This window comes from Oreochromis niloticus, linkage group LG15 (assembly GCF_001858045.2).
Source record: "Oreochromis niloticus isolate F11D_XX linkage group LG15, O_niloticus_UMD_NMBU, whole genome shotgun sequence".
Classification (NCBI taxonomy): domain Eukaryota; kingdom Metazoa; phylum Chordata; class Actinopteri; order Cichliformes; family Cichlidae; genus Oreochromis; species Oreochromis niloticus.
This window is the reverse complement of record NC_031980.2, coordinates 24,221,771-24,328,223: the sequence shown is the minus strand read 5'-3', so window position 1 is coordinate 24,328,223 and position 106,453 is coordinate 24,221,771. Positions and strand designations below refer to the sequence as shown.

The following is a 106,453-nucleotide window of genomic DNA, read 5'->3' as shown; positions in this document are numbered from 1 at the left end:
TCCTGAGCTAACTCATGGAAATGACAAGAAGACAACAGGGGACAGGAAGTGGACAAGCCCCAAACTAATCATAGCTATACCAAAGGGAAACATCTGGGGTATGTAGGAGACCCCAGAGAGTTGCCCACTGTAGAAGACCATAGAAGACTGCGTAAGACGCCCAGAAGTTCTCCTAAATTACACCAAAACCATTTTTCGATTGGTTAACAGGCTTTTTAATGAGCTGCAAACCCAAATAAAGCCACCAAACAAGCTTTGAAATTAATTAGAAATGAGGCGGAATAATTACAAGTAACCTTTGAGAAAACAGCCTGTTTTGTACTTATTCCCACCCCCCTTCCCCCCGTCCCTTTGAGACTTACCTCCCGTCTGCTTTACTGGCTGCTGACAGCAGGGTGAGTCCTCCAGGAGAAGGTGGCAACTCTGTGCAGTCGTGACAATCCTGCGCTCATTAGGATCAGCTCTGAAGCGACGCTCTGACTGACTGCAATTTCCTGACTGCTGGCTGTATCACACTCTCCGCTCTCAGGAGCTCACTGGGTATTTGTGTCAATCAGTCCCAGCTGAAATCATTCCTGCCCGGCCGTTGACAGGCTGTCCAGAATGCTAGGCTGTAACGGACTCAATAAGGGTCTGCAGCACATTGCAGTCCAGATGGATGCGCCACAGGTAAACAAGAAGCTGTCAGACACACCAATAAAACAAAAGCAGAATTACTGACATTAGGGACATGCAGCCTGAACTTTACCAGCAAAGACAGAATAAATCCAAAGTAGAGAAAGTGCCCACCTGGCCTCCTCAAAATCAGCAATAATTTTAGCATATCTAATGAGGACATGCACTTTTCTACCTTCATATGATGAAAATTGAGTTACAGGCCTTCAAAATAAATTTAGGCGGGTTGAAATTTGCTGCCAACTACCATACAAGCCATTTCAATCATGGACATCAGAAATTTGAGTATATATCTATCCCAGCTTCATCTGACCTGCTGACCTGTTGCACAATGAACCTGCACACACCTGTAACTGCTGCCTTTACTCAAACTCTATTCTCCTCTTAAATGTGAGGCCACACAGGCTGCCGTCTATCGTAAGTAATACACCACACAACCCCACTTCCTGTTACAGGAAATACATTCATCAAGCCAAACACCACCATATTTACAGCAAGAAACAACATTTCACCCCTCAGGCATCACAAGTGAAGTCCTAACCAACCATCCCTCCCGCCTCACTTGGCAGAAAAAAGGAACTGAAGACGTGTTGGCCTTATCCTTTTAAAGATTCTCCAGCCCCCTCAACTGGTGCTAATGTTTCGTCTGTTCTAATCACTTCAGTGTTATTTCTTTGTTTTGGACAATAGTAGCGTACAGTAGCTTTGTATGACTAACAGTTCAAAATAATCCTTCTTTATCCACTACAGCACCTTAGTCCATCATCTCATTCCCTGAGCTAAGACATTTTAGCACCTCTCCCTTTTAATCCAACTTTCTTCTGATTTGCTACAGCTTGTAAACAAAGTGTTTAAATGGAAGATGGGAGGGGCTTCTGTAGCTGAGATGACCATATTAAGGGGTATCCTCTCTCTATGACATCATATAGATCCAGGAGTAAGAAAAAAACAGCCTCAAAGTGAGTGTTTATAGGTCCACTTAAAGTCATCATGTCGGCCTGTGGAGTCATAGAAGCTAAAAACCCACTTGTGTCCTCCTGTAGCTGCAGCAGGTAAAATGAAAAAACACAAATCTGTCTAATTCAGACCCAATTCTCCTGCGTTACAATTCCCCCCTCCCTGTTTCCAGACGGGGAAAATCTCATTTTGGATAATTTGTTCCAATTACCAGCGAGTCAATGAACATGATTAAAAAAAACATGATGTAGCTTCGGGGAGCCTTTCATCCAAATCTCTAATTGAAAACTGAGATTTTCCTAAGGGAAATACTACAGTGGCCTTGTTGGCTCTGACACACACACACACACACACACACACACACACACACACACACACACACACACACACACAGAGTTACCTGGGGAATGAAGACACTTTTTCTGTCTCCTGTCTCTGCTATTGAATTGAAAAGGAAACACAGCATTCAGTCACGAGTGATGAAACCGAATGATGAAACCGAGTTTCTCCGAGTGTAACTCATCACCGACTCCACTGCATCCTAATTAAGATGTGTTCACTGTGTTCCTGACAGCTCCTCTGTGATAGAAGTGTAGGTAGTTGTTCAACACCAAGCATGTTCTCGGACGGGATGTCGCGATTTACTGGAACCGACTGTGGAAGACAGATGGAGTTCAACCACAGTACTGTGCAAAAGTCTGGAGCCACCCTTCACTTCTTTATATCTTTGTTAGTAAAATGCGAAATGTGTACAAAAACAAAGTTTGTACTATTCTAAAAAACTTGAAAGTGAATATTTGGTACGACTGCCTTTGTTTTTCAGCACAGTCTGAACCAAAAACAAATTATTTTCGTTGTTTGTTTTCAGTGATTCAGTTTGATCATTTGAGAATCTGCTTGTTGAACTTGAATTTGGATCGAATCCAATCCAAGGATTTTATCCCACAGAAGCAGAAAACGGATCCTATCCTATAAGTTCTGCTGATAATATCCTGTATTATGAAACGTGCATGAAATAAAGACTGTTACTCAGAGGTGGGGGGAGTCTGTGAAGCTGCATTCATTTTCTAATATATGCTGATGGAGACTTCTCATACCCAGGAGTATTTTTAAATGTAGGCCCACATTTGTGTTTCCGATGGCCATGGAAGCACCGCTGGGCTGATCTCCTTCCGTCCTTTCAGACCCTCACATGGCTCGCTAATGGCTGCAGATGGTCCTTCACAACACTGAAATCTACTTCAGAGGATCCTGGAGGGGGAAAAGTCCTCCACCTCCAAAGAGCCCTCAGCGGCATTCGCACTTTGTGACCATGTCGCTTTCCATTTGTGTCCCTCTTTTCTGTCACAAACACACAAACGCCCACACACACCTGTGGCGGAGATGCATGCAGGTCCATATCGAATCAAACTGATTCACAGAGCGCTCGGACTGTGTGTGAGGGCAGGGTTTACTCGAGTTCCCACAGCAGATGTTGATATTTCTCCGGCCAAAAACACAGATGGCTCATCCGTCACACTACATTGACATAGACGAGGCATATTCAATATCAACAGCTCATGTTTGTTAGAGTTTATTCACCATTCTAGCAGTGAATAAACATTTTATGCTTTCACCAGTGTTTGTCAAATTACTTGAAAGTAGTAATTAGTAACTAATCACGGATTATTTCTCCAAGAAAGAAATCCAGTTGGTTTACTGATTACTTATTTTCAAAAGTAATTAGTTACTTTATGACTTAGTTACTTTTTGAAAACATGATACACAACCTGAATATGTAATAAAGCAATAGAACTTTCAGACCAATTCTATTTTTTCTGTATAATCCATCATATGAAATTGAATCAAATGAAAAAAATCTCTTTTTAAAACTTGTTTTATTAGTTTTATTCTTTTAACTTTATGCACATTTGCCTCAAGCAAAAACGTAATTATATGCAACAGTCTTTGACTTTAAGAAATGTGTTTAACATTTAAACCTATTTTCTGCATATTCCAGCATATACAATAAAATAATGTTTTGTGTTTACACTCACTCTTTCAAATAGATTCAAGTAAAACACAGAAAAAATAAATAAAATCAAAGATTCAGCGGCACTAAGTCCTGTCGCTCTTAAATCTATAATCACCTGTTTTGCAGGAGTGGAGCAGGCGGAGGTTTGCCTGGTGCCGCAGCGGTCATCTCAGTTTGGGGATCCAGGGGACTCTCCGTGAATTTCACATTCCGGTGGCAGCGTGCTAGGTGCTCGCTCAGATTTGAGGTTAAATTTTTCGCTGTAGAAAGAAGTTTTCCTCCCACACAGAGTGTTGGCGGACGCTAATGTTTTTGTCACTTTTTACGGAATCAAACTCAAAGTAATGTCAGTACTTCCACGCTTTAAATGCTGCATGGTCGTACTCTCTCCCGCACTCCATATTATCCATTGTTGATCTACACATGTCTGTTGCTGCCACGGACGCTGCATGGTCGTACGTCATTGTCATGAGACACCCTCACAAACAAAATCACTGTTTAGTAATGCAGCGTGCTTACAGGAAAATAACAGTAATCTAATTACTTTTTTGCAATAGTAATCCCTTACTTTACTTGTTACTTGAAAAAAGTAATCGGAACACAGTAACACATTACTGCCCATCTCTGGCTTTCAAGTTAAAAATAGTGAAGATTCAGCTGATGTCAGGAGGCTGGATTTGACCTGCGGGCCTGTGTTTGTCTTTCATTTGATCACTTTTAGACATAGTTTTCCTTCTATTTCATGCTCAGCAGCTTTTCTTTCTGAAGTTCTTTATTAAACCTGCTGCTGTGTGTATTTATAATTTTAGTTATCAATAACATTATGAATCCCATGACTGATCTGACTCCTCGCCTGCAGATGCCATGTTTGAGAAACTTGGCCAAACATCAAACTGAACTGTTCCCATCGTGGCCCAAGCAGTCATCTCATTTCTCCACGTTTTTATTCACTTTCCTCTGAAATGCATTAAAAGTTTTGACCGCTCGGATTAAATCTCAGCATTCCTGTCAAAAAAGGGAAAAAGCTTCTTTCCCATCCTGATAAAGGAACATCTGCACATGTGCACTCCTGCTCCGTGCTCTCCACTCACCGGCTTTCATCCCTCGCTGTCCGGAGGAGGCTCCGGCCTGGCAGCTTCTTTTCCCCCAGGAGGCGCACACACAGATGACTTTTCCATCCCTCATTATTCATGTTAGTCACATTAAACAGCCCTGCTGTAATGAGCTGAACTGCATGCACGGAGACCACCACCCAGCAGCCGAGACAGCAAACAGTGTGATTCTGATGCCGCACAGAATCCCTCTGCAGGTCCCAGGCTGTGCAGCTTCGATGTAGCATGGCTCCTCTGTTCATGCCCTCGAAGAAAAGCTGCCAATAATAATTCATTGTTCAAGTCCTCTCGGCTAAGACAAGAAAGGAGACACTTCATCATCACAACTGTGGGAAAGATTGATTTAAAAACTGATTTTATTCGATTAAAGCTTCAACCATGTGTCAGTCGGCATTTTGTACAATATTCTTTAACCAAAAAAAAAAAAGGTTTCAGTTTCTCAAAGGTGAGAATTTGATGCTTTTCCTTCTCTTATATGATCATGTAAACACCATTAATGATGAAGGTTAATAGACACTGGAGATGTGATCGGGAAACAGACTGCTGATCGTATGTATGTTAGCAATTCTACAGAGGAAAAATAGCAACGGCAGCACGTAAAACCAGAGATTTGGTCTTAGTGGGAGAAAATGTGGATGAGGGATGTTTGCAAAACAAGTACTGCAGCATTTTATGGCCAAGCATCACCAGAGGAAACCAAACCAGAGACAAACGAGCGCCAAATGTCAAAGCTATCTGAGCCTTTAAAGAGGTCTCAGCTTCTGCCCATCCAGACTGGAGAACTAAAACTGCAAGTAAAACACATTACACTACTACCGTTTACTACAATATACGGCAATATATTGTGTTACTTGATTACATAAATATGAAATGAATGGACAGAAAAGCAAGAAAATCAATGCAAATGAAGTAAACTGACATGTTAATGGAAGTGAAATAATGCAAACTAATTTAGATTGTTTCATAATGCAGTTTTATTCAAATGTACTCACACATTCACTGACCTCATTATGTGAATAATGTAAGCAGAATAGTTCTTCATATTTATGCCCAGAGAATAATAACTGTTGAATTTCCCGTCTAATTTTTGACTCACATGGTGGAAGAGGTTTCCAAATATCAGGCTTTCTGTTGAGTGACAGCATCAAAAGCCTTTCAATTTTTGGGGAGAGAAAAGCTCACAGACACTTAATTTTAAAAACAATCTGAATCTGCCTGCAAACTCAGATTTTCAATTACTGAAGAGAATAAAAAATACTTGATATTTCTTTGAGTAACTGAGGGTGCTCTCAAAAATTAAAAGAGGTGGTGATGAGAGCCCCTTAGAAGGCTACTCGCTATCTTTGGTCAGAGCAGACATGAGCTTGGGTCTGCATCGATGTTATAACCAAAACTGTCGGCAAATTCAAATTCAAATTTTATTTGTCACACACACACAACCATACACAGTATGACATAGGGGGGAAATGCTTGTAGCTGTACAATGCCCGACCATTAAATGACAGAAAAAAGTTTTACAGTATTTACAATTTACAGGTTACTACAAAATGTACAAATTAACTTAGAAATTTACAGTAAAAAATGTGCAAATAGCAGAAAGAGATTATAAAGATTATAAATTATAGGAAATGTGTGGTGGTGCGTGTGTTAATGTGATGTGTGTGAGAGTCCAGTCCTACACCTGGTTCAGGGCCCGAATAGCCTGGGGGAAGAAGCTCCTCCTCATTCTCTCTGTTTTGGCCTTAAGGGAGCGGAAGCGCTTCCCAGACCTCAACAGTGAGAAAAGTCCATTGTTGGGATGGGAGAGGTCCATCATAATCTTCCTAGCTTTGGACTTGCACCGCTTGGTGTAGATGGACAGCAGGTCAGGGAGCTCTGATTGAATGATGCGTTCGGCCGAGCGCACCACTCTTTGCAGATCTCGTCTGTCCTGCTTGCTGCTTGGCAAAAGTCATTAACTTGCATTTCATGACTGTGTTGTGTGTGTGGTTTCACCCCGACAATCTGCTGTTCCGAAAATCCCTCAGTGCTCCGTAATAACGCCAATGTTGCCATGGTTTTTGTCAGAGATGCTGGATTTATAGAGGGAAGGAAAAAATTAAAAGGACTAAACTGTGCTGCTATCACAAACCGTGATTCGACAGGAGAACCTGGAAACACTCCCCAGTATTTTAATGCAACATCTATGAATTATTTTACCCCGTTAGAAGGAAAACTTTAACCCACCCACTGACAATCAGAGGGCTAAATCAAAGGCTGATCGGAGTAATGTGACGGGTTTAAGTGGGGTTAAAGTGCAGACTGTTAAAGGCCCTTTTTTTTTTAGACCTTTATGGAAGCAATTTATGACCTAGTTAACAGTCATATAGGAAAAGGGTGTGAAAAACATGAAGAAAAACAGTATAATATTGCACTAGGGTCACTTTGGGGTTTATTTTTTTAAATTGAAGGTGGCCGGAAAAAATGGGGCCAAATGAATTGATTAATTAAGAAAAAGATGACAAGTTTATTTAAAACCGGAAAATTTTACAAGAAAACCTGAAAACTTTACGACAGAAAATCTGGAAATTTACATGAAATTTAAAATAAGAAAATTTGTGATAAAAGACAAATTCATCAGAAAAAAATGGTAAATTTATGATTAAAGAATTAGTAAATTAAAAAAAAAATACCAAAGCAGCAACATTACATTACAGTTCACTGTAACGGAGCACAGGTAATTGTGCATATGTACAGTGATATGCATGCATGCACAGTGTCCATTGGGTATTGTTGGTGTTGTACAGTCATGTCAAAAGAAGTCAAAGATGGCTCGTTTTACTGAAAATGAGATTGTGGTTTGTTGTCGGCTTTAATGGTGTGACTGGAAGAGTGCTCGCTGGCCTTCTGTTAATGTTTCTAATGAGTTATTCAGTTCTTAACCTTGAAAAGTGAAGCGATGTGACTCCTTAACAGAAAAACACTATTTTTACGAGTGTGAAATGTTTGGTGATTCAGTGTAAGTCTGCTTGCTTATGGCAAAAACCATAATCTCCAGTACATTGGTCAGTAAATGTACTCTCTTATTTAATTCACATTTATTGATCTCTTTCCCCATAAACTTTAAATATATTTAAGTAAAAACAATAACTAAATAAGCATGCACCACCCTGGTGAAGCATTTCAAGCTGAGGCCAGAAACATTCAATTCAATTCAATTAATTTCAATTCTATTTATATAGCGCCAAATCAGAACAGCAGTCGCTTCAAGATGCTTTATATTGTAAGGTAGACCATAGACCAAACATGAACATTTTCCTACTACAGGAACCCCTGAGATTGTCTGTGACAAAAAAACAGTCACATTATTAGTTAGAAACCTACATTAAAAATGCTCCAAAAGGCACAGACTCCACAAACACAGTCCAGAGGTCCAGCTCAGAGTCTCCAACTAGCTGAGGTGAAGCCTGGCAGACAGGTGGAGGAGGATGGAGGTTGGCGCTTTGGGTAACCCTGTATTCAGTATTAATGTACACTGATGGGATCAAGCAATAATAATGCTGATTAACTCCAGGAGTGGAACATGGGGAGGTCTGGGATATATTAGTGGTAGCTGGAGTCAGTACGGTGGATATGACGGGGGCAAACCGATAATAGCACGATGGAGGACGGGGTCGAAGCCTCTCCATAATCCAAACATTTGTTGGCGCTCGTTCTCAGGCAGCTGCTGGCCGCTGTCAGCAGGTTCTCAAGTGCCACTTTCTTAACATACAAGAAAACCGGAGTCGGGGAACAACTCTGTGCTTTAAAGGGGAAGTCTGGAGGCGGTGGGCGAGATCCTGACTTTGACTGATGTGTAAATCAATGGAGCCAGACATAGAGACCTGTCAAGACTTCAAAATATCAAAACTGCAATTAGTGCATGTTTTTTTTCTCCTCCTAATGAGACCCAATGAAATGATTTGTGATAAGGCTGGCACACTGGTGGGGATATTTCACAATAAAAGTTTACCATCTTTGTTTGAATTCTCTGAGCCTGATATATAAAAAAAAAATGACATTTTGGACTCCAAATGTACTTTTCCTTATGTTACATCTAAGACAGTGGAAATTGCGTACACTTCCAAAACACGAAAATGATACAGTTATTACCACAAGAAATATGGCGTAAAGGGCTATCCACATGCTAAAAGAAAGAAAAACACAGTAAATCACTTAGTTATAAATCTTCATGTCTGATTCAACAGACGAGCTGCTGTCGCTCAAACTGCTGAAAAAGTTCATGCTGGTTGTCCAAACACACAGAGCAACACAGTTTGTTGTATACGGGGCTGCAGACCTGGAGACCAGTCAGCGAGCTCATGCTGACACCATCCACCACCGAAAGCGCCAACAATGGACACCTGAGCATCAGAACTGGACCACGCAGCAATGGAAGGTGTGCTTGTCTAATCAATCATTGGGTGATTACCTGGGGAATACCTGGCACCAAGATGCATGGAAGAGGTGGAGATGTTGGCAGAAACGGTGCAATGCTCTGGGCGATGTTCTGCCAGGAAACCTCGGGTCCTGCCATCTTTAGGGATGCAACTTTGACTCTTATCACCTACCTAAACATTGTTGCAGGCCATGCACGCCCTTTAATGGAAATGGTACTCCCTGATGGGTGTGGCCTCTTTCAGTAGGGTTAATGCGCCTGCCACAAAGCAATGGTTGAGGAATGGTTTGAGGAGTACAACAACCACTTTTAAGTGTTGGCTTGACCTCTAAATCCCCCAAATCTCAATCCAGTGGATCATCTGTGAGATGTTTTGGACAAACCTTACAACTTGAATAACTTGAAGGATTTGTTGCTCACGTCTTGGCATCAGATACCACAGCACACCTTCAGGGGTCTGGTGGAGTCAATACCTCAATGGTTTCAGGGCTGTTTTGACAGCAAAAGTGGGGCTGACATAATAATCATCATAATGTCATGCCTGATCTGCGTATGAAAATTGCCATAATATGTCAGCTAATGCCAGCTGGGGTAGGCTCCAGCCCCTAAACAGATCAGAAAATGGATGGACTACCATAATGATTAGTGGTTTGAAGGAAACCTTCCCCACTGACCCTGACAGAGTCTGACAGATGATTCACTTATCATGTTTTTATTCACAGGGAATGAAAACAAACCTGAGATGATTTGTATGGTTCAGACAAACATTGGCAGGCAGTGTTTGTGTGCTAATGGGCCTTCATTCCAGGAGGTGTTGACCAATTCTCAGAGAAGTGCTGTTACACAAACGTCTCAATTAGCTGGCAGCTTGTTCGCCAACAAATGTCAAAGAATGATGGCTTCTGTGGTGAGCCTGAAAATGCCCAAAGACCTGCAGTGAGAGGACAGATTCATCATAACTGAAGAGCTGATCTGAAACACGATCACTGTGGAAAAAGGAAGTGTATCTGTGGCCATGAGGTTTTGGCCACAGAACAGGTGTTCATACTGCCTCTTAAAGGTGGAAATCACTACCAGCTGCCGAAGGGTCCAAACTGATGGAGCAGAACTTGCTCCAGCAGACGGCAAATCAACCTCAGTTATATCTCACGTTTTTCATTGAACAGATCCTCAACTACAAAATGCAAATACTAAAGTTTTTTAGAAAAATAAAACTCTTATAGGATCCCAAATGTAAAAAAAATAAAATAAAAAAAATAAAAACATAACTAAATGCGAAGCTGTAACTATAAAGAAAGCTCAGAAATTTTCTTCAGCAGGTGGGTGCAACATGAAGCTCAAACAGGAGCAAGCAGTGAATGTTTAGGGACTGTTTTTTAGCAGTGGATGGATCAACATTTGCTGAAGTATACTCAACAGTTCAGTTTCACTTTAGAGTTTTTGAAGGTTTCTGCTGTGTGGGACTAAAACGAAATTATTAAATAGTTTTCCTCCAAAAACAAACGTTTTGAAAAGTTTACCCAAAATATCCAACGGCGTTTTCTGTTTTTCAAAACCAAGTATCTAGGAAAACACACAAAAAGCCTCGGACATAAAAGTATTAATTCTCATCCCAATGTCTTCACACTTGGCTGTAAGACGCTCCATCCTGAGCTGGAAGTCATTGCTGGAAGAAGCAAACAGAATCACATTGTCAGCAAAAAGGAAAGACGAGACCCCACGACCACCAAACTCACCACCTGCACCTAAAAATTGTAGAATCACTAACAACTGGCACACCCGGTGGAGACCAACACCAATGAGCCTGACTTACTGCAAGCAACATGAACCAATCAATTACTACAGTTATGTACGGGCAGAATAGCTCTAAAGTTGAATGATGTCTTATTTGACTATCATCTGTCACCCTGGGGGACAAATTCACGCCACACAGCCCTGTAAATGTTGGAATAAAGATGAGCGTCCTCCTGGTCTGAAGGAAGGATGCCTGATTTGCTGCCTTCAGGCTTGGAAACTGTAGACTTGGTCATCATTGCAAACCCAGCTGTTACCACCAAAATGACTGGTAATACAAAATTATTTTGATATCTGTGGTGAAATCACAAAGCCAACAGTGTAAGTGGTCAGGAAAGGACTAAACATGATGGGGAAGGAAAGGTTTTTATTTTTATGGACTGATCCAAGAGCCTCTAGGTTAGAGTTACAGTGACTGTTACACTATTCAAACAGCACTGCCAAATCAGCTAAAAGAAGACACTCTTCACAAAAAGCAGAATTTAAACTCTCAGGGAAACATGTCCAGTCTCTCTGTCTTTAGAAGCACAGAGCTTTTTGGCACAACTTCACTTACTCTTAATCTGCCCAGAGGAGAGGAACACAACCTGAGAAGGTCAGAAACCCATCACATCGATTATGAGTGGGCCTACCAATAAAGTTGTTGTACACTCTACCAAGCAATCCTTGCTGGAGCTTTGACCTCTCCTGTCTCTCTCTCCCAAAGTGATGAAGACTGGTGCTGTGGCGTTTGGCAGGTAAAGACTCTTAATACCCCACTACAGGACTGTAAGTATAAGTTTTTATGTGCAAAATATACTTCAAACAAGTCCAGACAATGAGTGTACCTCCCCTGCATGTTTTCATCACCTAAACATGTCAGAGAAGTCATGAGAGAGTGAGTCTGTGTTACGACTACAGTGACCTTTACAGTACACGCCCAAGAAACCACTCAACAAACCTTTGTCGTCTTTACCGCTCACATGATTTTTGCTGATGCTGCAATGCTGTAGCCTTCATTACTTTAAAAAGGTTCACATCTGCACCTCCAGAACAAAGGACCTCAGTACAAACACAATCAGTTATTCACTGTTTACCGCTCGAGTTAATTGCCCTGCAGAACGGGAAGCGGCAGGATGTTAGTCCAGTGACATAACAGCTTGAGGCTAACGATCTGGGACAAACTCAGATTGAACTTCCTGCTGTTTCTCCCTGGTTTATGTGGCGTGTTAGCTTGCTACAGTTGACACCTATCACTCACTGCTACTAAGGTTTTGGAAATGCCAGCAAGTTTGAGGATGTAAATATTTCAGAGCCATAGATTTGTCCTCAACAAAAATGTGAAGAAAAACAGAGGATATGCCATGCCTTCGAAATGAAATGGGTTGTTTTTCGTCAACAAAAAGTGTTTTTGACCCCAAAATTATGGGCATAAATTATGCTTTTAGATAAGTACAATCTTATTTTGATAAAAAAAACAAAACATCCTGACATCAAACAGAACTGTCAATTCGTTCCAGTCTGATTCTCACCTCCGGAACCAAGAAAACAAAAACAGAAGAGAAGAGTAAGTACCTGTATGTGTGTTGACTCGGTAGGGACAGCAATGAGAAAAGTTCAGAATAAATATCTGTGACAACTGCAGACAAATATTCTACAGAAGAACGCTGTAATATATTCTAATAAAAGTTCAAATGTCCAGAAAAGGTACAAATGTCAGTTAAATCTAATGATTTTCTACAGCTTATTAAGCAACACCAAGACCTCCCTTTATTCAACCCTTCTGTGCGGACAAGGTCTTCCCAAGCAATCCGAGAGACATAATCTGTCCAGTGTGTTCTGGGTCTCCTTCCAGCTGAACGTGAAATGCTTCAGCTTCACTAGGATGCTTCCATTGTGTCCAGACAGGCCAGATGTTTAACCACATCCTCTGAATCCTTCTGAGCAAGAGAATCTGCTCTACTGTGAATCATTTTCCCTACAAAGGAAACTCATTTCCACTACTTGTTTCCAAAATCTCACGTTTTTTGGTTACTGCCTGCAGCTCAAGGTTGACATGTTAATCCACAGCTTTGCTTTGACGCTCAGCTGTCTCTTCACCACAACAGGCTGGTACAGTGTCTACATCACTGCAGAACCAATCCATTGGCCAATCTCCTGCTCCACTCTTTTCCCACTTACTAACCAGACCCCAGGACACTGTATCTCCAATTAAGGCATTCCTGGTCCATGGTTTTTCCAAGAAAGAGCCATAGCTTAAGACCTGAAGGTGCTAACTCTCATTCCAGCCACTTCAAACTCTGCTGCAAGCTATCCTAGTGCAAGCTGGATCTCTTTGCTTGATGAAGTCAATAGAACCACATCATCTGCATAGATTGGAAGGCTGTTGAACCAGACACCCTCCTCATGGCTGTGCCTACAAATTCTGTCAATAAAAGTTACAAACAGAATCAGTGACAAAGGACAGCCATGGCAGAGTCCAAGACACACCAGGAACAGGTCAAACTTATCTGCAGCAATGCAAACGTACAAGGAATTAAATAGCCAACAACAACAGACCCCATACCTCATCCATGCATTTCTCAAAGCACACAAAACACATGTTAAGTTAAGCAAACTCTCACACAACTTCAAATATCTTTAAGAGTATAAAGAGCTAGATTGGACAGCAGTTTGCCAAAACTGGTTGTCAAAGTATAAAAAATTCATCAAACTGAGGGAAATTAAAATATCTGAAGGTCAGAATTTCCTTGTGGGTCAACAGACATCCTGCTTGTGTGTCCTGTTTATGTCCTAATTTTTGACAGTTCACATTAAAACAACACCTATGTGTAATTAATACATACCTCAGGCTTCCATATAAATGCAAAGTAGGGCTGCATTGGAAGGTTCCTTTGATTAAAAAGAAAGTATTTAAACAAACCAATCTGGACTCAGTGTAATTATAAAAGGATATTCCCTGCAGATATTTTGTTAAAATGTGAAAAACAAAATGTAAAAAAATGAAATAAACATTCACAAACCAAATAAATGAGCTTTGGTGCAATTGCCAATCTCGTTGAGTGATTTCGTGATCTCTGACGCCCCCCCCCAGCAGCAACACGCCCGCTCTGTGTCACAGGGCTCTCAAACACATTCTCGCAGCACTCTCCCAAGCAGCTGTTTTAGCTCTGCAAGTCTAATTTATGTATCTGTGAACACTGTTGTTGCTCCATCAGCCTCCAGGGTCACTGCAGACAATGTTGGGGAATACTAACGCAATGCAAATCCCTTTAATTATACATTGTTTACTCCTCTTTCCCTCAAGGTATAGCTTGACTGCAAAGTCCATGTCTTCCTTCAGACTTCCTTCAGTCTGAGGAGCAACAGGAAAGCAGTGAAGTGAAGCACTAAAGCTTGGGAGTCAGAGAGGACCACTCATGCTGAATTTCTATGGTTTTGAGCTTCATGTGGACAGGTGATGGTTGTAAATGTTAGCAGAAGCTTTTTTTCCATTAAAATCGATTAGTGATTAGAGTAAATGTAAAGGTCCATCATATTTCTGAAGCGTAAAAGCTACTTCCTGAATCTTCAGCATGTCAGCATGATGTCACCGCTGACAGCATCCAGTTTAAAAATCTGCCAAATCAAACGTGCAGAGCTACCTGCTGTGGTGACCCCTTGTAAATATGGGAGGAAGTGAATGTAGCTGTAGTGATTCTTTTCTAGGTATTGCATTACTGCATGTTTTATGTATTGGGTTATTTTGGACAGTCATTAGCACAAAGGATGTGCTGAAAACACTACGAAACGAGGCTCTCTGGCTATAGAGGCAAAAGAGATGGTTTGGACATCTCTTGGAAGGATAATGGATATACTTGACAAAGGATGCTGAAGATGGAGCTACCAGGCAGGGGGAAAGGCAAAGACTACAGACGAGGTTACTGGATGTAGTGAAGGGTTGGTATGACAGAGGAGGATGCTGATAACCCCTGAAGAACCAGTGCTAAGTGCTAAACTATGAACCAATGCCGGCCACAAAAGCAGTGGTGGCCTAGTTTCCCAGCTGATTAACGCAGGAAGTCCCTGAATCGAAAAGGTTGTACAAGTCCAAGAAGTTTGTACTCCAGTTTCGATGAGTACGTTTCTGTTATTAAGCACAAATTAGCAGATATCGGTTTCCATGTATTAGAATCTATGGGTGCTATAAGAGCCACTTACTCCCTGTTTTTGCATTATTACATGTTTGAAAACTAGGGGACGGTTACTTTGTGATATACTGCGTATCAGTAAGTTCCCTAGTGACTTACCAAAAAGCAGGTACGTCACTAGGGACCCATAACCGTTTCTGACCGTTTTCACTGCAGCAGCAATGTCAGCACTAACAATATTAAGTTAGGCTTCATAATTCAAGTCATTAAAAAGAAATGTTCGGATGTAAATAATGTTGCTCCTAGCAGCGGCTACTGGAAATGATGCAGTTTTTGAAGCAAACTAGCTAGAGTTAATTGAAAACTTCAGACTCCATCTTATCCAAACATGGTCTTTTTCATGCTCGAAATTCCCAATGGTGACACAGAGGCTTTGAAATGTGCAGTCTTGTATACACAGTCTATGGTCCAGACAAACATCACAGCATCTTTAATCTAAAGCAGAATCACTGGGTCTGTCTCAGTGTCCCACGGAGGACCGGGACTGTATCTGCTGGAGAGATGCTTCGAGGAAAATCGTGCCAGCTCAGCAACATCTCCTCTGTAAAAATAAAGGTCAAACGAGCAGCCAGAGACAAGGTTTCATCCTCTGCTGAGTCAGACTGCGCTGCTGCTGACCTTGGTCACTGCTGTATGCCTCACCTGAAAATAAAAGATTAAGTTGTTGGTACTCTAAATCAATAGCTACCGGCAGCTTGTATCGACGGTGTGAGGTACTTCTGACAGATATTGTTCTTTACCTTTTCAGAGTTTATTACTTATCGAGCTGCAGCGACAAGATGTGACACTAAAATCTGTGAAATAAAAAAAAGAAGTTGACCTCATGCTGTTAGTGTCCTCCTTTTCCTTATGATGATATGAGGAATACTTGGAGGATCCTGGGATTTTTACCATGCATGACTCGCAAAGCTTCATCTTTTAAAATGTGACTGAAGAAGGTTAAAAAAACAAAACCCTGAAACAAACATTTAAATCTAATAATCTGGATGCTGATCGTGTTGCTACTGACAGATGAATCATAGCGACATGAGGCAGGTATGAACAAGAAGTCTGATCATATTAAGCTCTGCTGCTGCTGCTGCTTACTCACATACAAACCAACATTGTTTACAGCATGACAGAAACGAGCTTCATGCGTTTCATCTGAGTCATTTTTTGTAATTTCAATCTGAAAAGTGGATTCAGCCTGGCAGGGAATTCCTAATTCATTAGTTATCCGCACAGAGTGATTAACTGAGCTTTACAGAAGGCCTCAGCCTCATATTTATTCTCTTTCAGTTTGCAGAACAGAATCGAAGGATGACAATGTGCAGAAGACTAGAAAATTAACTTCTACAGGATCATATTTAGCAGTTACTGCAAACAGACACCTATGTGAAGTATGAATAAAGTCAGCTCTACGTGTAGAGACTCGTTTATTTAATCAGCAGACTTCAGCGTGAGTTTAATAAAAAAAGAATATTTGGTATTAACATCATGAAGCAGCTATCAGAGAAAACTCATATTTCTCTAAAAAATAGATTTTGTGAAAAGAGATTATTTTTGCCACCAATAAAGACACCTTTGTATATATGAAGACACATACACAGTTTAGTTCTGTTTCTTTGTGAAGCCTGCAATAAAGCAGTGATTTTGAGTTCAGCTTTTGTCTCCGTGAGTTTTGCATTTGGGTCCTCATCTGCCTCCACACAGCCAGTTCATGACAGTAAGACAGACTAGGCCCCTCGCTCTCTTTGCTTCTGAGGGATCTTGAGGTGTTCCTATGGTACATGAGATGGTTTCTGCAGACCTTTCTGGGTTTTCTCCACAAGACACATTAGGGGAATATCGAACAGTCTCCTTCAACTCTTAGCTGCCATCACCAATTGACAGCTGAAATGAGAAACATGTCAGCAAGTCATGTTCTCGGATGGTGCGGTGGTTAGCGCCATCATCCAACAGCAAAAAGTCCTGTGTTTGAATCTGTTGGTCCACTGGGTCCACAGGTGATCAGAGAAAAAAAAGGTCATTGACATCAGGAGACTATGAGCTACGATTGCAGAACTAACGTACTCGGTGACAGCTGAGATTTTCTCCATAAGAAAAGGGATGGATGTTTTTTAGCTGGTGCATGTGAGGACAGGAGAGGTTCTCCACTGGTTAGAAGTTGTAATGTTGTGAAACTGTGCTTGGATAGGATGGAATTTCCCCATTCAAATAGTTTCATGCTTCTGCAAACGACTCGACCAAACCAGGAGAGCTTAAAGTTTGACAAAAACTTTATAGAGACTGAACAGCAGCTCAATACCACAAGAGAAGGGCCTAATGAGTCAGTCAATAACTGAAATGAAAGTGCTTAAATGACATTTGACAGAAATAAAAGTCCCTGTAGTACTCCATTTAAAGCTCTCTGACAGTTTGACATATGATCTTTCAAAATGTCACATGAACTACTTGAGTTACATTTCAATTCAGCTCTCCTGCTGATGGCTGAGGCCAGATGACAACACTTTGCATGATTTACAGCCATTTCACACCTGACAGCCCAAACCAAGGCTTATATTTTATTACAAATGCATAATATTTGGTGCAGTTAGTTTCTGTTCACATATCACGTACACCCAAGGACTAAATTATTCTACATGACTTACCTATACCTACTTCAAAATGACTGGTTTGTAAAGCAGCGTTTGTCTAGCATCAATGTAGTGCTTAGAGTATTATTTGAAGAAATCAATTAACAGATTAATTTTGTAATCACACTGTATTGTGTTTGCACACTGCCGCCGCAGCTTTATTATCTTCTTTATTACCTCCAATACCTTGCCTCATCTTTCTCACCACCTCTGTATTCAATTCTTTTCTGCTTGACTTTCGTGCTGCATCACTGTTTTTCTTTGTTTGGTTAGTTAGTCTGACATTCTCCCCATTATCAGTCTGAACTATCCAAAATAATGAACAAAATGTCTCTAGACTGAGACCATCCCATCGTTCTATGGCTGCCCAAACATATTCAAGACAAACGCATAGGAGATATCAGATGCAACGAGAGAGCTAAAGTTTTTCAGTGATACCAACGTCACCTTCTTTTGTACCTCCTTTCGGTGTGCCAGCTAATTTTTATGAAGCTCCACAGAAATCTCATTATGACAACTTAAACTTCTTTCAAAGAGAGCAGATCTCTTCTGTGTCCAACTAACTCGACTTCTATAGAAAGGAGCTTTACTGGTGATGAACTCCTGGGTTTCGGCTGCGACCTTTACAAGATTGAGACTGTCAACGAGAACACCACAGTTTTAGCTCACCACGCATCGACTTGACAGATACGCCTACCTGCACGTTCACCGCCTTTCCCCAACATTATAATTCAAAGTTTACCATTGTGACAAGGTAGCAGAGATTCACTGAGGAATGCAGAGGGACAGGTACGAAAGGGTAGAACTAAACGGAGCTGATAGATAGATGAAGTTTCGAAGATTATCAGCCTTTACACAAACACACACAGAAGGATCTTCAGATAAACTTAATATCTCTCAAATACATAAAAACCAAGACCTTTTCATCGTGTCAATCATATTTCTGACAACTATTTTCTGTCTTTGGAAGTTCCAGAATGACCACCAGTGAGCACATCTTAGAAAGACTCTATCACTCTAGGCAACCCTGCAGGAATATCAATATTATATGCATGGATGGAAATAAAGCAAGGAACTTACTGAAATTAAAACTTTATTCTACATACGTAACTTGACATCATATTACTTGCTTATTATGAAGTATTCCAGATGATGATCTTGGGGGGGAGGGTTCATTTGCCAAATTTAAACTAGGCAAAGTCCTTGAACGCCTTGAAGCCCGTCTGGCAGCATCATCATCATCATCTAAATGCTAAAAAATAATAATCCCCAACAAATACTGTTACACCTGTCTGAGCAAAGTTTTAAAGGTTAGAGTAACTGACTATGTTGACAAATGACTGAAATTTGTGTTTTATATATAAAGCTGAGCCAGTTATCTTACAGAGGCATAAACTAAAAAGGAGCAAAAGTTCAGTATCTTCTTAAAGCACACTTTGACAAAGTTGACTGCTTCCTGTCATGGCCCCAGTTTTTCTAATCTTCTAACACCAGTGGACCCCGGCTCTCACCAGTTTTCACCAATCACTGCCTTCTGCCTCTCTGTTTGGATGCCTGTCAGATGAAAAGCGATCAATGAAGAGTGACAAAAGGTATAAAGAAGGTGATCAATAAAGGATGGCACAAGACAGAAAAAAAGGGATTGTTTGGAAGGATGCACGCTCAGCTGCACTCTGACAACCGGAGGCAATGCAAAGACACCCAAGCTCCCGCTGCTGCTGGAGTTCAGCTCGCTATTTGTTGAATATTTTAGAGGGCTGCATGGCAAGAGGGAAGTAATGAAAATTTCACTCTCGAGTGAATTAAGAAGACTCTGACAGAAGTCAGATCAAACCGGCCAGTAACACAAGAAAATGAGGGTCCTTCCCGTTGACTTAGCTCTCACGACTTATTAAGTTGTTCCCACAGGGGTCGAAACACACAGCAAAGGCCAAAATTAGCCTAGATAAATTGAAACTGAACTTTAGCAGTACCTGACATGCTTGAAGAAAAAAAATCTAATCATGGTCATTCTGTGGTGAAGTAACTTAGTGACTAATCTGCAGCTGCTAAAAAGTCATTCTGCTTCAAAGGGAAGGCTCTCTAAGAGGTTTGACAGTTCATTTAGGGTCACTTTTAACCTGTAAATGACATCATAAAAAAGAAGAAAATTACTTAAGGTGGATTTTTTGTGTTCAAAATAAAAATAAGACAGATATACTGTTTATTTTATACAGTTTGATTAAGGAAATATATTAGCTTTAAAACGATCTTGCTGCCGTGTAAGAAGGAATGAATAAAAATCAGATTCTGGCATTTATAGATATTTTACTCCACTGCATAATAATCCTCTGCTGCTGCTTCTGCTTACTCACATATGAGCCAACACTGTTTACAAGGAAAAGCAAACACTCTTCTTGTGCTGCAGGAAAGCTACAAGTAATTTCATTCTGCAAAACAGATTCAGTCTGGCAGGATTTTCAAATTCATTTCATCATCCTACCAATCCAGCCGCCCTGCACTGCAAATACACACTGTGTTTGGTGCTTTATTTCTAATTTTAATAGCCTGGATCATTTTGTAGGACATGTCAAAACAAGTACAGAAAAAAAAAGTATAGAAAATGTGAACACCAGTGTTGTTTCTGCACTTCACAGCCATACAGCTACAGTTGCCTACACCAGTATATTATTTTGCGACAGAACTAGATGATCCTGGTATCAAATTTAGGTAAAAAGGACACCTGTCATACGTTCTCACTTGTTCTGAGTAGCCATCTATCCTTCGTGGTGATACAGCCAGAGGGTACCATATGTTACAGACAAGAAACTGGTACAGTTTTCTGACACTGGGGTATAGCCCATGACACCAGTGTGCAAAATCTAGCCCACTCCTAAAGGTCAAAGATTTTTATAGTATCAAACTATAGGTCAAGGGTCATTAAATATATAAAAAAATTGCTGATTCTGAGGGGATCAGATGGGAGCTTTGAATGACTCTATATCGAATGACACATTTATTGTGTCATAATTTAAAAACAATGAGCTGATGATACAGTTAATATTAAAAAGACTGTTTAGGAGAAACGGTATTTAATTCCTTACTGTACAGAAGTGCAAGAGATAACGACAAAGGATTCAGTGTAGTGTAGATTTATAAATAAAAGTATAAACAATATATTCATTGTTGTTGCATTTAATTTCTTTTATAAAGTGTTAATTTCAAGTGAAAAAAAAAACAGCAGCTAATATTCAAGAATCTAAGTGTATCAGCATTTTGTAGAAGGACCTGGGGTCGAGCCCTGAGGAACACCAAATGTTTGCGCAGTTGCACTAAAAACACAAAGTTTCACCTCGTGTTCAATCGACACCTCCTCTGGAGGTGGAGCTTGTCACTCCTGACTTAGATTTTAGTGCCGATATCCAACCTGTGAGTGAAGGTATAAAGGAAGAGAAAACAAAAGAAAACCCGATTTAGGAAGTATAAAGTTCCCACCTGCACGTTATGCCTGGTCTTCTGGCTCCAATGGACTCACAATCAAACAGAACTTTAATCTGCAAAAACATGTACAATTGGACTAGCAACATTGTTGAAGCAAGAAGACAACAGCACAGGTGTTAATCTTGAGAAGTTTTAGCAGGTAAATCACACTGAAAAAAAAGAAGTATTTTTGTAGTGGTGAGAACAATGTCCCCTATTCTCCTGAGTGAGATTGACTTTACAAAATCAGTATAGTCCTGGGGTATTCAGTTGGTTCATTTTCACCTGCAGGAGTTTCTGTAGGCTCTCGTAATATGCTTTTTTTCCATGGAGGAAATTAATTAGTGAAAACTGTAAACAGCTTTTTAAACTCTCCACATAAATGTCCTGCAGAAAAGAAGCAGAAAGAAAATCTGTCAAACATCCAAGAATTACGAATGCCGCAGATGACAAACTCAGAGAGAATGATTCAGAGCTTCAACAGCCTGAAAGAGGAGAGTCTGTGCCGCGCAAGAGGTTTTTATCTATGCATTAGCGGGTCGTTATCATTCCGTGGGTTTGAAATACTGTTGTTTTGTCAAAGCTGCTGGAGAGTCTCAGTTACGCACAAGATGTACTTTGGAGGTGGTGCATGACACACAGGGTTATGGTATTACTGATATGAGGCTGTCACTCACAACTTCTTGTTTTCCAATGCAAAGGTGGCGTGTTTTTCTCCAGACCACCGGGTTTTTCTAAAATCAGATTTTAGTGAACTCTTAAAGTTGGTACTTCCTCTTTGGCCGAATAAGAAAATTTTGACACACTTTTAGGTGGATGAAGTCCATCATCTCCTGACTGATCCTGATGAAGAGAAATGTCTTGGATTAATGGTCCTCAGAAATTTCCCCAAATGTTTCCCCAATGTTCATTATTGTTTTTTCCCTCTTTTCTGGGAAATCTGAGGTATTTTTTCATCAGGGTGGCCCTTTATTCAGGTAATAGTAAAGATGGGGTTCCAGCAGTCCTAAATACACCACGAAAGTCCCCAGAAATATGAAGCTGAGATCCATTTATTGGGTCTAAATTAGGTTCAGGTGCAGAGTGGAATTAAGATGAATGAAAACAGTCAGCTGGCTTTTCAAATCAATCATCTGCTTGCAGGTCTTACTTGAAAACGTCCGGAGTGGAGTTGAGGTCTCCGGGTGGGGGAAGCTTTTTAACCAACATGCACTCAGCCGTAGTGGTGGTGGGACTGGCATCACAAGCAACACTTCCTGCTGACTGTGTTATTGACAGTGTGCATCCATTACTGCTTGTGCTCCTGATAAATGAAAGTCATTAATGAGGAGCGGACAGCACCTGGTACTGATGGTCGCAATCAGCCTCTGGAAAGACTGAGAGCTAGCCAGCAGGAAGCCCTGGAGGACAGATGCTGGCTGTCAAATTAGCCTAAATTAAAGATAAAATCATCCATTTACCAGAGAGGATGGATTCAGACGTGTAAATCAGATTCAGAGGCACAAAGCTTCAGCCATGTTCCTTTTTTTTATTCTAACACAGATTTAACACGGAAAAACTCTTCTGTTCTTGTATGTTCATGAACAAATATGATCTGCAATTGTTAACATTTAATCAAAGGACCTCTGTGTAACCTTAGTAAACTGCTGATGCTATAGACACCTCCAGCAGGTTATCATTCTGTTCATGTGAAAGCTAGCATTGGCCAAAACTGTGATAAACCTGTCCTTCTGTGCTTTGTTGTTATTTAAAGCACTTTGGTATTAGCTTTATTTTTAGATAAAAGAAGCTACACACATCCTTTGTACTGGTTATTTACTTACTTTTACTTATGATAACACTACTAAGGTTAGCTAGTTGGCCCTAATTTAGGCTACTCTGAAAGAATGCGCGAACTTTAGCTTATTGGAAAATTGACATAAGATTTCAGATCATTAGATGAATACCATGTTTTGCTATGTCAGTAGACACGCTGTTAACTAACAATTGGCAGAAGGAATATTGATGTCCTGCTGTGGAGTTCATGTTGGTGCTTATGTTAGGCTCTACAATGGAGCTTATGATGAATCGGTGTCTGGAGTCTGACTCGGTGTTTATGCTGTTGGTCATTTGATCACAAGTCTAAGCTAACGTAGTTAATATGGCTGCCTTTTAATCCAGGAGCAGAAGAGAGGCAGTGAGGCTTTCGGGACAGAGCACTGATTTTGTCGCTCCACCGAAAGGTTGGAAGCAAGCAAGAGAGCTAGAGAAGATCTCATTTTTTAAATTAAGTTACAATAAACTCACACATTGGTGATAAAATGTTTAATACATGAAAAAAGGTAGCAAAAGGTGAGCCATTTCTAAAATGAGCCGCTGAGATGACAAAACTATGACAGAGAAAATGAGATTTCCTTTCCCAACATGACTCGGTCACATCATGATAAACAAAAGAAATGAGAAATGCGAGCACTTTCCCTGGCTGGTATTTGCTCGACAGTGTGTGCGTTACTCAGAAAAGCTTTATATACTGAGATTGATTGACATCATCTCTTCCCCCTGAGTATTTCCACTGATAAGATGAGACACAAACCGAACGTGACCGGGGTGGAAATTGTGCTGCAATATTCCAATGATGCAAAAACCTGTAAAATTAAGATGAATGAGCAGAGTCATCCTGAATTTACAGCTTGCTAAAGCACATTACATTCATCAGCCTGACTGTGTTCCCACAGAGCAACCATGGGAATAAGAGGAGGCAGTCACTATGTTTGCACTGACTTGACAGCAGGTTATTAGGGGGAAGCAGAAGGCTACAGGGACACTGGCTCTACACGGATACAACTGAACATGTCCGCTGGACTTAAAGACACTTTCTGTTATTACAACCTGCAGAATTTAAAACGTTCACCATCAGGGTGCAGCGGTTTACACATAGTAAGTAGTTGCAGTGAGTAGCTGGTTCCCCAGTGGTTGAACGCTCTGAGCGACTATTTTTGACTCCAAGACACAAAGTAGGAGCCAACCAATCTCTAACCTTTTTTTCGTATTGTGGCCTGCTTTGGACCGACTGCACTCACTCTCTCGATGTTTTTGGATTACTGCTGTTTTTCTGCAATAAGGGATTCGACTCGCCTGGACACCATTGGGCTGGAGTCTCCTTATATAAAAGCGAGGTTGCCAAGTTTGCTGTAACACAAAAATTTGTGGACGAATTTCTGAACATCTGTTTCACATCTAGGAAGCTCGGGCTGGATTATGAATCAAAGTGGTTAATAGGAATTTCTGTGCATCTAGACAGCAACACATTTGTGATTGTCACCAACTTCTCACATTTAATTGCCTTTTTCATCACAAATCGATTGCATGTGATTCTAACCTGACTCCAATTGCAAATTTATTACTGTTTTATCAAAGTCTTAACACATCAAAATTGCTCTGAGTGGTTGCACACCTGGTCCCATCTTCAAAGCTGAAATCTCATCAACACAGTGTTAGATTTTAGACAAAAAGTCCCAGCAGCTTTGTCTATTTACATTTTGTTGAATACTGTTTTTTTTAATCTTGGGGAGGTTTTTGATGTTTTTTAATACATAAAAATTACATTGGATCAAGTACATTTAATGACTGTATATTCATCTCTAAACTTCGTAGTACTTTGGGATACTGATCTGTATTTTGTGTGAAAATGAAAGAGTACCAATCCAATACCAGTGTTATAAGCTGAGGAAGAATAAGCTGAGGAAGAAACAGGGAAAAGCAACATTATCTTTGACTCAATGTAAATGAATATAAAACAAGGGTAACAAATAAATAATACTTATATATAAAATGTATTGAACTGTACTCTGTTAGTGAAACAATACACAGGGACCAAGATAAATAACCCAAAAAGTATTTACTCAATGTATTTAGATTTCAGCTCAGTGTAAAAGTCTTTACTGCTCTTACTTCCATACACGTTAGTTTCATTTGTCAGTGTCAGTGTTCATTCTCAAACAGAGCAGATAAGATTCAGGTGATTTAATGAAAACAAAATGCTATGTTGCAAGAAAGAAAGTAAAAGGTTAAAAAACAAGTGACAAACCTGACAGAACAACAGTGAAAGTTAGTGCAGGTAAGAAGCAGGTGATGAGTTCTAGTCTTTGGAGCTTCCAAATCAGGGGTGTCAAACATAACGGCCGGGGGCCATTACTGTTCCGACAGTCTGGCCCTCTGGAGAGTTTTGGAAAATGTGAAGGAGGGCATAGATCTGAGACTAGATCTAGACATAGGTTTTCCTTACTGATAAAGACCCTCCCCATGGGCATTCATGCTACAAAGAAAGTAGATGAGTAATAGATAAACAAATGACAGAAAGTTCCTGTTTTTCCACTATCCACAACAGAAATGTATGACTCTTGCAGTGGATTCACTGTAGGAAATTTAAATTAAAGTCTCTGAAATTGTGTCAGGTAACACAAATTTTCAGTTCTATAAGTTTTATTTTCAGTTTTATTTCTTATAATTTTACACAATTTTCTTACAATTTACACCCAAATCAGCATTTCTTTATCAGGTAGAAAAATAACACACATTAGAACATGGCAGATAGGTGATGAGTGTGAAATGTTCTCAGTTAAAGTTCATGATGAGAGTCATCGATGGGCAAAGACAAACGGCATCACACGATGGGAAGAAGAAGAACGGACCAAACTTCAGCCAGAAGCTACTTTTCCAAGTCTTCAAATATCTGGTGTCCAGGCCACTGTGTGCCCAATTTTTAATGTTTATAAATCATAAATCAATGTAAGAAAGCAAGCACTTTGTTTTTTACCAGATAAATCACATTTATCTGTCTTCTCACGCAGAGAGAGCCTAACAAGCTTATTTGGCATCCCCTCAGTTCAATAAGCACCTTCCAGCCCAGTTATTAATATCCTTTCGAGGGCCCAATTTGGTGCATCAATTACTCTCTGGTAATAAAATGATTCGCTGCAGTTACAGTTGATTTCTGAATCATCTGTCATATAAAGCCACAGACTGAGCATCTGGAAGTTCAATCAGCTCCCGGATCAGTCAAGGTCACAATAACTCAAGAAGTCATCTTTATCAGTCTAAATGGATCAACCCCCCCCAGCCCCAGCCCTCACGGATATAAAGAAAAAGTCTTTATACCTCCCATTTGATTCCCTTTAAACCTCCTTTGAATCCAAAATGTGCCGACACGTAAAGGCTTAATCCTCTTCTCTTGCTCAGAGGATTCGGATGCATGTTTCTTTGAATCAGTTCTCTCACAAATTCAATTCTCTCTGTATTTATGGTGATTCTCATGTTAGCCTCCATGCTGCCTTTTCTCTCTTCACTTGTTCTGCTGCTTAACTCCATTTTTGTCATCCTTTCAAATACAGATTTGATGAAGCATGTGCTGAATTGAATAAACCTGTAGAAAGCTCAGAAACCTCCAACTCCACATTTCTGACCTTTACACCACCAGATGGTTTTAAGTATTTTCCTTATCTATAACAGCAGTGACAGAACATATGGAAAATTAGCTTCAGATCAATCAGAGTTGTGTAGATTGAAGAAGTCAGAGCTCATAAATCATCTAGTCCCGATGGGAGAGCGTGGATAAAGCTTAGTGATGCATTATTTACACAACCTGCTCACAGTTTCTGCGGGGCTTTCCACACTAAGCCGCCTCACAGCCTCGCTGATTTATGCTCTCGCAGCTGAACTTCAAGCTCTCCGTGCTTTTCATCATCCCTTCAGTATTTCACGGTCAGCCCGTCCAGCAAGTGCCAAAAACTAGATTCATCTCCGTCACAACAACTCGCAAATACATAAGTATAAACACACTTGAGGGTGCAGCTTTTCGACCCAACAAACGCCATGAAATTACCAAAAACTTGCCTCTAATGGTTTTCACTTCTCCACCCCGAAGAGGATACCCCGTACAACTTCAGCAGTGCAAACTTAAATCAAGTGCTAGACCCAAAATCCATTAAATATAAAAACCTAGCAGGTCAAATCACACAAACAGGCTCGTGAGGCTGCAATGCATCTCTTGGAGTCTTCAATTTAGTAAGTACGTAAAAAAGTAAAATTTTATTTATATAGCACATTTCTAGATAAAAGATCACAAAGTGCTTCACAAGGTATAAAACAAAAACAGTCAAAAGTTAACAAAATGCAATTCTAAAAAGATGTGTTTTTAGCTGTTTTTTTAAAAGTAATCACTGAGTCTGCAGATCTTAAGTTCTGAGGAAGAGAGTTCCACAGTCTGGCGGCCACAATGGCAAAAGCTCTATCACCCTTGGTTTTCAGCCTTGTATGCTGAATAACAAGTAAGCCCTGATCACAAGACCTCAGGGACCTACTAGGGACATAGGGCTGTAAAAGTTCAATGATGTAGGCTGGTGCTTGTCCTTGAAGAGCTTTAAATGTCAGAACCAGTATCTTAAAATGGACTCTGAATTCAACGGGGAGCCAGTGCAGCTGTATAAGCAACGGTGTTACATGAGAGTATTTAGATCTTTTTGTCAGAAGCCTTGCTGCAGCATTTTGGACAATCTGCAGACGCTCCAGGGAGTTTAGAGTCTTCATTATGGTTATAGGGTTGCACTGCCTCCCCCACCACTGGGTGGAAATCACAGGGTCTAACGTCCCTTATTTTCCCTCAGTACATCACTGTAAATAATAATAATGATGATAATAACAATAACAACAATAATAATAATAATATTACAGACAGTCAAAGTTGTTGAATTAATGATAAGTGAAAAACAATACATCACTTATATTCCTCAGAGAGGTTTGGTCTGCTGTCTAAAGTACCACTGTTACTTCAGAGGAAGTATAAGACACCATTTCTTCTGCCACGCATGAAAACTAAACATATTTACTGCTGTAACCAGACTATATTTCCCACTCACACACTGACTCATGTGATCTTCATGACTCACACGATGGGAGGCGGGAGCATCGTCTCTCAGGATGACATTTGAGGTGGTTAAAAAAAATTGGGAATCCCCATCAGTCTTTTGTTATCCAGGCACCTGTTTATTTGGCATTTTATTCTGCCTCCACAGTCTTCTCCTGAGGTTTTGCAGATATGTGACCACCAACTACGTAACATTGACCTGTTTGCCATTTTCAGTGTGTGAGAAGCAAGGTAGGCTAGTGTAGGCTCCAGTCACACAGGCCTAGAGACTGATCTGCAACCATCTGGCAACCAGTGGTCATAGGGGGACCAGTGTGTATTTCCCAACCTGTGGGGGCAAAAACCTCCAACTGTTTTGGCAGCATGCCTTCTTGGGAACTGATTTCACCCAGCAAGAGCCAGAAACCTCCAACAACTACTGCCAACCAGAATAAATGTCTCCTCAGCCAGCGTTTGTATCGCATCCAGTATGGCACACAACCCGTAATTCATGTCGTGTGAGAAATCTCAATACACGCAGATGTCATTTTTCAAACACAGGTATCGCCCCCTGGTCACCATTAAATAGAATGCAGATTTCAGGAACTTCAGCGGAGGCAGTGACACTAATGTTTACAGACATTATCCAGTAGAAAGACCAAACAGAGCCTGGACCAAACAACTCCTCTATGATTCGACTGGCCTGCAAATATAGAGCTTAGATAACGTCAAAGGAAAGAAGATGAAACTAATGTTTGTTCAGTTACTAACTTTGAACCTTTGCTGGAAGCATACAAGAGGAACCACATCACAACAGGGGCAAATTTTCATGTAAAGCTAAAAAGCTACAGTTTGAAGATTTAGAAAGTGCAGACATGTAAAAAGACGAACAAATGATTCAGGCTCTATATGCTACACACAAATAAACCAGGACCAGCCTCTGAACTTCTCATGTTATGAAGTCATTTTCCCATCATCCATCATTGGCAGTGCCTCTCACTGGGGTACTCAGCTGATGACCCAACCTGCCATGCCTGTGCCCGTCAAAAACCCCCAACAGGAAGAGACGTATCCACCTCTCCACAGAGGCACATTAACCAGCAGCGCACGTATGAGCGACCCAATTTCATTTTTTCCAATGCGAGCCCTATGCCTGCTTTGCTGTTCTCAACAGGATATGAAAGATGAGGAGATCACAGACGGAGAGGGCCAGAAGCCTGCAGCAAACACAATAGGAGCGATGGTATCGATGACGTACCAGGAAGCTTATTTAGCCGCGCTTGTGCCCAAATTATTATTTCACACGCCGAATGAACAGCAGGGGAGAGAGCAGCGCTGCTGATGGAGCCTCTCAGCTTCCCGAGGAGGGAGTTGGAAACCGAACGATGGCAGCCCACATCATTAGGATGCTGACGCAGATACAGCCTCCATTAGAAGAATCCAATACCAGAGACAGTCAGGGAGTCATTTCCACTCCACATAATAGAGCACGTCTCCTCTGACTTTTTAAAACCTTGTTTTAGTCCCTCTACATTTGTCCCTTCCTAAAATTCAAAGAGAGAGATGAGTGGATGTAAAATGTCGAAAAATTTCCATCAGCTGTAACATTTACAATAATTTCACTGTAATAACCAGCAGTGAGTTCTATTTTCATTTATTTTTGACTGCAAATTAAAATAGGAAAAACTAAGCCATTACTCAAGTCCCAAAAAATGCAGTTCCTCTTATGTCTACTAGGGTCTCTAACAGTGCCTGAGTCCCCATAGGCACACATGTTAAGATGTTAAGATGTCCAGTCTTACCATAGAAATAAACTTGTTTACAGGCTGATAAAAAAAACCAACATGTTACTAGTTTCTATGTATAGTTTGCCTGTTAATCGGAGGCAGTGATTTTTTTAATAACGCAGCCTTAAACTTTGCATTATTAGGGCCGTGACTGTTACAATCATCAAAGATTGTGCTCCAATTTTAGTGAATAAGAAAACTTAGTTAGCACTAATTATCAGCTACAGCATATGGACACAGTTTGGTAATTTTGATCACTTCTGGCACCAAAACAACTAACATGCTGGATTTAACGCCGAAGCTGACGTTTGTAAGCCATCAAACACATCGATTCCCTTTGGGGATGACGGAGGAAAGGAAAACTTGAAGCTCATAAAAAACTAACCATTATTTGATCATTATCCAATGCATTCTGGGAAATAAGATCCCTCTGTTTTATTATCCAGATGGACTATTAACCTGCAGGAAACAAAAACTGAAGCTTGATTGCAGTTTGAGGTTAACTGGCCAAAATAAAACCAGAAAACAAAACAGCTCCTATTCACTGCCTACAAATGGTTTGTTTTAAGTGATCGGCCACTTAATGTCTTTGTTTCAGAAAGAAAAACTTTTCTCATTAGTTAAAATGTATTTATTAGATATTCTTTAAGTCTTAAAAACTCAAGTTGGTGCAAACTTCTTTTTAGGTTCATGAAGATGTTTTCAGCCAGCACAGAGATATGGTTATACCCGGCTCGCTAAGGACATAAAGCAGATTCCTTTGTTAAGTATTAACTGAGGAAAAGAAGGACAAAAGAAAACTACGTGCTAACCCAGCGGTCCCCAACCCCCGGACCTCGGACCGGTACCGGTCCGTGAGTCGTTTGGTACCGGGCCGCGAGAGTTGAGGCTCAGGTGTGAAATGTATGGTTTTCAGGGTTTTTATCGGTTTTCAGCGTTATTTCGTTATCGTTTTTATCGCTAACTCTTTTTTCCTGGGTCTTTTCACGTGTGTTATGAATAAATCTTCTTTTTTTCGGTACCGGTACTAGTTTTATTTTGTTGTATTTATCCACGACACCTTAAAGGCCGGTCCGTGAAAATATTGTCGAGCATAAACCGGTCCGTGGCGCAAAAAAGGTTGGGGACCGCTGTGCTAACCTATAACCAACACGTGACTGAAATTAGAAATAACTACAAACCAACGCAGAAAGATGAACTAAGTCGGGCACCAGAAAGGCACCAGCTTTCTGGGAGGCGAGAGAGCGAGGGGCTGCCATCTTGGAACGATATCAGCTCATATAGGCTCCCAAACAAGTGAAGTTCTTTTCTCCTAAAGGATGGGAGGGGCAGTTAATGAGGACCCGGACAGAAAGAATCAAAACAAATGGATGGATGGATGCATGAATGCTTCACCTTTCATCTGAAAGGCTTCTTTAGTTATCAAAGCTGATGAGGAGTTCGAGAAAATGAACCTCGATTGGGGTTGTCATCTTGAGGTATTGACTATCCTATCAGGGTCACATGGGCCTAATCTAAGGCTGCCATGACCTGGAAGACAGCAAACCCACAGGGACCTGCCATACATGGCATTTAATAATAAATGGTACCATTCATCATGAGTCATTCATAGTCTTTAACCAAACGTTAACAGCGTGGCCTAAACCTGTAGAGGAGTTTAAAGACCTCCAGAACATTTCATCTATTCCATGTCAGATTTTTAATGGATTCATTTTATACCTGCGTTAAGAAATGCATGAATAAAATGGATGGATCAAATTATCAGATCAAAGTTTAAACACTTAACTTCCAACAGCTAATAAGTTTCACAGACCTGCTCTGACTCTGTTAAACACCAAAAGCTCTGATATCAAAGGTCAAGAGCTCCAGTCATTATTCACAGAAATAAAGCGGGTCTGTGTCGGCTTCACGGGGAAATCAATCCTATTAGCGCTCACCGTGAATCATTTCAATTATGTTTCAGTGTCATTCATCCAAAGACAAACACTTTAAAGTCCAGCGAATCCCCACAGAGCTCATAATGAAATACTGAGACAGTTAATGTTTTTTGTACCACTTAGCAGAAGAAAGATGCTTAAAAAAACGGACTGAAGTAGAAACATTTCACACATTTTTGGTGATTTGATCTAAAGTGATAGAAGGAAAATATATTATCTGCTGACACAGGAGCTAACGCAGATAAATTGATTACAAATAGATCCATTTAAGGCTGTAAATAGAGAAAAATACTTGCTATTTGTTTTTAATTTTTTAATACGTCTGTGAGACTTCTGTGTATGGGAGTTGTTGGGGTCTTCTACCAATGCCAACTAAAGCCTTTCTTTTTTTACAATAATAGGATGTGCTGTACCTCTGTCTGCTGCACCATTTGATGCCTTTGGTATTTGTGGCAAATAAATGATGTGTTTTGGTTAAGACAGTGTGTGCCCTCTGTGGCACAAAGAAATGAGATATCTGAAAACAAAGCACTTAAAGGGATACATTTATTTTATGTTTGGGGGTTTTTTTGTCAGATTTTTTGCATTAAGAGAAATGAATAGTTTCCAGACGCATCCTATCTGCTCAGAGAGGTGAGGAGACCTCGTATCCCCCACATTCGGATGGAAAATAACGGAAACTCATCCGACAGGAGAAAGACTTGCTGCTCCACATGGCTCAGGAATTCCAACTGTTCTGGGCCCACCTCGACCCTGTGCGCCACCTCGGGGTTCTGCAGGAGCTCCTCCAGGACGGCGAACAGGTAGCATGACTTCTGGTACCGGTCGACGGGAAACGTGTCAAGCACCGAGCCGTCACGCCCCTGTAAAGGAAAATGAGTTTAACCAAGACTCGAATCGATGAAAGATTCCTGTGTGAGGTTTAAGGCCAGAATTCAGCACAAAACAAGGAGAACTTGTTCCAATCACTTCACTCACTGTTACAGCAATACAAATCTCATCAACATGAGGGGAGAAATGCGGCAAAAAGATGAACAAGGACAAGAAGAGGGGCAAGAGGAAAGACAAGACAAAGAACACCAAGATGAAAGACAAGGATGAGAAGACAGATGATAATGATGAAGAGGAAGGAGAAGGAGGACATGTAGAGCAAGCAGGAGGAGATAATCTTGTATTGTTGATCTTTTTAAGCGGGGGGGTTTCCAAACAGGTCTCATGTGATGAAGGTCTGCGTAAGGCGCTGGCAAGTCTCAGACATGACAACAGTGAGACGAGCTGTCACAACTCATCCTCATTTTTAAGGAGACTTTAAAAAAAAACAACAACAAAAAAGTAATTTGAAATATTTTAGTGCCAATTAAGGGCTTATTTTCAAACTGAGATCATTGGCTTTGAAGACTTGAAGGATCTGTAGGAGCCCAAATGATTATTGAAAGAACTGGAGCACTGGGGTAATCCCTGAGATGATGGGCTTTTAGATGATGAAACAACAAATACTCATACCACGAGTTATTTACCTGCAGATGAAAGACGAGAAACACGAGATCCGACTGTTTTCAGAGCACAAACTGAGTGAAAGGAAATACAACACACAACAGCTCAAATCAAAACGTAATTATTCAAACCAGCAGAAGCTGCCGCATCTCATCCCGACTACATCCCAGCGAGAGAGTGTGTGTGTGTTGTTTGCATGTAAAAGTTGGTGTGTGAGGGATGTCACAAAGAAAAACAAGCGCCAGATGGCTGTCAGGTATTCCTCCTGGCAAAAACCTTCAGAGAACCGACAGGATGTGACAACAACACCCTCTTAACCCCACACACAGACACAAACACACAGACACAGACACACACACACACACACACACACACACGCCCGGACCCCATCAGCATCAGGTCAGCAGCCATTTTTTAAAATCACGATTCATGTTTTTCTGCCTGAAAGCTCTCCAGCTTCTCCTCTGCTGACACAAAGAGACGAAACACTGAGAGACACACAGATTCACCAAAAGCAAACAAACTGTCAATAAATTATTGAATTATTTCAGAGAAATGTGAAATTGTGAACACTTCGAATATGTCATGTTCCACTGTAACAACCTCAAAAATCTAAATCAGATTATTGGGATCTCTGGTCCTCCGGCAGCGCTGATTCTGTGGAGACTACGGATCAGGAACACTTCCAGAAATCACTGAACACAGCTGCCATCAAATTTAAAGTGACTTCAACTGTTTCTCAGTGTAAGCATCTGATGCTTTGTGCGTTGAACTGTGAATAAATATTTATATTTTCCAAAGTGTCCCAACCTTTTTGGGATCCTGGGTGTGTTTTGCTTCCGCTCACACAAAATACCAGAACTGTGTTTTTGTTGTTGTTCATTACCTGAACTCACTAAATTAAAAATGCCTCTGATAGATCCCTGCCAAAACATTTTTAGTCTGACTGGAGAAAGGAAAAAGCCAATATCACTATCACCAAATAAGATGGCATTTAGTCGTGATGAGTTGCTCAATCACTGCGTCATATTTCTGAGGTCAGAGCTCCAGAAACACCTGCAGGTACATTTAATCGTTCCAGCGCCACATTTAAAGCCAAGCAGCTACAGCGCTTTAAAATCTGAAAAACCTTTAACTTGTATATTTATAAAAATGTCAGTAATTCCTGAAGAGTTCATGAAAAATTTTGTTGAACTCCTCGAATTAAAGCCAAAAAAATCTTGACTAATTTAAAATCTACTGTGGTGTTGTACAAAGGCACAGCTACAAAAAATCTGTTAAAATACAAAAACTTAAGAATATATAAATGTATTAGGCCTTTCACGCATAGTGGTCACTACAGTGGACAGCTATTCAAAGACTGTTCTCTTGTATTTGTGTCAGTGTTGATGGTATACCACTACATTGGACACTGATGTGTCACTCTACACCCTGCCACCCACTGGTGGTTTAATGTTACTATAGATGTATGACATGTTTCATGGTATTGAAAAGAGCTCCCCAAAAGCCAGCTGAAGCTGAATTACAACCCATAAGAAACTGTTAAAAAACAGATTCAGGGGACACTCGATCGTCTCCGTACAACACACGGTCAGGGATATCAAACCACTGTTAATCCATCTCTGCTGCTTTCATCCAAATCGACATGAAAACAGATGAACAGTAGAGGGAACAACAAACCAATCCTCACTTCTGCAGGTGGTGGTCACAGGCTGCTGCTTTTTCTTCACTGCTTTTTCTCTATGTCACCTTCAGCCTGTTCAGCTTTCTGTTAGCACAGCAAGACCAGCTCATCCATACGTGTCGCCTGAAGAAGGTTTGCCAAGTGTCCCGGCACAATCACGGGGGTGTGAAGGAGACACCAGGAGACACCAGGAGGGCTGTGAGCTCCACCGAGGCCCAGGGTGAGATAAAGGAGGCTTATTATGATTCGTAAATCATGCAAAGCTACTCTAACAGGATCCAAAAGTAACAATACAAAGCTGGAAATGTTTAATTTTTATAGCTCGTTGGAGTGCTCACACATAATGATTATTCAATATTTGCTGTGCTGTTTCCAGACTGCACCACACACATGCAGAGCTCATGCTTATGTAACTGTGCTGTTTATTTAGAGGCATGTCAGTCAGTGTGAGCGTGACAGCAGGTTACAGTCCCGTTAGCTCTGCATCTGAACCGTGAATTTATGGTGTGCACATACTCACAGCATGTGGTTATATTTGGTGGAACATGAAGAGGCCGCAGATATTCACACAATCGGCCGTCAGCGGCTGTCAGCAAGATGGAGACGGTTTCATCTGATGTGGTGAACACAGGCGTGAAGGCAGCAGCGAGACGAGGCTTCGCAGGTCTTTGCTAGAGAGGTGACTCAATCCGCTCCAAGTCTTTCCTCTTTCACGTCTTTGTGCCGTCGACCGGCTTTTGGTTAAAACCAACAAACCGACCAAGTGTTGAAGCTGAGACAAGGGAATGAAAGCGGTTCACGCAGAGGGATAAGTGCAGAGAGAATATCATGATTAATTTTTAAAAGAACCTCTTGCTTTATACCAGAAAAACAACCAAAGCTCTGCACTGATCTCAGGAGGGCTGTCAACCAGTGTTTCATAATTTGATTATATAATCAGTTAAAAAAAAATTTAACTGATTATAGACATTCAGCTGTGAAATTAATATTCGATCGTGGGGGAAAAAAGCAGCTCGCACAACTGCTGTCTGTCTCCTGAGCAGCAAAATGGAAAACCTGACAGAAATACATGCAGCTCTCTGTTATTTGTATTCAAACATAAAAAGTTCTGCTCATTACCTGCAGATGAGCTGGCCCTTCGTTGTGTTACATCCCTTGAGTGAGAACGTTTTGTTATTGTTTAATCTAAATGCAGTGTTTGATTAGTGAGAGTGGACCAGCACTGGTAGCTAATCACTGAATGCTAACGTCTGTGTTTGCGGCACACTAACAACACCAGGAGAGTCAGAGCATTAAAGACTATCAGTGCATCAGCTCGGCTGGCTGATTCATCGCCTGAGTGAAATACAGCAGCTGTGGATGAGAGCAGAGCTCAGGCTTACATGCTGCTTGGTTAACTGCTGTTTGATATCGAACACATTCAGTGTCTGATTTCAGATTTTCAGTTCAGTTTTGGGCTACACACATCGGTGCATTTACCCTCAGACATACACTCGGGTCATTTTCTCCAGTTTGCATAAAAATGTTATGATAAAAAGTTTGGACACATATATAACTGTGAATTAATCAGTTAAAATTAGAATAGTAGAAATCTGTTCTATTCTATTCGGGTTAGACCGTCTACTGATACTTTTGTTTTTGTGGCACAGCTTGTGATATTTGCTCAGTCAAGCATAAAAGTGAAAAAAGCATTTTCTTCATTTTTGTGACAAAGAATTTAATAGTACAAAAAGTATTCTGCTTTATTTTAGTATTATTGTGAAATATAAGTACGTACGATTTAGAAATGATCACTACATAGTTTTTGCACTGTGAATTTTTTTGCTTTCTTTTTAACGCTCAAATAAAGGACTTTGAATGTTTATCATGTTTTAATATGCAAAATATAAATCACACTTCAGGCTTCACATAAAGCTGCTTTCTGTAGTTCTGTTATTACCTTCACTGAGTTTATGTTGATGCGTTTCTGTTATATTGGTTATTAGGGCTGCCACGATTAGTCGACTAGTCACGATTATGTCGACTATCAAAATCGTCGACGACTAATTTAATAGTCGACGCGTCGTTTGAAGCTTTGTAAGATCCCAAAAGACGCAGGAATAAGTAGTAGGATTTAAGAGTGCAATAATGGACTGAAACAGAAGATGGCAGCACTGCATGTACAAGGATGCCAGCTGCCGTTAAACCCCGAAGAAGAAGAAGCTGTGTCTCAGAATTCATAGCGCGGCCCTGCTCAGTTTCCAACAATGGCGGCCCCTGGTTAGTTTTAATATCACTCTTATTATTCTTTCTGGGTCACAAGATAAACATTTAACATATTTTCAGGTGAGAATGTAACTGTGTAAACCTCAAATATCTGCTCAGTTTATCAAGACACCACATATTTTCAAAAGCGCTCCGACGTTTTCGGAGACGTCTGTTGCCCACCAGCTCGATAGCTAGCGGGGGTTCAAGGCTCATTAAAGCCAGTGAGAGCACCGGACTCCCGGCGTTTTCAAACCCACCGCCGTCTTTCGCTACTCAGGTTAAACACGATATATAAGTCACTTAGATAACGTAAAAATTTTATTGTTTGGCTTTTTTCAGTATTTAATTTGTTCCTGAGTAAATCGGTTTGACTGAGATTAAAGTTATAGGTTTTACACAGCTGAATAAACGTCAAGCAGACAACTGATTATTAGAAGTGTGAGATGCTCAAGAAAATACTCTGGTGTCCTGTTATATTTTAGATAGCAAGGAGCAGACGGCTGAGTTTATTAAACTTCACCGAAACAATCTGCAAATTTCATTAAAATTTAATAAACTCTCATCTTATCTTTATTTTTAGTTAGCACATACCTTAAACACTTAAAGCTGTAAGCTAATGATAGTTATATAAGAGCAGATGCATGCTGGTGCAATAAGCCGTACGTTTTACGTCCAATGGATGCATGATCTGATTAGTCGACTAATCGCAAAAATAATCGGTGACTAGTTGACTATCAAAATAATCGTTTGTGGCAGCCCTATCGGTTATATAGATATATGGCCTATCTTTGTTCACTCTCTTGTAATTAGCACAGGCCTGAAAAACAACCAGACCTGATCAATGTTGATGATGTACAGTTATTTTCATTACTACCCATCACTGGTTCAACTAACTGACTTGCGGTTTAATTGATAGAAATCTAACATGACAAACAGGCCAGAGGACACACAGACGGGCTGTTAAACTGTTCGCCAGTTGAATCAGTCAACTTATTGAGGAACTGGGGAAACATTTCAGTTCTAATAAGGTCACAAAAAAAACAAAGTCAATAACTTAATGGCTCTTATATTATGACTCATCAATATCAGTGAAACCCATCAGCCTAAGACAAATACTGCAGTTGACACAAAACCAATCAATTCGAACCAACCGACAGGGAATTCGTGGTCTCTGGGTCCTCCTTCAGGAAAGTCACAATCTCATTTGTGGGTTTTGGACTGTTGATAAGAGGAAAACAATAATAGGAAACCCAACTTTTACCTTTGAAATATGCGCAACCTGAATGGTTTATTGTCTGCAGACCTGTGCGTCCACCAGATTTAAACCTCTCTAAAGGAGACTATACCGCGACTTTCATTTGACAACAACAGAGCAGCGTCAAGGAGGTCGAGCAGCTTTATGCCCGTGAGGTTGGCGAGATATTCCATTTTAATCTCCAACCTGTCAAACACTCACATGCCCACGAAATTTATGAAGCTGTGAAGCGGGATTCAATGAACGGCAGAAATCGATAACTGGAACGAGGATCCAGAGGGAGCGGTGATGGAGCATCTGCGAGGAGCATATAGAAACATAACGGGGGCTCGAGCCCCGCTGCAGGAGACAGAAATACTCTCAGAGGACCTGCTGGGCCTCCTCTTATCAAATCTGATTAAGAAAAGCAACAACCTCCCAAAGTTTCTACATTTACTCCAATAAAAAGCATTTTTCAGGGAGTTTAATATTTCTTTAGTCACAGCCTGTATTTTACAAAACAACAAAATCAACTTCAGGCTTCATTCAGTGAGCCAAGAAACTCATCAGGAAAGTGTTTGCTGAGGTCACAGAGCAAAAGCACCTAGGGCCGTTTCTGCAACTACAAGAGTCGCCTCCTGCTGGCCATTAAAAATAATACCGGTTTAAAGCACTGAAAGGCTTCATTTTTCAGACTCTGAAGCTGTGTCCAGCTTTCTGCATCCACCCACCGGTTAAAGGAGCCTCAGCATTAGCTTTGCAGCTGCTGCCATGTTAGTTTCAATTAGAGGTCAGAAAGTTTTTGAGCAACTGTCCACCACGTTTACAAAGACACAAACTGGTGGCAGGAAAGGTGAACAGATGTGAATCTGCTTCTGTGGGACTACAAATACAAAACTTTGGGAATAAAATCAGCTTAACGCCGTGTTTGCTGAGATACTTCCACAGACTGGATTTTCACGATGCCAACAACAGTAAGAAATGGAGGGCAGGTTTCGTCATTGCCGTCAAGTTTTCTTTTGCAATAACAGAAAAACAGAGTGAGGAAGCTTGGAGGAAAGCAAGTAAAATCATGAAACTTCGTGTTAAGTCCTCCCACCCGAGCTGATGGGAGTTTATTTTCAGGCTGTAAACGTGTTTATTTTTGCTATTAAAGACATTTTAACCTCGGCGTTTATGACGACTGACTCAAAGCCAAAGCCAGCCTCTAGTGGACATTAGAAGAACTGCAGCTTTTGGTGCTTCCACGCTGGCTTCACTTCTTAGTGATCATATATTAGATGTGTGCTAGGGTACCTGGCAGGAAAAGAGCCAAATGATATCTTGTTACAGATCAGATACAAGTCTTTGTGCCATATTAAATTAACGGGATGCCAGAAAGTTCCTTATAGGATCACTGTGTGACCAGCTGGGGGTTAAAGACCTGCATTATCATGTTATTGCTATAACACTGTTTTTACAGCAGCAGTGGACACCGAGTGCATCTATAAGATGCCGCCTGCTTTGAAAACCACACTGACTGCTGCCTGGGAATGATAACAGGCTGGTACTCGCCTTCACAGAAGTGGGAACAGGATTTATAAAGAGCAGGGCCTTTTTTGTGACCTAAAAACATGCGATGGACACCCACTGTACTGTAAGCTTCTGTAACATTCAAACACATCTGTGACTTTTCAGCAGATGGCAAATACCTGAACTCTGAAAGAGCGCGATCCAGTCCTCCTCCTCCAATCCAAAGTACGAGTACAATGCACACCAAACCAATCAAACCATTTTCTCTCCCTCATCTCAGAGTATCTGCCCCAAAAAGACGAGGTACAAATCACCACAGACTTTAAATAATCACTCTTCCATTTCCCCCGCTCAACAGCACATCTAACTCCTCCTTTAATGTGCTGCAAAAAAAAGTCAGCGTGAACTCTGCTGTGACTACAGAACTACAGTCCGACCAGAGGCAAAACAAGCTTTCTGAAGAAAAAGTGGTGAAGAGCGTCCGCACACAGAGACGAGCAGCATCTCATCTACTGCACTCTTTCTCAGGTCGTCTCCAAACAAAGGGAAGGAGATGTTAAAGAGACTTTCTAATGAGCTGAGACCCCTCCATCAGTGGGTGCTTCTGATCCTCTCTGTGGGTCTGAGAGATTAAAATCTCCCTCGGGTAATACTTCTCATCTTTTACAATCCACCAGATGATTTTAATGAGTAAACAAAACCAAATAAACCTCCAGTTAAAATTGTGCAACCAGCAAAAGAACAGACAGCAGCTGAAGGGAACGAGAAATTCAGTGGACCAAGCAGAAACAAACTCTTATTTGCAGAGTTTCTCTTTTTGTGTTCATTCAGCAACTTTGACAGAACTACAATAACAATAATAATAATAATAAAAAAAGCTTCTGCTGCATGAAAAATAATAGTTTGTGTTTCTGGCCACACAAGCTTAAGCGAGACGGTCCCTTCCTGAAGAGCGGACCTCCTCTTCCTGCAGTTCTCTTTACAGTGATGAACTGATTGTGTTGATTGGTTAACTTTTTAATTTTCATTTAATGGTGCTTACAGGTCTGAGGGTTGAATGCTGCATTCAGCTAAACTAAACAGCACATATGGCAGCAGATTTGCATTATTTACACCCAGGAGGGAGATGATAGGATCATTTATACTTAACAGGCTGTGTCAAGTCTATTATAGGCTCAAAAGTAGCTTCAGAAGTTGCCAGATCCTGGTTTAGTATAGGCAGGAAGGCAGCAGCAGCAATCATTATAAACTAATTGTAAATGTGGTTATCCACAGAACCACAGAGCTGGCATACAGGAGAAACCAGGAGACAGCAGAGGGTATCTGAATGTTTCCTGCTGTAAAGGCGAAGCTGGAGACAACATGATGGGCTGAGTGTCGGTCGTTAGCACTCCTCCTCCTCTGCAGGCTGACAGTGAGACGAGCTGATGCCTTTGAATAATCCTGATAAACTGCCCTATCCCTCCACGCCAGGTACAGATTTTTAATCCAGGCCTGGAGCTCACAATGAACCTAAACATTTTCACAGCGACCTGAGTCTGAGGCTGAGGTCCAGGCGAGTGCCAGCTTTGAAGGCCGGCAAAATGGAGTTTGAGGCAATTTTCTGGAGGAGTGCAGGAAGATGAGATGTGTCCTAATAAAAGACCACAATTAGAATCAGTTCATGTTTACTCTGTGCAGCAGGAGCTCAGCACACAGATTTTAGTTCCATTTTAATGTTATTCAGTAACTCCACAGGAAATAATACATTTATAGCATGTGATCAGAGGTGTTGTGTGGTGTTGTGCCATTGTTGTGATTTTAGATTTGAATATGGACTTAACTGTATTACAGCTCCTGACATGTTTAAAAGCCGCAGGTAAGGAGACTTACCTGGAGAAAGGAGGAGAAAGGAGTTTGCACTTCTGATTCTGCAGTTTCCTCTTGATATATTTCAGGTGTTCATGACGGTGAAGTGCAGTTGAGTTATAAAAGCATTAAAAACTTGTGGGCCTTTAAAGAAAACACTTAGAGTACCTGATTAAATTATCAAAACACAAGCAAGTCTATGTTTTTACAGTTCCATAAAAAATATATTCCTTAACCGCGCTAGCAGTCCATCACATCGATCCAGACTAAAATATCTACGTTATGAGTCCATTAGACTGGGACATACATTATTGTGTCCCTCAGGAAAAGTTGTAACAGCTTTGGTGATTTCTAACCCCGTCATCAGCGGGTCGAAATCTCCATCCATTCACCCATTTCCTTCATCATTCATCCATGCGGGGTCACGGCGGGGACTTTGGCTAACAGGCTGGGTGGACCTGTTAATTACCACTTCGGGGATTTGGAAATATGTGGGGCAATGTGCACTGAGGTGGATGGGTGGAAGTGGAGGACCTGCACTTGGCAACCCTTTTAGATCTGTATGCAGCGAGGCAGTCTGAAGCACCACGACCCAGATAGCATCAGCTGCCCCGAGATTAAAGCACGGCATCCTGAAAGGTATTTAATCGTCCATTTGATTAGACTCGGAGCTCGTAACACCACAACTGGACCGCAGCAACGCACACCGTTGATGGTGATGGAGGGACGGTCATGCCGAGGTGTTAATCAGAGTTTCTGCAGTAGAAGAAAACAAGAATGGAGGCAGAGAGAGCGAGACTAACAGTACATAATCACAAAAGGAGTCCAGGAGTCGTGACAATGATGTCAAATGTGTTTCCTGGTCTGAATATCAACTAAAAACTTTGAGCTGAACATCTCTGAACACATAGAAAAGACTCTACCACAAATCTTAAAGCAAAAATTTGACAATACAAACACAAATATGTTCACAGCTGCATCTTCGAAAGAAAAATGCTTTTAAGCCTTCTTTCGAAGCATTTTTAAGCATTTAAGCCAAATTCAAGCAGGCATATGTGAAACCATGTGATGTATTCAGCTTCTTTGCTGCTCTGCTGTGGCTCTAAACTCAGGTGAGATTCATCCTGTTTCCTTGAATTTTCCTTAAGACATGTGGAGAACTTGACTGAAGCCCACCGGCAGCAAACTGAATGGATTCCACAGAGTTAACGAAGACTCATTTTGGTCCTGGCGTTTACACCAAACATCAGGACAACAAAACTGAACCCTCTCTGTATGATCAGACCCGAACCCAACCGAGACCGACAATAAAGCATCGAGGATCACACACACCAAAGTTCAGGCCCTTTTAAACGTGAACCGGCTGATTTCTGGACTTCAGTCCTTCAGAGGAGCTTCTTACCATTGCTTTCAAAAAAATCTCACATCAAAGTGCTAATTGACGAAACTCCTTTAAAGCAGATAAATGGTGCTAATTAGCTTTCAGCCTTCAGTGACTCATCGCTATACGTCTGTTTGCAATTCTGATGTAGACTCCAGAGTTTACTCAGTTTTTTATATGCTCTTTTCTATAACTATGCAGGTGCAGACACACAGGAAACCACATGGAAAAGCAGAGGGAAGGTGGTTCACAGAAATTGGTCCAGAAAGCCAAACAGAGAGAAAAAGTCTTTAAAAAAAAAAAAAAGGAGGAGTGGGAATCAGAGGCAGAGCGGCAGAGGGGGAGGCACATAATGAAGCTGTGCTCGGCCGCGAGCATGAAGGGCAGTAATTTACAGATCAAGGATGGACTCATCTGTCACCCGAGTGCAGGGGAAAGCCCACAGTGAGAGTGAGAAGCTTCAGCCTCTCAGCCCACACTCACAACAACTCTGTCAGTCAGTCAGCCTGCACAGCAGCACCGTACACAGAGCTTCAACCCACCCGCCATCAGCAAGACCCACAATGACGGCCGGCCGAATCCAGTAAAACCATCACATAAGAACTAATTTTCATGATTTCTTTTGGTGTAAACAAGTATATTCTGCTTCTAAAACGCACAAACGAAAGGCACCATTTACCTTACATGCGCAACTTCGGGGCGACCATGGCTCAGGGGGCTGGGAAGCGCATCTGTAACCAGAAAGTCGCCAGTTCGATCCCTTGGCTCTCTGTCCTGGTCACTGTGTCCTTGGGCAAGACACTTTACCCTACCGCCTACTGGTGTTGGCCAGAGGGGCCGATGGCATGATATGGCAGCCTATCTATCAGTCTGCCCCAGGGCAGCTGTAGTGGAATTGAAAAGCGCTATATAAATGCAATCCATTATTATTATTACTTTAATTAAGGTTAACCCTCGTGTCTCATGTCTGTCATTTTCATCACTCATTACATTTATTTCATATGTTCGAAACCACAGAGGACATAAGAGCTTTAGATCTGGAACTAAACTGGGTATTTTACATCCTTGTGACTCAGTTTGTCTTGATCTGAACGTGCTGTCGGCTTTTAATCACTTTTTCATTCCAGAACAGTAAAGCCTGGAAGAACACGAGCTTTCACTGATAAACTAGAGTAATTGATGATAATCACTTCACACCCTCCAGTGGGATGAGTTCTCTCTCTGGGCTCCTGCTCCACTGGGAGTTACAGGTAACTTGGCACGTCACGCGTTAGCTCCAACGACAGTCGATTTTAATTGCTCAGAATTGAGATCAGCTTAACTTCCTGTTGAGTTTAATGATAACCGCATCGCTGTCAGTCTCTTCTTGTTACTGCATAAAGTGTTGGTGGAGTGTTTATATCTATGTCAAATTTTAAGATACAATAGTAGATTTTAAAATCTGGTTTCTTTTTCCTTTTAAGGGAACTCTGATTTGAAATTTGGGGTTGCAAGGTTATTCTAGATCACTAAAATAAAAGATAAAAGCTTGACGCTGGAAAACACAACTATGTGAAATGATTTTGTTGACTCTGAAAACTAAATTAAAACTACAACTGAGGAAAAATAGCCTTAGCTTCAGTATTCATTAACTTGGAGAAAACTGGTTATCACAGTTTGCAGATGAGGCTTTGATGGGCCTGTTTATTGAATCTTTCAGAAGATTCTGTGTTTTTATGCTGATTTCCCTCTGGCATTAAACTAACACTAAAACTATTAAAAACTTAAGCAAAACAATCAAAACTCACTCTGGAAGCTAAATGAGACTAAACTGAATTAATAACAAAAAGTCAAAAACTAAAACTGCAATCATTAGAAAATACTCCAGACGTGTTTGGGTGTGAAGAATTGCTTCCTTTGTTAAAGTGTGATCAGTTTTACATTGTAGCGCTGCTCTTTCAGGCTGACTCACTGCACTTATTAGCTCTTTTTTATACTGTAAATCCAAATGATCAAAGTATTTAAAAATGAAGTACTGTAAAGTTGGTAATGGGCATTTCGAGCAGTGAGTATTCACTGAGAACTATTCGACAGAGTTCAACAGTGGCAGACTTTTTGATCTCTTAATGTCTACATGTGTCAAAAAGCATCTGTTATGCTTTCAGAAATATTATTTCCACATCAATAAAACCATAATAAACTTACATTTTATGCTTTATTGACTCTGTTTACCTGGACCTAAGGTGAAGCACATAGATTATTCCTGTTGGTTCTGCACTGACATGAACACACTCTGCTTTACGCACAAACAGAGGAGGAAACAACTCCCAGAAACTGCCGGCTTCCTTTTTCCTCTCTTTGTCCGTTCAGCAGCCTCTCCTGCCCGTGTTTTATTTTCCTTCCCCCCTAACCGTCTGGTTCAGGGCGGTCCACTGACAATCCACTGATTCAACTGACAGAAAGTCGATCCATTCTCATCCTAGTCGGCGTTCTCTCGGCTCATATCTTGACATCTCGGCTGCCCGGGGAGGTGGAAGAACACAGGTTTCTCTCTAACACACACACACACACACACACACACACACACACACACACACACACACACACACACAGGGACTGTATCCTCAATTTCTGTGAGTTTCTCATGATCAGAAACCTAAAAAGTTCCACTGGGTTGGGTGATTATTTTCTTTTTGTTAAATGGTCTCGTGGGGCGGTCAGAGTTACAGTTCTGTCATATCTGTCGAGTGGAGGTGGCAGATCTGACAGCGGCGTTCCCCCAAAGACCAAACCACAGTATTTACAGTGTTTACCCACTTGGAAAGACTTGATAGAGCAGAAATGCCAGAACTGACAAACAAGCTTTACTCTTTTTTCCTCCTCCTGTTTGCCTCCCTGTCTCTGAAGCCTCTGAAGGTCAGAAATAATCCAGAATATTAATGTTCAGACACATGATGCATCAGCTCAGGTTAAAGGACTGTTGTAAAGTCCGTTTATTACACATTTAACTAAACTGCCTTTGCTGCAGTTACTTGTTCACAGCTCTCCTGTGCAGTGACACATTTTATCGGAGCTCACTTTCAGTTTAACATGCAAATGAAGTGGTTCATAAACCACTGGTTTTAATGTTAACGGCCCAAACTTAACAAACATAGGCCAACAAGGTCAAGAAAGTTCTGTAACGGCACCACTGCCAAAGCTTCAGCACTTCAGTCTTTCCATCTGCAGGTAAACTTTACTTCACAGCCTCGGACTGCGGCTGGTCAGGTTAGATTTGTTTTTGACGAGATCAGGGGAGAGCTGGTGACATCACGCAGAACCTGCAGCAGGTACCGAGCTGCATCGTGTGCCACGACACCACCAACACCAAAACTGAAGAACAGGACCAACACAATCGCTGGCTGCAGGTTAAAATGCTGGTGTTCGCAGAACAGGAGCGCCATTAGAGAAACAGCTGAATGACACAGAGAACCACCATAACAACACCACACCAAGGACGTTTCAGTCACTACTAACTTACTACGAACCGGGCATGGAGCGCTAAATATTTAGCTAGCAAGCTCAAATGGAAAACTACACCTTTAAACTGTACAGGTACAACACACTACATGGATACTGATACACTGATAAAACAGTTTTATCACCACCTTCTTGGGCGGTCTGCACCACACAGGAGGCCTTTTTGGAAAAAAATTAATTAAAATGCTCCAAATGTCAGCAGCAGCAAACACACAGTCAAAAGTTCCAGTTTAATGACTTGTTATTGGCCACCACACCCCTACCTTTAAACCTTCACTGTAACCAAATGGATGAGTTATTAATAAATGAATCCCGCTGTTATGTAGCAATAAATGCCAAACAGTTTTAGTATCAGGCTGTAAATATGTTTACCTCTGCTGTGAAGTTTTAGCATGAGTTTATAGAAGCATTAGAGGAAATGCAGTTTTTGGTGTGCTCAGGACAAAAAACTGAAATAGTGAATGCTTTTTATGAGAAATAAAAATCTTAGAAATTCTTAAATTAAGATTCAGGCAGTAATCTTTCCCTTTTTGTAAATGGATGGGCAGAAAAGCCTGTTTTGTATGACCTCCTCATGTTTGTGACTTGGAGCTTGTGAGTTTTAAAGTAACCCCTCAGAGGCTCCCAGGTTTACTTTTCTAAAGTGACTTTGATCAGCTGCTCTGAACGTTCCTCTAATGAGGCCGGTGTGCTGTGAGGACAGAGGACAGCTTTGATCTGCAGCTAACTGTCCGTCAGTTTATTCGCCTCATCCCGTTTAATCTGACCGTTCTTCAGATGTCACACATGCACCGGTGGACGGACAGAGCCCACCTCACCGCACAGAGAGGATGTCCATCATCAGGCTGTTTAGGCGGAAAACCAGCCACCAGTGGTCTCTAACTCTAAACAGATCTCTAAACCTATGCTGAAAGCTGATGAAATATCTGCAGTTTTAGGAGGCCTGTCAACCTCATTTATCTCCGTTATCAGATGAATGATTCAATCTGGTTCTGATTTAGGCCAGAGTTATAAAGGAGTACAGTGAAAATAGCTGGGCTTAACTGCAAATATGCATAGTTCTGCACTGGTAGCACTGGTAGCACGCTATGGACTGTCAAGAAAACCTAAACACGACAAGAAATCAACAGCCAGAAGACTTAATCCCTCCGGAAGAAATGGCGTCTATCAGCCAACGGAATTCACAAACATACTTTTCCAGTCGTTCTTGCCCAAATTTTGAATTTGATGTTACTGCCATCAAATTCAAAATGAGCTAATTTTTTCATGATATAGAAGAAGCTCTCAGTTTAAAAACCCAACATGTTTTTCCTGTTCTATCGTGAGTTAAATATAGGGTTTTGAGATTTGTAAATTGCTGCGTTCTGTTTTTAATTCACATTTTACACAACATCCCAATTTTGGGGGGGACTGGGTTGTATGTGAGAGCATAAGTCCTTCATTGGGTTGTGTTTTTACATAGAAAAGGGGGGCTCTGCATTAAGAGTTTTTTCTCTCACTGAATATGAACTTGTGTGTAATTTATTGCCTCTCCAATAAAAAAATTGTCCTGATTGCTCTTTTCGTTCGAACGGATCTGCTAAGGCTCCTTTATGAAAGTTTAGCACCACTTTCCAAGAATAAAAAAAACTATTTTACTACCGCTACACCACTGCTAACACCCTTAACACAACCTTGGTTAGTTTTGTCTCTCCTTTGCCTGAATTATGTGCTTCTAAGGTCGCTAAAGTTAGACACATCCGTGGATTTTGGAAATAAACTGGCAGACAGTCTCTCTCTATGTGAGCTCAGTCATAACTTGGATTATAGTCCAGAAAGTTTTGGCGAAAACTGGCTTTTGTCTGCCAAATTTCTGCTCTTTAAATGTACTTGGCAGCACCGGAGATCGGTCTAAATATTGGCTCAATTAATTTTACATTTTCTCCAGCAGTGACAGCCAAAGTTGAGCTGCTATGCAGACAAACCACAGTGTCAGGATGATGTAAGTTGCTTCTCAGCAGATTTGTAGGCCAGTCAGACAGTAGCTCAACTTAAAATGCCAAAGATGTTACGACTGTGAGGAGCTGGTAGCTTTACATGAAAATGCTGCAGCTTGCATTTACGTGGGGAACAATTAACTGACAGTAAGACACTAAATAATGCTTTTGAGCACTAAAAAAAAAGAGTCAAAGAAGGGAAAGAGGAGTATCTCCTCTGTCTTTTCTGCTTATATTAACTCATCATGTCACATGAAGGCCACAAGGGCGATGAAACCATATATTTCCCATCCTGTCTTTGCCAATTCATTAGTCAGTGCAGCTCCTCGATGTGGTTATCCATCCCGAGTCGCCTGACGCATGTGATACTAAAGACTAAGCAGAAAAGTGGATCCAATTGATTATTTAAGTGACAGCTGAGACAGGCGGGCACTGTGGGAGGAAGACGACAAATAGAGATAAAGACAACAGACAGCCTGAGAGCCCAAGAATGCTAATTAATTAAGCCGTCGCCACAGATGCCACCAGAGCTTCAAGACAAAGGATGCAAAGGAAAAAGAAAACTCCCCAGAAAAGGAAGAAAAGTATAAAAATGACATTAATTCTTCTGTGTGGCTTCCATCTTTGACATTAAAGAAAATAACAGACCTGCTGCTTACCACACTAGTGTTACACACATCATAATCATCATCATCATTTTCCAGATCCCACTGGTCTTCATTCTGCAATCCAACATCTTCTTCAGTCAGTTTCACACCTCCTCTTGGTGCCTGGCTCCCTATTTCCTCTTAACAAAATGACATGCCAGCAGGAATGAGACAGCAATTTCAGATGATGATCGAGATCTTCAGTGGGCTTTTGCAGAGCTGCATGCTAGTGATGTAGCTCCTCCAGGAAACAGGGTGGTATGAAGGATGCAAGAGTAGTGTCCATTCAGTGTCTTGCTCACCTACTTGGTCAGGGCCCCAGATTCAGAGCTTTGTGGTTTCTGGCACAACTGGCAGTGCTTCTGAGGTGCATGGAGAAGATCAAACCTCTGACTAGGCTGAAGTTTGAGTAACATCTGAGGTATGAAGAACAACTTTACCTCTGGACCAGCACATTTCAGCCTGTAGCCGTCATCAGGATCATCGAGACATCTTCCAGACATACTTTAAATAGCACAGATGTTTGAGTAGAAACTATTTCTAGTGGACAAAACAACCAACTGTAAATATCCAACATACACATCCACCAATGGAGCACCAGCAGGGATGGGCTGGCCATGTGGTCATTCAGTATAAGGCCAACTGAGCAGTGACCAGTGTAAAACCTGAGTTTTAGTCACAAGAGTGCAACTTTAAGATGGTATTCATCAACAAATGTTGCTGAGGAGACTAAAAGTTCATGCCGGGGGTCCTCGATGGCATCGCTGGGCAAACTCCATCACACAGCAGGAAGAAGGCACCATAAACGGACCAAACGTCAGTCGAAGAACATCTGAGCACCGGGTTAGTCATTAGTATGTAGCTGCGTGGTTTGGGCAACTCGATATAAAAGTGTTCTGATCATAAACTAAACGTCACCGCTAAAATCTGAGTGATTCTTTTCTTGGTGTCTGGGACATCGTGTGGCCATTAGGCCAAATCTTAAAGGTGTGCTGCATGTAAACCGTGAAAATAAAAAGCTGGAGAGGCAGAGAAGACAACAAGAGGCAAAGCACTGCAGCACATGACATGACGAGAACCTGATCAGACCGATTCAGCCAAACTCATGCATGCTGCTAGATTAATGATGTTGCATCTTCAAGGAAATTATCGTAACAGCTATGGATGACTGTGGGTTAAACCTCCTCCTTCAGCAACTCAATGGAAGTTCACACTGAGGGAACACAAAAAATTGCCTATTTTACATCTACCTGCTTAAAAAAATTCAATGTTTATTGAAAGGAGATGCTTAAAAAACTGCAGTTCCTCTAATGTCCACTGGAGGCGGGCTCCAACAGAGTACATGCCTCAAGTCATGAAGTGGGTAAATTCATGCGTTCTTTCATTGACAAAACCAAAGACTTGGGTGAAGTTTATTGTCTGTGTCATACAGGAAACTTAATTTAAACTAAAAGTTCATTTCTTATTTTTGGTACCAGAAATAAAACGTTTAATGTGGACTCTGCTGATCTGCCCTTTTCAGCCTTGTCAGCACCTGACAGTTCACTGATTGTTACCTGACAATGCCTCCCGTGTCCTCGACCGCTTTTCAATGTACTGCTGACTTGACTCAACATGGCCACATTCACCAACTTTAGCGCCACCTCTAGCATTCATGTCATCATTTGTTTTCCCGTTAAGGTGTTTTATTGGTTTTCTGTCCCCGCGAGGAACAGAGCGGAGCTGGTGAGTGAGGGTAAAAAAAAGGAAGCAGAGAAGTCCTGACGAAGCTTGCTGCAGGACCTCCAGCTGAGAGTCAGGCTTTTTATAATTCACTTTTTAATGTTCATCCACGTTTTCAGAGTATAACTGACAGAACTGCCCACTCAAAAGTGCTTCGCTTGTGAGCATAAGATTCATATTTTTTCCCTTTGTGTGGAGATGAGATTCAGCATCATGCACAGAAAGGTCCTTTTTGCTTGATTGTTTCTTATCAAACTGACTCTCTCATCACCATCTCAGTGTGATGTTCTTAAACTTCTGTATGAAGACACATTTGTGGGAAAACTTACCCAATCCCTCAATACAGCAGCCCATCACATTGTCTTCAAATGATGGGTTTTAACAGCCAATTTACTAACGATCACTTTTATCAGGACTTAACCGAGTCAAGGATTTCAGTTCTCACCATCACGCCTACAGAGGCTGAACGCTTTTTGGAGATTTCATCAGTTCACCTCTCATCTCTCCTTGAGACTTTCTCCTTCAGAACACCTCTGCCACTCAAACTGAAAGCACAATCCTATTAATGCCACATTTTTCTGAGTCAGAGATCACCAACAAGCATCAGGCTCCTCTGGAGAAAAATGCAGGACTGAGTATTTGAAAGTCCTGATATTTGAAGATTAGATGCGACACACAGCTGAGGCCTAACAGTGCCGGTGTCACCGCCTAGGCTTTGGACCCACAGTTTTGGGTTTCTGTGAACAGTTGTGATTCTGTTTTAGTTTTGAGGATCATTTGTTTTTGAGTTTTGCTCCTTTTACATCACAGGATATACCGTTTATGTTTTACCTTTATCTTGTGGAGGTCTCTGTGATGCTTGGGTAAATACTATCGAGTTTATTCCTTTTGTGTTCCTTTCTGTTCTGGTCTGTGTATTTTTGTCCTTCAGGGTCTCCTGTGTCTCATTTCCGCAGTCATTTGTTCTCCTTCTTAGATTTCTCTGCCTTTGTCTCATAATCCCAATTAGTGTCAGCTATCCTCCCACCTGTTTCATTACCTGGTGTGTGCATACATATTGTCAGAGTCTCCTTTTGTCCTTTGTCGCATCATCCCTCATGGTTGTGTTTCCTTGCCCTGCATTCCCTGAGAATTTGGTTTTCTCTGTATTTTGAATTACCAGCATTAAATCTGTGTTTTGAGTGGACTCTTGGTTTCCTGAATCTTGAGCTGTGTGTCCCTAACCTGCCAGCCACACAACCATCAGATGTCTGAAAACTTATCTGACCCCCAAATCGAAACTTAGAATCATTTAAAGATGCTGGCGTTAACCAGTTGACTCCAGCTTCCTGTCTTTGATGTTATTTATGTCACAAAGAACTTGGTAAGAAATATTCACATTGGAGAAAGATTGGACGACTTGATGTTATGGTTTGTGTGTTCAAAATCGCACAGAAAGCAGGTTTTCCAGCTTCTGCCGAACAGGCAAACGTCTGGAAATCAGTGAATTTTCTCTCTGCTTTAAAATGATGACATTTACTTGAAAGCACCGCTGTGTCAGAGCAGGCTACCACAACTTAATGTAAAGCAAAAACAGTCATTTGCTTAGTCACAAACCCACAGAGAACCTCATGTAACGTTCCGTGCTGACCTCTTCCAGCTCACGGTTTGTGTTTGGTGGCAGCAGCGGGCAGCTGTTTTCATCAAACTAGGTGCAGTAAAGTCACCAAACACCACCTGCCCGGCACAAAGCAGCAGACGGACGCAGGCAGGAAGTGAAGAAAGGCAGACGTTTAGAATCCAGAGCCAAATATTTGTCTCTGGAGCCTTTAGAAAAAAAGCCTTCGGTTCCTCAGATGTGTCCATTTGTGTTTTTTCTCTCTTCCTCGTCACTTTGTGCTCACTGGCAAACTGTCATGCTGTTTATTTTCCACCATTTACCGAGTCCAAACAATCATCTTCTCAGGTATGTCTACAGCGTTTTTTTATTTCTGACTTCACTGCAGACCCCAAACTTGTTTCAGACTGACATGAATTTATATTTAAGGATCGTCCTTTAAGAGCTGGCACTGCAGCTGAAGAGTCTGCACTTTCCAAGCCTGGAGGCAGCGCCTCAGGTAACCGGGAGGATTCACCGGATCATGCACCGTGAATCTGTCCCCAGGGTGAGACCGAGAACGTGAGACCTACCATGATGTCCTGAGGCTTGAGGGAGAAGATTCAGAGGCACCGACAGAACTGCGGCAGTGACGTCACATCACGCTGAAAACGCTTTTACCACACCAAAGATTTATTTCCTGCCGTTTCCTCCATGTCCTGGGGATTAAAATTGACCTGAAGGAATATTAAGTACCTTCAAACAAAGGGAGGCCATTTTTATGGGTCTGTTCTCACAACTCTGTCCTTACATCTCATACATAAATAATCTATTCAGAAAGCAGCTTACTTAAAACTGATTTTTAATCATCTAAGACTTTTCCTAAAAGGTTCAGGAAACCAAAAACCTCATCCTGCATTTACTCTGTTAAACTGCTGAATCTCAAAAAAGCACATTTATCACCTTTAGCTTCTGCGTAACGCCACTGCCTGCCTTCAGTAGTCTGGTTTCTAACCTTACCTCAGTTATTTTGTTTTTACCCTGTAATAATTTTTACTGGATTAATGTTGATTGTTGATTGGTTTCAAGTTTCGATTCTTACATTTTTAAAGTTCTACTCTTGATTTTAATCAAGAGTCTTCTGTAATTTTAATAAGTGTTTAGCATCCTTTTGTTGCCTTTCTGTTTGTGTTTACCGCTGACTGTTGTTTCTTTTTCTGTTGTTTCTCATTTTTATCTTATTAATTAACTTGCTCACGTCGGTCTGTTGACCGAGTTTTACATCTTCTTGTGTCGTGGGTGCAGTTTCAGTGCTAGTTTATAGTGTTTTGCTTGATTTGGGCCCATTTGCACCCTAAAGACATTTATTTGTTGTCTGGTTTTCAGCTTGTTCAGCAGCTGAGATTTGGTGCTTTTGTCTGTTTTCACCCTTCTAAAAATCCTCTGCACTATCAGTTTAAAAAAAAGAAAAAGAAAAGGATGAAGCATCCACCGACACTTTGCATAAAAGGCAGACGCCAGGACAGCAACCGCTTAGGGTGCATAGTAATGGCGTCAGAGTGGCATTTACACTGCCCAGAGGTTTGGCGGATCTCTGCGTGCTTTGTCCTAAGGGGCTGCCACCGAGCGTCACGGACCTCTGACAGAACAGCGCAGCGTCCAGATGGTGCAGCTTATCTGTATGCTGCGTCGCTCCAAGGACAGCGGCACTGGGCTGGAGCATCTCTGAGGGCGTATGTCAGACAGGAACGCCGGCCTACACCGTGCTGCTGCTCCTCATCCTCACGCCCTCCTCACTACTCACTGAGAACTCGTGTCCTTGAAGCCGTGCATGTGAAAAAAAAAAAAAAACTTCAGCCATGACAGCTCTGAATTTCAGTGATGCCCGGTTTATCATCTTGCACCACAGTGTTATCATATGGAAATTTACATGCTGGTGTCTGCTTTGCTTTACTACAATCATCAAGTCTACCTGCACATTAACACAGAGCCTAATCATAGACTCACACTGCTGATTATCAACATTGTAATTCAGGTTTATGATGAATTCTTGACCTCCAGCGGGTCAGTGTGCATTTTAAAGCTCCTGGTAGGACGTAATGTGCTACAACCATCAGAGGGTGGTGCTAATGCAACTATAAGCAGGTTGCAAACCTCCACTAAACAAAAACAGAAGAAAAAAAAAAGGATGACACTGCCAACAGTCTTCAAACAGGCGTTATAGGATCTCTCCTCCAACCAGGATCGGACGGGTAAAAGCGACGTATACAGCAATGAGAAACATGAAATCTTTGGACAAGAGGAAGGGCTGCTAAGTTATCAGAGCTAACTCTGGCTAGGTTAGCAAGTAAGCTGCAAGGCAGCGACACAGATCCCAATTAATAATTTCTGAGTAACTTCCAACTTTAAATCCTAGAATTTCACTCACTAAAACTGGAGCTCAGGTGTCACGGACAGCGTGACGATTAGCTGCACGGCATACGATGGCAGATAAGCCTAGCAGACAGCTACCTCTCTCACCATCCACGTGTCAGTCCAAGAGACCACACCCCTAAGGATTCAAACTTTAAAGCCTTAATAGAGTTTAATGCTCACCAGCTGCCTGGAGGAATACAGAAACTATCCATAGACAGCAAAACAGTGTATTTCTGGACGTTTTAATAATGCAGGCAATGAGAACCGACTCTCTGTTGGAGAACCTAGTGGGCAATTGTGGAACTGCACGTTTCGGTGCTCCATTTTCTAACACAAACATTATTATAAGCTTCGGCCTGAAGAAGACAAATGTGTTCCTTATGATTTATCTAACTGTGGGACTAAACAGTTTGTTGGGTCTGTCAGTTAGGCGGCTCGTTCAGTTTATATATTTATAATAGGAAAATATCTCAAACTAATCTGGATCCAGGCATTCATAGTGTGGAAGACATTTCTACCTTTCAGAATGTTTTTAAAGAACATTTTTAAATTAATATATCACAAATAACACATATATATTAAGTTATAAATTTGTATGTGTTTTTGCACCCAGTGTTGAATACTGACTTATTAAAACCAGTTTAACTGCTGACATACTGACATAAACTGTAATAATACAGTTCACAATAGTGTCATCAGCACTTGCAGCCACTGAAAAACCAACAAATAACATCCCTGTGCTGGTATCCATTTTATTTCTTGCTTGAATGTGCTTCCAGACTGGCTCATAGCACGAGGTTCAGGTCTCTGACTAGACAGCGCGAATGACAACAAGGAAATAAGGTTGATGATGTGTGAACCTGACACCACGCCCTTCAGCCATCATCGCCTGTCCTCTCCACCTCTGGAAAAAGAAGGCCTGAGTCAGCGGAGAGTCCCCGGACAGATGGGAACAATCTGCTCTCTGAACCACCAGCTGGAGAAAAAGAGGGCCGGCCGTGTGCCGATGACCTGACCGCTTCAATTAATTACTACTTTAACTGTATCCGTACACACACCCAACCAAATAAAGCTTCCTCTTCATTTATTATTTAAAAAATGTTTCCACGTATCAACAGTTACTGGTACAGCGCACTTTAAAGGGCAACTGAGCATAAAACAGTTTCAATTTAAGATATGGAACCAACATGTTATTCCGAACACTTGCTACGCGTTCGTAAACCTGAACAGCAGTGCTCTCTGATTTCTGTCCAGAAGGACAAAATTATGATTAAACACAACAAACATGAACACAGTGTTTGGCAGCACAGTGGCGCAGTGGTTAGCACTGTTGCCTAAGCATGAAGGTCCTGAGTTCAATTCCACCATCGGACTGGCGTCTTTCTGTGTGGAGTTTGCATTTTTCTCCCTGTGTACTTCCGGCTTCCTCCCACAGTCCAAAGACATGCAGTTAGTGGGGATAGGTTAATTGGAAACTCTAAATTTCCCATATATATGAGTGCGAATGGTTGTCTGTGTCTATGTGTTAGCCCTGCGGCGGACTGACAACCTGTCCAGGGTGTAGCCAGTCTCTCGCTAAGACAACTGGGATAGGCTCCAAATGGATGGATGGACAACAAACATGAATTATCTTTTTTATTTTTGATGGTTTTTGTTTAATTTCTGGGTTTTGTCCAATTTTGCGCATTTCGATTAATATTTATTAAAACAAGAATAAAGATGCTGTTTTAAAGATGAATCTACTTAATGACAAAAATTGGGGTCTTAACTTTAAAAGACTTCGAAAAGGGAAAACCTGCCTCTTCAAAAGTAACAATAAAAAATCTAATGAGTTTAAAGTGAGATTTAAAAAATCTTGATGTTTCCTCAGTAAAACTAAATGTCAGGAATCTGTGTTGAGGTTTGCAAAGCAAATGCTTAAAGTCAAGTTTTCGTTCAGGTAGATGAACTGTTTCCTGTCCTGGGGGGGGAGGCGGTCTCCCACAGAGCGGACTGGAAACCCATCTGCTTCTGTTATCAGCGGGAGTGAAGGGTTAAATGAATCTCAATGCCCACATAAATCACTCACTGACAGACACTAAAAATAGAGTGCACAGCACCTGGATGTCTGAGTAACCTGTGGGAACACAGCATGGGACTCAAATTCTGCCTTTAAGTCTTTTTCTGTAAAGTTACAAAGCATAAGTTTCAGCTCTCGTCTCCCAGAGGAAACGCTCTTAATGCACCACCTGAGCGTCCAGTTCGAGCCTTCAATAACCGCCAACAAGGGCTGGGCCTCAGCAATCCACAGACTTCCAAATGCATTAATATAACTCTAAAAGAGGAACAGAATCAGAAAACATTGTTTATACTGAGACAGGCTGAGCCTGTTCAACAATGAATAATTACCGCTCATCAACTCTGGCACTTGAACTGCCACTATGTAGGACACTCTCTCTACATTAAATTAGCTTTTATTAAGTGTATGTGTGCCCCTGCTATTCTTATTTTCCTGTGTCGCCCTGAAGCTGAGTTTGACACTCCCGGTATGGACCATGTTCCCCTAGCAAAAAACAGGAAATAAGTGAAAAAATAGAAAAGTCTTTTAATGAAGATGTATGTATGCATGTAGATAAATGTAACTGACATTTTTATTTTATCGTCACAGCTGTTAACTAGAATAAATAAAAATTCAGTGTTAGAGTGCAGTTTGGATCAGGCAGGTTTCTGGGTTTAACGTCGTTAAACGCCAGCAAGGAAAACTCAGCAGTGGAAAAAATGACGATAAACTGGAGACACCAGCAATCGCAGATCTGCACTTTAGGACATCATGTTAGCAACATTTGCATGCCAGCACAGACAGCATGGAGAAAAAGCATCTTTATCTCCAGAATGGCTCATACGGTGTTCTTTCAGCCTTTGGACCATGTGATATCACTGTGGTTACGCTTATTCGAGGCAGAGTTGGCATGTGGAAGTTTATAGTTTGACTTGTTTATCATGACTTACGTCTTCAACAGCAACATTTACATCCCTGCCTTTAGCTGAAGGCGGTACATTGGTCTATTACACAAAAATCAATCAGCAAACCTTTGCAATAAATGTTCTGGACGTGACTGAAGCACTGCACAAAAAGGCCAACAATAAAACCACCATTATTAAAGAGAAAGAAAACTGCGACAAATGATTTGTTAAACTTAAAGAAACAGCCAAAGAGGAAAAGAAAATCATTAAAACACAAGATGAAAGGTGAAAGGTCTTGAAATAATCTAAAAAGTTTCAGTTTACTGAAGCACAGGACAGCGGCATTCCAAATGTTAAGTTCCATGGAGAGAAATTACTAATTAAACAATCAACTGTTCAATTAACCAGCCTATCAGCGTCGTTCTAAAACGATCTGGTAAGTCTGCAGCAACTGAATAAAACTGCGTAAATCCAAGATCCTCTTACTCACCGCCTGAGAACCTCAGTTTAGCCCTCAATGACGTATTTCATTTCTAGGGAAATACAGCAGAATGAATGCCAACAGAAAGCTGCTTTTACTTTCTTCATTTTTCAAGGCAAAATTACAAACCCAGAGAGAGGCGCGCTCAGACCAAACAAGGTTTCAAACCAAGGTTTCTCATCACTCCAGCTCCCAAAGGTTTCCTGTAAATTTCAATGTGCTGCTCGTATGACTAATGCTTAGCACTGATTAATGTAATCAGTGTTTTTTATCAAGAGTAGACAGAAATGCATAGCAACTCACTATTTGATGGATAACTCATGACGCACACAGCTCTATGATCGTGTGCTACAGGGCAGCAGCATGTTTGTCAATGTAATCCAGAGTTTAACGTTGTTTATATGTATATTTAGCTTGTCCGGTGTCACAGATCTCCCACAGGAATAAATGATTATGAACATTATTAGATGCCGTTAGACAGAAAATCACCTGAATGACATGACAAATCACAGACACAATAAACAAACTGACCTGCTGATCGGATGAAAAACATGTTATTTTGGCAAACAAGTTATTTACATCGGTCAGGGATTACATGAAGACACAATAAATCTACAGGAGAACTGTGCCAAGTTCTCAGAGCAATTCCAAGACAGAGACTAAAATGTACACCAAAATATATCCAAACCACCAAACCATGTTTAAAGCCAGTCAAAAACTAAATTTAGTCCCAACTCATCTGCCACAAAGTTCAGCCCGTTCTCACTCCCCAGGCGTAACATCCTGACGATTTGTCACGTCCTGCAGCGTTCCTGAGGAACGCGAAAGGTGACCTTCCGCATTCATATGCTACGCGCCGGGTTATGGGTAAAATCCAGTAGTATTACGGTCTCGCGGGAAATACACGTTCCAGCCATGTATTCCAGCCCTAGCCCTAACCTGATCCCTAACCTTAAGCAGCACTTTAATGACGTTAAATAGTGTTTTCCAAAGTGATTTTAGTAAAATGAACAAACGTGTGTAGATTGATTCCAAACGGTTGTCATGTTTTCTCATGTTTCCTCACTTTTCCGATTTTGTCATTTAGGGACGTGTTGGGTGCCCGGAAGCGTAATATGTTGACGATTTGTCACCTAGCGTAAAATATTACGCTTTGGGAGTGAGAATATGTTGCAAAGTTTTAGTCACTTTGAGCTCACGTAGGGCTGAATCTGATCTGAATCACTAGTTTAAAGATGAAGGTTAGCCAAAAAACTGTACTTTTATACTTACATATATGTAATGTGTGTCTTTACTTCACCGTGAGGTGAAATAAAGACACACCACCGGGTGTTTTGTTTTGAAATGAATGTGTCGGTGATAAATTTCTGTCACCCAATGATGTGCTATTATAAAGGAGTGTTCACTTTCTCTGATGGTCCTGTTAATGTTGGCAAGAAAAATCAAAACATTTGAAAATGAAAGGAGACAAAAAATAAATAAATAAAATCCACCCACTCACTTCTGCCACTGTCATGATGGTTCTCCTGTCAAAAGAAATCCTCCATGCTGAGAACTACTTTTCATTCAACACTACTCATGGGGTCTGCTGCTGACAAAGAGCTGAGGCAGGGGTCTGTTCGTGGCATTGACTCAGCCTGCCGAGAGTGTGAAAGCTCTCGGTTCTGTACGGGGTGAGCTTGTAACTGCAGAGCTCAGTGGTTTTCAAATGAGGAACAAGAAGCTCTCAGAGGGTCTTTGTAGAGTCCCAGCGGGTCGCCGGCAAAGTAATATGTAGTTTAATGTCAATCCAAGTCACGCAGTCAGTATTAGTGACGTAAACATTCAGGCTGAAATTAGCTGCTATGTGTGGTGCTGTTAAGGAATGTGCCAGAAAGTTTTAGTGATTTTAATGCTGTATAGTGTTCAATTGGTTCATTAGTTGAAAGACGAAAGTTAGTCATTAAAAGAGGAATCTCACAATCTGAGGATTTGAAGCACTTTGGGCTTTAGAAGCTTGTCTTATCACTTTAAAATGTAGTCAAACTATTTTTACCTAAAAAATGTAACAAAAATTAAGTAAATGTTAAAGCATTCATTCTAGACCCAAAATCTAAAATTTTAGATTTTTTCTGACAACATAGTATTTTATTCTATTGCATATAGTGTTTTATTCTTTTTATCTTATCCTATTCCACTGTTTTTCTTAATTTTTGCTGTTATAGCTTTGCACTGTCCACTTTCTGCTTTAATGCAACAAATTTCCCACGTGTGGGACTACTAAAGGTTTATCTAATCTATCTAATCTAATCTAAAACTAGTCCAAATCATTTCCCACTCTTAAGTCTAAAACGACTCCAAACCAAAAACAAGATCTAAACCAAGAGCAAATCCAAAACTTCTGCAGTTCTGAAACCGCTGCATACACTAAATATAAATTCAGTCTAAATCTAGCCCAAACCCAAGATCAAAACCAAGTCTTAAACCAATCAAATCCCCCAAACTACCCAAAACTAACCACAAAACTAGATCTAAAACCAGTCCAAACCCAAAACTAGATCTAAAACCAGTCCAAACCCATAATAGATCTAAACCAGCCCAAACCCAAAACTTAATCTAAAACCAGCCCAAAACAGAAAATAAAGTCTAAAACCAGCCCAAATTCAAAACTAGATATAAAACCAGTCCAACCCCAAAACTAGATATAAAACCAGTCCAAACCCAAAACAAAGTCTTAAACCAACCCAAACCCAAAACAAACCTATCTAAAAAAAGGCCCAAACTCTAGACCAAAACCAAGTCTCAAACTTGTCTAAACACAAGTTCAAAACCAATCCCAAAGTAAAGAGAAAAACTTACCTAAAACCAGAACTAGATCTAAAACCACTCCAAACCCAAGCCAAAAAGCCAAAGCATAAAACCAGTGCAAACCCAAGAATGTTGACCTTTAGGCTTTGTTATATAAGAGTTTATTTATACACTATATGTATTTTCTGGAAACTAAAGGTGCTGGAGCATTTTAAGAACCTCACAACTGGGAAATGACCTACATGCACAAATCAGACTAGAGCCTGTGACTGCTTTTCAATCTTCTTATCTATGACGTGAAGTTAATTCCTCACGAATGCTGACAATGAGTGTCATTTACTTTTACTTTTTTCGTGTACTTCACCCATGGGGTGAAGGGCAGGAATTTTTAAAAATCAGTCTGAACTCATATAGACACTAATCCCCTTATTGGACATAGCAGTCTTACATAAAGCACTCCTCACTTTGTCCTGAGGCTTTCCATTTGGTTTTACATTAAATAAGTGGACAACTCAGCAGTTTCCCCTTGTATATAAAACTGTACAGAGTGCAAATAATGGGTTTAAAACACATTTTCCTGATATAAAAAACTGGCCCAATGTTTTCTTTTTTCCCTTTTTCCTTAGGCAAATGTATGCATTTGCTTTTTGTGCAATGGAGCAAAAGTAGGACTTTGCCTATGATTGTGTACGATGTACATTAACAGGCCTGGGATGACCCTGCTCTTCAGACATGTCTGCTCTTCATGTCTGGTCAGGAGAGTAACCAGGACCATGTCCATCTATGACTTAGTCCCTCGGAGTCACAAAGCTGAGCGTTACTGCTTGAACATTTGCCGTAACTAAACACAATATATTTGGGTATTACACTTTTGACCATATGACTTCTAAAGCTATACGGCTGTCATGTTGATAAGATGGAGGAGCATCAGTGAGACACCAAGAAAGCTGAGGCTTCCATATAAACATTTTTGGGCTCCATAATAGGGGTTGTGGTCTTCCACTGAAGGAAAAATCAACAGGAATGTGGTCAAAATTATTTATTCTGAAGTAATGTTTATTCTGCTACAGCTTAAAATCAATGTTTGTTTATTAAAACAAAGGGAAAATGCACAGATGGTGTATGTAAGCAAGGTAATGCAGACTTTCTTTTTTTCATGTGGACCAATCTCACTGAAGGTCCATTTTTGGGCAGAAAAACTACTCCACATTCAAAGACATCCTCTAATCTGAGTCCAGCCAGCACTACCCCAACAACGAATACATTCTATGTGTTTTTAATAGCATACTTTGTTAGGAGAAGGCATTTAAAACATATTGAGGACTGCAGGCTGAAATAGTTTTCTTCTGAAGGCCGTGATTGAAGAATTGAAGGTTCAACAGAGGCAGCCATCATCATTTACTGTGAAGAAGAGCATGATTGTGTGTTTCGAATGCTGCTCTCCAGTTTTTTACATAATGGGAGCCACACAGCTCTTCCCCCGAGAGGCTGAACCACAGAGAGCTGCAGGCAAATATGAGACCCCCGTCTGCAAATACCAATCTCAATCCCATCTCTCTAGCCTCGAAAGAAATGAAAAAAAAAAAAGGCTCGTGGGGGTGGTGAGGGGTGGTCTCTGAGACATTTCCATGGACACACTGATGGCTGCCCATGTGCTTGGAAATGTCACACCGTCATAGCAACAGGTTTAACATGCTGCTTAATTCAAGTTCGCAATTACAGGACTGATGCATGCACACAGGATGATAACAGGGCCGCACTTTTATGAAGGACTACCTCTTCAGAGTCTTGCTTACAGATACCCATTACTGCTAGTTTGCTGAAGACAAAGGCTTCACTGCAGCTCAAGGCTGTTTTGCATTGTCAATATCTCCAGTGAACAGTGTGTTCAGCTGTTTTTCCTCTTTAACTTGGCTCTAAAAAAATGCAGCATGGATAAATTTCTCTTTCTGGCATCGCCTGACTCTCGCGGCTCTCTCGAGAAGAAAAACAGGCACAAGTGAGCGTGACCGACCCTGCTGAGTGGGAGAGAAGCTCAGCAGGAGCGGTGAAGGGGGAAAATTGTCTGTATCCTTTTTTTAAATTTTGATTTTTACACATTTCCATTTCGCAGGACCCCGGAGGCATGACACCTGCCTCTGCCTTTCACAGGAAGCAACACCAGTCACATGCAGCTCTCACCTGGTCAGTGAAACCCACTGAGAAACGCTTGAATACGGCGGACAGGAAACCGGTGGGAAACGGTATTGATTACGGTCTTTCAGAAGCGACCGTGGCAATGAGTCGATAAGGGCAAACTGTTTGGGCCTGAAGCCTCGCACAAAAGGCGACTTTGAGGAGCAAAAAGGTCAAATAAAAAATAGATGTATGAGAGAGAGAGACAGAGGAAGAGAATCTGTGGGGAAGAACAATAAAAACAATAAAAAAACCAGTGAGCAGGAGTCACAGATTCATGATCTGAACATGTTTTTTTTAAAAAAAAGCTGCAAAGCTGCAGAGACTGGGAAAATAAACCTGCAGTTTATCAGCGGACAGCGGAGGGAGAAAGAAACAAAAGGGATCAGCATTGTCACCGAGCCAAAAACAAAGACGCAGGAGAAGAGGAGGAGGAGCAGGTGTGGGGAAGGCAGCGGGGGCGTTTACCTGGAAGGCTTGCCAGAGCTGATCGGCCAGGGCGCCGATCTCCGAGAGGATGTGACGAACGAGCAAAGATGCTGACATGCGGCTGCTTCCCAGCGCAATCACGTACTGCATCAGCTTCTCCGCAGGCTCGAGCTGAGTTTGGAAAAACACCACGATAATGCTTCCTTAGAACTTTAGAACTTAATAACACAGAACATAGAATCTGTAAATACACTGATTCCATTTCTCAAGATTCTAAACTAATCATGAACAGAGTTTCTGCAGGATTCACCTCCAACATCAACAGTTCCTGATATCATTAACTTTGTAAAATAAACTAAAATGACTGGACATCATTTAGTGATGCATTGAACATGGATCTCTCTCCATTCACATTTTACAACAGACAAAATAAATAGTTAGTTTATGAAATTAATAAAGCTTTTTCTATTGACACATGAGGATAAGGTAGAACAGTTTTGCATGTTTCCCAGTTCAAAATAAATTTTCTTTATCTGATACTGGGCCTTTGAGCAGCACCTCATATCAGCCTGTGAATGAAATTTTTTTAACAGATGGTTTGTCACACAGCAGCGACACGACCAACGAAGCCTCTATAACATATTAATTTCAGCAAACTTTTATGAAAAAACACTGATGTAACAAAACAAAGAAAACCAGAATCAGGATAAATCCTGATCAGCAGGTCACAAAAAATGTAATAAGTGTGACCCTGTGTGAATAAACCCAGCACTGCCTCTACAGGTGAGTTTGGTTTTTTAAATAATGACATAAAAAGGTTGTTTATTTATTTTAGAGCTTAAATTACTGATTATTTTACAGAATTCAGTTATAAATACAAATAATGCTGCTGCTATATTATTACAGATTAAGCTACCTATTAAAATATTTTTGGCATTGAATTGAATTAGTGTTAAACAAATAACACTAAAATGCAAAGACAACTGGTCAGCATAGGTCACGTGTAATGGCTCCAGTTAATGGTTCAACCTGAGCCAGAAGAAACCAGACACTTTCACCATCTGTAATTTGTTTTAAATTTAATATAATTTTTATTTAACCTTTATTTATACAGGTAGTGATATTGAGTCTCATTTAAAAGTGAAACATCTTTCAGACAAACATACCAAAGTATTGAATATTAATGGCTGTAATTGTACTTTAGGTTTATTTTATGTCACATTTATTTACTTATTTAATGTTAGTTAGTTGGTTGGACACAGATTATAGGGCATAACTAACGCACCTCTTCCCTTTTATTTTTCACATTATTTGACTTTGTCTCAGTATTGATGAATGGATTTACTGTATAAGAGATCAGGATCCGACCTATTTCAGATTTTCCTCTTATTTGTATGTGCGCCACAAAGAAACTCCTCCACACACCAACACATCCTCTGTGCTGCTCCACAGCCTCCAGACACCTCACATTTAGAACAAACAAACACTGCCCGAAGCTCATTAACAAACTTTTTAAATTATTTCAGCTGCTGATTTAACTCCAGTCGGGAAAAAAAATCTAATTTCACTGAAAAGCTCTGCTGAGCTGAAAAACTGCTCCGACACCCGATGACAGAGGAGCAGCCAAATATTTTTAGTCTTGAGAATATTTTAGAGCATGATTTATAGCAGCGTGCTCAATATCTGACACGGAAATACTCAAGTGGAGCAAAAATTGCTCCATTTTGTAAAATAATGCAGTTTTGTCAATGGAAAGTCCAAAAATGAATACAAAAGAAAAAGTTTTGGCAGAGTCCGACACACACTGACCTCAAGAGTAGTTTAGGACATGACTTCAATGATAAAACACTCAGATCTCGATCCAACCGCAGCAGAGCATCTTTCCTTGTTTTCCTATAACTGGATGCCCCAGGTGTAGAAGCAGTCGACTCAGAAAGGCTATTTTTAAAGTCCAGATTACGCTCAGAGGGCATCCTCTGCCAAGGCTCCAGTTTTGCAAAGATGGATAAACTGAACTCCAACATTTTTCTTTTCGTTTTTTAAATCAGTCTTGTCAGTTTTCCATTGGTGGAAATCATAAAAACATCTATATATGAAAACCCTGTGGTGTATGTTCTGTATGTGTTACATTTCCACTTTTACTTTTTCATTTTAGTTCCCTTTCTGCCAAATCAAACACGTGGAGCTACTTGCTGTGACGACCTCTCATAAATAAATACCAGCAGAAAATAACTTTTCTAATTGTCAATTGAACTCTGGGAGTCTTGTCTGTGAAACCAAAAAGATACGTTTGTGCTTGTGTATCTAATACAGTCACAAAACGTGTATTATTATGCATTATTCTGTTAAAGAAGCTGGGGTACACCTACCTTCATTCGCATGTGTGTGGTTATTTCAATCAGTTAACTATTTCAGAGAATGTGATTTTCAACTAACATGCATATTAGAGGAAAATGTCTTTTGTACTGTACTACTGTAGCACTAATTTAATTTTGCAGATTCATCTCATTAACATAAGTTAATAGGTTTTTACAGATTAAGTTACCCGGGAGTGTATAAAGTAATTAACACCGACTCCAATAATTCCATGTATACAGTTCTGCATAATGTGCACTTCCAGTCTGGGAATTTAAATATACTTTGACACAAATACATTTCCAGTAGGATTATTTTTGTTTCATTATTTCAGCTTTTACTTAATGATCTTTCACCTGTCGATTGGAAAAAAGAAAAAAAAATTATGCTGGTGGATCGATTCTGTGGAAAACAGGCGCCTTATATGTGATAATTAAATATTGATTTGGTGAAGATTATGTGATTTTTTGTGGTTAAATACTGTGGTAGTTGGAAAGGTCGCCAAAGCAGGCTGAATGTGCGACTGAATCCATCGAGAGAAATCCGTTTTGTGAGGTTAGCTCCTGTCTGAAAGTTCTTCAGAACCATCGATGATCGTCGTCTCCTTCGCTTTGTGCAGCATGAATATTAAAACAGACTTCAGTCACAGTCTTAAATGCTTCTGAGAATTCGCAACTCTCAAACACACGAGAATCCTGATGGCAACATATCACTCAACACTGATTGAGGCTGGCATTACAAATTAAAATGACCTCCCAACCAAACAGAAGCTGCCCGATTAAAGGTTCACAACAGAAACCAATCAAACAAACTCTGATTAATATTCTCAGGTTGGGTAAAACCAGCAGATCACCAAGTCCTCACTCGGTGACACACCTCCAACACCTCTTTAAAGATAAAGCTTTATCTTTAAAAAAGGGGTCTGTACTTTAACCAGGCAGCTGGGTGATGTTGCACCCATCAAACATACAAAAAGCAGTGCATTTGTTTAGGACTATTTTCAGTGGCGTGTTTGGGGCTTTCATGAGTATTTGTGGCAGCAGGACTCTTCAGGGTAACAGTGCAGCTCACTGACGTGTTTTTAATAGTTTTACTGGAGCTCATAAGAGGCTTTTTGACTAGAATATTAAAAGCAAACTGATCCCAAACACAATGTCAGCTGTTTTACAGCCAACACGTCTAAACTGTCCTCCTATGTAGTGCCGCCTGGCAGCTCCAAAAACAGCAACCGGGGGTGAAATACCCAACTCTCAGACTTCATTAAAACTTCAATTTAGAGCAGGGACCTCGGCCAGTTAACCTACGACTGACCTGGCAGTTTGAAGCTCAGCAGAGAGGTGTAATTTTTTATTTATTTATATGAGAGAGACAAAAATCCAGCCTGCATCTCCTTTCTGCTGCTGGAAACTATTTTTGCCTTTCAACCAGTATAAAACACTCTTTGTAAAGGTTTGTTATTCTCCACCTGTTCAACCGTGAGACAGACTGAGCATTACTCACAGTCTTTGGTTTGGTCGTTGGAAGTTTTTTTTCCTTTAAATTTACTGCAACATCTTCTTATTTCATGTCTTTCATGCGTTACCTGCACATCCTTTAAAAATGCATTTATTTTGTATGCTTTTGGAAAGATGATGTTACAGAGTACAAACCTGTGCAAGAGGCCTAATTTTTTTAAGCTTAGATTTGTCTGCATATGTGAAGGCACTGTAAGAGTGAAAGGCAGCAGCGTCAGAAAAATTAATGGTGTGATATGAAGGCAAGTTTAAACACGGCTGGATCCAGGGTACGAGAAGGTAATAAAAGTTCACCCAGCAGACAAAAGGATGACATGGGTAAGATGAGGCAGCAGTGGAGTTATACGAAGCCAGACAGACACCAAACTGTTCACCCTCTGAAAGGTTACTGCGTGAAATATGTCTGCAGTTCAGCACAGAGGGAGAGTGACATTTGAACGAAGCTGCTCGGGGATCCAGAGCTGGCAATTTCACCCTGTGAGCTCTTCATCTTGTCCAATCTCGTTCGTCTCGGTGCACAACAGCTCGTCCAGGTGTGTCTGAGAAATGCAGGCAGAAATAAGAGCTCTCCGTGAGGACCTGAGCAGCTCTGAAGGCAGGACCTACCACCGAATAAACTGCAGCTGTAAACTGAGGCTGTAAGCAGTTTGCTGAAACTTGCAGAGGACTCTTACTCAGCTGTTTGAATACACAGCCAGAGTTTCAGAAAAAGGCCAAACAATGATGGCATAAAACTGTCTAAAGCTGTCACATGGGTCTCCGTTTTCAAATTTAGTAATCCCCAAAACAGTGAAATCTCTCGTTATTCCTTTCTGCACGACTACAAAATGACTGAGCAGCTCAGCAAAATGTTAAAATGCATCTAATTAAGACTGTAATTGACAGATGTGATCAAGGTAATGAGCATAAAGGGGGGTAAGTGCTAAAACACAGGCATGCACAACCTGTAGCAACTTGTCCAAGAGGTCTGGAGCATGTAAATGAATTAGAGATTTCAGTAGGTTTGCCAGAAGATCACAACTTTTAGAAAAATGTTAAAATTATAAACGCCCTGTCTCACAGTGATGCTGAAAACCCTTTCCAAAGTCAAAGTCTTGAATAATCAGGCCCCATCATACCTTGAAGACCTCATAGTATCCTAGCAGAGCTCTTTGCTCTCAGACTGCAGGCTTACTTGTTGTTCCTAGAGTATTTAAAAGCAGAATGGGAGGCAGAGCCTTTCAGGCCTCTCTTCTGTGGAACCAGCTACCAGTTGGGATTCAGGAGACAGACATATAAATAAAACTGGACCTCTTGAGTGTTATTGAAGGGTGAACTGGGGAATTGGATCTATTTAAAAACTAGTTCTATAAAGAGCAACAACAACAAAAGTAATCTGTGTAAAAAAATGAAGCAAATGACCTGAATATGAGCAGATCTGTAGGTAACACTTCATAACTGCCTGTTTAGCACTTATTATCTGTAACTAAACTTTAGTTAATAGTTTTTATTTAAACTGACATTACTGAGATTCAGCATTGAGCTGTAGTGACTGTGTTTGCTGTGGTTCTGACGCTGACTGTCACTACATAAAAGACATTTAGCTGCTACCTCTAGCACAATTCACTACTCCATATTTCTAGGAATACAAAGTTTAAAAAAAGCAGTGATTAAAGTCAGTTTATGGTGTTTTTAACTTTTTAAAACATATTTCTTATGAGTCACTCAATTCAACATTTCAAGTCATAATAAGAAAAACAAAAGATTAAAGAATAAATCACTCCATGATGGATGACCAGTTGTTTTATAGCTGTCCCCCAACAAAGAACAACTGCTGGAGGACTCGTGTTAAACTGCACCTGAGCCTCGCCTTCCATCTCCAAAACCTAATTTCCAGGACCTCTGATTCATGTATACAGACCACCTCTTGTTTTGTGGTGTGGGAAAAAGTCGTCACATAAAGAAGAGTTAGAGCGTCAGTGAATGGACACACTTCCCTCTGCTTTAAAATAATGACTTTCTCTGGATGTCAGAGACTTACTGCTTCTGACTGACAAAATAAACACAAGAAGCTTTTCGATTGAGATAAGACTCGTGCTGGATGGCATGGGTGAATATGTCCACACAGCAAGATGAGAAAAACAAGTTAAATATTACAACATGCACCTGTCACAGCACCAAACACACTGACAGGTGAGGAGAATAACACTGATTATCTTGTTACAGTGGCACTGCCAAAGGGTGGGATACATGAGGGAACGGGGGAACAGTCAGTTCTTGGTGTTGATTTACTGACAGAAAGAAAATAGATCTGGGACTTTAGAAAGTCACAGATTGTGATGGTTGAATGACCGAGACAGAGCATCTCGACAACAGCAAGGACCAGTGATGAAGTACCCACCAAAAGTGGTCCAAGGATAATCAGGGAGCCAGCAATACAATCAGCCTGATGCTCACTGATATGTGGAAGGAGTGAACTCTGAACCGAAGCATATTCAAGTGCAGACACTTTTTATTTGTTTTTATTTGTTTTTATTTGATACCATTCACACAAAAGTTGGAGAAAGGGTTAGGATATGGAACCTCGTCTTTCTCAAGGCCTCGAAAGTAACGTAACAGTTTGGGCAATTCTTTTCCATTTCTTCATCAAATAAACATGCAAACAGTCAAGAGTGTGGCTTTCTGTCCAAGTGAAACAGGGATGAGAGCCAAATAACTTAATCTGAAATATAAAAAAATCTTGATGTCTCTACAGGAGAGAACAGCAGTGGTGGCTGATCACAGGATCCTCTCAACCTATCAAGATATCAAAGTCTACCACAGAGAGAAGACTGAAAATATGGAGGTTTCAGTGAAGTTGGACGGGTTTCTCTCAGAAGGTCATCATGTTAGCTTCGTGTCAATCAGCTCTGTTATGACGCTAGACTGCTAACAGGGAGACGGACAGACAAACATAGCTTGAGAGATATAATTTTAAAATTTTGTGTGATGGCAGATACCAATAACCATTGGAGCTGATTTAATTTTAGTGAAAATCAGGTCAAAGTCACAACAAATGTCAAAATCAGTAAAAACTTTATATTAGCCACAATTTTTTATACATCATCTTCAAGCTTCCCAACAACACACCAGGTCTTTGGGGACATAAGTACCTAGGTTCGCTAAGCTGACCTTCACCTTCATTATTAGTGCCCAAAGTTCACCTTGGAAAAAAAAATGTCGAGAAACCACATAGGGTAATACATCATATGAACAGGCACGAAGAGAGCTGTCCGACATACTTTTCATTTTTTCAACTCAACATCACAGTGACACCATCAGTGTTGGTCAAGTTACTTGAAAAAAGTAATCAGTAACTAATTACTGATTACTTCCCCAAAAAAGTAATCCCGTTACTTTACTGATTACTTATTTTCAAAAGTAATTAATTACTTAGTTACTTAGTTACTTTGTAAAAACACAATTTACAACCTGAATAGGTGATAAAGCGATAGATCTTTCAGCCCAATTCTACATTTTCTGCATAATCCATCATACAAAATGTAATCAAATGGAAATGTCTCTTTTTAAAACTTGTTTTATTAGTTTTAATCTTTTAACTTTATGCATCAAGCAAAAATTAAATCATATGCAACATTCTCTGACTGGAAGAAATTTGTTTAACATTTAAACCTATTTTCTGCACATTCCAGCACATAAAATAAAATATTTTTTTGTGTTTACACTCACTCTTTCAAATAGATGCAAGTAAAACACAGCAGAAAATAAATAAAGTCAAAGGCTAGTTGCTCTATTTTCACCTGTAAAGCAGGACTGGGGTAGGCGGAGGTTTACCCCCTGGTGCAGGTGTGCCGCAGCGGTCAGTTGAAGATTCCGCGAGTTTCTCTGTCAATTTCCCATTGCAGTCGTAGCGCACTCGGTGCTTGCTTGGAAGTTTAGGGGTTTTTTTCGCTGTAAAAAGAAGTTTTCTTCCCACGCACAACGGACGCTAATGTTTTTGTCACTTTTTATGGAATCAAACTCAAAATAAGGTCAGTACTTCTACGCTTTAAACACTGCACGCTCATACTCTCTCCCATACTTGATATATTATCCATTGTTGATCTGCAGACAGCTGTTGTCACGAACGTCGCACTCGCTTACGTCACTATCATGAGACATTCTCGCAAAAAACTCACGGTTTTAGTAACGCAGTAAGGCAGCGTTCCTACGGGAAAGTAACGGTAATCTAATTACCGTTACAAGTAACGCGTTACTGCCCATCTCTGGACACCATAACAGGCTAACATCATCATAAAAACAAAGTGCTAGTACAAGTTTGTATAAGAGTTAGTACGGCCCTTACCCTTTAGGGGAAGGGCTGTACTAACTCTCTGAATGTTCTTAAAGTGCTGGACTGTTTCATTGGATCCCTTTAAAAACTAAATTTCATGTATAAAATTTCACTTTATAATTTTAGATAAGTCCCTATAAAGTAATGGTCCAATAATTCATTCATTACTTTTTTATGCTGATGTACATTAGAATGATAAAATACCAAGGCCCGCCTTAACTCACACCAAACCTTTCAGGAACAATGGATTAGACCAATAATGACCCAAAATAATCAGCAAAGTCGATCCAGAAATCTTTGAAGGTTGAGATACGAATATTCTGTCATTAATCTGATTTTATCATCATTTCTACCCACAGACAAACAAAGACTAAAAACGGCTATGATAAATCCTGACAACCCATCACAAATGACTGAAGAGTCAGACTGACCTGCATGCAAAAGACTCTCCACAGCATATTACAAATTAGCATTTTAACAATGATTATGACAATTTGTCCAGCTACATGTTAGTCCTCGATAAGAGGAAATTGGGTATAAAAATGTCTGTAAGCACTCGAGTTTTTAAATCTAAAATTAAAGCTGAGAATGCGAATCACACCTAGGTTCTTTAATTTCAGATAAATTATGGTGGGAAAGCGGATCCAAAATTATTCGCTGTTGAAATATTTCCCATGCTTTACTGAATGAGCACTTCATAAATATGTGTTGTTTAATATTATTCAAACTGTTAAGCTTAAACAGGCTTTTAGTTGTTCACTTTATATAACCTATAATTTCCACACATTTGGTTTATGTATTTGCAAAACGAAGAAGAATTCCGGGCAAGACAAGGAATAATTTGAGTTTAAAATCCTGAAAGATATAACATTTAAGTCCTTTTCTCTTTTTTAAAGCAACTGCATGAGTTAATAACAAGCATTACTTTGTGTTCAATTGTGTTTGCAATTAAACAGAAGTTCCTGACAGAAACAGAGCGACTGCTTGTGTATAAAACATCTCACGATAAACTGGATCAAGACTGATGTTGTTTATTAAATGATTTCAACAGTTTTAATAGGCAGGGAGGTTGTAATAATGCACGATAATGTTCTCCCTCATCTCTGTCAGTTAAAGGGAGACACTGAAATCTACTCAACGCTCCACGAACTTTGCCAGACAATCTCGTCTGCTCACAGATATGAAATTGTTCTTGAACGGCGTGTTTAATAGATTAGTCTGGTGTCAGAAAGCTTTACAGTGGTGTCCCGGCTGCAGATTTTTCCTCCTCGATCATGTCAGGAGCCGTTTCCAGTATTATAATTACCCCTGCCCTTCATCTCTGACCTCCTCTGCCATATACGAACTGTCTTTGACAATCAGTTTGACTGGCAGAGCGATGGCATGTTCGCCCAACGTCAGAAACAGAAAGAGTTCAGTAAACGGCTATCCTCAAAGTCCTTTCCAACGTCCTGACCCAAGAAGTTACAGAGAATGCAAATTTTTAATGGAAGCTGAGAGAAGGCTATCAGCTACACAATGAAAATGCTTAGTGTGCTGGAGAACCCAGAGCCCCGCGGTCAAAGATAGAGCAGTGAACGACCACACTTTGCTTCAGATATAAGCGCTCTTAATTATTTAATAAAACGGTTCATAAGGTGCTCCTCTGCAAACTACTTAATAACAAATACGTAGAATAAGTGGGACTTCTGAGTCTTTATAAACCTTAAAATAAGTCGACGTTTGGATGGCATAAAACATTTGACACAGCAGGGTTCAGTGTGTTTTCCATTTTAACAAGTCAAAATGCTTCACATGCTCAACAACGAAAGCCATTACATCTGGTTTCTGCAGCCAGGTCCACACTCCTCCTGCCAGGAAAATCAAGCTAAAGGGGTTTTTGTATGCTTGCATTTGATATGACGGAGCAGCTGTGTTTATCAGTGATGAGCTAATGATGAGCCGTATTCCAGTCCGATCGTGCTACAGGTTAATCAGGAGTGACAGGAAACGTGTAAACAGACAGCATCTGCCTCTCCAACCACCAACCACGAGGTCGAAGAGCTCAGACTTCATGAAAATGTCGTGCTGAAAGGTTTCATTACCCTATTTTCTGTTAACACTGACAGACTGCGAACTCTTAACTTGGAAAGCGCAACATTTTACTCATCAGACCAAAGCAAACACTGGAAACAAGAGGAGAGCAGAAAACTACAAAAAAGTAACATGACCATGGGTTAAATTAAAGCAAAAACCTCAACCTGTGCCACTCTCAGTCAAAACAAAGGATGTGCATGACTTTTAAATATTTAAACAGTTATAACATATAACTAGTATATCAGTCATGGATGGGCCTCCCAGAGCCCGGACCTCAGCATTAATGAAGCACTGCGAGATCATCCTGACAGAGAACAGAACAAAACCTAGATACATCCAAAGAAGAGCTTTGATTGTCCTTCAAGAAACCTGGAGGATGATTCCTGTAGATCCTCATAGAGCTGACAGGGAGCTGCTCAGAGTTTTACTGAATCTCTAAACCCATTTCCCATTTTCCCAAATAAATTTAAAGGGATGGCTCAAGACTTTTGCACAGCACTAATTATTCCAGGAATCATCTGCTGCTGCTGCTTTTTAATGCTTTAATGAGTTAAACACTGTCTAAAATGTTTTTACAGTATTACTGTTAGCAGTGTGCAGTATCTGGGATGTTTCGGTGCCAACAGCTCTGAATTAGCATGCAAAGGCTTTGTCCCAAAGCTGCCGTTTTGTTCTGTAGTTCATCCACCACACGAGAGCGCATCGATAACAGAAGAGGCAGAAAAAACAGTTTCTCCAGGTTCGGCAGCATCAGTGCACCAGAGTGCACCACAGCCTGGAGCTGTTGCATTTTAAGAACGGGCCCAGCTGAGCTCAGTGAACTACATCACCTACAGAAGAACGATCACATTTTAAAAGCTATTTCTCTGCCTGTGTGCAACCACGTCTGACTCAGAGGAGAAACTTTACACCTTTGTGCTGAGCGTTGCTTCATTGTGCAAAAGAAAATATCAAAAACCCAGACTGAAAGAGGAGCGAGCACATCAGAAACAGTGATTGCACATGCATCACTGATTGATCAAATGGAACCTTCAAAGAGGATTTTTACTCTGGGTTGGAGTCACACTGGGGAAAACGGTTGGAGGTGAAGTTACTGGAACCGTGTGAAATAAAGTTTGAATCTCACCACCTGTGGAATGGGCGCTTCGAAGATGGGGACCACATCGTTTTCAAAGCAACTTTTGCTCCATGAAGATGGTGATAAAACATAAAAATAACAGAATCAGTCAGCTATCAGTTTTTTTGACTGAATGGGGTCAAGCTGGCAACTGCATGCAATCTGGTTCTGCTAGTACGGTCATTAAATGTGATAAATCAGCGAAAAATCACAAATCTGTTGTTGTCTGCATTAGGAAAAATTCGCAGCCAGAACCTCACAGATCTGAAAGAGAAAATTCTCCATAAATGGGGTCGCGATCTACCTCACTGGGTTTAGCAGGTAGCTATTTACTGTGTCATCCACCAATCTTTCTCCAGCTTTCCTGTTTTCTCCAGACTGTTCTATTTTAATAAAGACTAAAAACACTGAAAACATATAATCTTAGCATAACTTCTTGATGCATGCTCAATCATCCAGGTAAGTAAATCTCCAAAAGTTGATTCTGTTCATCTGGACGTAGCGTTTTGTGGGAGAAACATTTCGTCACTCATCCAAGTGACTTCTTCAGTCTCAGCTGACTGCAGGTTTCCCCAATCTTGTAAACAGTACATTTGCATAATGACTGAAACCAGCCCACTGAAGGAACAATGGGCTGGGAGGTCAGTTCCTTAATGTTAATTATGCAAATTCTCATGACCATTGATCAACAACCACTGACCAAAACCCACTGATCAAAGCCCACTGATCAATGGCCATGAGTACCATTCACAGAGAGTTGGGGAATGGCTGCAATCACAGCATTGTAAGATGGCGAAAGATGGACCCTTAGGCCCCCTCCTCGATTCAGAGATGGTCTTTCCCTTTTCATGTAAATGGCCTCCTTGACTCCGCGCTCAAACCAGCGTTCCTCCTTGTCCAAGATGTGTACATCCTCATCCTTGAAAGAGTGTCCACTGGCCTGTAGGTGTAAATAGACTGCAGAGTCCTGGCCTGACGAGGTAGCTCTTCTGTGTTGTGCCATCCGCTTCACCAAAGGTTGTTTGGTTTCCCCGATGTATAAATCCTGGCAATCCTCCTGGCACTTAACAGCGTACACTATGTTACTCTGTTTGTGTCGGGGGACCCGATCCTTGGGGTGGACCAATTTTGGCACAGCGTGTTTTGGGGTTAAAAAGCCACAGAGACCCGGTGTGGTAGCCAGGTTAGCCTTCCTAGACTGTGAGATTTCCATCAGTAATGGGGGACACAAACAGAGTAACATAGTGTACGCTGTTAATTGCCAGGAGGATTGCCAGGATTTATACATCGGGGAAACCAAACAGCCTTTGCCTCGGCACAACACAGAAGAACTACCTCGTCAGGCCAGGACTCTGCAGTCTATTTACACCTACAGGCCAGTGGACACTCTCTCAAGGATGAGGATGTACACATCTTGGACAGGGAGGAACGCTGGTTTGAGCGCGGAGTCAAGGAGGCCATTTACGTGAAATGGAAAGACCATCTCTGAATCGAGGAGGGGGCCTAAGGGTACATCTTTCGCCATCTTACAATGCTGTGATTGCAGCTATTCCCCAACTCTCTGTGAATGGTACTCATGGCCATTGATCAGTGGGCATTGATCAGTGGTTGTTGATCAATGGTCATGAGAATTTGCATAATTAACATTAAGGAACTGACCTCCCAGCCCATTGTTCCTTCAGTGGGCTGGTTTCAGTCATTATGCAAATGTACTGTTTATAAGATTGGGGAAACCTGCAGTCAGCTGAGACTGAAGAAGTCACTTGGATGAGTGACGAAACGTTTCTGCCACAAAACGCTACGTCCAGATGAACAGAATCAACTTTTGGAAATCTTAGCATAAAAAAATAACGAAATTTGTACTTTTTTTGAAAAACTTGCTAAATCTTCCCCTTCAGTGCCAAACAGCTTTTTTCTGCTGTTTACTCTTGTTTGGTTGGGCTTATTGGATTGGAGGACTGAAGGTTGAAGAAGCGACACAAAATGGCAATTTAGCAATTTACTGATTTAGCAAACAGGGGGATCAGTAGCATGTGGAAGAACCACACACAGCCACAACAGCCTGGCACCTCCTCCTCATGCTGGTCACCAGCTTGGCCATGCTGCTGTGAGTGACGGCAAATTAACAGGAGCTCACCAGCCTTGCTTTTATACAGGAATACGGCCACTTCAGTCCCCCGATGCAAAGAGATGAGCTGTGCTCGTCGGTGCAGGCTGACTCTGAGTAGCTGCAGTTTCTTGGCAAACTCTCTACGTTTCTACATCAGACGGCAGTTATTTGCAAACCTTTGCCAATGTCTCAGAGTGATTGCACTCAGTCCAAGTCAGACAGTGATTGTTTGGAGACCGTTTGCCAGGCAAAGGTGTTAAATGTTCAACCTTCGGATGGCCTGTTGGTCGCTGCAACTACTTTCAGTGCAACCACTGATTTTTGATGTTACGTTTTTTTGTGTAGTGGCTATACAGGTTTACATTCATAGATTGTAAAGAATCACTAACAGCAATGATAAATAAAAATTAAAATATTGAGCCTCTTTAGGTTAAATTTGTTTTAATTCAAGTGTAGCTTAAACAGATCAAATGTGCCCATTACATACATTACATACTTTTAAAATGATCGAGCGCTGCTGCTGGTGTCGTAGTTAAACCCCGTTCTTCTGGCTGATGTCGCTCAGTTTCAATTCACTCTGCATTATTGTGATTATCAGTCCTGTAAGGCTGCACGGCAGCACGTCTCTGCGGGGACATTTAAGTTCTCGTTAAACTGAAATGATTTCACACCCTTTTCACCATGATCATCCTTTAAACCGACAACCACTAAAAAACTCACAGGGAAACTCCAGTTTCTTCGGCGTAATTCCCGACAAGCAGCGAGAAGAAATTGCCTGCAGCCATCTTGGTTGGATAAGCAATTTTTTCCCTGAGCGTTCATAAGGGATAACTTCATTTTTCTCCGCTCAAGCTCACTTTCATCTCCATTTCCCAGCAGCCAGGACCTGCCATGACGGTGTCATGTGTTAAAAGCAGCGTTCCCCATTATGGACTCGGTTGGCTTTGAAAGAAGGTTCAAAGTAATGATGTCGATGCAGCTGCACAAGGTTACTGTAATGGAAACACATTCAGTACCAGCTCAAGCTCACACATGATGCTTTCAAAATAAAATGTGCTTCCAGCACGAAGAAATCATCTGAGTTAACTCTACATATATTTATATATGACTGTATGCTAAAGCCTGGACTGTACTCAGCGCCCTGGCATGAACCTCAGTGAAGGAAAATCCTGGACACTGTATTAACAGTATTAATGCTCAGAGAATCTTGTTAGCAAACAAAACACAAGCTTCTGAGATGTGAAGTTGTAGGCATGCAAATAAAGAGCGCAGAATAAAATTGTAAATGTAAATCATTTACAATCTCGGGACTTCTCTGGATCTTCAGACATGCTGGTTAGATGTGCTGTAATGCTCTCTCTCTCTCTACATCTGTTTGATGTATTAACAGTTTTTATTATTTTCATATTATTGTCCCTTCATTTGCATTTCTTTTAAATGGCTCCAGGAAGCTTAGAGCAAAGATATGGCCGCCATTCCAACCAGGCCGTACTCATTCGGTCTGTTTTGTGAACTTTAACCTCTCAGAGGCTGACTGAGGCCGGTAGAGTCTCAGATGGAGCTCTTGGGTCTTTGCTGTTTTGCACAGTTTGACCTCAGGGTGAATCTGCTGGGATGTCCAATCCAATGTGGCACCTGAATGCTGCAGATCAGCAAACTGCTGTAAGCACATACAGCAGCCGTTTTACAGTATGTGCTCACAGTTACTGATTATAAATCAAGTGCATTTGACTGGCAGCACTTCGGTGTTACTTACACTTTAATTCATAGTTTCTCATCCAAACCAAGTTGAGGATTTCCAGTAATGAAAATACACCTGACCTGTGACCCCCACTAATCCCACACACATGCTTTCAGTCTTCTATTATTAATCTATAAACATCTGCAAATAACTGACCAACTGCAGGTTTCAGTCACCCCTGCAGGCTGCAGGCACCTCTATTACCTCGATTACAAGGTCTTAAATAATCAGGCCCCATTTTATCTTAATGACCTTGTAGTACCATATCACCCTATTAGAGCACTTCGCTCCCACACTGCAGGCTTACTTGTTGTTCCTAGAGTATTTAAAAGTAGAATGGGAGGGAGAGCCTTCAGTTTTCAGGCCCCTCTTCTGTGGAACCAGTTTCCAGTTTGGATTCGGGAGACAGACACTATCTCTACTTTCAAGATTAGGCTTAAAACTTTCCTTTTTGGTAAAGCATATTGTTAGGGATGGACCGGGTGACCCTGAATCCTCCCTTAGTTATGCTGCAATAGGTGTAGACTGCTGGGGGATTCCCATGATGCATTGAGTTTTTCCTTTCCAGTCACCTTTCTCACTCACTATGTGTTAATAGACCTCTCTGCATCGAATCATACCTGTTATTAATTTCTGTCTCTCTTCCACAGCATGTCTTTATCCTGTCTTCCTTCTCTCACCCCAACCGGTCGCAGCAGATGGTCGCCCCTCCCTGAGCCTGGTTCTGCCGGAGGTTTCTTCCTGTTAAAAGGGAGTTTTTCCTTCCCACTGTTGCCAAAGTGCTTGCTCATAGGGGGTCATATGATTGTTGGGTTTTTCTCTGTATCTATTATTGTACGATCTACTGTGCAATATAAAGCGCCTTGAGGCGACTGTTGTTGTGAATTGGCGCTATATAAATAAAATTGAATTGAATATTAGAAAGAAGAAGGACAGCTGCTGTTGGCCTGCAGCAAAGTTTACAAGAAATATGAGGAATTAAGAGACTGGAGAAATAAAACTTCATCTGCATACAGAGAGCTTTAGCTTTTCCCTTATTTTGCTGTATAACACAAACCGGTAGTGGATGGATGTTTCTCTTCTCTTCTCTTCTCTTCACCTTGGTTGGAGGAAATATTATCTTTTTACAAGTGAAGGTTTTGATGTCGACTGCAGTGCATCCAGGTTCAATGTGTCATAAACTGGACATTGGGCCACCGGTTAGGCAAACTGCGTACCCTTACGGCAGAGCAACATCGAACAAACCCTGTATAGAGTTCATGGGGAAAAAAGAAAAAGCTCCCGTTTGTTTTCATGAGGATGAAAACAAAGACAGCAACATGTGCACAACTACATATGCGTTGCTACAGCCACTCGCAGCCTCTCTGAGAGCCTCAGAGTTGCTCCTCTGTTTTATATCTTTGTAACTGAGTCTTTTCTTCCTTTTTTCTGTTTTTTTTTTTTTTTTTTACAGAGGAATCGATCAAAAGAAAAACTGGAGAGACTGAAAACAGTTGTGCTGTTTGCAGAGCCGGCTTTTAAATCCACCCCAGCGACGCGTCTCTTTCAGCTCTAATCACACTCTGTGGTTTTTGGTGGTTCACTGGACTAATGATCAGTTTTTACATTTGCTTCCGAGCTCTCCGCTGCTGCTGGAGACTACATTCAGCTGAATCAACACATATTTTCACACAAACACCAAAAATATTAAATATAATAATAGCCAGCCTCTTGGAAAGCTGGCTTTTGGGTGATGTTAGTGTAAAACTAAATGACCCGAAGGGAGGTGCAACCCAGAAAAGTAAATGTGCAGAAGAAAAAAAGTCTGCACTGCTTTTATTTTAAAGACAGAAAATGACACAAAAAAGAAGAAGATGTATGAATGAAACCCTAAACATGAGCCTTTTTGAGCCCACACAAAATACCCAAACAGAAAAGCTCACAAGAGAAAAACTGCAGTGCAAAAACACATCAATGAGACGTGATTACAGTAAGTACATTTTGGGGGCTGTAGTCTTTTCTCCGCGTTGGTGTCCAAACTTTCTCAAAATCTTCACGTACTTTCTTCATGTTGTCATCAAAGCAGTGTGAAGTTTCCTACCTGTGAGGCTGACTTTTGTTTAGGACATCAGTGGTGCCCCTGAACGTCTCCAAACAGAGAAACTGTGTATTTTTCTGTGACTTCACAGACTTCACCATCATTCATTCATCTGTGCTTCTCTGCCTGCCAATTATTCTGCAGACCTCTGCTGCATGAAACAAAGAAACTCCCCACGATACACTCTCACAGCACTGGGCTGAAGCTAAACTACCCATGATTACCGCTGCTGAAAACAGGAAACGACTGGCTCCAGTCATAACTGACTGGCATACTGAAACCCAGCAATGACTCAACACACAACAGTTCAACTGGTCTCCAAACTGGGAGCGTTTGTTGTACCACACAGGCTGTCCTGAGGCGGAAACTAAACAGAAAAAGATGAGGACACGTCCATTTTCAGGCAACAAGTTAATGAAAACAAACACACCCAAAAACTAAATCCAGGAAGTTGGGAAAAGTTTGGTGAGACAGCAAAAAACTGTAAAAATCTCTTTGAATCTGCAGATCACTGCAGACTAAACAAAAAGAAATACTTTGACTGCTTCAGAAGGAGGACGGTTACACTGAAATCCTGTGTTTTTGTTTATAATTAAACTAAAACTGTAAAATTGAGCAAACCCACTCCAGCCCACACTGAGAAGCTTAAACCTATAACTGTACAGCTCTAACCTCGGGTAAAGGTTTCTAGTACTCACCCCATCGGGCCAATCACTGTGGAGCAGCATCCCGCTCAGCTCCCTCAGTGGCTCTTCCACACGTCTCACGAGCTCAGCCGACGGCAGCTGTTGGGAGCAGTAGAGGTCCATCGCTTGGGCAGCGATCTGGCAGGCCTTCAGGAGCAGGTTGTGTGATCCCAGCGTGGAAGAATCCCTGCAGGCTGCCGCCACAGAGTCAAGGAGCTGGCACACAGTGTCGGCGAGTACTGACCCCACGTCTCCATCACACCCGAACCACAGAGCCTCCACTGCTCTGCTGTTCCCATCCACTCGATGCAGGGCACACAGCGACTGCATGAACTGCACATGAGGATGCAGCGCAGCTTCATCACGGTGACTGCAGGGAACCAGCGGTGGAAGGGAAGCGGCGGCAGGCTCTGCTTCATGCAGGAAGAGCTCGGGAGTCTCTGAGTCACAGTCTGGCCGAGGTTCTTTGCTGAACTCCACTCTTCCCGGACCAAACAGATCCTGGGAAGGGTCATCCATCCTGCTGCTGTCTGCAAAAAGAATTAAACAGAAGAATGAATCGAGCGCACAGCATTTTAGTTCCTTGCTGCCTCGAGGGTTTTGTGTGTGTGTGTGTTTGCGTTAATTTGGTATTTTAACATCTGAATTGTGAGGTTGTCTTGTGATAATGGCCGAAATGCCCGACGAATCCAAGGTCCACTACTGATGATGTGTCCCAAAGTTTAATATGATAATCTAGATCAGATCTCTAATCCCTAAACCTAACCAAGGAAGGTAAAAAAAATGGCAGACTAGCTTGGGTAAAAGACCAAAACACCCTGTGAAGTTGAGGCACACAACAATCTGTCTTGCTGGTAAAGTTTCTGGGCTGCCTGTCCTCATAACAGCCATCCCTCAAGACTTTCTCCATTTGAACCAATGCATTATCAGGGATTGTATCATCTAGGCCTTTTACTGAATCAGTCACACACTGAACACTAAAGTCAAACATCAGCCCCTTCGATCCCTCCGGTAACCCAATCCCAGCTGACATCACGGATAAAGCAGCTAAAAACATGGATGGATGAACACATCGTTTAAAAACATGAACTATAACAGAGATTAGGAGTGTAGACGAATTAAAGCACAATCTCACATCTATGTAAAAGAACACAGCTGATGCATGGATACCATATAGTATCTGTGATGTCACTAATAATTAAGTAAAAAGACATATCACTGCAGTCAAACCCTTGCAAAAACTGTCTCGATGACTTCTACTGAAAACATGATGAGAAAGCTGTTCAGAGGCTTTAAGTTAAAAGGCGAATGAAGGTCAGGAGACCCTCGTCAATAAAGGAGTTTTGGGGCAAGAGGCCATCGCGGTCTGTGTGCGGGGCAATACTGGCAGCATATGTATGGCTTGGTTTCATATAAATAGTAATAATCATGTAATGATGCCATAAAGAAGATAATCACAGTCACTTATTTCCAATATGATCCCCGTTGTCAGGACAACCTGTGACTGAGCCACCTTCAGCCGAATTTTACTGTCGACCTTGGAAGTTACAACCGTGCCGACGTCTCATAAACTGGAGTTTATGTTTCAGCCTGTGATCCAGCTCTGAAACAGCTCTGTGCTCTTCTTAACACTCAAAAACATAGAGACGGAGAGCTCACACCTCTAAACACCTCATTTTTTTAAAGAGGGAAACTGTTTTAAATACTTTTAGAACATTATCGTTGCTGGTGTGGCATTTATAGTACCTACTGAAGAAACATTAGGGGCCAGACTGATAGTCTAATTTTGTATAAATATGTATGTACTTAAAGTGTACGTTTAAGAGTTTCTCAGAGGTAAAACTTCATTTTTGACCTTGAGTTGAACCCTGATGCTTTGTTGTTTTAAAGGTCTCTAAAAACAGATCAGTGGGCTTCTGATCTCAGAATTACAGCCGTCTTACCTCGTAACCCTGACAGCAGATGGACCTCGGTAGCCCTAAATGTCTCCCTACAGCCCTTGAGGTTTAGATTTAGGAGGACGAACGTTTTCCTTGAAACAAAAGGTGTCATAAAGGTGGCTCTATTTACAGCTCTGTGTGTGTTTTTATATGCAACAGTCTGTTAAATGAAAAGAGATGGAGCCTCTACTGGGAACCAGGATTCATTCAGGTATGGGAAATGAATGATATCATCATTTAAACCTGTCATGGCACCTGGCGAGAACCAGCAGGCAGCTACAGGTCTCCCAAATAAAAGAGGAATAATGGGCAGTAAGTGTGGAAAGAAGGAGAGGACATATAAATGTGCCATATAGAGTTTTAGAAGTGGACTCTGCAAATAAGCAGTGTTTCTACAGGATTTAATTCAAATTTAAAACCCATTATTAATTATACTAATAAACCACTCTGACTTCATGAGCTGATGCTGACTCTGGAGGAAGGCCTACCTGCCCCCTGCGTGCTGCTCTTTGAGGCGCACGTCGCTGTGGCGATCAGCGCTTCCTGCCGCAGCCTCAGCACCTCCCGCTGCAGCTCCTCTGCTTTCTTCTTCCAGCCTTCATCCTGACTCCTCAGCCTGCAGCCCAGAGCCTCAGCGTACTGCCTGCTGCTCATACCCGGGGGGCGGTTTCTTATTAAAGCCACCGCCACCGCCACTTTAGCCTGCATGGAAAACCACTCGGCTCGACTCAGTCCTAAAAGACAAGGACGGATATTTCAGGAAGTCCACATCCCAAAAACTGATGGGCTGACTAACTGCATGAATGTAGAATAATCAGAAATTAAATCAAATTCAATTAAAAACCACATTGTGTGTGTGTGTGTGTGTGTGTGTGTTTATTTATGCTGCCATTTCAGCCAGATTTATATTTATACATCAAACTGTAGTATGTTAAGAGCAGTGACAGAAACATCAGCAGAAACATACGGTCACACGTTAAGGAGAAGTCAATACCATATATCATATTTACTATTTTTATTTATTATGTGTTTTATTAGGTTAGGTATATTTAATGTGTTTTTTTTTATAATAACTATATCTTTAGTTATAATTCTATTTTCTTTCAGTTTCTTCTTTCAGTGTAAGTTTTACTTTTGTTCTCCTTCCCTTTAATTAATTTTACTTATATTATTTTCATTTTTTTGCTCGTTGGATTTTTTTCCTTTTACCTTTAATGCATTTTGGGGGGGTTTATCTTTACTTCTTATATTTTATTAAAATTATTTACTGACTGAACTTAATATTAAAGCCAAATTAATAAATATTACACATTTTTCCTGTTTTATTTTTGCTGTTAAGTGTTGATCGCTAGTTTTACTGTTCTTGAAAGTCTAGCTTTTACATTTGTAGGTGTTAATTTATGTAGTTGTTGTAGTTTAAGTTAACTAAACTAAGTTGCCTAATCGGCTGAGTGTCTCCTGTCACATTTTAACTGAGTGCTTATCCAATGAGCCACAGTATAATAGACAGTACACAGTACAATACATAATATATAACACATTTATTCACTGACGCAATTAAATTATGTCCTTCATGCTGCAAGTGATGGTGCTGATCGTTTTATCCAATTTTATCCAAATATCTCATGCATCCATTTTCGGACAGGCAGTAAAACATTCAGCGAAGCTAAGAGAGCGCTAGAGAGAAATAAACCCATGACTTTATTTTACAGCTCACACAGTCTGAATCCAGCCGTTTTTATTTTCTATATTTTCATATATCCTTAGCTGAGAAACTTTGCTTCAGGTGAAGTTAAAACTACAAACTACAAAAAGCTAAAGGGACCTAGCTAGCTCCACAGCTAACAGCCCAGCAAATGTTACCCATTTTTCTCTGCACTCTTCAACAAACTGATATACAAACTACACAAATAACTATTTACCTGTTAAGCCGCCATCCTCTTTCTCCATTAGCCGCTGCTTGTCCTCCTCACCTTCCGAATAAACTTAACTGAAAGTCCTTCAGTTTCAGAGCCAACTTAGCTTTAGCAGCTAGACAGATGTTACACAAAATCTGTTACAGGGAGGATTCAGCTTCTCAGAGGCAGCTATTATAAAAAAGGATATAAGATTATAAGTTATAAGATTTAAATTACTGCATTAAAAATGTTATTTTTAATTTAAATTGTATGGGGTTTTTTTAATCTGGTAATTTAAAATATCTATAGCTGTTTTAAAGTGGAAAGTAGAAGCAAACATTTTAAAATAAAAGCATAACCTACTGTAGAGGATAATTAGTTTGTTTGGCTAAATGTTGCATATCAGGTTTTATTCTTTCTTTTCAAGACCAGATGTTTAAGGTGTGATGCATCTTTTCCTTACTTAATTTCATAAAGTACTGGTCATTAAAGCAAAACTTAAAAGTAGTTAAAAGAATAAAACAAATAAATAACCATACTAATTTAATGTGATTTTTAAAAATATATGTTAATATTGATTGTTTGGTCTGCTGAAGATCACGCCCATATATAAGATGTAAAAAATAAAAATATTATAAAAGAAAATTCAAATACATTAGACACATACAATAATTTGCTTTGATTATTTATTATTTAGGTAGCACACAGATAAAACGGGTTGAACTGAAGAGTTCTGTTTTACTTTTTTCCTCATCTCTTCCTCTGGCTTCACCTGTCTTGACCAGTTTTAAGGACTTCTATTCACCTTGTTTTTTATACCTTCACATGCAGTAGCAGTTAACACACAGTAAAGCTTACACTGTAAATCTAGGAGTGTTGGAAATATATTTTTTAAATAAAAAAAATAAAGAGAAAAAATATAAAAGACTAAAGGGTAACTGGAGACATAGACACAGTCCTAGTTTAAAATGTTCCCATTTTTAAAATATTTTTATTGGACCTTTGAATCCACAGTGTCATGTATACACACATATATTAATATTTATTTAACTTGCAAAGCTGCCACAGTGGTAAAAACTCAAATACACATGTTGGATCTGCATGATATTAAGGATCAGTTACAACCTGGCTTCCTGTGTTCACCATCAAAATCTGCAAACAGTGTTTTCAGCAGGAAAAAAGCAGCTTGTAGTTTTGGTTCAGCTAAGAATTGTCTAATTCACTGGAAAATTACCAACATTTCCATGCAGTGATGGCTAACCTTTTGAAAGTTTGCTGAATGGCATGGTGAAGTGTCTTCAACAGCATATCAGTCAGTTTGAACAAGCATGGCAAAAACTCTCCCCTAAAATCTGCAGAAACACAGGTCTCAGGTGCAGTCACAGAGTTTTTATTGGTGTGGAGATCATTTCAGACTCCAGCCAGAATTATTTTGACCTTAATGCTAAATGAAAAAAAAACATTTTATTCACCTACATTCTCCATTTTCTGTCGCTTATCCTGGTTCAAGCAGTCTAAACAGACATGTCCTCCCATGCCACCACCTCCAGCTCTTCGAGAAGGAGCCCGAGGAGCCAGCTGAGCAACATGTTTATGGCGTGCTCCCGATGGGACACGCCCAAATGCCACATCCTGCAGACATCCTAATCAGATGCCCAAACCACCTCGACTGGAGGCAGAATGACCACAAACAGATGTAAAATAATCACAAAGTGAACCCGGCAGATTCACAGTCATGATAACTGACAAATGACCACAAAGAAGAAAAATATTGATGCAAAACAGCTACAAAATGAAGTACAAGTCCCACAAAGAGACACACAACAACAACAAGCCCTGTATCTGCCTTCTCTCCTGGACCCAACTGAAGAAAGTGAAATTAGTTTCTTGTCCTTAGAAACATTTTATTGTCGTAGCAGTTTTAGTCGTGTTTGTTTCTCCTGCTCTACGTCCCACAATCGCCTCCACTCTGGATGGAGATGGATGTTTGTTGCTGCTGAAATGAGCCAGCCAGCTCTTCTTCATTGTGGAGAAGCAGCAGCTCGTTACAGAGGCCCTTTTGGTTCACTGAATGCCTCAGTCCCCCGCTGAGACCGAGGCCTTTCCAGAAGAATTCATTTCTGAGTGTCTGCAATGTGCAGGTGTACGGGTGAAGGTCGGCAGGAGTTTGGGTGGAGGAAGGGGAGCATTGCATTGAGACTCAGCTGGCTGAGCTGCACAGTATGGACGCAGCGTGGACAGAAAGAGAGATGAAGTGTGCTGAATGATTTATGCTGAAAATCTCGCTCTGATTGTTCTTGCTGGAAGCTCAGAGCTTAAAAATTGAACATCGTTTGCTGAAGGGAAAGAAGTGTCCACAGGATTCTTCAACTAAACTAAGGCAAAGTTTTACTGATGTTTTTCTAAAGTGGTTTGACGTTATTTAATAACACTGGCTGCTTGACATGTCGACCCTGTTTCCTGTCCGAGCGTTTGCTGAAGATCCTTTGTCCCTTGTTTGCCACCAAAAAACTTTGAACTCATCGTTCTCGACCTTTACAGCTTTTTATTAGCAGTATTCACATGCAACACATCTTGAATATGTTTTTAAAAACTTACCACGAACACTACAGCCTAAATCCACATTTAAACCTGAAAACATTGTATGAATACGAACATTTATTAAACTGTAAAATAGCCTGTAATTTAAGCTAGAAGACAGTTACTTGGCTCCCAGGCAGACACAGGGAGAACATGCAACCTCCACACAGAAGACCAGGGCCAGATGGTGGATTCGAACCCAAGCAACAGTGCTAACCACCTACCAGGAAGATATGTAAAATAATGATAGAGACACTCAAAATGACCACATATTGACATAAATTATCCACAAATACAATTAGAATAAATACACACAGATGTAAAAACAACAACAACAAAATAAAACACAAAAAAATTAAATAAGCAAGACCATATAAAATCACCATTACACTCAAGATTATAACAAAACTACATAAAGTCGCCATAGATACTCTGAACCACTTTGCGCCACTCTGAGACATGATATTTCTAATTTTAGAGATATTGCACAAATGGAAGAAAGAAGTCTTACATATTTGTTTAATATGTGCATTGAAGGACATGTCCTGGTCAAAAATGACTCCAAGGTTCCTCACAGTGTTACTGGAGGCCAAGGTAATGCCATCCAGAGTTAGAATCTGGTTAGATACCATCTTTCTAACATTTTCGGGGCTGAGTACAATAACCTCAGTTTTATCTGAATTTAGAAACAGAATATTACAGGTAATCCAGGTCTTTATGTCTTTAAGACATTCCTGCAGTTTAACTAATTGGTGTGTGTTATCTGGCTTCATAGATAGATAAAGTTCAGTGTCATTTGCATAGCAGTAAAAATGTATCCTATACCTTCTGATGATACTGCCTAAGGGAAGCATGTATAATGCAAACAGAAATCGTCCTAGCACTGAACCCTGTGGAACTCCATAATTAACCCGAAGAGGACCCTCAATTTACATGAACAAATTGGATAGATTTGATTAGATAGATATGATTCTAACCACTGCAGCTCAGGAGTTAAAAATAAGTTAATTATATTTAAGACTGAAGCATTAATTAATGGTAGGACTTCTTTGAGCAGTCTTGTAGGAATGGGGTCTAAAAGAAATGTTCATGGTTTGAAGAAAGTAATTCCTGAAGTTAACTCAGAAAGATCAATTGAAGGAAAAGAGGCTAAATAAATAACAATGCTACTGAAAGTAGTTATGTAGTTGCTATGTCTCTGTGATGGTTACAAGTAATTTTCTTCTGTAATGGTTAAAATTTTATTTGTAAAGAATTTCATGAAGTCATTACTAGTTAATGTTAATAGAATGCTTGACTCAACAGAGCTCTGGCTTTTAGTCAGTCTGGCTACAGTTCTGAAGAGAATCCTAGGCTTGTTCTTATTTCCTTCAACCAGTGATGAATAGTAAGATGTTCTAGCTTTACGGAGGCCTTTTTTTAAATAGAGCAATAAACTGACTTTCCATGCTAAATGATGATCTGCTGGCTAAATGAAGAACAGGAAATGATACTCTACCGCAGAGCAAACTAAGTGAGTGTAAAACACCAAACACAAACACCACAAAATTGGCCTGAAATAGCCAGAAAGACACCCAGAATAATCACAAACAGATGTAAAATAACAATAAATTTACTTAAAATGTTCACAAATTAAGAGAAAATGACCACATATTTACATAAAATAGTCAAAAAGGCACTCAGAATAACTGCACACAGATTTAAAGCCACCATAAATATAATTAAAATGAGCAAAAACTGTTGTAAAAAATCCACAGAGACACTCAAACTATTCATACATTAGATAAAATGACCACATTTTGACATAAAATAATTAGAAACACACCTTAAAGATCATAAAAATACTCAAATTTACCAAAAACAGATGTTAAATATTCATAGAGATACTCCAAATTCCCAGAACATGTGTAAACTGGTTATAAAAAACACTCAGAATTACCACAAATTGACATAAAATGACCATGAAGATGAAAATGACTTGTGAAAATGTTTGTTTGTTTGTTTTTTAAACCACTGAGTTATGTTGAATTAGCTGCACTCATGCATGGGGTTTATATCGTTGATTCTCTGTGGTGAGTATCAGTGCGGCCTGGAAACTGTGTGTTACTCAGACACAGTTGTTATCTGAAGTAAACTGAAGACCTGCCAAGCAAACATTTGCCACGCTGGTTTAGGCTTCTGTGATGAATGAAGCCAGAGAGTCTCTGTATTTTCAGCGTGATCGGACCTGAAGGCTGCAGAGCATCGAAACCGTGTGACCTCCGTGACCACAATCCATCACGGCAATGATGCCGAGCAACTGCTGCTGCCGCCTCCAGCCGTCCTGTGTTCAAACTGACATGAAAGGAGAACAGACGAGGAGAGTAACAGCAGACGTCTGCGCTGGCAGCATTTACAGTATGTTTCTTAACAAGGTCACACCGGGAAACGAAACAAACAAACATTTGTGTGGAGACATCCAAGAAGACTTCAGATATAACTGTAGCAGCAAGAAATGCATCAAAATGTCATTAAAGGTGCAGTCAGTCATTTTTTAAAGTTATTTCACAGAAAAAAAAATACTGGACTCGAAGGAGATCTTTATAAAATGTCATCCTTTTCTTCCTCAACTCAAGCCTCTCCTGAACTGAAGTCAGGGCTCTAACACACAAACATGTATAAACATGCTCATTTAGTCCCGATACTGTTGCAATTACCTATTGTAAGCAGACACATGATACGGCTAAACAACAACATCATATTATAATTTAACATTCGCCAGCAAATGTTAGGCTTATATGTCCTAAGTCACACTTTCCTTTTAACAGTTTGATTACATTTTCACATCACAGGACAGTTTATTCACTAAGCAACAAGTCCAACAATGTAACAGCCACTCAAAGCACAGTTTAACTAACACCAGCTAACAGCAACTAACAGAAGCTAAAAAAGCTAAGAGCAGCTAGCAGAGCCTAACAGCACCTAACAAAAGCTAAGAGCAGCTAACAGAGACTAACTGCAATCTACTGACATTTAGAGATGAGATTTGACAAACACTGTAACTTTAAAGCTTTATATTATTGCAGCCTACACTCATTTAGATTAAGATCACCTGAGTTTCCTGGCTGTGGATCCAAAATGTGATCTCTGGATCTCTGGATCCTCTTGGATTGCTGGAAGTGAAGCTCTGAACTGAAGAATTATTATGATGATGATGCAGGAACAACAGCAGCAGGGGATCTCAAATACACCAAATCCTAAACTAAAGAAAACCCATCTATGAATACAACACGAAAAGAAGTCTCTAATCAGACAGCCTCTTCAGTGTGGATATATGTATCCATACTGAGATATATTTTCTACAACTCAGACTACAACTAAGTCTGAGTTGTAGAAAATTCAGCTACTCTGCATTTCTTTATGTCTTGATGCATGCTCAATCATTTTTTTAAAGTGACCCAACAGTTCTTCAACTTTGTGGTCTTTCAAAGTTTTCTTTGGACAATGGCTGCTTTTTCGCTCATTTACAAGTAACATACAGATAAACTCAGATAAGGATTCCCCCATTTAAAAACATCAGGAAAGTATTTGATTGGGTAGTAACTGAATCCTCAGTACAGACTTTGTATTATTGCAGGGTGTTAAGTTTATAGCACCTTGAGGCGACTGTTGTTGAACTGAATAGAACCTCCCAAAACTATAAATATGTGATGTTTTAAATGGATTCTCCTGTCTTCATTGCACGCAGACTCTTTGGTTGAGATGTAAAAGAACAGAACATTTTCGGGGGGAAATATTTGCAAGAGTCCTTTAACCATCTGAGATTAAAAAAAAGAAGGGGAGAGAGAGAGAGAGAGAGAGAGAGAGAGTTAGGCGTGCGGTGCGTTGGCAGTATAAAACCTGGAGTCAGACTTGAGCAGCTCTGAACTTGTGAGGAGAGCTGAACGCGGATGAAACTCCCGCTTTCGTGTTTTATACTGAAAAAAAAAAGAAGAGTCCAATATGAGAGAAAATGACCGGAGAATGATGGAGAGGCCGCCCTCTGAGCCTTCTAATTCTCAGCTGCTGGATATTTAAGTTGATCAGAGAGTTTTTATGTTAAACATGCCGCGGGTGACGCGAACAGGATGAAGAGGAGGAGGCAGAAATGTGTCGGATAAGTGCTGGAGATGGAGACGAGAAACGCGCGCGGTGGATGAATATCTGAGGAGCGGTCTCCTTTGCGCTCAATGCCAGCGGGGTCTGACCGGGGAAGGTGGAGGGATGGAGAATGCCAATCAGCTTAAACCGACGCCTACCATCTACGGAGAGCTGCTGAACATCTCGACCAACGACACCCATGCCAATTTCACGGCGAAAGCGGAGCCCAAGGACAGTAGCGTGGCTCTCCAGGCGGGTCTGGCCGTCACCTTAGCGCTCATAACTTTGGCGACGACGCTTTCAAACGCGTTCGTCATCGCCACCATTTACCAGTCCCGCAAACTGCACACGCCAGCAAACTTTCTGATCGCGTCGCTGGCGGTCACGGACCTACTGGTGTCCATCCTGGTGATGCCCATCAGCGCGCTGTACACGGTGAGCCAGACGTGGACGCTGGGGCAGGTGGTCTGCGACATCTGGCTGTCCTCGGACATCACATGCTGCACCGCGTCCATCCTGCACCTGTGCGTAATCGCGCTGGACCGCTACTGGGCCATCACCGACGCGGTGGAGTACTCCAAGAAGCGCACGCCGGCGCGCGCAGCCGGGATGATCGCCACCGCCTGGGTGATCGCCATCTCCATCTCCCTGCCGCCGTTCTTCTGGCGCCAGGTGAAGGCGGAGGAGGTGACGAGCTGCAACGTGAACACCGACCACATTTTTTACACCATCTACTCCACTTTCGGCGCGTTCTACATCCCCACGCTGCTGCTCATCGCCCTGTACGGGAGGATATACGTGGAAGCCCGGAAGCGCATCCTGAAGCAGGCGCACAAGCCGGGGAAGAGACTCACCTCTGCGCACCTGATCACCAACTCCCCCGGCTCGGTGGCGTCCACCACGTCCCTTAACTACGGGACCAACGACTCCTCCTCCTGTGACACTACCTCGTCCGCGAACGTGAGCCAAGTCAAAGTCACTGTGTCCGACGCGCTGCTGGAGAAGAAGCGCATCTCGGCCGCCAGGGAGAAGAAGGCGACCAAAACTTTGGGAATAATCCTCGGAGCCTACATCATCTGCTGGCTGCCGTTTTTCATTTACACTCTTTTAGTGCCTCTGTGCGATTCCTGCTTCCACCCGGAGCTATTTGACATTTTCACCTGGCTCGGTTACCTCAACTCCTTAATCAACCCCATCATTTACACCATGTCCAACGAGGACTTCAAGCAGGCTTTCCACAAACTAATACGGTTCAGATGCTTCAGGGCGTGAAGAACGATGCCAGCCATGATTATACCCCTCCCACACACACACACCACCACCTCCTTCAAGCTCACAACTCATCTGTAAAATACCAGGATTGAGTCAAACCCAGCATCGACCCCCACCCCTCCACCCCACCCCCCTACCCCCCTTCTCCTGAAGGTGCCATCACCCAAAGCCAGATTTCTTTATGGTACAGTGGCTCCAGCAGGAGTACCACCTATACCACCTATCAGGCACTGTACCACTGCCTGATAGGTGGTGCAGGTGGTGGACATGGACCCGCCTCCAGGCCTGTGCTGCTATTGAGGATGTTGGTGCAGATGAGAGGTGTCAGCGAGTGTAAGGTGTGTGACTCGTTTGCAGGTGATTGAGTTGCTATTAAGACTCGGAGAAAGCTCCCCCTTCCCCACCCAGGGGGCCATCCCCCGCCTGTATGTGCTGCACTTGGCTGCAGCATACAGACTCACTTTGCCATAAGAGTTTGACAGCCAGCGTCAGTTGGCTCGTAAGCACAAACAGCTTAAGACTAAGCTACCATGAGCCCGAAGGGCAAAAAATAAGATTTGTGTTTCATTTTCCTGTCAATAAGGGGAAATACCGGTGCCTACAACATGTTTAGTTCAGTTCTTCAGCTGTGCCTGGCCCTAACGGGGACAAAGGCATGATTTTAGTTTGTGGGAAAAGATCCAAATGTGGTTTATTTTTGTGGCCAGTGTGTGTATTTCTGTTTCTTTTTCTTGCTGTGGCTGATGTTCACCTTTAACCATGGCTCAGAACTGAGTGTAATTGTATGAATCTGTATGCATCAGTGTGATTTTTACATTAATTTGTCAAAAAAAAGAGGCTGGATTTTGCTTGGTCATACTGTAAAATAGTGCTAATCTCAGAGAGAGGGAGGAGCCGGTACTGTAAGACCCAACCTGTCTACCAGATCTCTCTAAAGATGCATTCCTAAGTGTTGATGTTCGCTTTGATGTGCCGTCTCATATCAGACTCAAACAATTCAGATCTGACTCTAAAGGCTGCTGATGCAGACTCCCATCTCTTGGCATTTGTGTCTTCCACACCTCAAAAGTTGTGCAAATTTATTTATTTTTAAAAAGCTGGAAAATGTCACGATATTCTGATCAAAATCACATGTTAAATGTCAGGCTGTAGCTGCTGCTGCTGATCCCTTAAAAGAACATTTCAAGGGAAAAAAATCTTTAAAAAATAAATCTGTTTGCTTGCAGCTTCTAAAAAGATGTAAAAAATCATTTTATGGATGGAAAAAAAAGCCACACATGTGCAGGACCATAGCAGAGGCAGTGAGGTCATGGGCTTGGTTTTGTTAGGGCTGCTCGACTTTGACTGTGTGGTGTACTAATTATTCACCCAATGTGTGAGAGAACCCCTATTTTAAGGCCGGGAAGAGATACAAACCGTGCCTGATGGTCTCAGGCCTGGATCAAGCAGGAAGGGCATCCAAATCAAGCATGTAGTGACTCATTAGCAAACAAGGGAACAGCTGAAAGGATGGTTCAAATCCTCTGGAATTACAGTGGGTTTTTCACCCTTTAACTTCAAATTCAGCTGAATAAATGAAATAACTACAGTCCAGGGTGACAGCAACTTTGGCTTTTTTGCAGGGTAAGAGTAAAAATTTATTGTGAATCTGAATTATTTTATCTTCATTATATACGTTTCGTAACAGGAAGCTGAACTTGTCCAAGAACTTAAGATCCAACTTAACTGCACAGTCTTAGGTGTCATTTCTTGGAGTTCTGGTTGTACAGTTATACCCAGTTTACATACTAGTTATTTTTTAAAGCTTATTTTGCTCAGTTTGGGCCAACAACATATGACATTCAAGTGATTCACAGTATTTTACCATATTGTAGACAAATTATTTATTATAAATTAGCAAATAGAATTTAAAAATGAAATATATAAAATGTAAAACTTAAAAAAAAGAATGGATTATTATTTACTAAGTTGCATTTGACTCTTAATTTGACTTCAGTGTTTGTAAAATTTCCAGCAATGCCCTGAACATGTCATACTTTGATATATATAATCCCAGAAAGCAGGTTGGAACCACGTCCAGGTAATTTATGGAAAATGCTAAATGGTTATTGGATTTCTGCCATAGCGTTAAAGAAAAAGACGAGTCATCCAAATATTTACACTCATACAATGCTGTCAGATAGTTTTCCCCTCCTATCAGGTCAGGAGCAGCTACAGCATCACTAAAGAGCCTGAAATAACACGTAGAAATAAATAAACAGTTTGGAGAGCAAGGTGAGTTTCTAATATCGTACTAGCCTTGTAAAAATTCACAAATTTCTAAATTTTCACTTAAAATGAAAAATTTCCTCACAAATGTACGGCTTTATAATCTACAATTCTGCCACTTCTGTCTTTGAAAATAAGATTTTCTCTTTTTTAAATTTTTGTCTTACCCTGAATGGTCCCTATGCGCCCCTGTAGCTACAGAGATCTAGCAGATCTTTAGACTTTGATGTGAAGTCAGGAGGTGATAATATTAGCTTAGCTTGGCATGAATATTGAAATCAAAGGAGAAACAGCTAGCATCACATCTCTGTTACTCAAATCTAAGGGGAAGCCCAGATTCAAAGTTATGTGTTGTTATATAAAAATAATTATTATATTTCTGTTTGTGTACAAAGTAAAGCAAAGAGTATGCAAGCTTTAGAGGTGAAAGGTCGTGAGCTAGCTGTCTCTCCTTGGTTTATGCTTTTGCGCTAAGCTAAGCTAAGATAGACTAAGCAGGTGCTTAGCCTATCTTAGCCCAGCTGACATACAAAAGTAAGAATGGTATTGATATGTCTCAGATAGAAAGCTATATATTATATATATTAAACATTTCCATCAAAATTAAAAGGCTGAATTTGCTACTCAGCATAAAGGAGACCTATTCTGCTACTGCCTAACCCCATATTTTTATTTTGAGACTCCACGGGAGAAGTTTTGGATAAATCTTGGTTCAAAATAATCCTTATTAAGCTCATACTGGCCCTTAAATATCCTGTTCCCACCTACCAAAAAAAGGCAGATTAGCTTTCAGAAGCCAGCTGAGGGATTAAAATTGTTGCTTTTGGCCGACAGAGATTATTTTTACTCACTTTTTACTGCATTATTTGGAACTTGGGCACATCTAACAACTACATTCTGAAGATAAGGAAGAGCAGGATCAGTCTCCTTTAACGAGGGAAAATTCACTGAGCTGTTCCTGATGAATATTGAAATTAATGAGTTTGATTCCCCAATAGAAACAGTGAAAGTGTCTATCCACTTTAAAAAATAGAAAATCCTGGCGCAGTTTCTCTCGAAGGGATCCCGCCTCTTCTTGTAACTGAACGGCGGCCACTCTGGGATTCGATCTGGACGTACGATAGCCATTGTGCTCAAATCCAGCTCTGTGACGAGTCGCCTCTTTGTGTACAGTATCGATCAGCTCAGTGTGAAATTCATCTGGTGGCTCCGTCAGTCCAATGGAAGTTGCATTTCATCCAGGTTAGCTTTTTGCTGTACAACGCTTTTGCGCACATTGGCGATGCACTGTAACTGCTCTCTGCTCTGCAGGATGAAATCCAGCCCGTATGGAGCACAAAAAGCACTGCTGCTGTTGTGAAAACTAAAAAAATGAATAAAAAAGGTCTATGGCATCATGAGGTTATGACCGTTTGCTCACTTGTGTTCATTTATTCCGATTTGAATGATTATGAGGCTTAAAAAGAGGCGTCAAAGAGAGCACTGGCATTTCTTCTATCTGCCAGAATCTGCTGGCGTTTCAGTTTGCTCTGAGAGGATAAAACATTTGACAGATGTGAGCTGATAGAGGTGCTGTATGACGACATTAACAGTTCGTAACTTAATTAATCAGCAGGGGAAAAAAGTGGAAGCTGTGAGGAAAATGTCTGCTGTGACTGCCTAATGAAATGCACGCCCCGCTTCTTTTTTGCCTTTTCCATGCTTCTTATCTGAATCTATGTATCCTCCAACGTGAGTGGGGATTATATGTTAATGCACCCAGCTCAGCATACATACAGCATAATAAGGGCTTTGTCACGCAACAGCAGTTAGGTGGCCGTTGTGTTGTGAGTATGTAGGTTTATTGCTGTTTTTGCATTTTAAGTGATGTGCAGTGTTTTAAAAGTCAGCAGTTATTCTCACAAACACCAAATGTGCACTTTAAAACCACAGAGTGACTAGAAACATATTTAAGTTCGTATTGCAGTAAAAAATGACCCAATAATTCACTGCAAGGTCAAAGTCACACTGTTAGTGTGTGGAGATGATTCTGGTGCGAGTTGCCCATTTTTAGTTACGATATCGGCTGTTCGTGAATACAAGGTGCAGTCAAAAACTTCCAGGAACAAACCAGAAGCCTTTCCTGATTTAAATTTGACTGAACTCCTCTTCAGTGTCATCTTTTTGTGTACCTTTGGATTGTTTCCATGCTGTTGTCATCTTTAGATCCCGCAATGGAAGACCTGTTATGTCACTTTGTACTTTGTGCCTCTGTGATGGACCCTGGATTTCCTCCAGTGTAAAAAAAAAGTGTTCCTTTAATTTGCATTTTGGGGAATTATGCCTTAAGATGCTGACAGCCTCAGTCCAGGGGATGAGTTCGTGGTGCACAACCTGATCTGTGTTAAACAACCATAAACTCCTGGTGTCCGTCCCACCTTCAGCTCCACCTTCAGGCTTAGAAACTGTGTTCTTCGGCTGGACGATGTTCAGTTGGAGCCAAAGACTGGCTCTACTTACTTATGCAGATTCTTCAAATAAAATGTGGGTCAGTTTAAAACAGAAGACAGAGTTTTGTTGGTGGTGAAATCACAGAGTGAGGATTGTAATTGGTCAGAAAGCGACTTCCAAACAGAGGTCTGAATATAGCAGCTGTGTGTAAAGCCGTCCAGTCATACCTGAGAACATGGGCTTGAGTAGGACAATGACCAAATTTAAATCATTTAAAGTTTTTGATTCTGACAGACCTGTTCAAAACATATATTGAAAATTTGTTTTCAGAAAACGTGATCCAACTGCTCAGAAGAAAAATCTTCCTCAAACCTCAATGTGAACAGTTTCACAGAGGAACTATTTTCAAGCCACACCTGGAAAACACAGCTCAAAAGCAAGTTTAGATGTAAACGTAAATCGTGACATCTCAGCTAGCCGTACACTTCTGCCAGGACTGTTTTCAACAGCTACCCAGGAGGCCCGAGCCCCCCCAGCTGGCTCCTTTAGATGCTAAGGCCCATTGTCTCAACTCAGAGCCTCCTCCAACTCTCCAAGATCCCCCCTCGATCACTAAGGCGAAGTGCAGACACCCAATGGAGGAAACTCCTTTTGATTGCTCGTATCTCACTCTTTCACTCACTGCCTGGATCTCATGACCATGGATGAAGGTTGGAATGAAGATTGACTGGTAAATGGAAAGCATCGCTTTGCAACCCATCTGTGTCTTCACCAAACTGGAGGTCCACATAACTGCAAATTCTGCACCAATCTGCTGGTCTATCTCCTACTTCGTCTTCCCATCACTCCTGAAAAAGATCCTGCGATACTTCAGAGTATCCATGACAACCAATAGAGACCAATAGAAGTCAGAGACATTCAGTGACTTCCATAAGTCAATGTTTTCTCAACTTTGAGGAGGGCAGTTGAGCCGACTGTCAGTGATCGAAAAGGACACTGCTGATCGAGATATGAGGATGCTGTAAATACATTAGAGCATTGCCGAAGCAACTGAAGCCTGGAACCAGCAACCAGCAGTCAGCTACACAGCAATGTCCAACATGTGAGGTGCTTCCTCTGCGGGCGCCGTTGGACGGTGCTTCCGTGCTTGTTGACTTGTGCCTCGCTGTGAGGGTGTGGAGTGTGGGTGGGTGTATTTGTTAGTACCATCATCATATCAACAACAATCAATCACTGAGAAAGCGAACTGAGACTCATTCACAAACTTTGTTGATATAGAACAGGCTGACGACTCACCACAATGATCCAGTCCTCCTTCCTTTGATGTACAGCGACAGGCTGCACAGGCTGCACAGGCTACCACCTGATCGGCTTTACATGTCTGAGACCCTGATGTCACCTCCTTGGTCAGAGACCATCAGCCAAAAAAACAGCTGGTTAGGTGTTGGTTAGCTCTGAGCATGTTCCAGAACGATGTCATCAGGTTCAGTCACCCTTTCGCTATTGCTGGGTTTCCTTTTCAAACTATTCCTTATTCAACTGTTGACCAAAGCTACGACAGTCCACAAGAGAGGCGAAGAAGAGAGTGCAGGAAGGACGGAGTATAGGTGGAGGCGAGTTTCAGGACTGATTTGTGACAAAAGGATAATAGCAAGGGTGAAAGGAAAGATTTACAAGATGGTAGTGAAAGCTGCTGTGATGTTTTGGTTTGGAGATGGTGGCACTGACAAAAAGTCACTGAGCTGAGGCATGAGCAGCATGGACAGGACCAGAAATGGGTCCAACTGAGGGACGGCTCAGGTTAAGCAGTTTGGACAAGTGCAGAGGAGAGAGAGTGGATGTATTGGGCAAAATGATGATGAATGAGGATGATGAAGATGGAGCTTCCAGGCAGGAGGAGAAGAGGAAGACCACAGAGGAGGTTCATGGATGTGGTGACAGAGGAGGATGCTAAAGTCAGATGGCGGCCGTGGCGACTCCTAAAGAGTTTCCCCAACCCAGCAGAATAGAAAGCCATCATTTTCATCAGGTATTATTCTTAGAAATACACCCATTGCTAGAAAACAGACACCTAATGTCAGCTGCTTGGTCCTCCTGAAATCTACACCTGTTTGTGTGAATCTGAGCTCTGAAGAACATGTCACCCAGAGCAAGTATGCTTCATAATTATCAGTTTTTGGACAACAATTGAGCTCTGTGGCACAAAGAATAGGAGGCTTTGACAGACACACACACAGTACTTGTTAGCAGACACGTTCTCTGTTGTTTTGGCTCCGCACATGCGACAAAATATAAACCGTTGCCACACTTCCTCTTTAAAACGCAAATTTAGAAGCTTGTAGTATCTGCCAACAAACCCAGAGCCAATGTCATCCTTTCCTCTTGTCAGAAATTAATATCGCCGGCTCCCTTTGAAATCGATCAGTCCGCTGCGGCCCGCTGAACACTGTTTCCATGGTCTGATGCTCGGCTAAACCATGGCAACACGAGCCCTGCTGGAAGCGTGTCCTGCTGCAGGAGCCAAATAAACACATCGACTGGAATGTAGATGAAGGCATAGAGCTGATGTCACAGCGCCGTACCTGCTTCTCACACTGTCGGAGGGTTTAATTTGGAACTAATTTGTTTGTGCTGACAGAGCCACACACGTGTGATGCTGTAACGTCCATCTTCAGGACAAAGACGATGGTCAGTTTGTGCTTCAGGGTGTGACTGAGCTTTACCCGGCTGTGCTTAGACACAGCCTCTGTGTCTTTATCAGCTCTCACTGCTCACAGCAGCAGATCTTTACCTGGGCCTGAAAGCTGCTCCGACCACACAATCTGTCACCCACAGACACTGAATGTAAGGATCATTTAAACAGATGTTGTTGCATTTTCCTGCAAATTTCTACATTTTTAAGTTGTCTCTGTCTAAAAGTCTCTGCTCTGCAGCTTTTGAATGAATCATAGTTTTATTACTTTGATCAGTTTGTATGGAAGAATGGATTCAGAGTGTTTTCTGGTATTTTAAGGGACATTTTGGCATTTATTACACACAAAACAGCAGAGAGAAGCAGTAGGTCTGTAGGTCAGCTTGTTTCAGTGCACTCTCTCTGCTCACATGAACATTCAGTTTATTTGGTGTTTATTTTATTTTACTTTATTCAATTTTATTGAGCCATTTGTTCTGTTTTATTGTGTTTTGTGACTTTAGTTTTTCTTTGCACTCTCTTTCTTTCTTGTGAATTCTTTCGTTTTATTAAGCTACATTACTTCTTTCAATATTTTGTCATGATCCATTTTATTGAGCTGGATTTTTACAGTACTCAGCTTCTGTGTTTTACTTTATTTTTTGTGATTTCATTTTGTATTGTTGGCACTGGATGTTCAGAATTTATGGGTTTTATCTACAAAAACAACCCATTAACATAAGAGGGTGAATAGATTATTCTCATCCTGAAGGTGTTTGAATTTTGCATGTCACAAAATGACTTTCCTACTGGAAATATTTTACTGATACTGAGACAACCCAGTGACCAAACAAACCAAGCATGTTGTGACGCTGGTAATAATATTCATACAGTGAAGCCAAATGCCGACAGAAGACCACAGGTAAAAAACACTAAATGTGGTAAACGAGGGAGGGATCGAACAAGAACAAGAGGAAGACCAGACCAGTGATAAATGCTGAGTGAAGATAATAAGGCACAGGTGAAGTCTGACAGGATAACATAGTGGGAGAATGAACAAAGGCAAGCGTAGCAGATATCAAATGGTAGACTGCGTTGTGACGACAAACAGGGACTGGTTGCAAAACTGGCTTTACAAAAACAACCCATTAACATGTGAATCCAAAAGACAAACTGCAGCAGCAAAATCATCGGACACACACAGCAGCAGGCCTCTCTTCATCCCTGTTTAGCACAAGTGAAAAGCACACAAATGGGTGGTATAATGGATAAAAGGCAGTTTCAATTACTATTTTCCTCATTCAAAGTAATCAAAAGCACTTTGGCGACCTTTAGCCCTAAGAACTAATACTTAGTAAAGCAAAATACACTAAATTAAAACTTTTAGTACAGGGAGATGAGCTGCAGAGAATTGCCTTACGTTTGTGGAGTCCATGCAACTCTGGCTAGGAACCCCCACACGTGCAACATGTTTACTAGCGGTGTCCCACTGATTAATGCCCCACTACAACAGTGAAATGTGGAACCTTAGTATTACGAAAATTCTATTCAAATAATAAAAAATAAAATATAGACAATGCAGTTGTGAGAAAGTTCACCGCGAGTCACTCAGTACATTATATTTCAGCTATACAAGAAAACAATCGTTAAAATCCCTCATTATTCCACAAGAAGTTCTCAGTTTGGAATAACAATTTCTAAATTCATTTAATAAAGATTAAAATGATCTTTGCGTCACTTTATAGTTTGCTGTATGGATACTGAACTAACTGAAAAATTCAGCGAGGCTCTTGTTGAGAAAGGTCAGTGTTTTCTAAACATGGAATTAAAAACTATGTTTCTGAAGGATAAAGTGGAATTACGCAGGTTAAAGGTTTGACATCCTGTAATAGACACCAAACTTCCACTTAATGGAGTTTTCCTGTTTACTTAAAAGCTTGATTGCAATCTGAATTTATTTGAATGGTTCTGTGAAATTCTCCTTGTTCACTCACTCATGTTTTTACCCCTCAGCCATGAAAGGCTGATAAGGGATTGTCGTCACCTTGCTGGGTGGACGGGCATCAGAGGGCATGGGCCCCCAAGTTTTTGAACATGATAACTTGAGAACGAATTAACGTGAGATTTTCAAATTGATAGCATAGATGCATCTACTAAAAATTTTAGAGGAGTTTGAAGATCAAGGTCAGAGGTCAGGTTTTCTGAAAATCTTGTGAACTCAATAACTTAAAAAAAAAGGCAACGTAAGAATTTTTAATTTATGCTTTAGCGCATCTATTAAGGCACGACCGCCAGTATTTTTGTGCTGCAGTTACTGCTCATACTCTTGTGTTTGTCCAATGGTAAATTGGTACGTGGCTCACTATTAAAGCTGTTTTAGACTGCATTTAATCACTGTTGCTGCTGCAAGCCGCTTTGCAACTTTCCTCTATCCCAGCTCCTCGTTTCTGTCCATTGTGGGGTTCCTGCTGTTTCTTTTGTGGAACCTGTAGGCCCAAAAAGCCCTCAGATGTTGAGTAAAAAGTGCAGAATTTTCCAGAAGTAAAACAGAATTAGACTGAAGTACCTCAAATTTTTCCTCAAACACAGCATTTTGAGTGGATTTCCACTGTTGGAACCAGCACTGAGTAAACTATTTCTGACACCTTTCCATCAGAAAATGATCTGAAACACTTCTTCCACCTCCGTCTGTCCTCGTTGCTGACGCATCTGAATCTGAAGCCTTCCAGCCGTGCAGAAACCATCTTGCAGCAGCTCGTCAGGATTTCTGTGCAAACACAACCAGAAGAAGGGAGATACTGTACATTCACAGTAAATTATTCATCAGGACAGTGTTTTCACAAGCAGTTCATCACATAACAAAACCAATGCAAGACTGGAGCATATGTCAGCAGACAACTGGAGGAGCTAAATACACACAATAACACGTCTTTCATCCATCCTCAGCGTCTGTGTGTGAATTAACGTCTTTCGTTGTCGTTGGCATGTTTTCGTTGTTTTGTGTCGAGAAGATTCTGTTCAGCTCCTTTCTGTTTGTTTGGCAGTGGGATGCTTCACTGAGCTTTACCTCGCCTACACACATCATCACTTCTTTTTTCTCCTCTTCTTGCAGCGTTTGGGTCATTTAGCTTCAATCCATCTCTCGTTATCAAACATGTTCTCATCTCTGAATGGGTCAGTGCACCTTACAAGAAGCAGCATGCACACCTCGAGTCATCGTGCAGGAATTAGACTCAATTCTTTTTACTGACAGATGCTCCGTGTGAGCGAGTGTCTAGTGTAACAGCTCTAAAAATCTATTAAATGAAGGGGGAACCAATTAGAAAAGAGAATCATCATCTAAATCTGCAGCTCCAAGAAGCTTTGTAGTGAGTTCTGTCTCATTTGCCTCTCTGGTCCATAAATTTACTGATTTACTCTTACTGCTCTCGAAGACTGATTTTTGGCTGTTGTGCAGACCAGACTCCAACAGAACGCTCTGAAAATCCATATAACGCTTTGTGCCAGCACCAAACAGCAGCGTCAGAACAAACTGAGGAGCACATTACTACTTCTATCAATATTTTTTCTTTACAACAAATAGTCAAAATTTTGCACAGAGGTTTTCCTAACTCAACACCATCAAGAGCTTCCGCAGAGTTTTGTGTATATTTGAAAAAATGGCTAAAGGGTTGAAGAAAATGTCCTAAATCTCATGACAGAGTTTGCAACCAAGAGGTGAAGGGTGATTATATCTGTTGTGTCTGAGAGGGCTCAAGGAGAGGATTATGCTCAGCTGCAGACATCATGGATGAGGAGCTCATCTTATACTTGCCTAAAGTCTGCCTGCATTGTTGGGCAAGGTCAAGAATAGCTTGTCAAGGCCCAGTAATGTTACTGGTGGTCAGGTAACTGAAAGGGGACAAAGAGGACTCAGGAGAGCAGCACAGACCATGGAGGAAGATTCTGAGAGAGGAGACAGTCCAGGTGAGTCAAATCCAAATTATTTACAAGGGTGTGTGTGGGTGGGGTTTCAGAAATGTTTCAGGGAAGCCTACCAATGGAGCAGACCCGCTAAAAGGAAACTTTCAGCCAGCAGGGAAACTTTAGAGTTCACCTGTAAGAGAGCCTGTTTACCACATTTAGGAGGCAGACAACATGCCAGACCCTGAGTGCAGGAACTGGTCCTCTCATTTTGTGGTGATGAGGTTAAGGAGAAGCAGGTGGTCCGGACTACACCCAGAGGGATGGAGAATGCCTGCTCAACCCATTGGAGAGAGCCAGTACCAGAACAAAGGTACATGGACATCCGCACGGAGTCTCATGCTAACCGCCTGAAGATGAAATTTACATCACTCACTGCAAAGCGTCTCGTGAACACAGAAACTGTGACGTGTGTCTTCGTGGTAGAGGCGTTACAATAGTAGCTCCAGATATTACCTGGTATTACCTGCAACTTAAAGTAAACAGGACTCAATTTATTCTCACTCCTTTTCTTCAACACCAGTTAGATGCTGAAGTATAGCAACAGCAACTTTACATGAACACTAGGGATGGGTATCGAAACCCGGTTCTTGTTGAGAACCGGTTCCCACTGTTTCAATTCCTTGGAATTGTTTGCCATTTTTGCAAACGATTCCCTTATCGATTCCAGTCGCCCCGAATGACGTCACCACGTTGTGGAGTGTCATTTACCTGGCAGGAAACACGGCGCCTAAGCAGCTCAAACGCTCAAAAGTTTGGTTATACTTTACGAGAACGGATGAAAACAGGGCAACTTGCAATACTTGCAAAGTAGATATTTCATTTAAAGGAGGAAACACTACGAATATGCAAAAGCATTTGCTCACAAAACAGGCGATAACCTTAAATGAATGTCGTGTTTTTAATTCCGCTCCGGACTCGTGAATCTCAACCCAGCAGCAGCGGTAACGTTTGCACGTAAATGTGTTTAATTGTAGGCAGGGACATTACTGGATATTCTTGTGTAATTGCTACAGAATAATTTATGTTATACTTTGTTAATGCTACAGAAGAATATTTATTTTATTATTTTACATTTACAATTTTTTTTCCTGGGGACCCTGTGACACCCCATTGAAGAGCCGTAGGCTGTGGATCTCTTAAGATCTCACTGTTGGGTTCGTAAGGCCATGTTACTCCTAAATTTCTATCTTGTTCAAAGAGAAGATATAAAACAAAGTTTTAAGCTAATCGACCTTAGTGTTCTCCTTTATTAAAAAGAATCGATAAGAGAATCTGGGTAGCACGGTGGCACGGTGGTTAGCACTGTTGCCGCACAGCAAGAAGGTCCTGAGTTCAATTCCACCATCAGGCCGGGGTCTTTCTGTGTGGAGTTTGCATGTTCTCCCCGTGTTTGCGTGCGGGTACTCCGGCTTCCTCCTACCGTCCAAAGACATGCAGCTTGTGGGGATAGGTTCAT

At 41.1% G+C, this 106,453-nt stretch overlaps 2 protein-coding genes and 1 long non-coding RNA gene across 11 annotated transcripts; 2 read left to right on the top strand and 1 right to left on the bottom strand.

Annotated features, from left to right (window-relative positions):
- Window positions 1-15,917: 15,917 nt before the first annotated feature.
- Window positions 15,918-85,969, bottom strand: mei4 (meiosis-specific, MEI4 homolog (S. cerevisiae)). Of its 9 annotated transcripts, XR_266242.4 has the most exons (7): window positions 85,716-85,969; window positions 84,282-84,527; window positions 81,866-82,383; window positions 63,905-64,036; window positions 35,515-35,766; window positions 35,001-35,190; window positions 32,544-32,679 (listed from the first exon to the last, which is right to left on the bottom strand). XR_266242.4 is itself a non-coding variant. In XM_025899262.1 (6 exons), the coding sequence occupies exons 1-6, from the start codon at window positions 85,741-85,743 to the stop codon at window positions 15,926-15,928; spliced, it is 990 nt and encodes a 329-aa protein (XP_025755047.1). In that variant the 5' UTR covers window positions 85,744-85,967; the 3' UTR covers window positions 15,918-15,925. The 9 variants fall into 9 exon arrangements, 7 of the variants coding, with proteins under 7 accessions (XP_025755047.1, XP_005452492.1, XP_005452493.1 ...); XM_025899262.1 differs by lacking the exons at window positions 32,544-32,679; window positions 35,001-35,190; window positions 35,515-35,766 and adding exons at window positions 15,918-15,932; window positions 21,228-21,286 and having other exon boundaries at window positions 85,716-85,967; XR_266241.4 differs by lacking the exon at window positions 35,001-35,190 and having other exon boundaries at window positions 32,550-32,679.
- LOC112842523 (uncharacterized) lies at window positions 54,798-56,239 on the top strand. Its single transcript, XR_003214335.1, has 2 exons — window positions 54,798-54,887; window positions 55,830-56,239. It is a non-coding gene; the product is annotated as an uncharacterized LOC112842523 (long non-coding RNA).
- A 3,014-nt stretch (window positions 85,970-88,983) lies between the features above and the next one.
- Window positions 88,984-97,335, top strand: LOC100709703 (5-hydroxytryptamine receptor 1B). Its single transcript, XM_005452434.4, has one exon. The coding sequence runs from the start codon at window positions 92,514-92,516 to the stop codon at window positions 93,660-93,662; it is 1,149 nt and encodes a 382-aa protein (XP_005452491.1). The 5' UTR covers window positions 88,984-92,513; the 3' UTR covers window positions 93,663-97,335.
- Window positions 97,336-106,453: the final 9,118 nt, after the last annotated feature.

What these genes read in the sequence shown, in the direction of transcription:
- mei4 (XM_005452435.4), bottom strand. Translation starts at nt 85,743, where the DNA reads ATGGAGAAAGAGGATGGCGGCTTAACAG. An exon ending in GAGCAGCACGCAGGGGGCAG is followed by an intron (nt 82,384 to 84,281) that starts GTAGGCCTTCCT and finishes TTCTTTTTGCAG; the next exon opens with ACAGCAGCAGGATGGATGAC. An exon ending in AGCTCTGGCAAGCCTTCCAG is followed by an intron (nt 32,680 to 63,904) that starts GTAAACGCCCCC and finishes TTTCCTTTACAG; the next exon opens with GGGCGTGACGGCTCGGTGCT.
- LOC100709703 (XM_005452434.4), top strand. Translation starts at nt 92,514, where the DNA reads ATGGAGAATGCCAATCAGCTTAAACCGACGCCTACCATCTACGGAGAG.